The sequence below is a fragment of the Strix aluco genome, chromosome 11, assembly GCF_031877795.1.
Source record: "Strix aluco isolate bStrAlu1 chromosome 11, bStrAlu1.hap1, whole genome shotgun sequence".
In the NCBI taxonomy this organism is placed as follows: Eukaryota; Metazoa; Chordata; class Aves; order Strigiformes; family Strigidae; genus Strix; species Strix aluco.
Genome location: NC_133941.1, coordinates 9,421,086 through 9,560,661, shown reverse-complemented (window position 1 = coordinate 9,560,661; position 139,576 = coordinate 9,421,086). Strand labels below are relative to the sequence as shown.

The 139,576-nt window shown below is 46.2% G+C and overlaps 1 protein-coding gene across 1 annotated transcript; it reads left to right on the top strand.

Annotated features, from left to right (window-relative positions):
- Nucleotides 1-41,449: 41,449 nt before the first annotated feature.
- Nucleotides 41,450-88,221, top strand: RYBP (RING1 and YY1 binding protein). The gene is made up of 5 exons (XM_074836036.1): nt 41,450-41,660; nt 42,625-42,750; nt 79,529-79,705; nt 79,816-79,914; nt 84,133-88,221. Exons 1-5 carry the CDS (start codon nt 41,629-41,631, stop codon nt 84,383-84,385), a joined length of 687 nt encoding a protein of 228 aa, XP_074692137.1. The 5' UTR covers nt 41,450-41,628; the 3' UTR covers nt 84,386-88,221.
- The last annotated feature ends 51,355 nt before the right edge of the window (nt 88,222-139,576 follow it).

Below are 139,576 nucleotides of genomic sequence, written 5' to 3'. Positions count from 1 at the left end.
TAGTACTGGGGGGGGTGAAGATAAGTGAGTGAGATTTATGGCTGGCTCAGTGGAGTGGGTGCAGGTACACCCACGAGCAGGTTCTCCCCGAGTCCAGCCTGCTTGGCCCGAGCCCCTGGCAGATGCAAATGTCTCCTCTCTGCACCTTGGGAGAGGACCTGGGGTCAATGTCCTTGTGCTTGGGATGAATTCAGCACAATCTGACTTTCTGGGATGGATATTTCTGTTGCTTAGTTGTTACTTTAGGCTTTATCTTAGTTACTCCATGGGCATTCTTGATTTACACTGATGTAAGTCAGAAAACGATCAAGTCTTCCATAATAATTCTCCGCTGCACGCAGTGCTATGTGTGCTTGTTTTTCCATGATAGAAGCATTGCAGGTCTTGCAATAAGGTTTGGGATGCCTCTGCTCTAGGTCACCTTCCTTCCTCCTGCTGTCTGTCCTTTGCGGTGCAGCAAATTGATGACAGAACCACCCTTATCGCTTTTATTGACCCACATGTCTCTCTTTTCCTAGTTTTTTGAGATTAGTCATCACTAAGGCTGTGACTTGAAGTGCTTGATGTAAGTTTTGCTGTGTCTCCTGGAGTCAAGTCACTGGAAAACCACCCAGTCTTGTTAGTGTAGCACTTAATGACAGTAATGAAGCTTTCTGGAAACATAATGAATCACGAGGTAAGACCACTCCTACCAGCCTTGCAGCCTACAGAAGTATTTATCTCTGCCTCTTGTTATCTCACTGAATGATGAAAATCTTGTTCACCATCATCGATCTTCAACTTTCTGTATCAACAGGCTGATCCCGGTAGGTAACCCCTCCGGCTCATCTGGGTGAGGGACAGGGGCCATGGGTTGTCTCTGCAGGGCTTCTTGATCCATGTCCCTTGCAGCCACCTGCCACAGTTTCTGATAAGGGATGGTGTCACCCTGAGATGAATCCGCTCTCATAGTGGGATACCAGATACTCTGCTACAGTGCTTAACATGCTCGGCTTTTAGTGAAAGATTAAGGTTTGGTGTGGGGACATTCCTTACCAATATCTGAGGCTGTTAAGGCACTTGTCACCTCCATTGATTAATCTTGTCAACAGTTTAAGCCTGGCCAGGCAGTCAGTCACATTTTCTGGAGTAAAACAAGTCTTTGACCTGCAGTTTAAAAAAATACAACACAAACAGCTAATTTATTTTGAACCAAACAAAGAAAAGAAATCAGCAAGTGGACACTCTGTCTTGTAGGTCATGCCACATAATCTTTCATAATTTGGCTTCACTGGCAAACGTATATTCTTTTTTGAGGGGATTTATAAAGATGTAACTAGCTTGCAATAGTTAGCTTGTTAAATCTAAGCAGAATCAAGGGATGTCACGTTGCCTCCACGAGGTGGGATGGATGTGGCCAGTTCTTCTGGCCAAAGCTCCACCACCCGCCCTGGATGTACGTTAGCATTTCAGAGCAAGTAAGTGACCTTCTGCCGGCCTCAAGTCTTGTCTTGTCATGGAAGACCAAGGAGGTGGCCAGATGCTTGTGAGTGATTTAGAGGAGCAAAGAAGTTACCACTTCTCTCCTCCGCTCAACTGATGGATTGCACGTGCATTAATAGCCCATAGCAACGTTATGCAAGAGCTCTGCTTAAACCATCTTCTGCAGGGATTTACTGGAGGCGTTTCCTCTCAAGTCTGCAGACACAGAGAAACATTTATAAAGAAGTTTCTTTGCGTTACTTCTAACAATAACCGTTTTTTTCTCAACTGCTTCCCCCCCAGTCTGTTAATCTCTGAGTTACCAGTGGCTCCAGTTCCTTGGCTGTGAAACTCATAATTTACGATGTTGATCAGAAAGTGGGAGAAAGATGAATTTGAAAGTCAGGAGATGGCAAAAAACCCACGTTATTTTGAAATAATTGAGATACTTACATTTGCGAGCCTTTTTTCTTTTTTCTTGCTTTGTTAATATCTACAGACGTACAGTTAAAAAAAGACAGCTCCTTAATATGTTGTGTGAGACTAGAAAGTTAAGAAGTCTTTATCATCATTTTAAATAGACTAAAATATTGTAATAGAAGCAGTAGGGGATTCAGTGTTCTTTAATGCATTTACATATATTCCTTCACAATTGATTTAACTGTTTTGCGGTGGACACTTTTGGTAAGGTGAATGAAAACAAACAAAAAGGACTCTTGGGAAAATGTTATTATTGCCTAAGAATAAACCCACTAGTCCTGGAATATTTATAAACACATTGCTGGTATTATTAGGACAGTGCATTTTGGAAGAACTGAACGAAGGAGGAATTTTTTTTGACCAGTGTGCTGTAAGGCTGGCAGGTCATTTTCTATTCTATATGTAGCTTTTGCAGGAGAGTGCGAGCGATGAAGGGCATTAGCTAAATAAGAGATGATTTAGTGTTGATGGCACTGTTGGTCTGCGTATCCCACAGCTGCTAAATTTCAATATCAACTCCATAACTCTGGATGCAGAAAGAAGTGAACATTCACAAGAGACTGTTTCTGAATATATTTTTCCCCCTCTCTCCAATAAAAGGCACAAATAATAGCATATTTTTCAAAGTGCAAAGCACTTTACATTGCAAATAGTTACATTAAATTTACATTTCATGGGTGACTGGCTGTAGCCGCTGCTTGCCACATCCTTGCTGGTGACACTCCAGCAGTTGTACGTGATCTATTGCCCACACGTGCCTGGACTGTCCAGGATTAGAGGTGGCTGAGGGCAGAGTGCTGTGGAGATCCACGAGTACCTTTCACAACCTCCCCTCCAAAGTCAAAAGGCGAAGGAGTGGAAGCGCAGGAGCCCAGGTGCTGGGAGAAGGCCTTGTGCAGCTACGCAGTGATTTCTGGGCAAAGCCAAGGGCATACGGGCACTGAGGTGGCGAGTAGTAAGACACCTCCTTTTTTTTTTTTTTTTTTTTTTTTGTGGTAACAGGCAAGCAGCGCACTTCTGCCCTGCAGATATTTGGTGCTTTCTCTGTAAAGGTCAATACACTTGCTGTCCCCATTTTCTCCAGAGGTAATCAATGCAATGCAAACGCTGTGTTGACAGTTATGCCTGCCACCAAAAACTCATTTTCTGCGGCTCCTCATTGGCATATGCAGAACGGCTGCCGTTACCCTGATAACAGCCACACGCCCTCCTGCCATGGGCAACCTTTTTGTTCAGTGTTGGTAGGGACAATTTTAATGTCCTCCTTGGGGGAGCTCACAGGTCAGAGCCATCCTGGTAGTTATAGGCTTCCTGATTTTCCTACCTAATCAGAGACAGTTGCCCTCCCCTCCTTGTCCCTGCAGATGACTGCTGCTGCTCCTGAGGCCACTGAACAAAACTGGGGTGGTCCCTGAGGCTGGGTGGGTTGTAGGAATGAGCATGCAACTCCCTGGTCATGGCTGTGTCCCTCTGCAAAGTCCCTCTGCCACCAGCACATTGCAGGGAGGGTGTCAGGCAGGAGCCCAGCGCTCCTTCACTGCCTCCCACTGCCATAAGAAAGCGTGGAGATATTTTTTTAAACTCCGTTCTTCACTTATCTGCAACAGCCTCAGTGACTTTTCTGGTCAATCCCTATTGTGACCTTTCCACTCAGCACATTGTTTTATTTCTAGACTCAAGGTTCTTTGTCATTTATCTGTGTTGGCTTTGGTACCTGCTAGCCCCGGGTATGCGCCTGAGTCACTTGTTACCTGGCAGGGATTATTCCTCATTAGATGCTGTGTGGCATTTACCATCCTGGCAGCCTTGAGATCCTGCTGGGTGCGTGGGGCCAGGCTGAGTCACAGCTGGGTTTGCTTCTATGGAAAATTAGAGGTGACCTGAGAAGCAGCGCTGGAGTCTGGTCCCATCTCCAGAGCAAGCAGTGGGGCAGGGGTGCCTGCATGGGGAGCCCCGCTGGGGCTGTGCCCCTTCCCCAGCCTGGCTCAGGCATGGGACAAGCATTTCTTCCCTGTGGGATTTATCCTGCCATGGTTTTTGTCCAGTGGTGCCCACACAAATTAAAAACCTGTGTGGGTTTGCCAGCCTGTGCTGCAGTCGTGACTCTGCTGGTGTGCAGTCGTAGCTGCAGCCCCGCTCACGCCTGCCTGTTGGGATTTGCTCTTTTACATTCATTTGCAGGCTTCTGGGAGAGATCTCCCATTTTATGGCTCTTTTTCCTGCACACTGTGCTCCTGTTCCCCACGAGCAGCGATGCAGCGGCACCCTGCCACCGAACCGTGCCGCATCGCGGGGCCGGCTCCTGCTCACAGCATCGTAATTTCCAGAATGGTCCCTCTATGCAAAAATCTTGAGCAGCTCCTTAATAAACTAGTTCAATGTATAAAGTATTTAACTGTTGTGTAATTTCCTGGTAAGCCAGCGGGTCCCCTAATAAAAGCAGGAGCGTCATGCTGGCTCCCCGCCAGCGCTCAGGCGTCCCTGGCGAGTTGCAGTACGCCAGCTCATAAAACCCTCCCTCGCCGTCTCCCCTTCCCGTCCCTCTCCCCCCTCAAGACCCCTGTGGCAGCACAGCCAGGTACGGAGGTCCCCAGGAGCCCCCCAAGTCTGATTTGAGACTTGTTGCCCCATGATCTGCGGGGAGGTGGCAAGGGCTGGATGGCAGCCACCTTGTCCCCACGACTTTTGTGACAGAGCCAGTTTTTCTCCTCCGTGTTTGCGCACGCACACACACACACAGACACCTTTCCCTGGGGGTCGGATGGCTTCTGGCGTCTGCAGCAAAGCCACGGGAAATATTGCTGACTTCTGGGGTTTCTCTCAGTTTTAGCTGTTTCTCACCTTTCCAGGAAGGGGGGGGACAGCGTGGAAAAGTGATTCATCCCACCCCTGAAAACCAAACCAAAACCCACCGGGGAACCAGCTGAGCCTTGGGCAGTGAGTTAAACCTCCCCGGGGCTCTAAACCAAGGTCACGATTTTGGGGGTCTGACTCAGATACCTCAGCCTTTAGGGTCTGATCCTGGGCGCTTGACAGCTCACCACACAGGCTTATCGTTTCTTTCTGCTCATTAATTCCCTGCACCAACCCCCAAGGCTGGTGCTTTCCCCATGAATTTCCCTTGACACATGGCTGAGGGCACCGCGGCTGGCCCGAGATGCTGCCGGTGTGCTGCGCGTGTGCCGGCGTGCCGCGGCCGCCTGGCCCTGTGCTGCTGCCAATGTGCTGGCCAGCTGATGGAGGCACGCCGGCCGCACCGCGTTTGAACTGGGAGGGAGGTGGGACCGGGATGCAGCTTCAAAGGCTCTGAACCAGTTGCCAAGAAGTTCAAAGTGGCAGTGCGAGGCTGAAGCGATCCAGATTTGGGTTTTATTTCAATCCTCATGAGAGTCTTGATACCTTATTTTCTGAGCTGTCGGGATGTCGTTACGGCGTTTGGAAGGCTCTCCCGGCCTGGCTGGCTGCTTGGCTTTGAAACAGGCTGCGTGTTTGCTGCAGACCCCCTCTGGCTAGCAAATGCAGGGTGCTGATGGCCAACCTGGTGCAGCAGCCCCTGGCCCCCTGGCAAGCCCCACGGAGAGGAGGGGGCTGGATGCCTTTAGGTGTGAAGTGAAACCATCTGGCGACAGACAGACGGACAGACAGACAGGCCTCCCATGCTGGGTTGTGCAAGCCTGGGCAGGGCGACGGGGGCTCTCGAGGGAGGAGAACTGGGAGAGGCGGTCACAGGAGCTGGGCTGCGTGAACACCCCTGGCGTTTCCCAGCCGGACTGCGCTGTGAGGGGTTTGTCTCTTACTCAGCTGCCTGCTGGGACTGGTTAGACTGGGCACACTGGTCTGCCTGGGTTTCCTGTGGCAGGTTCACCACGGAGAGTGATACCTGACCGAGGCTGCCTGCACAGCAGGGTCTGCTGGAAGGGCATTCCTGTGCCTGGCATCAGTTATGATTGTCCCATTCTACATTTTACGGTTTTTTTCTTCAGACCCTCTATATCTTTAAACAAACACCCATTTGGGTGTGAGCAAATGTTCAGCTACAGAAATTATGTGTGGCTGTCCTGTGTCTCAACTGCATTAAGACAAAGAGCAAAGGAGATTTCCTGCGTGTGCCAGGCCTGGTGCAAGGTCCGCTGCAGCTGATGAGTTTTTCTGCTAACGCAGTGGACTTTGGACCCTGCCCTTTGGCACAGATGTCTGAGTGCTATAGTGTATAAGAGAACTGCTGGGAAGCCCCTTGCATTTTCCCATCCACAGCACTTTTTTTTAATAGTACTGGACACTTCATTGTATTAACGTGTATTTATTGCGTAGGTCAGATAAAAGCACATGCAAAATCATTATCCATATTTCTGAAGGAGAATTGCTTATAGGATCTTTCACAGCACTTGAAAAGGTGTGCTGGCCCGAATCTGCCCCAAAAATGCAGTTGTGCTGGGGATGATTTTGATCTGTTTGGATAATTTGTGCCAAGCCAAAGAAGAAGCAAGATCATCATGCTCCTTCTGCAGATTGAATGTTCGTTGGAAGGATTTAGTTCCCCTGGGACTTTTGTTAATGAAAATTGCCTTAGCAGGGGGTGACGCTTTGGATTTGACAATTCCTAGACTAAATGTACAGGAAGGGAAAATCTACTTGCAGACCTTTCCCTAGAAATGCTCTCAATCCCCAGTTTAAACTCATTTCTCATCAGCCAGGCGCTAAAGTGCACAATTCAGTCCTGAGCATGTTAGTGGGACTTATACCGGCCCTTCCAGGTAAGCCCCTGTGTATGTGTTCACCACATAGGAAAGTGCTTGAGCATCTGCTCAGGTGCTCTGCTGAATCGTATCTTTAGAGCACAACTTGTGGCTATGATACAATTTAGGATTTTATTCACTATTTCGTGCAAGACCTGTATGTACCTTGTTGCTCAGTGTGGTTTTTTCCTCTTTCCAGGCAAATTGCAAGTCAATTTCTTTGCCTCACTTGTCCTGCAGGCATTTGCTACAACCACCTTCTATGGCTGAAGGTTTTGTTTGGACACACTATCTCACAAAGAAATCAATAGTGTTTTTGTTTGAAATCATGCAGAAGGCAACTAGTTATCCATACTTCCTTATTTTTGGTTAAGTGGCCATCACCTCCTAATTATAGTTTCTCTTTTTTTAACTACTGTACTCAATTTACAGCCTAATTACCCTTACCTTGTTTGTTTAATGAAGCTTATATAATGATTCCTGTGATCTTCATGAAACATTACTCTGGGATTTTATTTTTCACTTTATAAACTGTGATTTTATATTAATGTTTTATAACCTCAGGTTTCTAATCATAAAGTCATAAGGAGTTTAATTGATTTGAAAATAGCCATGCCCTGAAGTGTGTACATGTCAGATTGATTCAAATTGATCCAATGTGTTTAAATAAAGCTCGTGCCAAAAGCACGTAGCACCTTATGCTACCAGATATTTGCCCAAAGCCCTCTGGTAACTTAATTATGCTGCCATCTCAGTATAATAAATTATTGACTAGGACATGTTTTTATGTGTGTTTGTTGTAGTTTGAGAAGCCAGAGAAATCCCCGAATCCCATGAGACAGTGCAGGCACATCGAGTTGGAGGCAACTGGTGCAAATCCTTTCGGTGCTGTTACCATTCAGAGCTCTGCGGAGAGCTGAGGCTCCCATCCCTGCTCACTGCAGCACTTTGCAACTGTCTGGTCGCATCTTTGTGTCTTCTCAGTTCGGGCTTGTTTTGGCACTCTGAGAAGCTACTTTTGCCATTTAAAGAAAGGAATGGGAGGTTAGAGAAGAGAATATGACGTTGCAGAGCCAAACCAAAGCTGATGCAGCAATGGCGTCTTGATTTCAAACCGAACGGTCAGCCTGGAAATCCTCTATGTCTAATCTGCCTGGTACAACCTTTGTGAATGGACCTGCAAAATCTGTTCAGATCTGACGGACCCTAAATTGTATCAGATCGCAAAAATTCAGATCTATCACGCACAGAGAGGCAAATCAGGTCTGCTCAGGCTGCAGTCCCCAAGTCAGTCCTGCAAGCTATAACCGGCACCGCCTCCCACAAGATGCTAAATTTGGTATCTCTGGCTGAGGGATGCAGCAGCTATTCCTGCTGTTGAAAACATCCAAGAAATACCAAAAATCATTTCAGAATCAACCCTCATGGCAAAAAACCCTGCTGACCAGTATGAAGCAAAAAGCTCTGGTTGTCAGCATCCATGGGAAATGCCTTTTAGAAAGTAAAAGATGTGATCCATGAAACCCAAGATGCAATCAGCAAAATCTAATGTTTGTTTATCTGAACCTGCCTGAGCAGTGCTCAGGTCAATTTGGATCACCCAGGGGTGTCTCATCGGGGCCCCCATCCCTTCCATAGGCCTTGGAGTCATTTACATGCCTAAAAATGCCTGATGGATGGATTTACAAATTTGAGAAGTAAAATGAAGACAGTTTAATCTAGAAAGACAGCAACAGGTTTTTGTCTTTAATTAGACCTCAGTATTACTATTGTTTTTTTATTTATTCTGTAGCTGGATTAAATTTTAATAAAATAGTTACATACTATTAGTATGTAGTTAGTACAGGCAGATGAGCAGAGAGAGGTGAATAGGCTGGAACAAGACAAAGTTGATTACGGTGACTAGTACTGCGTGGATAAAAGTAATGAAGTTGTTATGCCCAGCAGTTTTTCCCTTGGAGACTCACCCCAATCCTTTTTCTTGCATCTGGGTGCCCCTGTCCCACCGGAGCAAAGCAGTTGGGATCTGCCGCGCTGCTGAGAGCATGACCACAGTGGTGGGTGTTTGCAATGTGTTTGCAATGCACGGCTTAGGCATGTGGGCTTCCCTGGCCTCCTCCTGCAGCCCATGAAACTCCTTGTGACTGAAGAAAATACTTACCTGTTCATGGGATGGAAGAAATAACGACCTCAGGTTTTTGTTTTTAACTGTTTTGGATTATTTTATTATAAATTTATGCAAAAAATATTTGGCTGAGCTGTGATATGTGTTAATGCAAAGATGCATAAATAAATAAAAAAACCTAAGTGAATGTTGAGACCGAGTAAATATTTCCTAACACACCCCCCCCCCTCTCAGCCTTCACAGCACCAAGAGTGACTTATCTCCTTTGTCATCATGGGGGTGAGAGGTTGTGCCTGCACACCTCTTGGCGCCTGAGGTGAAGAGCTTGAGCTTGGCTGCTCCTGCTGCGGTGAATGGTGAGGTGAATCATGTAGAAAAGCATCCTTGGAGCTGTGGGCCTCTGTGATTTGCCTGAGTCAGCAGAGCGGGATGGGTGTAGTAAAATGCAAAAACGTTGTTATCATTTCAGCACCTGATTTCCAAGTTTCGGGTAAAATTTCCTGTGTGGCTTCAGGTTTGGTTTTGAATGTTCTTTTCTATGTAAATGACGTTAATTATCTAAATGAGCTCTCTTCCACACAGACAGGATTTGTGAATTCAAAGAAATCAGAAACCACACCTGATGGGTGAGCTCAGAAACCTGATGTTCGTTTTCTTTTATTTAAATTTTTGGTCCCTTGAGAGCACAGCAGTAAGGGAGGGCTCTGCTCACACAGCAAGTGCACTGGAGATGCTGCAGATCAGCAGCCGCATCTTTTGGCCACACGAGCATCACTGGTGAGTTCTGCCTAACACCTCGGTCTGCAACAGGCAGAGCCAGTGCCATCTCAGCTGAAATTTTACCCCTGAACTCCATGAGACCAAGCTAGCGAATGTAGTTCTCATTTTAAACAGCACAAATTCCATCTGTTTTCCATAAGCAAATCCTGACTGATGATCGATGGGCAGTCTGAACCAGCATCCTCTGTCCCATGAGGATCCTTTGTGATTGATTTCCATGAAAGCCACAGTCAGATCAGGGCAAGGAACTGGCACTTTGCTGCTATTTAGAAACTGCTTGAAGATCCTCAGGTGTCAGGACCTTGAATGAGACTGTGCCCACACGCAGCCATTGCTCTGCGTTGTGCGAGGATGGACGTCGCAGCTAGCAAACAGCGCTGGCCTTACTGCAGCAGTTTGCTTCTCTGCAAGAACTCGATCCAGTGCACCTGGAAAGAAGACACAGATGAATATATTTTATCTAGATTTTCATGTTCAGCTTTGTGAACATGTGGAGAGCTGGAGGAAATTGCTCTACTCTGCTGAAGGTGTTTAAGACAACAGTAAGAAAATATGCAGGACTGCTGTGGATTTTTTTTCATCGCAGTGGATTTTGTCCTGCGTGGGAACATTGCTGTTAAAAGCATCTGCTACTTTTCTAACAGGAGAGGTCCACGCAAATCCTGGATTAGATAGTCATCTCTCCACAGGCCAAACATAGACATGCATTGATTCCAGGGGACAATTCCCCACGGAGCACTCGTGCTTGTACTACCCGTGTCGAGGTAGCCCTCTGTGTTCGTTGTGTAAATCACACATCTCTGCACTGTCTCGCTAGTAAAATACTGGAGCTCTAGAAATAATGTGCATTGCTCTCATGAGAATATTTTTTATCAATTGGCCCATAAAAGTTCACCAAGGAATTATGCGAGTACCAATATATCTCTAACATCCTCCCACTGATGATAGCATCTATTTGGTATAGATGAAATTGAATTTTAATTTGTTCTCTTTCACACACACAGTTTTATTTTCTAGGTATATATATGGTGCTTACATAAAACAATGAGTCTTCTGGGATTTTGGTTATATGCATCACTACTTTTCATGACTTGGTGGCATTGGCCAACAGCAAATATCGCAGGCTTTACACTATATATCTGTGGCCAGCCAGGTCTGTTTGCAGTCTCTTGAATATAGCGTGCCTTGTAATCATTGCTGAATCAATTGGAAGGGACAGATCTCCCTGGGTGGCTGTGGCAGCCCTAAGGCCCCTTAGCACCATCCACTGCCCACGCTCTGGATTTACAAGCGCCGCAGGCAGCAGCTGTCTCTCTCTTTATGCACAACGTGAGATTTGCACCAACTTCTCGCACCTGAGGACATCTCTGTGCTGCCTTCACGTCTGTGACAGTCCCCAAGCGCTAATGGTGAAGTCGCCCCCGTGAAGCCCATGTGCTGCATCCACGCAGGCTGCAACCCCAACGCTGCTGGCAATGCCAACGCGCTTTGGGCCGTAGCAAACCCTCTTTGCTGTAGCAATAGGGCAGACCTGAGCTTTGGCCCGCCTGGTTTTCTGCATCTCACAGAGGGGCTGGGGCTGTCGGAGGTCTTGGGGGTGAAATGAAAGTTGCGGAGGCTGCCACGTCTGTGGGATTTTTGTCTGGTGATGCAGTGGGGCAGCAGCACATGCTGGCCCCCCGCTGGACCTGACAGGCAACCAGGGGTGAAGGCACAAAGGGATGGTGACACCGGTGAAGCTGGTGAGTGTTTTCTGCAGAAAAAGGGGTATTGCCCAGTCGGTGCCTGCTCTGCGGCCGCCCCTCAGACTCCAGCCTTGGGATCCAGCCTAAAACCCAACTGGATCCAAAGTCTGTTTTTCCTGGGGCCCAACTAGGTGTGTATTTAAGCTGCGGTCTCTATGGGCTATCTAGAACAGGGCATTTATAGCTGAACTGTATATTAAGCACTCCCTTCTTTCCTACACTGCAGGGAGACACTAGGACGATTGAAAAAGACCCAGGCACGCTCCTTCGTCCTGCCTCTTGCAGCTAAATTGTGTGACGATTGGAAGGGGCCAAGCAGAGGTTAGGCATAATGGCAGCGCGAGGACAGGATGATTTATCCCAAGTCACTGCTGGGCAGGGGGATATCTTTATCTCTGCTGAGCCCCACAGCTGGCTGATAGAGCACTGCTCTTTCTCCCTTGATAAGCACGTGGGCAGCATATATAATTCTTGCAGAGGTTTCCTGCTAACCTAAACAGAGATTCTGCAAACTTTATGTTCTCAGAAGATAAAAGGTAATGAGACTCCATACATTTCCTGGCCGAGCCCCTTTACCAACCTTTCAATTGCTTCTAAAATGCCCTCTTGTAACCTCTCCATTAGAAATAGATTGGAGGTCTTAATTCTCCTCTTATCACAGACAGCACCCAGGGGAAAGAGTCATGTCCTTCCCCTCCTGCTCTCCGGGACAGATTTGCTTCCTGGTCAGGTTGTAACCCAGAGCAGGTCCTGTGCTTCAGGCTGTAACGCACAGAGATGGGGAGATGGCAGGGCTTTGTGGCAGTTCATATATCTGCGCTGATGGAGAAGAATTAAAGAAACGGGAGTGCATTGAAAGCAGACAATTGTATTCCTGAGGTCAGGCTATTACATTTTATTTATCATTTAAAAATAGTATGTCTGCTGCCCTTTGAAACCTGCTGAACTCCAGCCCTGCTGTGCTGTCCTTAATTCACAGAAAAGAGCAATTTCTGTTCTTCACTAAACAAAGATGCGATCAGCTTTTGGTTTTGTGGTTCAAAGTTGCTTAAATCTATTTTAAGCTTCTTGATTGTTTTAAACTGTAGCTGGTGCTTGGCATGCCCACCTTTCATTGCTCCCTGGCTCCCTGGGCAAGCCAGTGAACAGAAACTCATTGCTTTAGCCTGGTCTGGTGCCGACTCAGAAATCCAGGGTCGGTTCCCAGCCCTGAAGCAGCGATTCTGTTTCTAGCACTGCGTTCTGTAATTCCTGTTCTCTCTGTTGCTGTAGGTGAATAAGCTTAGCTAAGGTAAATAAGCTGGTACCTGCCCTTCGTGCCTTGTTGTCTTTCTGGAGCAGCCTGGGAGCGGGGCTGTGTGAGCTGGATCTGGCCCTGGGGAGCTCTCTCCAGCTCTCCTGCTGCAGATGCTCCCAGTACCCATGCTCCACATGTGGGCCAGCTGGCCATACCTGTTGCTGGTGTAGGCTGCGATGTGTTTCATATAAATCTGACATATAAACCTGCCAAGTCTCTAGTGAGGCTGATGTGAGGTGTGAACCCTGTTTCTCAGGACTTTTAGGATGAGCAGGTGGGCAGCAGCGCGGCGGGCACTGCGCTGCCAGGGACAGGATGTGGGGACACCAAGGGGCCTTTCCAGCTGGCTCTTTGCCATCTGATGGGCTGGGGCAGTCCCTTGGACTGAAGTTTCAGATGGATTTATCAGGCTGTGCTGGCCCAAGGCCAGTTTGACCCTTACTGGTTTTTGCTTACTCTGGAGACTGGCAAATCAGAGCTGCTCCTCCCAAGGCATTGCAATGCATTGAGCCAAGTGCCAGAACATCACCAAATGACTATTGATTTTCTGGCAGGGTGTCTGAGTTGTAGGCAAGAGAACTGCTCTTTAGCCTGGCTGCATGTTGTGAAGAAGAGAAAAGCAGCAAATTGTCACTTAAAGACACTGGTGTGCCTTGCTGATCCTGCGCACATTGGGTACCAGAGACCTTTACTTCCATGAGCAGCAGCGGGTGTCTGTGTTGGTTCTATATAACGTCGATTAAACACTTTGAGGGCTGTGCAAGCAAAGGAGGCACACGGGGCTTGCTTTCTTACAGGTCTGTGCGCGTGGGTGATGGTGCAAAGGTGGCTGGGGAGATCGCAGGGTGCCCAAGGCAGGTGTGTTGCAGCAAGGGGCTTGTGCCATGCCTGAGAGTCGCCCCCCTCACCCATGCCCGCGGGTTTTTGGTCACCGTTGCTGCTTGGAGGCTTTGTGCAGCAAGTTGTACTTTTCAAGGTGCAGCCGAGAGTTGCATAACTGCTGCCGATAAACGACAGCGCCTGTTGCTATAACTACAGTGCTCAGAAATTCAGCCCGCGCTTCCACACGCGCGTCTTGCAGGCAGCGCTCCCAGCGTGGCAGGGCGCAGAAGGGTTTGTTTGGTTTAATATTTATGATATCAATTATGGTGAAATTGTGTCTTGAAACCAAATTCTGCTGGGTTTGTTTCTGTGTTTTGGAGGCCGCAGGAGAGACTGGATCTGCAAGGTTTGGGCTGCCAGCTGGCAGAGCGGGGAGGGTGTCCCACAGCCGCCGTGCTGGCACCCCCGGGCCCCAGCGCAGTGCCTCCCCAAGCGTCAGGGCTTGCCTCCAGCAACAGGCAGGTTCATTCCCGGGGCCATTCCCGAGAGGGATGTATATTTGGGCCAGGGCACGGAAACGATGCTCCTCCAGCACCTTGAGACCTGTTTGTGTTGCAGAAAATGCTGCCTCAGTTTCCTCTCCATCTCTCCAATAAGCTCACACTTACCCATTGTACAAATACAGCTCCTCTCCCTGTCTGTCAGGAGGACATGGTAAGAGCAGAGCTGAGCTCAGTGGACAGCTCTGCCTCCCTGCTGCCTCTGAGTCCAGCCTGAACATGCTGGAAACCACTGCCCATCCCTGCCATGGCTGCTCCTGCTCAGGGACCTCCACAATGGGGTCAGACTCCCGTTCACGCTGCTGCCTTGGGCAGGAGGTGGTTTCCCCTGACAGCAACACTCCCAGCAATGTCTGATCATGATGCTCTGGCACAGACCCAAGCTGGCATCTTCTGCATGGCCTGCTCTGATCCCTCAATCCCAGGCACAGTCCAAGGGATGTTTTCCAGCAGAAAGAGCCCTGTGGCAGAAGGAAGAAGTCAGTTCTGTCTTGGCGAGTGCTTCATCAGGAGCGATGGCCAAAAGCCGCCATTTCTTCCCACTCATTCTTTAAGCCGCAGCAATCTGGGGCGAGAGGAGGAGGCAGCCTGCTTGCTCCCAGGGCTGCTGCACCCCGAAGTTTATCAGTTGCTCTGCTGCAAGAGGGATCAGAGGGCACAAAACCCTCTGGAAAACATGGCCACGCCAGGTCAGGGTGGTTTGGAGCCAGTTTTAGCTGCTTGGCATCAGCTCCTCCTCTCTGCTACAACAGGGCAAAGGTGGCCGCGCTGCAAGGCTGGGGGTTTGCAGCTGCTCTTGGTTTGGGAGACCAAAGGTTTCCTGGGCTAAATAAAGCCTCCAAACTGGCCAGTTCTGTAGCTCGAGGAGACGTGCATCCTCTCACTGTCTTACAGTGAAGATCTGAAGCGAGTAATGACTCTGCTTAGCTAATTTAGCCCCTGCCCAACTCTAAATAATTACAAGCCCTTTTAGCTTTGTTCTTGCATAACCCTTTGTTTCCTTTGGAAAAGGCTTTGCTCGTGCTAAACGCAGAGCCTGTGAGCTCCTCAAAGCCTTTCCAGGATAGCATCAAATGCAGGCTGTCAATAAACCAGGCTGCAACACGTGCAGAAGGGCTGCTGGCTCTGGCACAGGACTGCCCAGGGCAGGGAAGGTGCTGCTGGCAGCCAGCAACTTGATTTTTCTCTTCTTCTTTACAAGGAGGGAGGGAGGAGGAGGAGAGCACAGCCACATTGGACAACATCTTTCTACTGCACCTTGAACTGAGTAATAAAACTGTACTGAGGGATTCATTTTTGGTGCTTGGTGGCACTGCTCACGGGGGAGCTGTGGGACATAAATTTCTCTGTCGGGTCAGGCTTTGCAGCCACGTAAGGGGGGAGCCTGGGGCAGGCTACTGCCCTGGGCCACCGCTCTGGTCCCGCTCCTGCATTGGCAGGGTGACCCTGTGCATGTGGTAGCTCTATGTCAGGGGTCTGGGCTGGGGAGTCACCTGCGACACACTGTCTGAGGGGCACGGGGGCTTTTTATCCTATAGTTGGGCTCATGTGGGGCTTCTCTTGCATGCAGAGGTAGGCATCGCAGATGTACACCCGTGCGTTCAGTGCCGTTTGATGAACTGAAGGTCATTTAGATGCATTTTGTAGCTCCAGCACCCTGGAGATGGCAGCAGGAAAGGGTGTCCCTGGAGGATGCTCCCCGTGGGGACCAGACCCTGCATGGGGCTCCCCCAGCCCCAGCACACCAACAACGGAGACCTGTGCTGCCTCTCTCCCCGACACCCATCCCATGTCAGGGCAGCTTGTGCCCACATCTGTCCTGATTTGGCAGGCTGGGGAGGCAAAAATGTGGTATGGAGCTGGGCACCTCCAGGCTGAGAGCCATTGTGCGGCCTGGGAAGTGAACGGTCAGCAATAGTGTTAAAATAAAGACAATTTGTGTGGTGTGGGCAAAGGCAGTTTATGGCAATAAGCAGCTACCAGAGTTATGAAATGGGTCTGGCAATGACTTGGTGTAATATGCTGCAAGGGGAATATGGATGGGGAAAAGCGTGGCAGAGTTATCCAGGGATCAGCAACCCCCTCAAAATTTATTAACAGCAAAGATTCAGTATTTATGTCTTAATTGTCTGCTAGACACAATACCCTAGACAACAAATGGCTTATTTTCTCTCCTTGGCCCTAAAACACGAATGATGATCTCTCCCCAACTTTAAGAAGGGATATAACACTGTCAGAAACTGCTGGGGTATTTTAAAATGCCAGAGTCCAGGCTGGTAAGATGGAGAAGGACCTGCATATGTTTTCAGCATCACAACTTAACTTCTCCTACAGCACCACTGAAGAGCTGGCATCACACAGCGCTCCGCAGAAACAAGGAGGTGTGTGCAAGTGTGGCCGTGACACAGAGATGTGTTTATGAATGTAAAATAGTTATTTAGCAAACTGCCAGAACTGGAGGCTAACTGATGTTAAATGGAGCAGCTGTTGGCTTCTATTTTCCTCCAGCAGCTTATCAGAAATCATCTCTTCAATCAAAGGCACTTAAAAAATCTCTGACAATCAATTCATATTCTACTCTGTGCCAGGGAGAGAAGAAATACTAATAAAAGACCTCCCATGATTGCCTCTGTAATTTCCTTTGTACAAGATAAGTTTAGGTCCCAGTTTGTAAAGTACAACACGTAGGACATTAAGTTGTTGTTTTATTCAGAAAAATGCTGCCAGCCCCTAAAGAATTCAATTTTGTGATTCATTAAACCTTTATTCCACGTCTCTATATCATGCTCTTTGAATACATAATCCCAGACAGACTTGATTGGTATAAAGATAATCCTATTTTTAGCTTGGAAAAACATCTATACAACAGCAAGGAAAACTTTCATAGCAGAGCAAGGAAAAGATATAAGATCCTGCGACGTTAGAGTAACAAAACGCTCATTAAAACTGATGGCTTTATAGAAGCTAACTGGAGCCAGGGAAAGGACCATACATAAATACATGAATGGCACTTTATTGTGTCATTATCCCTTATTATTCATGTCCTTGAAATATCTCCTGCAGAAAAAAAGTGCATGTCGGGATCCCCCAGAGATGAGTGAGACTCGTGCTGCCAATGCAGGGGCTCTGGCCAAGAGGATGGCTTGAACATCCAACTGGGCTACAGGAGGAGAGGTGATGGTCTGCTGCTTGCCTGGGGGTGCGAGGCAGCAATTCTGCCCAAAGAAATGTAGGGGGGGGACATCCCGAGGGGTTTCAAGGTCAAGATGTGACTCTACACTGCTGTGGCTCTTTTCACCCTTTGCACCACAGCAAAACAGGTTTGCAGTTTTCCTGCTGCTCGGATCTGAGCTCTTCTCTTGAAGAACATACCAAGATCTGTAGTTTTATTGCCTTTTCATCTTGGTTAAGGTCTTGACAGGAAGGCTGGTTTGTAGCTGGCTGCCCCAGACCTGGCAGCAAGATGCTCAGGATGCTTCAGAAAGCAACGCCCCTCTGTTGGTGGAAGAAGCCTATTAGGAAAATGCAAATTCACCCGAGAGCAGGTATCAGGTGAGAGATATCCTCTCTGTCCAGGTGTTTGTACTTAGCATACAGTCATTTGGATGTGCTAGTTTGGATTTGGCTCTTTCTCCTAATTGTAAATAATGGGAAAGCAGATGTTTAGGGCCGTGTTCAGCAAGGCACTTAGGTATTTAACTACTGCTGTAGGGTTTGCAAGCCCCAAATGCACATCTTCAACTCCCTTCCTCCAAACTCTCTACAAGGAGGATGTTTTTTTTTTTCCATGTGATGTTCTTTTATCAATTAGAGATCAAACAGACGAGCAGGGAGCCAGGTGCTGACAAAACTGTACCTGCGATGCCTCTCCTGCTGGCAGGCTGCTGCTAGCCTCTGCCCCGGCCACCCTGGCCCAGGGTCCCAAAACCTCCCCAGCAACTTAGGGGAAGTTTGTTATTTTACTTCGTGATTTGAATTTTTGAACCAGGCAGTGTTGGACACGTAGGTACAAGCTCCAGGAGCCCCCAAACTGGGAGCTGCCGGGCTTGTTGGCACTTCTTAACGTTAAATGTGAGTGGCTTAAATAAGACCCATGACAGCCCCGCAGCTGGGACACCGTGGCCACAGCCATGGCCTCTGCCTGGTCCCTTCCCAGGCGTTGAGAGAGGCTGGACGGGGATTAAGGGAGTTGCTACCACATCCCTGCCACTGCAATGCTTTACACAGCGGGGGCAATGGGGCTGGGGGTACCGAGGTGCCTAGCTCTCCCACTCCCTAGCTGGGACCCCCCCATAAATCCCCAGGATCCCTGTGCACCTATTTCTGCCTTGCTTTCTGCCAGTCCTGCTGGGAACGGAGCTGTTTGTGTCTCCTGATTGATGGTGGGCATAAAATCCTCCTGCTGAGACGAGCGTGGTTTATTGCTCAGTAATTCATCCCCTGGGGGAGGCGGCTGCCCTGCGCCCCGACCGTGATACCCGGCTGCGGTGATATATGGCTTGAAGGCCACCGCATGCCCTGTGGTCCCCAGCTGTGCCCCACAGTGGGACAGGGCTGGCGGTGGGGGGAGAAACCCCCAGGGCTGCAGAAGGGCTTCGGTTCAAGCTGCTCAGTCTGGAGATCTGCCATGCACAGTGCCAGGGGGTGTATATATATATATGTATATATATATATATATACACATGCATCTGAAGACTCTCTCCCCAGCATCATGGTTGAGGTGGGGGGTGTCCCCGATCTCCCAATTAGCTGAAAATTGGCCTCTGGGCCATGCAAGGAGCAGCAGCCTGTGGGCATCCGCAGTTGTCTCAGGGCAACAGGTAGCAGAGCCAGCCGCCATGCAGCGAGCATCGCATCGCCCGCCTCACGCCTGACCTTTATCTGCCTGAGGAAGGAGAGCGATAACTCACCAGCAGCATTGCCACCACCGACTTAATTGGTCTCATCTCACGAGTGAAGATAAAGGTCGCTTCATAGCTGAGTTCAGCCAATATGTTCTCCATATGGACAAGAAATGTTGCTTTTGTGTTAGCCATGTGCTGAAGTAGGGCTTTTTTTTTTTTCCAAGGGGTTTTAAACTTCAATGTAGCTAAGCACCAGTCATTAAAAAATAGCTCCAGCTATGAGAAGTTATGGTATTTATAGGCAGTTAAAAGAAATCGCTGCTTCCCATTTAATGCTCTGGTTCAGCAAATCACTTAAGTGCATGGTTAAATTGCAGCATGTGATGAATCCTCCCTACATTCGGCAAAGTGTCGCAGCATGTGCACACCTTCCCTTGCTATCGGAGGGAGTTAAGTGTGCTCTCAGGAAGGGAGAAGCAGTGTTTATGGGCTTTACTTGGGGCTGGGCTGAATCGAGGCCATTTTATTAGCAGAAAATATAGAGATATTACATCAAAGCAAATGTTATTTATAAAGAGCCACATTCCTTTTCTGACGATAAGACAATCGTGGGAAGTGATCAAAGAAAGTTTGAAAATGAAGACAAAGGTGTTACTTGTGCGGCACATGGGAGAGGACGTCCTCACCAGCTCCAGCTTATCTGCTCGCCTCTGCCCACAAGCTAATATTGACATGTGCTCCCAAACACCATGCTTAAGGGCACAGCTTGTTTAACTAGTGGCATTTAACATAACAAACACGGTAATCATTGTATCAACACTCGTGGCTGGGAGATCTTGCATATCTGAGGAGGGTTTCAGCCCCCTGAAACTGGCTGCAGTGAGGGCCACTGGTCATCGCATGGCGATGCTTTGTCACAGGTGAAGCAGGTGGCAGGGACAGGGGGAGCGTCCTCTCCTGACCCCACTCTTGCAGAGCAAGGAGGGGTGGGGGATAGAGGTGCCCAGCAGATCTCCATCCTCCACCATGCATTTTCAGCAAGCCCTGGATGAGCCGCTGCAGAGGTGTTGAGGGGGGACACAGGGTTTGGGAACTGGTCGCTGATCCCTGCCTGCCGCCCAGCACTGGCAGCACCCTGCCAGCCTGAGGGGCATCTCTCCTTCGAGCTGCCCCAGTGGGAGGGGACTGGAGGGTCCCGTGATGCTCATGCCCAGTGCAAACAGCTGTGGGCCATCTCCCCAGATCCTGCTGCCTCTGGGCAAAGCTGAAGCCCAGATGAAAAAGCTGAAGTCTGGATTGAAAAGCCAGTCCTGGAGCAAGGAGGCAGGGGAGAGGGACAGGGACAGGGTGCCACGGAGGTGGCATGGGGAGGTGGGGTCCCTGGAGCCCACCCTGGCAGAGACATTGCCTGGGGAGCCCCCATGGCATGGGACAAGGCCCCAGGCCCAGGTAAAGGGCTCATTTACCTCTCAGGAGGAGGACAGGAGATGCTGGCTAAGTGTTCTCTAAACACTGCACATTAATAACGATTGCTCTGCTAATTACCCATCAGGGTGCCTGGGCCTGGTGGGACAACAGGTGGGAAGGGGTGGGAGAAGGCGAGGAGGGAAGCCAGTGTGTCCCTGCGCTGAGGGGTGTCTCAGCGCGTCCCTGCGTGTACATCCAGGGGTGACAAAGCATGTTTTTGAAGGCTGAGTGTCGCAAGCCCACCCTGTCTGACTTTGTCAATCCTTTGTAGCAGGCTCGACAAAAAAAGGAGCGTTTCATCCGCAAGGTAACTCCTGGCAAGTCCCGGCTTTCATCAAAACTTAAATGCCTGAATAATCTCAGATGATCTTTTTTCACTCCCCTCTTGGGACAGAGGTGTGGAGGATCAAATTTCTCTCCCTCCTTCCTGGAAACACAGTTTATCCAAAGAAATCCCATTGTTCTCTAAAGAAATGGCACTATGGGAACTCGGCACTAACAACCAGCACCGGTGTCCATCCCAGCCACGCTGGGAAGGTGAGAACATGGCAGCTGCCCGGCACACACTGCCTTCCTGCCACGGGCAGCCTGCGGGGACGGCCACCAGCACCGGCCTGGGATTCACCGGGGTTGAGGTGAAACTTGATTGCTTCCTTTGCAGATGGCGGTAAGGCTGTGACCCAAAGGCTTGGGAACATCTCCGGTTCCTGAATTTGCTTCCCTTTGAACGCACGATGCCAAAAAAAAAAAAAAAAAGAAGAAGTAGCAAGATCCCAAGACATTTTGGTTTCATAGTGCTGGTGTCACTGCTGCCTGAGAGCTCGTAATCATTTGTGGTGGGGACAGCCCTGCCCCAAAATGAGTGCGTGGTTGGGCAGACCCGCTTCGGGCTGCCTGGGAGGGGACATCTGTATCCAGCACCACTCCTCCTTCAGACATCTGTTAAGGCTTTGAGCCCTTGAAATCCATTATTAAAAACTCTCTTTGACTTCAGCAGAAGCAGGATTTCATCTTTAGGCTGAGTTTTGAGCAGGGAAGGGATTTCAGCTTGGGGAAGCTGGGCTGGATTAGTCTTTTGTGTATGGGCTTCAAACATCTTTCACATTCACTTTGGCTTTACCTGTGTTGAACCAGGAAATAAATAATGTATATGGGAAGTAGGGTAATGCATTGTGGCACTGAAACCCTGGAGATGGCTGAATAATAAATAAAAGCCTCTCTCCTTTTATCAGTGGCTTATGTCCTCGCTGGCTGAGTATGAAGCTGGGCAGTGAGAACAGTGTAAGGGTGAAGGGAGAGGAGAGGGAAAGGCAGCAGGAGCACAACGGCTCTGCAGGAAAGCCCCCAGGACCTCCCAAGAGCAGCAGCGGGCTGCCAGCAGCACTTCTGGCCCTGATCTGGCCCTTGGGAGTCACAGAAAGCAGCCACCCTCTTCCCCAAACCCTCCCTCCCAGCACCATTTTGGGGTGTGCCCAGAGAGTGGTGCCTTACCTGTGTGGTGGTTTTGTATGAGGGTCACTCACCATTTTACAAGGCTATATCACACACAGGCTCCCTGCATACATCAGTTCTGTCAAGGATGGGATTTTGTCCTACAATGCAGTGTCTCCCTCGCAGGGGGCTGTGATCTGTTTACAGGCAAGTGCTGAGACAGGGTTTGGGGAGTTCTGCTCATTGTCTGGGCAGGGTGTCCCATCAAGTCATGCCAGAGGAAAATCAGCACCTCCAAAATTTAGAGGAGAATTCAGTTTGGAATGATGAATTTAGAGAAAGTGTTAAATCCTGACCTCCACTGAGCATGGAGTCATGAGTTGCAGGAAATGCTGGGAGGGGCCGTGGGGATGGGGAGGGCGGAGGGGAGAGTCTGAGCCTGAGCTGAACCCCGGGAGGAGAATGTGCGTGTACAGACCCCCAGACCAAGACCTGTTTCCACGAAAGCAGGATCCCGCCTATGGTCCCGGACCACGGGAGCTGTGCATGCATCCCAGCAGCTGCTTCAAACAGAGGATGCTTTGGAGCTGAAATGAAGCATCGGCAGCTACAGGCATGGATTGCTTCTCTCCCTGCACACCTCTCTCCAAACCTTGTAACTGCATTGTTCATATTTAGGTTGCAGCAAAGAAACGTGTTTTCTACTTAATGTTTGTCTCCTCCAAGAAGTGATCGTGGAGGGGGCTGCAGGTTTCTGGGTCCTCTTGCCCCTGTGTGTGTACTCCTGGAGGGTTTGGCCTTGGATATCTGAGAGATGGAGCAAATGGGGGCTCACGCCATGGCTCTGCTCGGGGAAGGAGGCACAGGGGGATGCCGAACCACCTTCCTAAAGAGAGAAACACACGGAGGAGTTTGTCTCCACGAGACCTGCTGAAACGCAGATCATTCCTGCAAGCCTCTGCAGCCGCTGGAGTTAATCGATGCAGTTTGTTTGCCTCTGGGGCAGAGGGTATCGATCCCCCTTGTCTCCCTCCCTCCTTGTGGGATGCCAGGTGTCTGAAACGTGTCCAAGCTGTGCCGGTGCCAGGCCAAGTGGCAGCTGAATTATCACCTGGGTCACCCGGTTGCTGTTGGAAATGCACAATAAGCTCCCAGCTAAGAGAGAGAGAGAGAAAAAAGCCAAACAAAACCCCCCAGCAGCTGCTCAGCAGCCCAGGCAGGCAAGCCCTCTCCATGCACGCCGGCCAGCAGAAAGTGTGGCAGAAACAATGCCCCAACCCATGTGCCGCTGACTGCTTGGAGGGGGTGTCCCCATTCATTTGGTGTGGGGACCCCCCTTCACAAGGGCAATTTGCAGGGGCTGGCCCCTTTGCTCTCGCCTTTAAACAGCTTAATGCGATTCCCCTTCCAGGCTGGCTCTGCAACAGGTACCAGCTCTAATGAGGATAATTCCAGGGCCACAGGCAGTGGCTTGTGAGCTGACTGAGTCTTCACATTTGGCTGGCTCCCAGTGTCACAGCTTCCCTGGCGAGGTTTGTGCAGGGACTGGGTTTGCCACGGGCAGGAGAAGAAGTCTGTGACACATCTGGTACACACGTATTGTCATCAGTGGACTTCCACCCTGTCCAGGCCAGAGAGGGGAGAAGGATGAGGCCATTGGTGCTGGCTCTGTGTGGGTGCCCTGAGTGCCTGTCTGAGACCTGTGTGGCCGGCCATGTACATAATGTATATATATATATATATATATGTACTGTATACTCTGTGTGTGCCTGCTGAGGGCATGGAGCTGCAGCAGCCTCCCCTCTCTCAGGCTGTCGCATCCAGCATGGTATATTTTCCTCTAACAGTTAGGACTGTGCCAAGTGCTTAAAAACATATAACGGGTGCTAGAAATAGTGACTGTGATCTAAGAACTGGGATTCTAAAATAATAATTATTTGCTGCTTTATTTCTTTTGTGCTGTGGTCTTTGAGGCTATGCATGGACCAGGCTTTTTGGGACAATTTGAGAAGCAGGAGAGGACTCTATACATGACAGTGACAGTCACACAACTGCTGGAGATGGAGGCTTAGTACAAGTTGATTATCATTAATTTCCCAATCAGCTAATGAGCGATAGTGTTGCTGGTGCCCTTTCAATGCTAGCAGCATTGGTAGGAGCCAGGTCTGGTGGTCACTCTGATGCCAGCCACGCCTGAGTGACCAGAAGGTCTCAGCCCACATCACTACAGCTGGAGTTTCTCTCTTGTTTGAGAGCACAGGGATGATTTGGTAGCATCCCAAAGCACCCAGCCTTTGGGTGCTGTGCACCTCTCAAAACTGGCTAAGGCACCCACAAAGTGCTCGGAAACTCATCCCTTGAACAGACTGGATTCAATGGGAGTTGCTTGTACACCCCCAGGAGCACAAATGTGCACTGAAGTAGCAAAGCGTGTTATTCTAGCAGAGCTGAAACTGTCAGGAGTGCCCCTGCTAAGGCTGGAGAGGCAGGTTTAATGCCTCTTTTGATACACAGCAGAAGCATTCATAGAAAGCAAGGAACATTTATCAAACACCTGAAGCACATGCCTCTGCACGGCTGATGGGAGCCAGCTGCAAATGTTTATACTCGTGCCCTGGCTGGGGGAGCAGAGAGGGGTTTCCTTCGCTGCAAGGAGGTGTTGTGTAAGCTGTGAGTAAGTGCCTTTGGACTGGGGCTGCTGGACTCTGGCCTGTGTCGCTTGGGCTGAGCGATGTGATGGGGCATTACAGCGAGTCAGTGCTGGACTGTGAATAAATGGCCAAAGGAAACTCAGCGCAGGTCAGTTCCTGAGCTCCGTGGGCAGAGAGCAGCTCTCCACAGGTGTTACACCAGGCCGACTCCATCAGTCTGGGCAACAAGGGAAATCCCAAAGCAAGAATGAATTTTCTCTGTAGCAGCTGGGCTGCTTGGGCACATCGCTGTACCCAGCACTCATATGCCTTGATCGCTCCTTTTCATTTTCCTGCGGGAAATAGCAGAAAAAACCTTCCTCCTCTGCCGCGTGTCACCGGGGAGCTTACAATTTCCCTGTGCAGCTGGGAACATCTCTTAGCGGTGCCAGGCATCTCACCCCCACAGCATGGCCCTTGGGTACCTGTGCTGCGGTAGACGGCAGATGCATGGCCCTCGGGAGATGCACGGCCCTCGGGAGCAGCCTCTCGCAGATGTAGCAATTCCGGCCTGATCTGCGAAAGGCTGCATCGTCTCCCCAGGCGCTTTCGGTGTAAGAGGGTGCAGGGGGACGAGTGCCTCAGGACCAGCAGCACCCATGAGCACTGGGGCTGGTCACCACGTTTGTCTTCTTGCTGCTCAGTCAGGCGTCAACTTCCACAGCCGCTCTCTACATGCGATTTAAAATCCTGTGCACACGTTATTGCCATTCACCAAAAGGTATTTTGACAGGGCTCTGTGATACACTAATTAGAAACAGTCACTTAAAATCCACATCTGAAATGTGTTGTGGAATTGAGGTTCAAGAAGTGCAGGTTTGCTACAGACACTGGATTCCTAAAGAACAATTTCCCACACCTAAATAATGATGTTTTCCATCATGTTACATCCATTAGCTAGAGCTTGGCAGTTGCATCCATCATAATATGCTATTTTGGGGAAATAAATGAGTGTATTTTTCTCTCTGAGAACCAAGGCAAAAATATCTCGCTGCTGAAATATTGAGCAGGTTTATACAGCTAGACCAAGTGCAGATTATTGCTCTAATACATTGATTTAGCCATTAACATACAGCATAGACTAGTCTGCTTTCTCATAATCCTGTAACTTCAGAGCTAACATTTTCATAGTTACTACTTATTAAGTTTGCTTTTAAACTATGCAATTGGCCTTCCAGCAATGTTATTAAATGATATCATGACTCTGCCAGAACAAGCCTGCCTGTATTTATAGCTGTTCCCAATAGCCAAGGCACTTTTTAGTCTCCTTGTCTTGGGCGGGTGTCTGCTTTCCCTTCTCTTTTTAAAAGCATTTCAATTGAATTTCCTAAGTTCTTCCCCACCGTACATATGTGCCAGCAGGTCCCTGATTTTCTATTTCCAGAACGGGGACTCGGGTAGTGCATTTCAGAAAGAAGAGTGACACAGCTCCAGACACATATGCTTTCCCTGGTCTCCGTGTGCCGTTGATGGGAAGAGCATTGACGTTCCCGTCGTACTCCGTCAGCGTCATTTCTGCTTTGTGTCGGAGCGGGATGTGCTGCTCCGGTGGGATGAGCCAAGGAGGAGGAGCGGGGGAGTGTTTTGCTGGGCCCCGAGCAGCACCCCTCATGTGTACTCCCTGGGTGTCCCTGGGTGCCTGTCCTCTCTTATTTTTCTGTCTGTAAACTGGAAATGAAGCAGTTCATCATCCATCGCGTGAGGATTAACAAGTAGTTTGCAGTGCTTGCAGCACACAGAACACCGGGTAAAAGCTACATCTTGGAGCCTGAGGGGCCTTACCCAGCCCCTCTGAGGTTGGTGGGACTTGAAGCGGATTTACCACCCCCTGGAAGAAGGAGATGGCCCATCTGGGGTTGATTTAAAACCAGCCCGGTCTGCAGTTTAACTGTGTCCGTGAGGCTGCTGATGTGAAACCACTCCTCGCCTGAGAGGAGGAAGAGAGAGGAAACAGCGGCTGCCAGATGCTCCCCGCATCCCTGCGGGTGCTGCCCGGCCCCTCCAAGCCCCTTGGCCCTTCAAGAAATGGTGCATCATCTGCTGGGGTGGGACCAAATTGTGGGTTGGGTGGACAATATTGCATGGGAAAGAGCAATCAAATATACCATTTCTTCCATGCTCTGGTGACAGTTGCCAGCTGAGAATCCCTGGGCATCAGGGGATCAGCAGTGGGGAAAATAATACATTGGGGATTGTAGTGGGGTGTCACTCTGTCTTGCTGTGGGACGGACACCCAGGCGATGTTGTACAGAAATGGGTGTACTGGGGGTGGAGAATCCTGGGCTGATTGATAAACATGATGCAAACAGCAGAGAGTTTGGAAAATGTGCCAGTTAGAGATTTTCAGTGATATAATCACAGGATATCTTAAAACTTTGATTCTCAACAAGCCTAATCAAAGGGAAGTTACTGAACCTCAGATACAAAGTGAGACCCCATGCTGTAACAACACGAGTGCTAATCTCAGAGGCTTTAATAGACTACAAGAGCAAAAAATGCTCCTGGGACAGCAACAGTAGACACTGCACGAAGCGAGCAAGCAGCAGAGAGAAGCAGGCTCTGGAATCAGCACCTTCTTCTCACAGGCTGGGTGCTGATACAGGAGATGGGAAACACCAGTGGGATCTTCTGCTTCCAACAGCGCTGCTCCCATTGATTTTTAAAGCAGTAAAATTGGCCTTTAGTCAACCACTGCAAAGTTGCATAAAGCATATTTGATGGATTACACCTATCAAAACTTTTAGCGAGAGGAACAGGTACAATTAACAGGCTGCGTACAGGATCTTCTCTCCAATTTTTCCCTTGACATCATCAGTAATTACCTGCACTAAACATGCTGCTGCTGCGCGTGGGCTTGTCAATCAAGAGGCAGTGCAGACCCAGAACATCATAAATTCACTGTCATAAACTTTGCTGCCAGATTGAGGGAGAAGCGCTGTCAGAAGGGTACGTAGCATCCGCAGGGCTTTGTGTCCCTCCCCATGCCCTTGTGGCTGAGGACGAGGAAGGAAATTACCACAGAGCTGTGCCACACGCACCGGCTGAAAATGCCGGTACTTCCAGCTCTCCAGAAGAGCCATCCCACAATTACCTTATGTGAGCCTGGCAGTTCCCTCCGCTGGAGAGATACAAGGTTATTAAGCAAATATGATTAATGAATAAAAGAACCTCTGGCACGCTGGAACGAGGCTCTGAGGCCCGCCGGGCTCCGGGAGGATTCGTCAGCTCGTGCTTTGGGAACTGCGTCAGGTTTCTGCAGTAATATGATTAACACGCTGTGTAATGGGCTAAATCCATCCCAAGTGTCCCTCCAGTTAAGCCTCTGCATGGACACCTGGGATGAATTTGGCCCCTTTACAGTGGATACACTTGACAGAGTCGTACTGCGAAGCTGGAAGAAAGGAGGGTACCGAGTTACTGCCTCAGCGAGGGAGGAGGTGGCAGAAAGGATGGAGAGGAGGGATGGATCTGGAAGAGAGCAGAGGGATCCAGAGCAGCCCCTGCCCTTGCTGCTCTCATGGAGCACAGGCAGGGCCGTGGGGTCAGAGAAGATGTGTGCTGAGCCTGTGTGCCTGCTCTGCCGTGTCTGCCATCCCCGTGGCCCGCTGCCACACCGCGGCACCTCCCGGCCAATGCCGTGGGACTTGGCCACGCGTTCATCTGCCGTACAGCGCTGCTGTCCCCTGCTCCAGAAAACACGGCGTTGCCAGACCTCGCCGGCTGGAGGAACGGGAAGGATGGCAAGTGCTGCCTTCCTTATCTGCAGGGCCAGATTGCGAGCAGCTGTGGGCAGATAAAGAGCAATGGAGATCAGCTGGAGGAAGGCATTTGCTTCCCCTGCAAAGCAAACTCTCTTTTCCCAGTGTACTCTGGCAGCAGCCGGGCTGCCTTCTGGGCAGGGAATCTTCTCTGCTGCAGGGGTGAGAGCAAGAGGATGGATGATGTAAGAGCAGGAACTTGAGTGACCAATTTAATTTTATTTGCAAACTTCTGCTTTATCTCGCCCTGTCGGGGCTGATGCCACTTCCTACCTCCCCCGGCCCGGGATGGGTGTCCCGTGCCGAAAGGCAGCGTGGTGGGGAGCAGCCCTGCACAAGCTGCACCTCAGCGGCCAGGCTCGGCCGTGGGTTTTGCTCTGGTGTTACAATGTTCCTTCATAGGTAGGCTTCGTCCTGTGGTAGTGTCCTGTACAGCATTAATATGATATTTCTTACCCATTCCAATATACCTTCCATTTCAGGTAAGTTCCATGGTTTTGTGCTGTTTTAATGATTCCCAGCAAGTACCTTTGTTTTCTAGCCTTGGATAGTTTCATGCATGTGTTTGCTCTGGTTCCTTATAGTTTGCTTTAGTCTCGTAATTACTGAGTGATCGCAAGGAATCGAGTTGTTTAGAGGAACAGCCTAGAAAGGGATTAATCGCAACCAGACCTCGTTAAAATCCCGTTGCCACACCAATTCCCCACACTTACAGAACCTGACCACAGTGTGAAAATTGATATTTATGCTGAGGAGTGTCAATGCGCTGCCTGTGCACCGTTTCCTGATTTACTGTCCTCCGGGGTTTGAACTCTGGGGCTGCAGTGAGACATGCTGCTTGATTTCCAAGCCCCCAAAATGAAATAACTGCCCACCCGGGCCCTTAAGCACCAAGTGTGATCAGCACATTAACGCTGCTAGATTCTGGGGATGATCAGCCTTCAGCTTTAAATTAAGTTGCCTGATTTCTTGCAGTCCGATTCCTGAAAGCTTGTTGAACCGGATGAAAACAGTAGCAGAACATCCAGATTTTGTGATAGGGATTAAAAGTCTGCTGCTGGGCATGATTTAAATTCATTCCTCTTGGCCTGTGGTCTCCCTCGTCCTGCTGGCTAATGGGGGACAGCCTCGGCGCACTGGTGACAGATTTCCTAGGAGGCCAAAACCACTGAGGGAAGTTTTTCCGGAGGCGAGGCAACTCTCTGGGGTTGCTGGGGACTGGTCTTCTCCTCCCCAAGCAGCACGTCCTGTGGCTGGTTGAAGAGAGCTCCCTCCCCGAGGCCTGGGATGGGTTTCAGAGTTTGCTGAAAATGATAAAAATCTCTCTTAGTTACCAGTATTATGACACAACAAAATAGAAGTTTTTGTGATATTCTCTGCAGTGGAAAAACTCTGCAAAAAAGTGTCTGTTGGCTTTGAAAGTCGCCTGCTCCAATACTCTTAACAGATGGACGGCTGCTGCTGCGATGTGGCTGGTCTGCGCTTGCAACCCTTTAGCTCCCGTGGAGACGTAAATGTTTTGTTAGGAAAGAACAAGTTCTGCCTGAGATCTTGGCTGTGGCCTCTGGGGCATGGGGAGTGCAGGCAGGAGAGTGGGCTCCCGGTGCCCCACACCTGGCAGGGCACAGCCTGCCCAGCCCTACATGGTACCCAAGGCACCAGTGTGACATTTATACTCTGCAGCTCTCCCATGGGATGCTGCTAAGGCCTGGGTGGAACATCTTGCTGAAAAGGATGCCAAGACACACTCACTGGAGCAAAGGGGCAAAGGGTGCTAAGAATTTTAATGATTCTGGTTCGACCGATAACAGATCTGTTAATGTAGTCTCTGCAACTAGGAAAGACAGGTTTATTTCTGTACCTCCCAGGAGACAGGCTGAAGCTATTATAAAGTTATTAAGCTATTATTATACACAGGTATTAAGGCTGAACGAAGAAGCCGGGTGTTATGAGGGCGTATGAAAGAAAAACCTCGGAGGTGCACAGGAGAAGTTAGGGGAAGCAATGGTGAGGCATTTGTAGCGGGAAGGGACTGGTTTAGCTATGGGACCAACCAAAGCTAGAGAAGATAAATCGTAAGTCACCTTTGAGCTCTTGACAAGGTGCGTAAACCATTTTCTTCTGCCATACAGCTGATTTGTGAGGATTCCTACAGGGAGGTGAGCAAAAGAGCCAGCCCTGTGCTGAGGACATCCTACTCACCAGATCTCTAGATCCTGTTGTGCTCTGTGGTGTGAACAGAGACTAGACGAGCTCTGAAACTCAGGGAAGAGCCCACCTGGGATTGCACTTTATATGGGCCTCTGCAAAAATGATGTTGTAGTCAGCAAAACTTGTGTACTCGGTGTAAGTGAGTGTGCAGCGCCTGTGAGGTCCGAATTCAACCAGGCGGCTGGAGGAGGGAAGCTCCGTGAGAAGGGAGGATGCTAGGTGGACCTGGCACGTGGAGATGATGCCTCAAAACCCAGTGTGGGTAGCATCTTGGATCTACTCAGTGCTTAGAAACTCTAAACACAGTGGGATACAGCAGCTGGATCTTTTTCCAGCAATCTGAGCATCCACCACAGGGAGCAGAGCCAGGGCTGTGACACATGAGCACGAAACGTTAGTCAGAAAGGACAAATAGAATGTGAAAAACCACCAGAAACTCCCAAAGCGGGTCAAATTCCTTGATGCATCTAACAATAGATGTAGGATGGGAAGGGCAGGGTTGGTCTGGTTGCATGCTCTCCTGCACCTCCTGAAATCTGGGCTGTACTGCGGGCCTGACTCCATCGTGGTGAAATTCAAAGCAGGTGGCTGAAATTATGGCAACCAGAGGCTCCGGCTGTGCCTCCTCCACCCGGGTCTGCCTGGCATAATATTAGCTTCACGCCTGAGTGAGGAGGACTTAGCTTATTAAACTTGCAAACCTGCCTTGCACTAGCCCTTGGGTATTTAGGACTGCTGGGTCTCTGGGGCAGGATGCTCTAATGCTACTTTTACGCCACGTCTACCGCAACGAGGCCTCCTTAATTGGCTTGTGGTTCCCACCAGCACTGCAAGCAAAGAATAAGCGATGGAGAAAAATCTGCCCGCACCACAGCTACCGTTCGGTTGGTGCATCATTAGTTCACATGTTGTCTCTCTCTCCAGAGACAAACAAGCTGGGTAGCGAAAAGGTCTGCGGGGAGGATGCACCGCAAAATTCAAGCACAAGAAGTGGGGGACACAGGCGGTCCTCACCCACAAGGCATCCCCCTGCCCTGTCTGGTTTCACGCCTCCACCAAGTTCAGAATTTTCAGTAGCATGGGGGGAACTTGCAGTAAAATTTAATGGGTTTTTTTTCTCCTTTATTTTTAAAAAAACAGCCCCCCCTCTTCCCTGCTTTAATCACTTTAAAACTGCCCTGGAGGAGCGAGACTAGGGTAAATAAATGTGGGAACCAGGGGAGTTCTTGAACTGTTAAAGAAATCAATATAAATCACAGAGTAACCTTGCCCTGATATCTTCCTTATCACCTCTGAGGCTCTACCTGCCTTTGTCTAACAACAATCTCAGTTAATTAGATGATTAATCTAATTATCTAATTAGGTGGAATTGCTAATAGCTATTCCACCTAATTAGGCCAGTGGCTGTATCTCAGCAGCAGCGGTTCTCTCTTTCTGGCTAACCCTCCACCTTCTGCCATGCCTGAAACCAGGCTCTGACACAATTCATGGCTCTTTGTTTGCTTTAACCAAAACCACCTGGAAGTGGTTTTACATTTTTACTCAGGCTTTCCTTGAATGAAAGCAAGGTGGCCTGTTGGAAAGTGGAAAAGGAAGGTTTCAGCAGAAGATGAAATTTTCAGCAATGAATGCAGGAAGCTCTTAATTTTTAAAATTCATTCTCCTGGTGTAAGATTAATTTTAGCTCTGAACACAGAAACCTGTTATGAATTGATCCTAGGGAAACATATTGCTCTGAGGCTGGGGAAACAACGTAAGTAGCTTTTTTTCCCCCCTTTATTTGGACAAGTTTAGCTAACTCATGGCTGCCGTCCCAAACACAGTCTCTTCCCCTGCAGAAATGTGGATTGTTCTCTTGCTTCAGCTTTCCTGATCTGACCTACGTGCGACTGCAGGAGGGAGCTGGCCAGAATTAAAACCAGCCTAAGGCCGTTGATCCCCCATCAGCAGGGTCCCAGTGCTCATCTCTGCAGACAAGCTGTAGCTGGCAGCACCACGACACACTACTTTTGGACTAGTGACGGCAGCACCACTGTCCCCTCAGGAGCTGTAGATGCCTTTGGGGCTGCAAAATTACCATACGGCACTCACAGGTTGTTGTTGGTTTTTTTTCCCCTTAATGCCTAAATTGGATTTAAGGACATTTTTGTACATTCCAAAACAAATTGGCAGCTGTCTGCAAAACAGGCAGCCGGACTTGGCCCTGAGAAAAGATCAATGTGCTCATGCTTTGCACCCAGAGCTCTGTTTTCTCGGGATCCCACCTTACCCACCAGCCTAAGCACAAGAAAAGCCATTCAACATCTGAGCAGTCCAGAATTTAGACTCTTCCAGTCCTAGGCGTGTTCAATGGCTCACGCCATTGCTTTCCGTTGCTGGTGAACCTCACTGGAGACCTACCAATGTCTACAACCGTGGCAGGCACCACTTGGTGTGGTGCTCAGGGAAGGAGGCATTGGGGTCAGAAATCAGCGCTGTGTGTCAGAGTCCACAGGAACCCTGGCTGGAGCCTGGATGAGGTAAAATGGCCAGGTAGGTTCTGCAAGAGCGTTTCTGTGGTAGAGCACTTCTCCCTCCTGGAAATGCCTCCTTCCCATCGTGCTCTCAGGTTAATCTGCTGCAATAGCATCCAGACCTGTGATCTGGTTCTGGGAAGAGAGTCCTGCTCCTGCCTACATCCTCTTGCACGACTGGGATGATGGGCAACAGATGAATCCATGGCTTTTCATTTTGCTTTCTCTGTGTTTTGTTTTGCTTTTGTATATATATCTATATATATAAAAAAATCTGAAGCACCATAAAATGTCTCCTTGGGGTAGTTTGATTTTTCTTTAAAAACAAAAAGTAGTTATATATTATATATATATTTTTTGAACTGCTTGGAGCAAAGTTGTCTCAGCATTCTCATTTTGAAACTCCCATATTGAGGTGTTTATTACAGCATCGTGAAAATTCACATTGAGTTGAAACTTGGCAAATGTCTTTTGGCTTGAAGCAAGTTTTCTTTTGAAGGAGTTTACTATTAAGTGTTTTAAGCATTTTTTTTTTCCTTTCTCTCTATTTTTCTTTTTGAAAAACAACACCTTCCAGAACTGGGTTCAGAAGCAGCAGGCCAGCTCTGCAGCAAGTGTGAAAGCTGTGAGTCAAGCACAGAGCTGCAGCCATTCATGCTTTTTTCTGACATCTGTTGAGGGAATGGGAGGAAAGGAATTCAGCTGTACTCTATGAGAAAAGAGGCTTTTTTGTTGTTGTTCTTTTGGTGAGTCCTGAGTAGCTGCACTCCCACCAGATGCCGGTGATCCTAATGCCAGCTGCACAGAGCACAGCATCTCTGATTGCCTGGAGCTGGTCCCTTCACATGCCCCAGAGCAAGCCAGATTTGGTGTACCTCTAAGAAAATTGAGTGTGCAGCAGGCTTGTTGCTGTTCTATGACTTAGATGTGTATTGAACAACATCCCTGGCAGGGGCTGGGATCATGTTGTTACAGTTCCACTGGAGTAAATGCAGTTACTGCTGATCTGGTTTGTGCTATGGCCTCAATATCGATGCCACAGTCTGTACTTGTTTTATACTCACATACTTTTCTTCTTTTTCAGGTGTGCAGACCCATCTTTTTCAGTGTGAGGATGTGTGAGTAGATAACTAGGTTTATATAACCTGTGCTGGCAAGCTGCATGTCCCATGGAACCAGGAGCAGGAGTCACCTACGTGGTCCTCTGCTGGGCAGCAAGCCTTGCTTCATCCCTGCCCTGCATCTTTTTTTTCCACTTCCAGTATCTAGCAGCAGCCAGAAGTGGAAGTACCAAAATCTCGAGAGTTGAGCCTGCTTTCTCTGGCTCTGTCTCGCAGACTCAGGATGTTTGAAGAGGTCTGATAATCACCCTTACCTTTGCTTATTTATCAGCTTAGTCTCCACCGGAGAGGGTTCGCAGTGCCCTACCTGAGATGGTTCTGCTCACAAAACCGTGCTGGCTGGCTGCCACAGCAGTGCTCACTAGAATATGAAAAAATAGCATTGGTACTTCTGGTCCAGTTCTTCTGGTGCTTTTTCTATTTTTGTTCCCCTGTTGAAGTTTGCCACAACAGAATTGTGCTTATGCTGTGAAGATACCAACCTATTACCACCATTTTGTATCACAGATATGATATTTTCACTGCAATATTTAAGATATACACTGCTGGAATACCTGCATTTGGATAATTGTGAATTTGGCTTTATCCGTACTGGGGTTTATCAGCCCCTTCCACAAAGCATGAGTTACTTAGGTGATTGAATTGCGATGTTGACTTCCTCTTTCCTCCCCTCATCCTAAATTTTTGTTGGTATTTTATTAGATATTAATTTTTGACAATGTGCTCCCATGTATCATTGCTATGCAGATGTTACACAGATCTATTCACCATTTTCCGCTTGCCGTAGTTCGTTAGTCTATTCAGCAACTTTGTGTCTTTCCTCGTCACAGACTTAGTTCTACAGACTGCACGGAGCTAGAAGATCAAGGTGTTTTTTCTTGGTTGCCAGCATCTAGCACAAAGGAGGAGGCAGATTTGGAGATGCTGCTTGTTTCTATGGATGATAATCAATAAGACCCATTAGGGAGACAACTACATACATCACTAAACTTTGACCTCTGCTCTCCAGAGCAGTCCCAAGATGCCTATTCATATGCTGGTGACATCCAGATTGCACTATTGCAAAAGCCTCTTTGCTTGGGAAGGGATTACAGATTTAAATTGCACAGCCTTTGCTATCTGTAGAATACAGCGTGCGGGATGCTTTGCTAGAGCCTCTAGTTTTTGTTGGCTTTCTTTTCTACTCAGCCAAGTTTTATATTTAATGCTGTTGCACATAGAGTTTTTTATGCCTCTACCTTTTCAGGCTGTTTTCTACTCCTGTCTGTCTGGCATTTTAAGGGTTTGCAGACCCTGCAGATTCTTGGCACTGGCTGTTGCTTGCATATTGCTCCTCATCTTTCAGATCCTTTTTCTACTACATCTCTCTTCAGCAGGCTGTTTCTGATAGAAAGTTTTTGGCTTGCTGTTTGAAGTTCCTGATAGTCGGCATTTGATCACTTGCTAATTCAGTTCTAAAACTATTTTCCAAAGAACCCATGAAAGACTATCTATAAATAGATTATATTAAAAAAAAAAAAAAGAAAGAAAACTTAAAAAAGACCCTTATTTTGCTGAATAGAGGAAGTTTTAAATTTTCTGGAAGGAAAAATACACATACCAAATTTAGAAGCGAATCGGAAATCCCTGGGTATTTGAGAAATCCATTTCTAGGCACAAAAGCTGGATGAAGAGTTTTCTTCTCCCTGTACCTCTCCCTTTCCCTTGAGAGAGCATCTACTGAAATCTGTTGGCTGGAAACAAGTCGGATGAGATTATTTGGTGTGGGTGGGTGAGGAGGGAGAGACAGGACTCTGATGACAACAGTAGGGTCTGACTTCAGCAGGATCACAGAGGCAGGAGGGACCGTGTGAGCTGCTTTGCTGTGAGATTCCTTCTGTAAGTGATCAAGGTCCATCTTTACATTGAGTGCCTTTGCTCCTCCTGTTGCAAGGCTGTTTCTGTTCCTTGCTCCTCTGAAGGTTAGAAACAGATGTCTAGTTTCCAGCCTACATGTCCAGCATAGATCAGTTGTGCTCTTCTTTTTTTGTCTGCTAGCTCTTTTATTGCTGCAATGTGCTGCCTCCTTCCCCAGTGTATTTTTTAAAGAGTGGTCATATCTCCTCCCAGCCTTTGTTTCCCCAGGCTGAGCAAGTTGAGTTTGTGGAGACTTCTCTGATAAGCTTCCCATTCCTCTGACCGTACTAGAAACTCTTTTCCATGCTTGTCCCAGCTTGAATGTGGTTTTTTTCTTCAACTGGAGAATTGTCTGAAGAATGGTAACTCCCACAGGATCTTGCCTGTGCACTGTACAGTGCTATTAATATGTTTCCCTGTCTCTATTCAGTGGTACTTCTTCTGATACCCTCTGCTTGTCACTGGCCTTTCCAGGAGCTAAGTCACACCAGCGGCACACAAACACCTAAGACAGGTCTTCTCCCTCCCATGCACCAAACCAACAAGCTTTAAGTCAGAAAGTTTTATTGCGAGCACCCAGCTGCCTGTCAGTAACAGTATTTCATCGCATTGACACTTTGCTCTCAGTTATTCTCTTCTCCCAGTGTGATGTTCTGCTTCTCATCTTCAGCTTATTAGCACAATCTCCCCTTTTCCTACTGGGGTCACTAAGGAAAATATCAAGTAATGTTCATCACAAGGCAGTTTTCTGAGGAGCTCTACCAACAATCTTCCTCCATCCCCATGGTTCTGCTTGCTTCATCCCTTACCTACTTTGCCACACCTGTGCTCCCAGTGCAGCTAAAAACATCCCATCTGACCATGTATCTGAGTTTTTACCGAAATCTGGAAAATGGAATACTGTGTGGTAATTCTTCCTTATCATTTGTTTCTCTCCCACAATTATCAGTAAAGTCTCTGAGTGTCCCTGTATTAATCCAAGATGCTTGTTAATTCAGTGTGTTTTGCTGGAGCATGCATAAATGTCTGTGGTGCACCAGGGCCATCCATCAGCCAGTCCTGTGTTTACACAATCACTAGCACAACGTTTCTCCCCAAAAGCTTACAAACTCAGCCTGGGCCACCTTTTCAAAGACACTGTCAAGTGCTTAGTGAGACTTCCAAGAGTAGTTTCCTCCTGACTTCTCACTGGCATTGGTACCTGAAGCCAATGACAGTTAATGCTGTGCTTTGAAAGCAAGAGAGGGTGCGGTTAGTTGACCACTGCTGTCTCCGGCCAACGCATGCTTTCTGGTTTGGTATTTTGTTTTGTGGTGAAGACTTCCAGGCTTCTGAGCATAGGCTCCTGCTTCCCTTGCCAAGGGTGCTCTGACGGTATGGCAAACATTACGATACTTTGTGTGAAGCCCGCCAGCTTTCACACAGCCTCTTTTTCTTCCACCCCTTGATACCTTCTCCTCATCCTGGAAGCCTGGGGAGGCCAAACACATTTAATTCCCTTCAGCAGGACACAGAGAAATGAATGCTGGCTGTTAAGGTGCTTTAGTGTAGCTGATTCACCATTTCTACCCTCAATTGCTAATTTCCCCTTCACCCCCTTTTACTAAAAGGTGCTAATCATGTGGTGATATGCAACTTCCCTGCCCCAAAGAGCAACATCACTTCTGATCCTCTTAGCTCTGGCTAGACTGAGACACCTGTATCCTGAGATTGATTTCAGTTCCTGTGTAACAAATTCCTTATTAAATCCACAGAAAAGTCATTTACTAGTGGTTAGACTTCAGGCTGTTCAGGACAGCAGTCACTTCTGAGAAGTTATGCACATCTGATGCAAAATTACAAAAATGTGTATTTACCACAGTGACCAACGGGGCTGAGAAGCTCAAGTTAATATTTATATTTGGCATTGAACCCTATGCACAAATACTGACTTTGGCTGCGTGCAGAGCGTTCCGGTTTGTTTTTAAATCTGTTTATACCAATGGTCCAGGTGCAGGGAATTATCCCTGCACCCTCAGCACCCCAGGTTTTGGAGGTCTCACTGTGCTGAAGAGGCTACTAACAGAGTGCTTATCTTGGGGGTGTATCTCTGAGCATCCCTGGCCAGCTGCTCTGTGGAGGGTACGGACCGTGGGTTTGGACTGTCGCCTGTTTTCAGGGCTGAATCAAGGAAGGAGGAGCAGCTGCGATGCTGCTGGGGTGAGGGATGGTTTGGGGGATGGGGAGGCCGAGCTGGTGCAGAGGGGTAACGATGCTCCATCTGTCTCATCACAGCATCTCTGTACCTGACATGAAGGATGTACTGACGCAAAGTCAAATCTTTGCTGGGCAAAGCCATTTGTGTGTGAGCTCCCAGCATAGCTGCGGCAGCCAGGTTGGCCTGGGAGGTTTGTGTCCTGCTCTCCCAGCTGCTGTGAGCATGCCTGCCCTGGTGCTGTGTCTCTTGTCATGCCCTGGAAGCATCTGCAGACAGTGTCTCTTCACAAGGTTTTTGTTGTTAAAAATACATATGGTGGGGGAAGGGGAGAGGCGGAAAGAAGTGGGTTAACAGGATGCTCTTGAAGTTGAGAGTGCTCTCAAGCAAGCAGTTGCACACAGTTGGCACTGATGAGAAAGTGGCATCTTCTGGAGGCAATGGTGGGAATTTCTTCAGGTGGATTTACCACCAGCTGGGCAGCAGTGTGGAGTCCAAAACATTTAGCTGGAATGAGTTTGGTTTGAAAACTTGTGCCATCGATTCATGTGTGAGCCTAGAAATTTGCTTCGCTCGCTTTCCAGATCCAGACTGCTGGGGTTGATGAGAAGTGCTCAATGACTTACCCAAGGCTGTCTTGTGAGCACATGAGAGCCCAAACTCCATTAAAAATCCCCAAATGCTCAGTGGGGTGCACTGCCCATGCCACCTTGGTGAATTTTGAGGCCGCCAGGATAACTCACCGTGCTAACACCAGGGTGTGAAAGAAATATGCCACTAAGGCAGTCGTCATTTACTTTGGCTGTATTTTCAGCCCTGATTTCTGTCAGTGGTTCCTGTCTTGGTGCATTGGTCTCTGGAGGGGTCAACAAAGTAGTGTTGCCCATCCCAAAAGCTCTGGCTGGATCAACACATGAGCGCATCACCATCCACAGTGCTCCTTCAGGAACCGTCTTTGAAGGTAAAGACACCCAACCAGGGCTTGAGGGGTGTTTAACAAACAGGGAACGACCACCTCCTGTTGCATGTACCTGACTGAATGAAGTCACACTATGCTTGGGTTGCCAAGCTTTGAACATGTGACTTTGAAAGCGTTATTTGCTGAGGAAGGAAGGTTTCCAGGGAAATTGATAATAAAGGATGTAGTAGGTTTTTGGAAAGAAAACAACTTTTGCTATGAAAACAGCAACCCTGGAACTTTTTTAATGGGCCATAGCTCCTTGGTGTTTCCACAATAACTTACTCTGCCTGTGGTGGCTGTCACTCTGCTTAATGCAGCAATGGGGAGCTAAGGGGAGCAGCTGTGGCAGAAAACAGGAGGCAGACCATGCGTAGATCTCCTCCCGAGTCAAAATGTCAGCACTTACTGTCTTTCTGTGCTTCTTCTCAGATTCTCTGCTGACCTTGTCCCCAAACAAGGTGTTCTTCTTGTCCCCATAAGCATCATTGCCATGAAGTTCTGGTAGCAACTGCACACCAGGACTCTGCACTTACCAGACCCCATGAGCACTGCTGAGTTACTGTTCCCACACAGATTCCCGAAGCAAATGATACTGCTGTAATCTAAAAGAGCAAAAATGTTTGGAAAACAGCAGATGCAATGGGAAAATGACACTTCCTACATGTGATAATTGCGCAACCTTAACTCTGCCCTTGGAGTATGTCTGCTTCTTGCTGTATTGTTTGGGAACTTGCGTGGCGTAGAAAAAAGTCATTGGAAGTCTTCATTTGTGCAAATAATGGTTAAAGCGGTTGGTGGAGGTGCCAGCAAGGGTTAAATTACCTGTGTGGGGATGGGGGTGCTGGTAGGGTAAGTGGATTACATGCAGCTATTAAATATGGGGAGGTGACTCTGTCAGCATGATTTAACTGTTAAAATGGGCATCAGTGGAGGGGAAAAAACCTCTGTGGCTTGTGAGTCCAGATCACTTTAAAGTGCAGGACATGGTTATGCTTGCCTTCTGCCATGGTAGGAGTGTATCCTGCTGTAAGCCACTTACGTTTGTTTGCTTTTTAGGTAACAATTTTCTTTATTTTTTCCTTGTATTCACCCATAGGTTAACTGTGTTCAGACTCTCTTCACCCTCGCCCTGCAGCCCCGCTCTTGGGCACAGCCCACAGACGTCCCTCCTGTCTGCACTGTTTCTTGCCCTGGGATGAAGTTTGCTCTTTGCTGGCGGGAGCTATTAGCTTGGCTTAGTCGCCACTGAGAAATTGGGCAAGCACGGTGAAAAGATGTCTGTCCTGCAAGGCTCGTGCAGCTAGGAGCGGCTGAACCAACTTTCGTCCTTGCTCACGGCTCGATGGCCCGTCCTCCCTCAGCTGTCCATTGCCCCCATCTCCTCCTGCAGCCGCTGCTGAGGAACCGGCCCCGCGTGAAAAGCGGCTCAGCAAAGAGGGCAAGGGCTTGTCCTGGGCACATCGCTGTCCAGCCCGACACGCCAGGCCTCAGCGGGCAGGGGCAAAACTCGGGGCCAGACTGCCACTTTTTGGGAAATGCCACTTTTTGCCACCTCGGGAGTTTTGCAGAACCACAGCTGGTGCTTTCCGTGGAGTCGACAGATTGTTGAGGGATTGACGGGCACGTTTCTGGAAGACTACGGCAGCGCTGTCGAAACGCCTTCGGCTCTGTATGAGCTTGTGACCTGACCCAAAGCCGAGAGGAAATTCATAAAGGTGGCGGTTGAGGTGCTCGTGAAGGCGCCGGGGCCCGTGCCCGAGGACAGGGCACGGAGCGGGAGTTTGCCCCCGGCTGCCTAGCCCTACCCGGTAACTTCCAGCACAGCCGCCGGCGGGGCGAGGCAGGGCTCGGCCGCCCTTCCCCTCACGGAGGGCACCGCATCCCCCGGGCCCGCCGGTACCTGCTGCCCCTCCCGCCGCCCGCTCCCGCCCCGCGGGCAGGACGGGGCCGCGCGGCCGCGCTCTCCCCCCAGGGGCTGCCGCCCGCAGCAGGCCAGCCTCAGCCCCGCTGCCCCGGGGACTGGCAGGCGACGAGCCCTCTGAGGGGGAAGGGACGGGAAAGGAAGGGGCCACCCGCCGCCGCCGGCGGAGAGGAGCCAGCCCGCCCGCCGCGGCTGGGTCCCGGTGCGGGGAGGGGGGGCAGCGCCCGCGGCGCTGAGGGGAGGGAAGGAGGGCGGGAGGCGGCCCGAAGGGGCTCCCGGCCGCGGGTGGGGGGGGAGGTGGGACCCGCCGGGGAGGCGGCGCGGCGCGGGGGGCGCTCCCCGCTTCTCCTCCTCGCCAGGGCTGGCGGCGGGGCCGCCTCCATTGGCCGCGGCGCGGCGGCGAGCTCCGCCCGCCGGAGCGGCGCGGGGAGGGAGGAGGAGGAGGGAAGGAGGGAGGGCGCCGGGCTGCGCTGCGCTGCTAGTCTGGAGCGGAGCCTGGCAGCGGCAGGAGCGGGGGTGAGGAGCAGCCGGAGCCTGCTGGACGGAGGCAGCCCCGTCCCCCTCCCCTCCCCCTCGCCTCTTTCTTTGTGCGCAGGGCAGGGGCGGCCCCGATCCATGGTCATGGGCGACAAGAAGAGCCCGACCAGGTGAGCGGGGGGGCGCAGGGGGGTGGGGGGGGGTGGGGGGGAAGAGGCACCTAAGATGGAGGGAGCCCGGCGGGGGCCGCCCCTGCCTGCCCCGGCGGCGGGCCCGGCTCGGCTGCTGGCGCGGCGGGAGGGGATGGCGGTGGGTAGGCCCCTGGCTGGTAGTTGCGTGCGTGTGCTCCGCCGCGGGGGAAGGGGGGGCGGCGGCGGCGGCGAGGGGCTCCTAAGATGGAGGGAGAGTGCGGGGAGGGGGGCGGCGTGCCCGCGCCGCCCCGCCAGGTACGCGGGGGGCCGGGGCGGGGGGGCTGCGGGCGGGGAGGGAGGGAGGGAGGCTCCTAAGATGGAGGGAGCGTGGAAGGGCAGCAGCAGCGGGAGGAGGAGGAGGAGGAGGAGGAGTGCCGGTGTCTCCCTGCCTGCCGCCGGTGCCAGGGCTGGTCTGGTGTGAGAGCAGCCATGGCGGCTCCGCTCGCTCGCCCTCCCGCTCCGCGCACTCGCTGCTCCCAGACAAAGGGAGGTTTAACAAGGTGGAGGAGGGAACGCGCCTCCCAGCCTTCAAACTCTCCCACCCTCCCTCCGACCCTCCCTCCGAGGGACGGGGAGGGGGGGGGGGGCGGCTCCCGCCGCGGTGCGGGGGGCGCCGGGGGACGCGGCTGGCCCGGCCCGGCTGGGTTCGGCCCGGCCCGGCCCGGCTGGGCCCTCCCGCGGTGCGGGGCCGGGGGCGGAGCGGCCGCACCTCTCCGGGCGCCGGCCCCGGTAGGTGTTTGTCGGCCGTTCCCGGGCGCGGGGGGGCGGAGGGGAGAGCGGCGGTGAGAGCAGGCGCTGGGTTTCGGGGCTCTGTAACATGGTTTCTCATGTGTGTGTTTTCTTTCTCTCCTCCTCCTCTCCCTCCTCCTCCCGCCGCCTCTCTCCTCCTCCCCAAACACACACGTACACACACACGCTTCCCCTCTCCCTCCCCCTCCTCAAGGCCGAAGAGGCAAGCCAAACCTGCAGCCGACGAAGGCTTTTGGGATTGTAGCGTGTGCACCTTCAGGAACAGCGCCGAAGCCTTCAAATGCAGCATCTGCGATGTCAGGAAAGGCACCTCCACAAGGTACGTCCGCACCTTTCGACGCGGCTTTCGCTCCACGCTGGGCTGCGCCGACTTGTTGATTTTTTTTTTTTTTTTTGCTGTTGCCTGGATATCGGCTGGTTGCATCCCCCCTTCCCCCGGTGCAGTCCCTTCTGTCCCCGTTCAAAAGCCTGTGGATTTTAAAAATTCTCTTTCAAGCATTTAATTGGAGCTGGAAGACGTGTTTCGTGGATGTGGCAGCGACCTGAATCTTTTTGTTGTTCTGTGCTTTTTTGTCACTGATGTACAGAGGACCTCTTGGAGATCTGCAGCCAGCCAGGAACGTTCAGTCTGTGGTTTGGGGCAGACAGTTTTCTGTGGTTTGGGTGGAGATTTACCTGTATCTTCTAGAGGAGTAGAAATGATTGAGGATTAGGGAGTGAGAAAGGAAACAGCTGAAACTAAAGATGCCAGGAGAACAACAACTCCCTTCCTGAGATGTTGATCTCTCGGTGTCTGTTGTCATCCGAAAGGAATCGGCTTTGTGCTCAGTGTGGGAATGGTGCGGATTTCTGAAAGCTTTAGCTGTCAGGTCTCTCTGATTGCCTTGTGCTGAGTAACTGTGGAAGTCTTTACGAGATGGTGAAGCTGACATACAGTACTTAAGTTAATCTCAAAAAAACCCCCCAAAACTTGCACTCTCCCAGTTAATGGGTTCAGAAAGTTGTCTTGGAAATATCAATTGGTGCTAAAACAGGCATGTGGTGCTCTGCTTTTTCTTTCTTTTTCTGATTTGTTTTACCATGTTGTCTTCTGATTTTGTTCATGTGGTTCCTTCCAAATTTGAGTTCCTATTGCTCTGCTCTGCCATGGAGGTAGTCTGTAAGATTTCCATTGTGAAAGGCATCGTTTTCCTCCTTTGAGTGAAGCAGTGTATTGAGATGCTCTCATGAGCAGGCTGTTTGCATGACTTGGCTGTCTTGACTTGATTGACAAAGGAGATGAAAGCATGTTCGGTTGGTTATTGTTCGCACTGTGCTTTAGACAATGTGAAGTGCCTACATTTTTAATGGGGAGCATGCTTTTGGGCCATTGAAATTCTGAGTTACAGCAACAGAGTGCTGTACTGCTTCACAGTGTGTTTTATGATACATGTCAGTTACAAGTATCTCTACGCTTTTTACAAAAGATACAGAGGTGTTGAACTTCAACCAATTTTAAATAGAATAGTTACAGCCTTGAATAAGGTCGAGCTTTTGGGACAGCAGTGTTCCGTAGGCACCTAGAGTGGATTCTTCACTCGTTTTGTTCAGTCTCGTTTTGTCACGCAACTAAACCTTCACTGCATGCTTGATTTCTGTGGGTTTCTGTTGCCTTGGCTTCCCCGTTGGCTCAGGTGAAACACGTTGATCCTGCAGTCGCCTGGTCTTTAACTGTGCTACTACAGCACGTAGCCTCACAGTCACCACAAGTTCTCGCAGCGTCACGTCAAGCATGTGCATGGATGTTTGTAGGAGGAGAGCCTTAATGAGATGTAGGAGCCCATATGGGTTGTATCTTGTATCAGACTCGATCGTTTTCGTTTGGCCACCATGCTGATGTTCATTTTGAAAGCAGCAGCTTTCACTCGCATGCCCTTTTTTTTTTTAAATGATAATTTTCAAACTGTTTGTTGAGGGAGTAGGATGTTTTGTCTTTTAAAGGGCCATTAAGAGGGATAGCAGTTGATTATTTCAGGTTAAGAGCTGTAGCCTTACTTGCAGATGTGATCCTCGGGTCTAGAACATTGTACTTCTGTTTAGCTTTTAATGGACCCTTATGAATGGCTTCTAATTTTAATTCATTTAATTCATCAGCTTTCTATTCATTTTTGCTGCTTTTTAAATTGCTTTTGTTTGTAGAATTTGAGAAAGTATTTAAAATATTCAATGGACCATCATGTCTGCTTGCATATTTGTATAATTTATGAATAAATATAACTGAAAGCAGGAGTGATTGAATGTTGTGAATGAGCATCGTATGTTGAGAAGACCTGGGAGGTCAGAGTCCTTTGTTGTGGTACTGCTTTGAGTGTTACAGTATGTGACGTACGAGTCGATGCCAGGGAAATTCTTCAGAATTTTTTAAATAAATGACTGATGTAAAGATACTTAACGAGTTATGATTGATAATTTATTACTTGAAATATAAGGTGTCTGATGAGCTTGACTTTTAAGTTGCAATTTGACAAGTTGATGACGCTTTTCCACATTTAAAACTACATTGCTTCATTAAGGCTTACTTCAGTGACACTTATCGGAAATTTATCAAACTCACTTTTTAAAAGAACTCAACAAAGTAGTGAAAGATAGACAAGACAGTTGTGTGATGCAACTCATTTTCATCAAAATATTGTGTGCAATTACAGTATGCCCATTTTTTTTATTAAGATCTGGTATGACCTACTTCCACCCCCCCACCCCCCACCCCCCCACCCCATGAAGCCAGTTATCTGCTGTAGAATTTACTTTAGCTAATAAATATTCTCTGATTTGAGAACTAGTTAGGACGTTAGCTAATTCTCACTGTGAGTATATTTTTTCAGACTTGATATAATCTGTTGGTGTGTGGGAGGGGTGGCTGGCAGCAGTTAGAAATTTTACTTTCTCAGGTCCAACTATCCCCTTTCCCTAGGATCTCAAAGAAGGTGCTTCAAACACAGTGAGTTTTTAGAGTTGACCTGCCAAGTCAAAATCACTGTAGATGCTAAACAGTTAAATTGCACCTGAATACTTTTTTCAAGGGGCTATTTATAAATATTTCAGTTGCACTTTTAAATAAAAATGAGGTCAAATTCATCTCAAGAGATTTGGGAGTTGTCTTGCAAAGATTACATTAAACCTGTAGTACTTGAATACTGGATTTGTTACCGTATGTCACTAACTCCCTTTCCTCAACTTTTATTCTTGCTATTTTATGGTTAAACTTTATTGCACTCTATTTAGGCAAGTATGTTGAGTTTTTCTTTGGTTTTTCTTCTGTGAGGATCATAGCAAAGATAAAAGCTATGTTCAACACAACATTCAGTTAGGTGAGATGATGATTTAACTGGCTAGCTTGGGAGTGCGCAATGGTTGCATTATGTGTTTGCTGGGCTGTATGATACTTTTTTTCTTTCCCGGAGGCTTTTATATTGGTATAATGGTGCAGGGAACTGGTGCTGGCCACCACTTCCACTTGCGTCCTGCGGCTCTTCTGGTGGTTTGCTCTGGTCTAGCCCCACCAGCTCCTGCACACAGGAGAAGGCTTGAATTAAACGTTCTGCTGGGAAATTTGCTCCATAGACATGTGTTCCCTTCCAATATCCATTACTACTTCAAATGTTGGAGGAAAGTTTACTTTGGATTTCCTAGGAGCGTGAGGGCAGAATTTGGCATTGTATTTCCCGTTATGAGGAGCTGTGTGTTCCTGTTTGAGGGTAGAAAATGGCTCCCTGTTTCCATTTCTTTTTCTTAATGGTATTCTTGCTCCTCTTCCCCTTTAGTTCTCTCATGATTTCTGTATGTTGTGTTCTTATACACCTCTTCTTGTAGTTTTCTCTCTCCTCCCAGGCATGGCTGTGCAGAGTGTTTCTGCGTGAGATTGCTTTCACACATCATTGTGAAGGAGAATATTCCCCCATTCTCTGATTTCAGAGGTAGTACTATTTCCTGAATCTTTCCTTTTGGATAAATAGGCAAGTGGTGTGATGTGATGGAGCTTCTTGGATGTTAATTTTTCTCTAACTTTAGGATAAGTGCTTTCCTTGTCCGAACTTTACATCCTCTATCATGAATGTGTCTTGATTACAGAGAAATGCACTAAAAAAGTCAGTGGAAGATGCAAGAGCAACAACTGGATGCCTGACATGCAAATTAAAACAATGGGACTTTTAGTACAAAATTAACGAGTTGTAGTGTGTATGTCCTCTGCAAGGCATGCACTTAGTAAGCATTTCTGTTGTATTTGTTGCTAATACCTGTATGCCTAGAGTGCATGGTCTGGAGTTGCATCAAGTGATTCGAACATATATTTCATTGCGGAGTGCTCAAGGAGTGTATGTCACTCTTCTGCAATCCTTGTTTCTGAGGGGAGGCCGAGCTGAAACTACTCATCATAAATTTAAAAGAAATTTTCTCTTGTGTGGAACAGGTGTCTCAGATATTGGCCTTTACTCCCCTTCAGTTCTCCAGAAAATTCCTTTGCATGTTTGCAGGATCTAAGCTAGCACCTTGAAGGATGTAAACTACTGTCCATGTCACCCTTGACAAGTATTCTCTTGTTCTGTATCCAAGCTGGCCTGACCAGAATAGACACCAGATAGTCCTGCTATTCCTGGAATGAGGAATCAGGCTCATGATCCTGCCCTCTATACAACTAATATATGCCCTTCTTATTTGCCATGTATTTGCAGGACTGCTCTTCTAAAAATGCTTGCTTTTGTGTGTAGCTTGGTGTAGGTTGGAAGCAAAGTGGTTTAATTCAGTTCTTTCAAGTTAATAGCTTTCACCTGCATTAAGGTGGGTTTTATTTAGTGTCATAGCTGGCCTTTAAGTGGGTTATTTTCTATAAAAATGGAGGATGCGACTCGTCTGGAAAAAGCTGTTGTGGAAGGGACATTGGTGCCTTTGCTCTGGAATATTTGTTTTATTAATTGGCCACTTAGATCCATGGTTAAATCATCCCTATTTTTCCCATTGATCACTGAAGCTAAATGGCAGTTGGATCAGGTGGAGTGGAGCATGGTCTGTACCAGCCTGGAGTTGTGTCAGTGCTCCATGGGGCTGTCCAGCCCCTGAGGATGTGTCCCCTCGGGGACTGCTTTGTTGGTAATGGATGGAAACAGCATCATTCTGCCTAGGTGGTTTCGAGTGCCGGAATGCATGATACCTATTTGCAAAATGTACGGAGTTCTTGGGACCTCTCTTGTCACATACCTTGTTTACCAGTGCTGCCTAAAACTAATTAGCTGTTACTTTTTGAAATTGTAGATGAGGAGTACTTTTGCTGGGTCTGACAAACCCACCATGGTGTGGGAGCTAAGGACAGGAGGAGCCTTTTGCAAACCTAGCATTTTATGAGCAGACAATGCTGATGGTTCGCAGCAAGCCCTGAATTCTGGGGCTGTGGTTTGACGATACACTGTGTTTGATTTCATGACTCATATTGTTGGACCCCAGGTGCCTCAGCCATGTGGCCTGGGGTCTTGATCCGTTATAAACTGACTACTGGTACAGAGTTATGCTACACTTATTTTTTTTTAACTAGCACAGGGTTAGTCTGTGAGATTTCATCTGAACAGATAAAGCTGTTCAGCTTCAGATCAGCTATTATCTGTCATCCTGGTGCATGCATAACACTGGCATTAAGATCTGCGTCTCTTACTTGGACTGTTTGAAAGAGTAAGAGTTGTGTCCTGATTTGCTCTTTGCTGGTGTTTGGCTCTGGCATTAATGATCTCATTACCATCACCACAGGATTTCTCTTGGGTCTCAGCACCTCTGGGAAATCATTCTCAGCAGGGAGGATCCTCAGTACTGACTGCAGCACCAAGGCAATACCTGTTTGCTATGGCTGTCAAAATTGGGTACCTGAAATGCTGTAGGTGACAAACACAGTAGGTAGTGTGGTGGCTGCTGTGATTCGCTTTGCTTCTGCCACATTTTGTTCCTGAAGGTCCTGTTAAGGAATAATAGCTATAGTGTTTTTTTATTAGGGGGGGTAGAAAAAAAAGATATTTTTGTTAAAATAAATAGTAGTATGTTTAGCGTGGAGTTATGATTTCTGTGTAGATTACCCATTCGGGTTAAATAATTGTGGGTGGTAGGGTTTAATATCCATTTCTGTTGGAGACTGTATAAAGATCTAATAGACAAACTGTGACACTAATCTATCACTGATAATATGCTGTGTGGATGTTAGTCATTTTTCCCTTCCTCCATAGATTGTTTTTTTGGGAGATGGGAATCTATGTGTGTGTAGGAGGAGAGGGCATGCAACTTTCTTTTACTGCTGTAAACAGACATTGCGTCCACTGGGATACTGATCCATTGCTCTCGGCAGGTCCTCGTGGGGAACTAGTAGGCAGAGGAATGTGGAGCAACTTTCTCCGCGTGCCTTTCTTAATTGCCCTGATTGTTTCATGTTCCCATCAGCTGGCTCCAGAAGGGCTGCTGCATTTGCACGATTGGCGTGTGGTTTTGCACCCTGATGGGGGTTCATCTAGTAAGTGGAACCTTCCATGAACTGGAAATAAGAAAGTGTGCAGTGTTGCTTGGAGTAACAGTTGAGAGGAGGGAAGTGGTGGATGCAAAGTGTGGTCCTCTGTGGGATCTCGGCTGAGTGTCCTGTGCTGCATGTTAGTGTTCCCCAGCAGCTCGGAGCGTGGCGGGGCTCTGTTTTGGCTGAACTTCTAGGTCCCTGAAAAAAGTCCATGGGACCCAAGACCCGTGAGGGATGAAAGTAGTCAAGAAGTGTGCTGTGGGCTAGGTGGATTGTTTTGGCTGACTACATCCAGCTTTTGTGCTATAGCTTGGACACCCCTGCCGTAACTCCAGGCTAGTTCACTGCTGATCATGAATCAGGTGTCACTTGTACTCTGGCTGCTGCGAGACCTGCTTTGCATTAGCAATGTGAATTAAACGGCTTTGCTGTTGGTAGGCTCACTGTTCCTTGCTGCGGTGCTGCTCCTTTCCTTCCTGCTCCATCAGCCTTGAATGAGCGGACAGGTCCTTCCAGGGTCCCTTGGTGAGAAACACAGAACGTGATGCACATCACCTTGTCTGTGTAATTCTTCTTATGAGGAAACCCACTGACCTATTTTGTGGGATTTCGAGTGGTTCTGTAGGTTAGTGGGTTTCAGTCCCACAATGTAGGTCACTCGCAAGGTGCGCTGGAGTTTCGTAACGTGTAGCTCTGACCCGAAATAAGTTTCGTGCAAACTCTCTGTGTGACTGTGTCTTGTGGCTGCACTTTGTCTCTCTCTGCCCTGGAGCCCTTCACAGGGTAAAAGGAGAAATCTGGGTATTTCCAGAGGGAAGGGGTCTTACAGGAGGGTTTGTATTCATTTAAAGTGTGCATGTTTCAGACAGGTAAAGGTAAATTATCATTATTGCCGCTTCATGTTTATTAAGGACACGGCAAAAAAAGCAGACCACAAATACTGAGTAACCCGTACATGCTACCCTAAGCAGATGTCCAGGATTACATGATACTACAGAAATAACGTGGAAATGCCTCCATTACACTTATGTAAGTTCCTTTTACAGCTGACACATGCTAAATACATTGATTGTCTCTTTGTGCAGGCAGATTTTCTTTACATCAACCAGAGCTCCTTTCACACTTTTTTGGGTATATCTGGAGGTATGACCAAATCCTTAACATTGCTCTTCCCATAAACCAGCTATTAATTAGGAGCGTGTTCTTTGTAGCAGAGTGCTAATTGGTTCATCAACAAATTCACTGCCCGTTAAACATGGGAAAGATTGTAATTCTGACTGGCTCAAATATAAATGAGAGGGAAAAGCATCACTTCTCCTTGCTGGCCTGGTGGGTTTTGTTCAGTAACTCAGTATCTTCAGAGTCAGGTGAATCTCAACTCCTTCCTAGGAAAAACAAAACAATCTGGCTAAAACTGGGCACTGTTTTGATAGTACTGTATTATTGAAGTGCTGCCTGTATTTCTGAAAGTCAAAAGTACACCCATAGCCAATCTTCTGTTAAGTAATACTGGAAATGCATGAGAGAAAGGGGTTGTAGGGGTCTAAAGTATGGATCGTGAAACCAGGAGACCTGAGTTTGGACTGTATGTGGTCTTATTTGAGATGCTGGCCTGGCATTATGGAGTAACCCCCTATGCTACAAGGATCAAAGTACTAAAAATTTGTAATTATGTTCTTTACTGCAGAAGTCTTGTAATAGTCAAGTTGATTTTAACCTTCTAACTGATAAACATTTTGAAGTATGCATTTTATGGCAATTTGCTGAGAGCTGAAATGTTCCATATTTAAGTAAGCACAGTGTATGCTTTATGTCAGTTGCTATATGGAGGTGCAAACTTCCAGAAACTATATTTACCACTTACATAGGAATATGGACATGGTGACATAGACAGTGGGATTGAGTGCACCCTCAGCAAGTTCGCTGATGACACTGAGCTGTGTGGTGCGGTTGACACGCTGGAGGGGAGGGATGTGCCATCCAGAGGGACCTGGAGAGGTGGGCCTGTGCAAACCTCATGAAGGTCAACAAGGCCAAGGGCAAGGTCATGCACATGGATGGGTGCAATCCCAAGCACAAATCCAGGCTGGGTGATGAGTGGATTGGGAGCAGCCCTGCAGAGAAGGACTTGGGGGTGTTAGTGGATGGAAAATTGACTATGAGCCAGCAATGTGCGCTCACAGCCCAGAAAGCCAACCGTGTCCTGGGCTGCATCAAGAGAAGTGTGGCCAGCAGGTCGAGGGAGGGGATTGTCCCCCTCTACTCCACTCTCGTGAGACCCCCCTCCCCTTCAGTGCTGTGTCCAGCTTTGGGGCCTCCAGCATCAGAAGGACACAGACCAGCTCGAGTGGGTCCAGACGAGGCCACGAAGATGATGGGGGGGCTGGAGCACCTCCCCTGTGAGGACAGGCTGAGAGAGTTGGGGGTGTTCAGCCTGGAGAAGAGAAGGCTCCGGGGAGACCTTAGAGTGGCCTCCCAGTACTTAAAGGGGCTACAGGAAAGGTGGGGAGGGTCTCTTTATCAGGGGTGTAGGGATAGGATGAGGGGTAACTGTTTTAAACTGAAAGAGGGCAGATTTGGATTAGATATAAGGAGGAAATTCTTCCTTGTGAGGGTGATGAGGCACTGGCACAGGCTGCCCAGAGAAGCTGTGGCTGCCCCCTCCCTGGAAGGGTTCAAGGCCAGGTTGGACGGGGCTTTGAGCAACCTGGGCTAGTGGAAGGTGTCTCTGCCCGTGGCAGGGAAGTTGGGAACTAGAGGATCTTTAAGGTCCCTTCCAACCCACACCATTCTGTGATTCTATGTTCAGGAGTTCTAGAAACTTCAGTTTGAGATCTTTAAATAAAATATAAGCAAAACAAGTCAGTTTTGGATTCTGTTTAGGGCTAAACAAGGAATAAATGTTTAGACGTGTTTGCTCAAGCAGATTGTTCTTCGGGATTTCAGAATTATGATGGATTGCTTGTAACACGCAGAGGTGCTAAGTGAGACAAAATATCATGCCTGAGATAAAGCTGCCTTCTTCAGATTTATATTGTTGCGTAGACAGACGTGAGTCTGATCACAATCTGAAATATTTTTTCTGAACTAAATTATTTTTGTGCGTGTGGACGTATGTCTGTGTAATTCATGTGCAACTTAACTTGGTTGAATTGGGGAGGTGGACAGAGGATGTAGAAGTACTAAGGATTTGGTGGCTTCAGTGATGTCGTAAAGTTGATCAGAATGCTGCTTGATGAGTGTTGAGTGTAGGTTACCCTCTGCGCCCTGGTCCCAAATGTGCAGCATTTTTTAAATTACAGGGGTAGTTCTTAATTGAATAGGATTGCTCCCTTTAAAATTTGTTATTATCTATATACTAAATAAATACATGGAAGAATTTGTATTTTCTTTCACTGCTATTTGCAGGTGTCAATGGGGACTGTATGATGTTAGTGTGATTTGAGCCTGTGTAAAAGAGGATGGAATTCACCCTTTAGCAAATCAGCCAGCTAAATACCCTTGAGTTGCCATTTTTTAATCTGTGTGATTGTATTCACTGTCTGTGTTTTTAATTTGATCAAAAAATTTGTTTATGGTAGGTGTTTCATTCCTTTGTTTTTAAAAAAAATCATCTAGATTAGCAGAAGGACATAAATCTTACTTGTCTTAGTTGGACAAAGCATGCATATATGTTCACGTTGTTGGAAATGTGTGTTTTTGGTGAAACATTTGGCTCTAATTATATATCTTGGAGCTCTTATTCTGAAAGTGCTTTCACTGTTTTTTCGGAAGTGGTACTGAGCACTTTCTCTTCCCGAGATGAGATTTCAATAAGAGAGGCAATACAGTGATGGACGATGGCCCTGTGATGGAGTCAATCAGGCAGTGCAGTCATTTGTCTCCTGGGGATACAGGGTAGAGCACATCATTAGCAGCAGAAGGGGAGGCTTTCCTCTGTAATGCTAATAGGGCGAGGAGGCTCCGGTTGGTGCCTGTTTGCTGCTATTGCTCACTTACTACAGGTGCTTTATGGAGAAACAAAACTGTTTTCATTTGTTATCTGTAACAGTCATGGGTGTGGATCAATTTAACAAAAATTTAATAAGCTCTAGGAAATGTTTCCAATACAGTGTGGCATTAGCAGTTTGTAAACCTACATCGCCTAAAACTGCTTGTCATAAAAATTGTGAATTATTTTGGGGGAATTGTGTGTGTTTTATTGGTTTTACACACAAGTATCTTGACTTGTGTAGGAAAGACTGGCAGCTGCTCGATGCCAGCGTGGGATTCGAAGGACGGTGTGTCTTAATTGGAGGAGAAATGTTGAAAGCGAAGCCTGACGGTGCTGAGTTTCTGTCAAAGCAAAAGGCAGAGCATGTGGCAGTGACAGTGGGTGGCTTGTCCGAGGGACAGCTGGGTGGTGTGCACTTCTGCGGTGGCAATAATGAGTTATCCTAAAGGTAACTTGGTATGCTCCAGGTGGTGGGCATCATCCAGCTTTGTCCAGGGAGGATGAGTTAACCTGCAAGTGACTGTTTCTTAATAGCTGCTTTGCTCCTTTCCAGGCTCTTGCCTCTCAGTGGAGGTTCCTCTCATCGGAACGAGCATGGGCTTTCCCCAGGGTGGGCAGGAGCGCTCCTGTTACAGGATGCAGGGCTGCAAACCTTGTGTAAGCAGTATCTCGGTGTCCAGAGATGGTTAGTTCCCATGGGACACACAATGACACTATAAATGTTGGCAGAAAAGTGTTATTCTGGATGGCTGGTGGGTGTTTCTCTGTACTTGCCAGAGCTGTGAGTGGGGACGTGGAGCCCAGGGCACCACTTGCTGCGGGGACTCGTTTCCCCCCCCTTTTATCTCGCTGTGACTCTGGACGATGAGGTAACTCGTGTGCACGGGTTTACCTGTCTGTAAAGCAAATGTAGTAAGAAGGCCCTACCACATATGGCTTATAGAGTTAAAGTTAATTTTTGGAAGATGTTTTGAGATCCTGAAATGTCTTATCAAAAACTATACATGAAGTCAGACTTAGAAAACAATGTTTATCTTCCTTTCTCTGAACTCTAGAGATAATCATTTAAAAAGAAGAGCGAGGGCAGCAAGAAGTCAAATGATGATACAACGGCTGGAACAGTGTGGTGGGTAGACTTTGTACACTTCGTTGCACCGTCATGTACAGCGATGTCTTGGCTCCTGAAGCACCAGAGGAGTGGCACAATTGTGTGCTTTTTGGGTACTAAAGGCATGGGATTGTTAAGAGTTGCACAATTTTACATGTGGGTTTGCAGAGTAAGGAACATACTTAATCATGGGTGTGGGAATACAGTACTCTGGCAGCAATTAAGAGTCATTAATTAGAAGTACTTATTACCGGATGTGACTCAAGTTAGTTGTAAGTTGCTTAACTTCTGAGGTCAAGAAGATCTAATGCATCTGAGATGTGCGTTATTAGTGTCCGTGGGGCTACGGGGCTATCCGCAGGGACAGTCTGTAATACCAGAGCTCAAATTGTGAAATTTTGAGGTTCCTTAAATGACTTACTGACAGTGACAGTTTCGCAGCACCTCTGCAAGCTGGGACCACGCATTTGCATTCAGAAATTTTAGACCTGTGAAGGGTTGGTTTAGACTCCTAGGTTGTATCAGGTGGGAATGTACGAGTGTGTGCTGGGAATTTACGCTGCTGTGCTGAGAGTCACCATTATTCAACCAGCACTCAGAGAAGTGATAGTGAAACTGTATAATAAACAAAAGCTTCCCTGTTTGTATGAAAAAGATGACATTTTTTTCCAATTACAAATTAATTGATACAAAAACCAACGAGGAACTGGGCGGTAGAACATTATGCCCATATGCCACACGCCTATACTGTAAATGCATGGGAGATCACACCTTCGTATTCAGCGTATGCATTTATAAAGATGTAAAACGTGAGGACAGTCTCACCGCTTGTGCTTGGAAGAGGCATTACTTCTGCCAATGGCCAGGCATGTCAGGCAAGTAATGGAAAATGGTCCATAATAAGGTACCTGTTACAATTCTTTGCCAGTTTTCAGGGTTTTTCCTAATGTGCAGGGAGAGTGAGGGATATCACCTACCCGTAGTTTGTTTTTATTTCCATCTCTAGGTTTTCCCCTCTTGCCTTTTTTCCTTTTTTTTTTCCTCCTTGTAAACCAGACTGACTTTCCCACTGGCACTCTGAATTCAAAGTGATGAAATTGTACAGCTATGTACTACACTTGTTTTTAAAAGCTTGTTAGAAACATGAGTGGCTTTTCTTTCTTTTTTGTTTTTTTTACATGAAGACATATAGTGTAGGGAATAGGTTTATTCAGTCACGGGTGTAGGAATATGGACGCCACTCTAAGAAATTAGTTTAATAGCAGTTGGCTGCTTTATTTCTGGTGTACTAGCATTTGCAATTCCATTTTGGTTTGATAGGTAGTTGACGCTTGGGGAGAATGTGACCTTTTGCCCTTTGCATTGATTTTTCTGAATCGTGTCCAGAGGCTGCAGAAGTCAGTACAGCACTTTGTTGTCAGCTGCAAGGGCTGGATCAGGCTTCTGCAACCTGTGCATTGAGAAGAAAGGGAGTAAGTTGACATGAAACTTAACACGGTTATCTTTTGTCATCTTGCTTTGTTCTAAGACTACTTTTTTTCCAGGGAGATGTTTTTAATAGATAAAAAAGAATTGAGAAATGAGTTGTATTGTATAAAGCCCTAAATGAGACTCAGGGGAGAACTTGGTCTGTGTCTGTGTAAGCAGAGGGCTCCTTAGACTCCTTGTTGCTCTGTTGTCCTGTAGCCTCTAAAGTTTGAACAGGGGCTGAGACTGATGAAATATTGGATTTTTTTTGTTTGTTTGTTTTTAAAGTAAGCATTGTGGAAGGTGACCAAACATTTTCTTGTTTTTAAGCAGACAGAAACAAAATACCCTGAAAGTCCAACATATTTGGGGCAATAGTTCTCAATGGGTCTCATCTGTCTAAAGTCTAGGCTTTCTACTGCCAACTGTATAAAAAAAATTATTGGGTTTGATGTTACTGTACAAATAAATGCTAGTCCTCATATATATCTGTGTGCTCACTTGGATCAAAAAGATTATATTCCTTCTTCATGGAGTTGTATCCATGTCTTTTTTTATATAGCTGGCAGTTTATTAGTAGGTAAGACGTGTCGACTATCAGTGGCTTGCTGCTTTTCCTCCCTGCTCTAGTTCAGACTATTATTGTTAGCAGCTTTTAAAGTAAGGTTCCTTCTGGAAGAATTTCTGGCTTGAGGCAGAAAAAGTTTTCTTACCAGTTTTGAACTACTGGGACTATTGTGTTTTTCAAAATCCTATTCATCGCTTCACAAAACTGTTACAAGTATATCTTGAATCATGCATAGCCTGAAGAATATCCTGGGGGTAGGGAGGCATAAATAATTGTTTAATTGGGCTGCTCTGCTGTGTAGCTTACATCGAGTATATGGAAAGGAGTGATTTTATTTAGTGTTTTACTGTAACAATTCTCCGAGTCCTAAGCTGAGCATTTATCTTAGTAAAATTTAATGTGTTGTTAAGCAAGACATGCAAATGTGTTTTGACTTAAGCTTTTAGTTTGTAAATAAAAATGTTGCAGATCTCTCACCTTTCAAATGTTTGGTAATTATGCTAACTGAAGTCTTACAAGGAAGAGTCTTACAAGGAAAACAACATCCTATTGGAAGGAAAAAACTTTGTGATTAACACAAATAGTTAACTATTTTTATATTTCATTAGATTTAAGAAAAAACATGTCTTCAGTGGTCGTTAGCAGAGATAGCAAAAATCTGAGTGATATATTAACATTGTTTTATTGAAGAATACGTTGATATTCTCCTAAAAATTCACTTTTGACATCCAGTTCTTAGCCTTAAAATGAATGTCAATTGTAGCTTTTTATACTCCAAGAAAATATTCTCTTTTTCTCAGAACATGTAGCAAAAGCAATCCCATGAAAATCAATTAGAATAATAGAGTACAGCCATTGCAAAATATCATTACAATAGTTAAGTAATTATCCCACTGCATGACTTAGCAAGAGGATAAATAATGCATGTAGAATTGTGTTGGAGCTTGCAAGGAAGCTTCATGCTGGCAGAGTGGATGGGAAGGACGAAGGCGGAGCACATGTCCAAGGAGGGGCTCTGCTGGGTCCGGTAGCTGATGACTGAAAGCTTTCAGTGCTTGTGGTAACAAAGATGCAAAAGAGACCCGATTTTCTGTTGTTCTTACAATTTCAAGATGGTCTTTGGGAAGAAATCTTCCTTTGCTGTGTTAGCACAGCTTGACTCTGGCTGCTGCTTGGAGCTGCCCAGCTGGTCTTGGGTGGATGGATGCTCAGCTCTGGGGTGCGAGCACAGCCATCCTTTGGGGGTTTCTCTTTTGGAGCAGTGGAGTGGGCACCCGGCGGGGTCCAGCTGTGTGGCCGCCTTCCTGGGGGAGCTCCTGAAGGGTGGAAAACCCCCAAGATGGCACTCCCTCAGGGTGCTGATCCCAGTGGCTTGCTGCCTCACCTGGCCCACCGCTCCTAACCTCTGTATTTCACCCACATACTGTGTGTTACCACTCTGTAGGTCTGGGCTGCTCCTTGTCTGCTGCTCCTTGGGCTGAGAGCTGCTTAGCGCATTAACGCAAGGCTTGGAGTCCCATCGGCAGCGTGCCTCAGCCCCTGACCGAGCTGTGAGTCTGGTCAGCAGGAATATTGGCTGTTTTTTCAGCAGACAGATGAGAGTTTTGATTTTCCTTCCTTTCAGCTAGAACTGAATACTCTGAATCTGTCAGTTGCTGTCAAGAGGATTGTATTTGGGATTAGTGAGCTACTGGAAGCAGTTTGAATTATTGCTGTTAAAAGCATGCTGAACAGTGGTGTAATTAATAGTTATATAATGTCATCAACAAGCTTAGGAAGCTAGAATGTAACTTGGAAAGGAATACAGCCCCATGCAATCCCTGTGTCGCCTAAGGACCACTGTGCATTTCAAGGATGATGTGTTTTTTTCCCTGGGGCTGTTAGAGTCAGGGGCAGGTTTGTTGCTGTTGTCTTGGTTCCATCATGAGATATATGGAAGCACCTTTCCCCTTCTCTCCCCCTTTTCTCTGATATCTTTAGCATCAGGACAGGGTCAAACCAAGAATGCTGCTCACCTTAGGCTTGTTGGGGCTATTCTTTTCTTCTGTGATTGCAGAAATCTTCAACTACTGTGTAATTATGGATGCTGCATGAAATAACTCTTCAGCTCATGAGAATAATACACATTTTTGTTGTTGCGTTTTTGAATAGAAATTTCAGGGAAATTATGCAATACCTTTGTTATACAGTACTAGTAAAACTGTCGGCCCTTTACCACTTGTGTTTTTAGGGAAGCTGAAATGGTTATTGAGATTTCCAAAGTAGTTTCTGTTTTGTGACAAGCTCAAACCTGTTTGGAAGAGCTGTGTGTTTAAGCAAGGCAGCAGATGAGACTGTGCTCCTGAGACCTCCTGTCTTGTAGGTGTTGAGCTGGAGGTATAATGCTTTCAAGTTGTTTATATTAACTTCTGTGAATATCTTAAGCACACAGAGATGGTGATCAGAATTCTGAGGCATTGCTGTAATTCTGGGTGAGTTTGATAAAAAATTAATGTAATTATTTTTCCCTTGGCTGACTGGATGCTTCAGTTATCTTAAACTCTTACACTCGAACATTTAAAAATATATTTTTTCTCCCAGTTGATGTGTAGATGTAGCACTTATGGACATGGTTTAGTGGTGGATTTGACAATGTTAGGTTTATGGTTGGACTTGATCTTAAAGGTTTTTTCCAACCTAAATGATTCTGTGAAAAAGGGAGAATTATGCTGGTATGAAACTTGGTATTTCTGTTTCTAAAAAAGTACCTTATCAAACGTATTTATTGGCGATTAATTAGAAAGTCATTCTCATGTCTAAAAAGAGCAACTTTATATTAAAATGTGATACTTCTGCTAAGCAAATGTAAGGCTGCCTGCCCTCCAGTTTTGTATCTACATTGCTTCCCCAAGTGTCAGTTTGCTCAATATTCACTGCCATTGACCTTGCATAATTAAGAAAGAAGTCTGCTGTTCTGAGGAGATAAATGCAGCTTATGTTTGGAATGTGGCTGATTAGCTCAGTTGTGAAAGTGTAATTTTATGTCTGTAGTTTCTGGCAGGATGGATGCTGGCTTTGCAGAACTTGATGTGCCTCTTTTCTGCTCCCTGATACCCAGCTGAAGTTGTTGGTAAAAACCTCCCAGGACTCCCAAGATCTGAAACTTACAATGGACCTCTTCAATTTTCACTGAAAATTAATTTAAACTAATATGGGCTTCTTTTACTTACTGCATCACTTTTTCACTTTCAGCCTGTTTCCAGTGCAAATGCAAGGCTGCAGTTGTGCACCAGGAGGGGGTTTGAGGTCCCAGGCCAGTGCGGTGGCTGGAGCAGAGGTGTGTGCACGTGGACTTTCCTCTTCCAGAACAGGGTCGATGTCAGGCTGTTGAGGGCTGGAGCACGCTGGGTCTGCTGGCACTGTGTGCTAGGGCCTTGTGGAGATTAGAGAAACACCAGTGGAGAGGAAAGGCCAAATCATAAAAGCAACAAAAAAAACTAAGGAGAAGCAAAATTTTTTCAGGCCTGTGAAAGCTGTTTGTCAAAATTTGAAGGTGGAGGGTGGCTGGTGGGCACTGGGATCTGTTTGCCACATCCCTTGCTCTCTTACTTTTCTCTGTGCTGCCACTTGGGCTTCATTTTTCACTTCTATGTTTGCTCTCTGAGTTACTGGGCCCATTTGTGACTTAAAGCACGTGCTTGTTTACAGTGCGAGGGCTGTTTGTTTTTTAAACATCTCCATGATGATCACTCAGTTGCATGATATTTGGTGGGCTTTTTTCTTAGGTTAGGTTTTCCATGAGGTGCTCTACTACAATATATGCACTGGCAAAGTACTCCAGGATGAATATGGCTAATAAAGTTGTAGTTGAATTTTGTTGGGGGTTTTGTGTTTGTTTTTTACTGATTTAATAAAAACATCTTAGGACTAGAAGTTATCCAAACCGAAGCACAGCTTTATAAGAGTAACTGCATCTAAGCTGTTTTGTGTCATTTTGTTTGTTTGTTGTTTTTTTGGGGGGGGTGTTTTTGGTTTTGTGGGGTTTTTTTTAGCTGGTGTCATCCTCTTTACCTTCTTTAGAGATGGTATTGTGGGGGTAAATTGTGTATTTTGCCAGGTTGCCTTTTGTTAATACAGTGGGGCGCTGTGCCTCATGGGATCTTTGGGTGCTGATGTGATGTCCGTAATTATCAGGGACATTTGGGATGGCATGTGGTTTTTATGGACTCTTTGCTTTTGAAGCCAAATCTACAGCCTTGAAAATCTTCGGGACTTTGTAATCTTCCCCCCTACAAGGGTATTATTTATTTGGGAAATTGCATAATACTTGTTATGCAAGCAGGCTCTTTTCAGCCACTGTGTAAGGTGTATTATAGAAAAAAGTGTAAATTTTTTTTAATTCAGGTAGCAAATGGCACAAAATGAATCCCTCAACTGAGATGTTTTAATGAAGAGAGGTCTTAATGAAGGTTGTAGTCTGTTTATAAGGCAGAACTGAATGCAGCTCCCACAACTGTTCACACCTGTTTCCACAAAGAAATTTAATTCCCACCATGCATCTGATTCTGAGAAATGGTGATTGAGTGGACAGCCTGTGTTGTGGATAAAATCAACATAGGTCTGTTAAATTGAAATACATTTTTCCTGGAATATTTCTAGTAAACAACATCTTAATGTGAAATCTATCCATACCTTACTTTACAACATCTCATTTAAGGATTTACTGCTTACACTAAGGTCCTTATTTCTAGGTCCTTTTTCACGTGCCTGTGCGTGTCCTGAAATAACTTGTCTTGAAGACATCTCTCTTCCTTTGCAGGCTGGTGCATGGTCTTGGTTTTGAGTTTCCCTAAGAATCTGGTTCTAAAAAAGTGGGAGTTGATACAGACAAGTATTGCTGGGGTTTGTAGGAGGACACAAGCCCTCATTCCCTTCTCACCTATCTCCTGTGTGTGCAGGCAGGACTGGTGAGGCTTGGACTCCACTGTGTTAAAATGCAGTGTGGCTGCTTCCCAGCGACAGGGGCCTTACAGGTTTTACATTCAGGTTTTAGCTGTGTGCCTTGAATATATTTGCTTAGTTGAGAAAGGGTTGTTTCATGTAATATGTCTTAGTGGAAGAGTTACTGACTTGAACAAAAGAGACTTAAAATGAAGCTGTTAATTGTCACAGCCGGTGACTTTTTTTCTGTGCATTGCTGCCAACTGAGAGTGTTTTAAACTTGCGTCCAAGGTATGAGAAGACCCATACCTCTTATCTGCACCTCCCCGAGTAAAGAAAGCAGTCATTCAGTTACTCTATAATTAGTGTACTTCAGTGGGTAGTCAGGTGTTAGTTACTCACAGGCTCTTTCACTGTCTCTTCACCAGGAGTGACTGCCTCCCAGTCTTCTGCATCCCCTCTGTCCTGAGGCATTGGGGGTGATCCTTATCTGCTGAGACCTGCCTGTAATGGGCGGGCTGCTCCTAACAGTTGTGCAAAGGGGGGAAGTTTAGATAAGTATGAAAATCAGTCCAGCTGGTGGTTATAAGATATTTTTACAGGTTGAAAGAATTTGAGAGATGCTGTGATTGCAGCGATGTATGAAGTATTTAGAATAACTTGTCCAGTTTGCGTGGTTGCCCTGAAGGCAGGCTTGCAAGTCTGAGGGTCTATTTTTTTAACTACGTGGAGTTGGTTTAGACTAAGCTTCTTTCTTCCTGTAGAAATTGTTGAACTTAAAGCAGCAGACCATCATGACCCCAGTACTACTGTTGCTTTCTGTAAAATGCAGTTAGAGGTATTGCAGCATCCAAAAGGTTTACTCATACCTGAGCACCCAGGCAAGTTGTTTATGTCCCTGTGTACAGAATGGAGGGTGTGTGCATATAGGACTAAAATAGCTTGACTGCACGGAGAACTTTGCTTTGCTGGTCTGTAAAATTCTGAAAAAAACCTTAGACTCTGTGTTATGAGAATGATTTTTCTCCTGTGAATGGACCAGAGGGGAATAAATGACCTGAAGTTCTTGCTGATACAAAAAAAAAAAAGCATACAAAAGAGGATTTTGTGGCTGGAACCTGTCTTATAAAAGCAGTGAATGAGTGTGCCTGTGAAGCTGCTGTGGTGGTTTTACTTGTTTTTGAAGTAGTGAAGAAATAACTTGTGGAAGGCCTGGATCCTAGTTTTGCAGTGGGCACTGTGCATGGGTGTGCTATGTCTGCTGCTTGTTAATGGGCTGGATTCATTAGAGTTGATGATTCAAGGTTCTTTTTATAAGCTTATCAGGTATTTTATGTCACTAAGTGTCAGTCATTGAAATGGTAGCCTTTAAGAGACAACATCTGTTTAAATTGCAAATCCACTTTTCTGAGACACACCTTCTCTTGGTGACTTCTTTTATCAAATACTTTGGTGGGAGTCTGTTTTGCTGAAACTCTTGTTTTAGCTCCTACTGTAAAGACCTTTACTTGAGAGGAACAGGGAGACTGTTTGTTGAGTGTGGTGATGAAAAAGCACTGTTCAGGCTCAAGGTGTACCCACACAGTGAATGTGTGCATGCGACTGTAGAACAGTCCCTGGTGATGCTGAAGATGGAGTGGTGCAGGATCCATATGCCCTGCTGCCAGCATGATTCCTGTTTCAGTCCATGCTGTGTCCCCAACCATCAAGTGCTTGCTGCTCATTTTGCCCCATGTGACAATTGCTGCTTTATTTTGTTGTGTAAAACACAACCGTGAATGCGGACTACAGCCTGCCGAGAGTGTCGGATGCGCTCAGCCAGCCAGTGTGACTGCTCGCCTGTGGTCTGACTGGCCACCGCTAGCCCCAGTGGGAGCACACACTCACACAGGCCCTGCTGTGGTCAGTGTGGGGCTTTGGAGTCCTGTCCTGGTGTCAGGTGGGTTAGATCCCAGCACTGCTACTGTTAGCCACGTTACAGTATCATATGTAGCTCTGTGTTTTATATACATTGCAATCACATTCGTTTTTTCCCTGGCTAGTTGTACCTGAGATTAGGAGAACTGTAGACCTGGATCTACACCTTAATGCAAGTGCACCGTTCACAAAGGAAGTAGAGCAAGAACTGTGCTCTGTCAAAATGCTGGCTTTCCGTGGAAGTCCCTGTAGAAGAGCTCTACCATTGATGTCAAAATGAGCATACTTGTTTACAAAGGATGTTCAGTATCCAGGTTTCCTGCTACAAATGTATGTTTAAAAGGTTCACATCGTTACTCTTCCTTCAGCCTCCAATCCTGCAGTAACTCAGTCCTCTGTGTGCCTAAGGCAAAAGTTGTTCACTTCAAGATGGTGGAATTGGTATCACTGAGGTTAAACTTCAGTGTATGATGGATCGTCTGAAATGCCACCGAAGCATATTTGTCTGTCAGCAGAGCAGCCTGATGCTTCCCAACCATTTGGTGACCATACCAGCATGTCTAGGAAAGGTGTTCACCCTCCAGGGAAGGAACAAACTCTTTTTTAACAGTTGTATAAGTAACATTTAAGCTACATAGAGCTTAGACTGCGTAACTCATGGGCTTTTCCCCCTTCACCTTCACCACCTTCTTTCAGCTTAATATGACACTTGGGGGGGGGGGGGGGGGGAGAAAAGGAATTTTTTTCAAGCAAACTCTGAGGTGCTTTGCCACATTTTCCTTTAGAAAAGACTTGAAGCTTCTTGCAAGTTCAGAAGGCCATAGCTACCTGCATTTCAAAGAACAGCATGGAGCTGCTGTTGGGGGCAAGGACTCCTTGTTGGTTTTGGATGAAGCCGCTTGCCCTGCGCTGCCCTGGCTGCCACTGGGAGAGGAAAGAAGCTGAATAAACAGGGAAACTGTGAAATAAACAGAAACAAAACCAAACCTAGCCCCTGCCTCGGGGCGTGGGCTTGAGTCAGTGAAGCAGCTGTTTCAAAATTAGACTTTCTTTTGTTAAAAGGAGGCTCATAAAAGCTTTTCTGCTTTTGTTTTTGTGCCATAATGATAATTTCCATGCGTTTTTCTGTGTTGTTTGATTGCTTTCAGTTTCTTCTGAGGAAACTTATTTGAAAAGTGAGCAGTTGTGTTATTGCAGCATTGAGGTGGTTGCACCAACCTTTCCTGCCTTGTGTACCCACAAGTTTTCTAGCAGAAGTGACCATTGTCAGGTAGTGAATTTAAGCCTACATGTTTTTCGAAGTTGCCACTCAGTCTTTAAAGTCGTTAAATAGGCTTTTGGGGTTCCAGGCCAGGCTACAAATACTTGTGTGGGGGCTTCAGTGCTCATGACCTTCCTTGCTGCTGTTCACCATGAGTGCTCAAACTGCCAGTGCGCTGGTGTCGACCCAGCTTGTTTTGTGGCTGTGTTGAGAACTGGCAAGGAGGAATAGGTGGATTTGAAGAGCCGGTGGTGGGAGCAGGCAGGGCTGTCTCATGTGGGCAGTGCAGGTGGATGGGGAAGTCTTTAAATGGTTTGAATCCTGGCACTTGCTACCGATGCAAGTGACCCCAGAGATTATGAAAAGAGATGATGATGAGCAAATATTTTCTGTTTTTTCCTCTAGATGGTTTGTATGTGTGCAATTGCTCACAAAGGTATGCTAGCCCTGAAAGCTTTTGCTCTTTTTCTCTCCCCAGTTTTGGTGCAGAGTGAGGGTACAAGCTCCTTAGGAAGTGATTGCTCAACTCAGTCCACGTTGTTTTCCACAATGCATTTGAGTAAAAACAAGGTTCTGTTTTTAGCTTGCTTTAACTTGGAAATTCTGGTGATAAGCAATTTGTGAAAAGCTCAAATCCAGGAAGAAATTAGAGGAGGAAGCAACATAACGTAGTAGAATCTCACTTTTTTTTTTTTTAAAAAAAAACCTCTAGAAGCAAGTAATTTGTCTAATCTGGTAGATGTATATCGCCAGTGTGGTGTAGTCCCAGGGCTCAGAAAAAATTCATTTCTTCTGCTGTAATCATCCTCAAGCAAGCAAGTTGCTGTTTGTTAGAGTTTCCCTGTAGTTAGGTGGAACTAAACCTAACCAAGGGGTGTCTTGATAAATACACCCGAGACAGAGGTGCCTGCATATATGTGATGCTGAGAGCTGGATGATAGGCTTAAACCAGAACCAAACTCGACGCAGTTGGACTGCTTAGTAGTGCTTTTCGAGACTTCCCTTTAGTTGTTCTGTTTGTGTTTCCTATTATAAAATAGTATGTATTTATTAGCAGAAAACTAGGTTTATAATACGCTGTCTAAAAATCTCTGTATTTAGTTATATAGTTGGTAATATTTGTCTTTACTCAGAGAATTCACAAAAAAAAAATCTGTAATCTGACATCAGATATAAAGTAGAAAATATTGGTTTGTGTGGACAGCATGTGTTGCCTGAGGAGGTTGTAGAGGATGTGCCATGTGCTGTGCTTGAGCTTTCTGTTGTATTTTGTTGTATAGAGGGAAGTGAAACTTCAGCTCTATTTTACGTTTTCTTTTCTTCCATTTCCAAGTAAGATCTCTGCTGGCTTCTCTATTTCATTCATCTACAAACCAGTTTCACTTTCATCACACTTTTTAGTTAGGCATGATCTTTAAATTGGCATTTATTTGCTATTTGCACATTGTGTGGTATTTCCTTTTGTACACTCATCCTGTAAGAACTTACAGTGGGATTTACAGGGCTGATGTATTGTCTCATTTGAAAATGTCTCAGTATATATCTTTTATATCGAAAAATGCCCAAGCCTAATTTCTTTCTGCCCTGCCTAAATGCCGGGCATAGGTGCAGTTTAATAGCAACATCTTCAGCTGATGAGTGACAACTGACTTGGTCACAACTGATTTTTGAGCCCGTATCTCTGAATTTTCAGTGTCATTATTTAGTGAATAGGAGGTAGGTTACATGAAAAAAAACTTACTCAAATCCAGAATCCTGATGTGCAAGATTCTGAGTCATTGCAAGACAACAATCACGTAAGAACGGATGTTTTGTACGGGAAAGCCCTGTGTTGACTTTCCAGCCTTTGGTTAAAGGATCGTGCTGAATGCTGTTGCTCTTACCTTGCGTATTTGCCTCTCAGAAAGCAAGCGGTGGCAATCACCCAGACGCTCACTTCTGTACCTCTTTTTTCACCAGTGCTGGAAAGTGTAGTAGCTGGAAGTCTTGGGAGCCGTCAGCCGTTGCTATGCGGACGCTGTTGGGTCCCGCTTCGTCCCGAGACTCTCCAGATGACATAGTGCATTAGGCTGACAAACCCACACGTGTTGCGGGTCAGGCAGGCTGCCAAGCACTCAGCGCTCAGCCAGCAGGGAGAAAAGGCATTAGGAATCCCAGTAATCCGCACATCAGTCTCTGTGCTGCTTGGTCAGTGGAGACCGAGCGAGTGAGCTGTGGAGAGATTGTGGGTATTAAGTGGGATGGGTAATGAAAGGCTGTGCTGGCGCTGATGTGAGACTCTTTAAATGGAAAATGACTTTAAATGATGGTGCCAGGGCAGTTGGAGTGATTTGCAGCTGGCACAGGTTCACAGTGTAACTGGTAGTTTTCAGCGAGACTAACCACTCCTTTAGGATGGAGCACCAGAATTCAATTCACCTTAATTTGAAGAATTAAGGAAAAACAAAAAAAAGAAAAGAACTTTGAACTGAATTTGCTTGCTTTCCCTCCTTGTGGCTTGCATCAGAGTGATGGCAATTCAGGATTTTGGTTGTGTATTTTCGTGTGTGTCTGTGTGTGTACAAATAAATGCAAGCCATGTGAGCATATGCAAAGCTGCAAAATAGTAGTTTTCAGGTTGATAACAGTGGTATGACACTCAAGAAGACAATAAAATGAGCATTTTAGGCTCAAGATTACCTTATCTGAGAACTTTTCTTGAAAAGTGATAGTTTTGCCTGAACAAGTAGTTATTATTACTATCTGCAGATCAGAAGTTGGCTTGCAGAGGATTTGGAAATGTTTCTGTTGTTTTAATTAATTGTTTCTGGCTTTTTGTTATGTAGGATAGTGCTTTCTGCTAGTTTTGTTTATAAAGGTAGTTTGGTTTCCCTATCCTACAATGTGCTAGGTACACGTAGGTAACTCACACTGGTACCCCAGGTAGGGAACCAGCAGTTTACTAAATAGGCTTCTTCTAAGGCTTTCTCTTAGCGGGAGGAAGAGCTTCAGAATTGAGTATTGCAGTATTGTTTCCTGGCAAACTTTGAAACCATCTGGGTCAGTTCCTCACGCCCAGGAGTAATAATTTGAAAGCAAAAGTTTCTGTGCTCTCAGGCTGCCTTGTTCCCATGGTGCTCGAAGACCAGCTATCGATGGCAGCCCAGCACCTGACCTCTCCTCCGGCTTTCCCGGGCAGCAGCGTGTTGTGCGCAGGGTTGCCGTGTGTTGTGCTGCCTGGATGGAGCCGGACACCCCAGAAAGTCACTTGTACGTCTGCGTTCAGTTCTCCGTTTGTGTTCAGAGGACACAAAGGGGGGGAAAAAAGCTCCTCTGAGCACATGGTGGCCTTTTGAAAATGCATGTCTGCCTGCCTCATTGTCCTTCAGAGTGTCTTTTATTTCGTCTTGTGTTTAGAAAAGCAAACTGATTTATTAAACCGTTGACAGCGACTCTTTCACTGCAGACCATGCTGGGACAGAGGTATGAAGGAGTAGGTGGGGTACCATTTACTGGTACCAGTGGGTACTGGCTCCTGGTGCTGTGTTGGCTTCCCGAGCAGTGCTGGGGAGCAGCGTCTGCTCCACATTGCAGCAGCCCTGACATGTCTTTTAAATTGCATAGCTGCTGCAGGCTGGACCTTTGTTGGCAAAGCTACGTCCTGGTTGTTAGAGGACTCTTGAAGTGTTGCTTTCATATGAAAGGAAATCCTATAATTGATTTTTTTTTTTTTTTTTAATAGGAGGTTTTGCGTGCTGGAAAAACTCAGTTTCTCTCATTTAGGTAAAGCCTTCAGTGTTTGATGTAGCTGAATTAAAATTACTGCCTTGCTCAATTGGCTTGCCTTTTTTTTTTTTTTTTTTAAATGGCATCCCTGGAGATATAGGGCCTATTGAGACTATTCGGCATCTGTTGTAGAAATGGTAGTTTCTGATTTTGCTTCTGTGTGAACTTAGTCTGGCTGGTATATAATAGAGAAGTTCTTTTTTCTGTGTACAGTGTTCCAGTGTCATGCAAACACAGTGAAATTTTACTCTGATAAACCAGCCCACCTCTGCATTGCCAGGCGACTCTGCAAAAGAGTTACTCAGTAGAAATTCCTTAGTTGTTTTTAAGCAAAGCTATCGTGCCTCTCTATCGCAGGTTAGGTACTCAGGTTATCTGCATTTCTTAAAGAGTAAGTATTACGTAAATTTAAGCATTATGCTTAAGTGAGTAGAAACCCCTTTATGTAGTTCTTGCTAGTGACCATTGCTCACAGGTTTGTAGACTGTTTCAGTCCTGTTAGGCTGATTTTAGGACAGTATTTTGAAAGGGTGACAGTGATTGCAAAAGAAAGTTACTCTTGATCTCTGCATCGGAGCTGATTTTAAAACTTAGGCTCTAAGTTTTAAAATTTCAGTCTCCAAGTTTATAGAAATTCATCTTATTTCAAAGTTAAAATTTACATTCCATTTGCTAATAAAAGTTATGGATGTCGAAAATGTGTTGTCAAAACACAAATTCTGGACTGATGATACTGGTGTGCGTCTTCAAAACCTTAAAATCTCATTCAACTCTAGCTGTACAACAGGTGGTGTTTTAGACAAATTATTTAAATGTTGATATTTTTTCAGACATAGATTAGACCATATTAAATTTTCTCTTAAAAAAAAAAAAAAAAATTGACAGGCTGCTTCGGGAATGGTGCCATATATGTGATGCCACATTAGGCATTTTATGTCAATACGTACTCAAATTTGGAGATGCTTGGGCATGTTAAAAGAGAGAACTTAAAACTCATCTTCCTATAAGAGAAAAGTGTAAGTTTGTCTTTGTGCTTACCCAGTAGCACACTTTTAAGAATGATGCTTTCAGAAATGTATTTTACTTTCTAGTTTTAGTACACACCTTTGGGGAGGGGATCAACAGAACTTAACTGATGTCTCTCTTTCGGTAGGGAGCTCATTTTCTCAGCATCTCTCCTTTTTCTTGTTTGTTTTCCAAGTTTGGTCTGTCTCCTGCTGTGATTTTGAAGCATCAAACTTAAGTATCCCAAAACCTGGAGGCAGATGCTCCTGGATGGGACATGTCAAGCTGGATTAAAAGATGGTGTTATACGTGACAATTTCCCTTACTACTCAAGATTTTGGTGTCTGAAATGGAAATACATATGTTAGCAGCAGTAATAAAGCCCTTTTATGACACCAAGTCTGGTATTCCTAGTTTTAGCTTTAGTTAGAGTTGCTAAAACTATTATTTTCCTCAGATTTTCATTATTTTAATTCATAATACAATAACCATGAGCAGTTGCTTTGTGGAACATACATGTTAAATTTTCATTGGACTCATTTATACCCTCATGCTGCCAACTGTACCCAGTTACTCAACAAGAAGTTTTGAGCCTGTTCGCTTTCCTCAGGATTATACATAGCTTAATAAACAGTCAAATCAGAAGAAGTATTTAAGTAATTGGTTTTGTTGTAAATCTGAGTATTTTATTATACGCATCTTGGTTGCTGCCAGCTTTACGAACTGTTTTCAAATTTTTGCTAGTGAGAGCAGCTTATTTTTGACAAGCAAGTAAAATGGCCTTAGTTTTATCATCATTCTGGTGGTAGTAGGCAAGTAAATTTTGTGCTGAGATCAGTGAATTTTCCATAACAATTTTGTAAGTCCTTGTAAATCATGGAACATTTGGTATTTTGCAGTAAGGTGTGTCTGTAGATGAAAACACCACAACTAGCTGCAAAACACGTTTTACTGTTTTGGTGTACAACCTGCTAAAGTACTGATTTGAATTTTCAGTGATGGATTAAACTGAATCTCTGAGTGGATCAGTGAATGGGTCAATAGCATGATGAGGGTGATTGCAGTAAGTTTCTAGAAATGAAGCTTGTGCAGCACTTGCAACATACGACTAAAATTATTGGTGACCAATGAAATTCACATACCTAAGAAAAATTTAGTAATCTCAAGGCCATCTTTTCAAGTTTGGGCTTGGTGTGATTTTTACATTTACAGTTGTACCTCATTCCATAAACACTCGGTTGTGGATTTTGTATATGTTAGCACAATTTTTCTACTGCTGTAGAACTTCTTCCCTATAAATGCAATAAATGAATAGGAGGCAGTGCTTTTTTCTGAATGCTTAGCCGTGGACCTGACTACTACTGGTGGTAAGCAAATGCTTAGGCAAGAAGGGAGCAAGAAGGGAAGTTGTAAAGTTGTTCTTATTCAACTGGAATTTAGAGTGATGTTGCAATTGGGAATTGATGCTATTTTAATCTATGACATATTGCAAGTTTTGTTTTAAGCAGGAGAGATGTATTGTGCTCTTTTTTCTTAATTTCTGATTTTTTTTAATGGCCCATTAAAAAATCTTAGTAGAAAATTATTTTTTGTGTAAAATAGTGGAGCAAGAAAGCATCTGAAAAACTAATTTTGGGTATGTACTTTTGTCTTGGATTTTATATATAGTCATGAATCAGAAGTAGCTTTATAATATTTGTAAGCATAATGAAGTTGTGATCATTTGGACAGTTCTGCTTCCCCATCAAACAAGACAAAATGTGCTTAAAATGTGGTAAATTTGGTGTTTTGCCAATTCCTTACTGCTTATAAATTTATTTAGAAGTGTGTTGAACTCCTTATTTAAGGAAACGTGCTTTATTTTTTAATGAAAGCAGAAAAAGCTAATTCAGACCTTTTCCCATTCTAGTCCTTAAGAGATGCTCCTATTGGAAGTAATTCTAGCAGATGAACACAGGCACAATCCTTACTGAGTACTCAGCTATTCATTGCTGCCTTGCTGGGGAGGCAGATGTGTGTATGTGTGTGTATATGTGTATACACACACATATATATGTATGTATATATATACACATATATAAAAATCGACACCCCCCCCCACACACACACACACACCCCCCCACCCCCCACACACACATACCCCCCCCCAAGCTCCTGCAGTGCCCGGGGAGCTCTGCAAGTTGGCACCACACAGCTGGTAAGGACAGGCATTGGGGGCTGCAGCCTCCACCTGTAGCTCCCGGGACAGAGCTAAGACCAGCCAGGAGCAGTTGCTGTGGTCGGAGCTGGCCTCTTCCAGGGATTCAGATTAGGCAGAGAAAGCAACTGCCGGGTGAGCATCTGCTGGACAGCCTCGAGGTTTTTGCTGGCACTCGTTAGCTGCTGCAGATGAGATATGAAATTATCTCCTGTTGCAGCTTAGATAGGTGCTACAGATGAGAAGATGGGCAAGACCGCCAACACGGTGCAAGCTTCCAGGCAGGCTCTTACTCTAAAAGGAGAAACAGAGCAGCATTTCTTCCAAAATTTCAGCATGACTTTTGTTTTGCCTCCTGCAGACATACTAAGTTAAATTTTATGGTATTAGCAGTTAAGTAAACCTCCAGCTCACTTCAAGTAACTGATACTCAGCATTGTTATTCACCGTCACCACTATTTTCCCTCCATTCTCTGGTATCAGAGAAGCCTGAAGAACAACTTGTGTTTAACTCTCTTTTGCCATCATGTGATTTCAAATTGAATAGCTGCAAAAGGGGAGATCTGTGGCTCTTGAGCTGTTTTGCGGGAGAGCTTGTAGGGATGACTCTTCATTCTCCAGAGTGTACAGGAGCTTTTGTTTGCTGCTGTCTCACGCTACTTGGTATCGTGAACCCTCCACAGAGGTGTATCAGAATAAACTTGTAGTCCAAAATGTGCACCTTACAGTGTTAGACGTATCTTTTTGCATTATTTTTATAGGGTTGTGTGGTAGAGAAGGACAAAGACCCAGGGCAGTAAGGTAAGCGGAGCCCGTGAGACTGCATGGAAAAAACACTCAGGTTTATGATCAATGTCAGGCTTAGTACTTTTTAACCAGAAAGCCCAGTCTGTGATTTTTTTTCAATCTCCCTTGGGGAAAAAAAAAAAACCAAACCAAATTTCATGCAAGTTCCATATACTTGCAAAGATGCAAACACTGGTGCTTCTCCACTGAAAATGTTCTAACAAATTCCCAAGTCGCCCTGTTCTCTGGCTTGGGGCTCCTTTCTTGCTGGTGGCCCACCAGATCCTAAGTCTGGCTGTGCAAGGAGCACTGTATAAGATGTTTCTTACTTAATTTGGTAGGAGGTGAATGGCCCTGATTTGTGGTAGTGCCTGCAAATGGTGTTGGCAATTTCCAGTTCTCTACTTTATTAGAACAGGTGTTTTGAGGAATTATGTGACTACTCAACTTCAGGATGGCAAAATTTTGGTGAAACTGCTTCCAAAAACATCTTGTGGCCCTGACTTCAGACTTTTTTGTAATGGGATTATATGAAACAATGTATATTAAAAAAGAACTGTAAAAGTATTGAAAAACCTATTATACTATGCTATTGAGCAGTCATACTGGAATAGTTTCATAGATCAATTCTGGGACTGTCTTTAATACTGGTTTTGCAATTTTTAGCATTTTTTCACTAAAAAAGAAATCAGAAACATGAGCTGCAGAATCTGTGCAGTGACAACTCTGGGAATAAAACTCTTGGATTTATACGCTTTGATTTGCAAATACACCAAAATAATTAAAAATAAGTAATGCTAAGGCTCCTGTAACAAGTAAGAACTAAGTATTCTTTTTACAGGCATCATTCAAAGAGCCTCAGCTACCCTATAGCATCACAGAGGCAGTGACTTTACAGCAAACAGTAATGCACGTCATGTTGTGTAAATGGAGGTGACAGATTGCATTTCATATAATAACTTTCCCATTCTTAATCTGATTTAAAAAAAGGAAAGCGGGTTTCCACCCTAAAAGGCAGGGAGCTGGCAGCTTTGTGAGACCAGTAAATATTAAGTACTGCGAATAATACTGAACTTTTAAAAGTTTAAAAACCTAAGTAGTGGGGGGGTGGTGTTCAAACTGTGAGAAATGACCTGAAGTCTAAAAACTTCTGGTGAACAAACAAAAAGTTTTAAAATACAGTTCTTCTGAAATCTGAACAGCTCAAGGTTTGTTGTCGTGGCCAGGAATAGTTATTGCAAAGCTGAGGCTCCTTTATCAGTGTTGCTTATTCTTGGCTTTTCCAAGAAGATAGGAGACAGTGGGCTGGATGGTCAAGGAGGATGTTGAACAGTTTGTTGCAGGATTTCTGGAGGTGGCCACACTTTTAAATGTACTTATTTTGTGGCCAACAATTGTTTTGTTTGTGTGAAGCTGTTTTCTTTCACTCTTTTTCTCTAAATGTTCAGACTTAACACTCAGAATCTTTCAAACATACTGCTGTGCCCAGCACCTGCAGCCCAGAAGTAGATGTCCTTAGATTAGCTTCTGTATTTTTAAACATCGGTCTTCTAAACAAAAATGCAACATTAGCACATCAGTGTTAAAGGAAAATTCTGTTCATTCAACAAAATATTGCTCAGTCAGATACTTCTTGCTGTTTGTCCTTCTAGTTGTCTTTTACTGTTTTTATCGTTGCCTTGTGGTCTTGTATTACACGGAGAACTTATCAGATAAATGTATACAGCTTCCATATGCTCTGCAGTTGTGCACTAAGGACAATTTGTCCATTCATCCTTTTTCTTGTTGCTAAAAAGGACTGTGTGGTCATCACAAATGAGCTGGAAAATATGCATGCAAGAATGAGAGCTCACCCCATCATGTTTATGGCTTAATTTCTCCAAAGCTTTGGTGCTTCTGGATGTAAAATTCTTTTAAGATGTTAATTTTTTTAATGTGTTCATGGGTTAGTTTCTAACCTTGATTTACAGTATTGCTCAGAAGTATGCTTATTGTATTATTGTTCTGGCAATAACTTTTATAAATGCTCATGTAAATACTTTTAGTCTTGTTCTCTTGTTTTTCTTTGAGCAAAGATATATTCACGTGTAACTAGGATTATTAAAATAATCATGTACTTCACACTGCACAGCATATGAAACACAGTTTCTCAAAGAAATGGCGAGCTGTGCAGAGGTCTGCTGGTATCGCTGCTTGCATCAAAGCCAGAACAGCATGAAATTATCCAAATCCTTGGTACTTCACATTACATGAGACTTCTGACTCTGAAATCCCACTCGATGCCACTTTCATTCTTCTGCTAACATAGTTATAGGAAAGTAAGAGCAATTGTAATTAGATCCACATTTCTGGGGATTGCCAGAGTCCCTCAAGGTCTCTGTGTGTTGCTGTGGGTATGAAGCCAGCTGCTGTCTCTGCTCCGCAGTGTCTGCAGGAGGCGGGTGGCTTGGCTTTTCTCAGGGCAGCAGGACTAAAGAAATCCCAAACAGCTATAGAAATTAGGGCCACATGAAAAATACGGTGCAATTCATCCTATAGCCCTGTTGAAATCCAGGTCCGAGTAACTACCGTGTGTTGGATGTGCAGTGATTTGTGCTGCTCCACTCCTAAGCCCAGTTGCAGGGGTTAGGAGTGGAGCAGCAGAATTCCTGGGTGTCAGTGCTCTGGATTTGGTCCTGAGACAGGCTTTAAAGGGAAGCTTTGAGATACAGAAGAAAATGCAAGTAGTGAAACGCTGCGACGTGCTTGCCAGAACCCTAAAAATACAGTTGTTTTTTGTTTCTTTTTCTTTTCATTTTACTTTTATTATTTCAAGAGCACACTAACACAGGCAGTGAGACCTTCAGGAAAGGTCTTGCATTTATTCTGCTTCCCATGAGCCAAACATCCCAGTATCACTTCATATTACAATCTGAGGGTATAGTATTTGCAGGCGTAACACTTCTGTAGAGGTCTGTTACTAAAAGGTAGCAAAGAGTATTTGTGCACATCATTTACGATAAAGACCTAGGTGCCAAAACCATGCCCTGAATAGACAAATATATTTCAGCTTTTTCATGCATCAGTATGTCCTTGCTGCAAAGATCACACATTGTTGCGCAAGTATCTGCTCCTGTGATGTAAACTAGAGTTTAACGAATATGAAACAATATATTTGGCTGAACATAACTTTGAAAGCACGCTTTAATTTAGTTTAATTGCTTAGTTTTAGAAGGGGAGAAGACAATCCTCTTTATGCTGAAAAAAGAAAAAGGGTGATGTTCATTTATTTGGATCTTGATGGTTGAGCCGTTACCTAGGCTGTCGCTTAAATTAGGGGAAAATTGTCCAAGCAAATGTTCAGGTAGAAGGAAACCTACCTATTTCAGATACTTGCATTGAAAATTGTCTTATAATGTTCATCTGTTGGCATTGTCTGCTGGCATGTGTTACTACTGCACGATACTGGCTTCTCCGTTCTTGAAAGCCCTCACCTGGTACTAGGTGCAGAGCAGCATAAGTAATGGTGGCCACCAAGGTGTAATAGCACACTTCGAGTTGTAAAGACATAGGTTGGGGGGAATCAAGCAGAGTCTCTTGTAGCAGACGTTGGGTGCTGCTGGTGTCAGAGAGGACCCAACATGGACCAGGGAACAGATATAGAAAACGCCCATCTTCATCTTCTCCTCGGGAAGACCTGGTGGCCTGTAAGAAGCAGCAGAGCACCATGGCTCAGCATTTGGTGTCTGCTTAGCAATTCAAGAACCAAGTGTAATACTAAGTATTGTATCTCTTCAAATAATTTTTTGGAAGTTGAGACTTGTTAGCTGTGTGATGTTGTTACTTTAAACCTTCTAGTGAATGACGGTATAGTTGTTCCTTGAGTGCGAGTGCTGATTAGAAAGCTTGGAAGAGTCTGCATTGGCATTTGGTTTTTGTCCCTTAGATGTATTCTTTGTTTGTATGAACAGTTTAATGTTACAGAAGGTAAGCTGGTGAGTGGATTTGGGAGTAAAAAATGGTTAATACTTGTTTGTGTGGCTGTTTGTATTCTTACAAAAACTTTAGAAGTGGTTTCAACTCTCTCTTCAGGTTATTCTTCTCAAGTGATAACTTATTTTAATATAATAGTGGTGTATTTGGGTTGAAACATTCTCTTTAGAGGTTGCAAAAAAGCCCCAACTCATTAAAGGCCAGCTGGAACTAAATTAGGGGCAGGGAGTCTCAAACACATTGCAGTGTTCAAAAACAGAAAAAGAAAAAAAAGGGATCTTTCTGTTCTTATGACTCCAAATTCTGTGGTAGAAGCCAGAGCATGTTAAATCATTGTAGCTCAAGTGGGAATGAGGCTTGGTTCTCTCCACTGATATTTTTTTTTCCTTGTTCAAATTCTGAAAGGGAAGATGACTAGTATCCACTGCAGAGTATTGTTGAATTTACCGTTTTCCTTATTTCTAGAAGGCAATGCAAGCTACCTGCTGCCGCAGCTGGAGAAAACTTCACAACATTCATGAGGAGGGTGGCTGCTTTGACAAACAGCATGACTAGGATGTGGCATGGATGGCTGTAGAGGCAGGACCAGTGTCTGGAGGGGTGATCTGTGCTAGGGATGCTAGATTAGATCAGCGTTAGCCCTTGAAGTGTGTTTTTGGTAGGCAGGGAAACTTGGAGCAAGTTTTGGATATTGCAGCTACTTTACTTGATTGTGGTTACTATGGTTGTAGTGTGCTGTGGTTAAAAATGCGCCGCTCTACTTGCTTTGCTTGGCTTTTTTGTAAAGGACTTGTAACCAGTGTATCCTGGCTGGAGTGACAGTGTGGGCCTTATTTGAAGGATTTTATAACTCCTATTATTATTGCTATTAGTATGCCAGTTGCTTAATTTACCTGGTTTTTAACCTTCCTAAGCTTGCTGCTTGTGTGAGTGAAATGGTCAAATTAGGAATTGGAATTACATTATTTGCGTTATTTAAAAAAAAAATAATAATCTGTTGTAGTAGTACAGCAGATCTTGAAACACGCTCGGTGTTGACCAAAGTCTCAGCAGCTTTCTGCTTCCTTCCTCGGTGTGGCAGGAGAAACCCCATCAGCAGGGCTGCTCCCCTGCCTGCGCACACTGCTGCCTGCTCTCTTCGCTTTCAGTTTTGGGTTTGCCCCTTCCAGCGAGTCATCATGGCGTGTAAGAAGGAATATGCAAATACGGGGTTTGGAGAAGTTGTGATAGTTATGTCAGTGGCTGGCCAGAAAATGATAAGACTTAATAAATGTAGTGTGCCATCACAGGCAGAGATAAGGAGTGGAAGAGCACGGGGTGAAGTGTCTCCATGGGAGCGCTTTAAGGCTGGTCTTTTTTTGGATTCCAGCCTTCTCTAGGGAAATGCAGTGTGACTTATTTATGTGTTTTTAAAATTTTAATTTAAAATTGAAGTTTCCATTTTAAAATTTGTATCTTCGTTCAAGCAGTGCAGCAGTTCTGCAACAGGAACAGCAGCTCAGTAGTAGCTGCATAGGTTGGACGTAAGGCTTGGAAATAACATCACGAGCAGACTCATCAGACTCGTACAAAGTGTAAGAATTTTGAAGGTGCTCTCAGGCTCCTCAGTTGGGATTTCCCATGAATGGCTCGGGTTTCTGACTTAGCTGGTTGTGTAAACAGCAAATAACTGAGTCTGGGCAGAAGTGGCAGCTTCAAGCAGTGAGGTTAATCATGTATAGTCATGTAGGGAGATGGTATCTGCCCTCTCTTTGAAGATTTCTTGTCACTTTATCCCTTCCCCCCTTTTTTGAGTAAGCAGTCAGCAGATTGTTTGACACAGGCTGGTTTTGTCAGCTTTTAGTGTGGTTGCATCAATCTGAAAATCTTTTCCATGTAACCAAAGCACTTTTTCTTAGGTGTTTATTCTCATTTAGCATCCTTGCATTTAACGTCCCGTATATAGCAATTTCTGTCTGTATAACTATCTTCACTGTTCCATGGAACAGGTAACTTTGCAGGATCATCATTATTTAAGGCTGAAGCCCAGATCATCTTTGTTCACTCAGAAATGTTTGCAGATTGTAGCATAAAATGAGTTACAGTTTCCATGTTGGGTGAAAAATCCAAATGCCAGTGGTGTTGAGCCAGGTCAGAGGCCTGATTACAACCTGTTGCATAGACTTCATAATAAGCTGTGGTAGTGAAATGAACTATTTGCTCTTACTGAAGCCAGATATACTCATCTTGGTACAGTTACACAGCAAGCCAGTGCCAAGAGCAGCTTATTAGATACTTGGATTTTCCTGTGACGGTGTAGAACTTTTCTGGGTGTTCCATTGTCTGTATCAGGTCTAAATGCATATGCTACATGTGAGCAGTTAGTGTTTTGTACATTGTTTGTTTTGTGGTTTATTTTTTTTTTGTTTTGTTGTTGTTTTTTTTTTTTTTTTTAAACACATGAAACCACTAAGTAGCTTCTTAAAGTCTCTCTAGATATTTGTAGTAAAAACTGGGTACAGGTACAGAGCTCTGCAGCAGAAACCCTTGGGTTTCTGTGTTCCAGTTGTTGACTTAATGATAATGATGCTGTGGACAAGCTTGAGCAACTGTTGCAATTAGTATTCAGTTCATAATGGATGACTAATGATGTTGATAACCTGGTTCTCTTCCCCCGCCCCAAGCTGAGTGGACACAGGGAGTATAGATCTTTTTGGCATGTTGAAGGAGTCGAATTGATCATGAATAGTCAAGAGTATTCAGAGTATGAACTGCTTTGTGATATGCCAGGCCAGGAGGGAGAGGTTTTGAGTTGTTGAGAAGACATTAGAGTTTGGATAAGGAATGTAGGCGAGACAAAGGTACAAATTTCTGCAAGATATGTGAGGACCAATAACTAAGGTATTGGTTACATGCAAAGCTACTTGTTTGTGTAAATCATAATTTGAAATGGAAATAGACTTTGAAAGGCAGTTTGCTTGTGTATTTTGTCCGAGCACCACTGGGGACTGCAGACAATTGTGTGAAGACGGTGTGTCGGAGGCTGGCACGGCCGTTCCCCGTGGAAGTGTGAATGCCCGCTTGTCTTCTGTGCTCCTGCCAGTGAGCTTCAGTCTCAGCCCTCCGGACAAAGTCATCTCAGTTACCTTCTCTTGTTCATTGTTATTTGTGCGAGGTTTGCTGCTTCAGGAAACCAGAAGCTCATTTGAAAAAATAAATTGAAAGATATGAAGGAGACTGATGTTTATCAGAAACTTATTTTTATTACTCTCTCTGTTCCTTCTCTTAAAGTGTAGCCACAGTGCATGGCTGGCAACTTCCTGAAAGCTGCTTTTTCACTGTTGTCCCTGCAACATTGGCTGTGATTTCATGACACAGATGGAAGAAAGGGTTCATTATACTTAATGTTAGATTAGGTTAAAAACTGATGAAACGGCAGTTTGGAATATCTCTTAATTTTAGAATTTCTTGTTTGGTGGTAGCAGCAGTAGTACTTCACATTAAATAAGGACATCCTTTTGGTTCTTTATAAGTGGAGTATTCTTCCTTGGTTGCTGAAATAAATCTTCATACTGCTTTTGGTGAAGTAATTTTTACTGTGTAAAACTGACTATAGATCTCTCTTTTTATTGTCATTATAGAAAACCTAGAATAAATTCTCAGTTGGTGGCACAACAAGTTGCCCAGCAATATGCAACCCCACCACCGCCTAAGAAGGAGAAGAAGGAGAAAGTGGAAAAACAAGACAAAGAAAAACCTGACAAAGAGAAGGAAATTAGTCCAAGTGTTACAAAGAAGAACACTAACAAGAAGACCAAGTAAGTTTGAAGGACACACTATTAAATGCTGAGTGATTTCATTAGCACTGCGCATTAATTGTGCGGTTAAACTAACATCATACTCTCCTCCTTCCTTCCAATTCTTACAGACCAAAGTCAGATATTGTGAAAGATCCTCCTAGCGAAGCGAACAGTATACAGTCTGGGAATACTACAACAAAGACCAGCGACTCAAATCACACTTCAAGGTAACTTTATGCTAAAGTTAAGCCCTCAGTATCTGAGAATTGTTAAATAGCAGGCTCTCTTTTTTTTTTTTTTTTTTTTGATGGACAGAGACAGAACCCATGGGGTCTGTCAGTGTTAGTATGGCAAGACCATCGGTGGGCACAAGCCTTCTCCATGTACAAGCACTCAAACACTCTGCTGGTGAGGACAGATTCAGGCACTGGAAATATTTGTTCTATTCTCCACTCAGTTTTAATTTCTCTGCTAAAATAATTGTATTGTCAATTGGGCAGTAATGCTTTTGGCTGTAAAACACAGTGGGGGAAAAACATTAACCAGCAATCTTAGCGGTCTTTATCAAATTCTTATCCTCACTTGGTAGCAGTAACAAAGGTTACTTTTTTACTTATCCATAATTCAGCCATTGTAATTTTCAAGATAATTTTCCAAGTATCCAGGAATTAAAAGACTGCGTGAACAGGTTTGCTAGAATCTTGCTATCAACAAAAAGCATGAATAGTTGGTTTTATGTTTGTCTGAGTTTCAAATGAGGAGCTGTCTGTGGAGAGAGGCTTATTCCTAGTCTTGCCTGTACTGATACTCCATGCTTGTTTTCTTTAAGCAGTGTCTTGTACTTTATTTCTTAAATCAAAAATTCAGCATCAAAGAACAGTTTTTATATTATTGAACTTAGAGCTAGCTATAGGAGGCAGAATTCAACTGGGCACTTTGCCGATGTGGGCTATATAAGAATTGCATCTCTTTATAAAATGTGCTGTAATAAGTATTTTATAGTGAAGCCACGTGAACTGAAGCAATGTTAGTTAGCTGCAAACAGTTGTAAAGCACATGGGAGATATGGTTCACACTGCTGTTAGCATTAAGGTTGGCAAGACATGACTCTGCAGAAAACTGTTCTCTTGGAGGTTTTTAAATAATAGCATGAAAATGTTTAATAGGAGTGAATATCCTTTACACAGTAACTGGCTTGAAGGTAGTGAAGGCAATGTGAGATTTGCTGTGCTTGAAGACTGAGCTGTTGCAGGGACTGCTATTAACTCTTCCTTGGCCCCCAAAGATCAAAGTGTCCATTCCTGATTTAATTAGAGAAATACAGCTTTATTGCAATAAGTTTTTGGGGTTTGTTTTTGTCCTGTTCATTTTGAAATGGTACTTCTTTTGAGACTTAGAATGCAGGAGACTTGATGCATTTGACTAATGACATAATATTAAATTGATAGATTACATCAAATAATTGTTTTTACTTCTTGAAGGAGTCACTCTGTCTACTGTGGAGTCTTTTAGTCCACGTTTTGTGGCAAGCTTTTGTCATTCCTAATTAATCCTTAATAGCATCAGGTCTAGCTGGATATTTTTAAGGGATACATCATCTTCAGTTCTTAATCTGTCTTTTTTTAAGTATTTAGTTTAGTGGAACTTATCTTGCAATTCACTGCCCTCAGGAGTACTGTCAAGAGTCTTTTTAAAGGATCTTATTTTTACAGTCACAAGTTATCTCAGATTTTTTTTTCTGTGTCCAGGTTTCTTAACTGTTTTTTTGTAAATTGTCTTTTAAGGATCTCTGGATTTTTAAGAAATTCTGTTTAAAATTCTTGGATAATGTGCCTGTTTCTGACAAAGTATCTTGGTTTATTCCATGCCTTCCTGTGTATTACCAGATTTATTTGTTTTGAAACACATTTCTTATTTGGCCATAAACCTTTTTAGCTATAAACATGAAGCATCAAGGTATTTAATTCTGCAAAATAATGTGGATGGGCCAATCTCTTTGCCTTCTATAGGAAACAAAAATTATGTGTGTGTGCTAAAGATATTTTCTGGAGGTTTCCATCTGTACTTCATCAGCTGTTTGCACAGGGGAGACCCCTAAAACCTCCTGCCGAAATGGTTGGAGGGCTCAGTTCTAAAACTGACATTGAGTTTGTGAGCGGGACTGTTGAGAAATCCTGTACCTCAGCCCTGCTTCCCCCCCGTCCTTCCATGTTACTTCATCATGGCATTTAAAGATACATGGGCAGTTTTATTTGGGTGCTTGGTGCATGGCTTATCTCAAAGGCTGCCAGTAGCGGGAGCTTTTTGGGCAGAACTTAACGCAGCTTAGGCCATGTGAACTCCTTTTTCTTACTTTTCTTTTTCCTAAATGTGGCTATTGATGCTGACTTTTGACGAGCAATAGCAGGAGTGCACGGTCAACCCTGTAGAAAGGTGGAGGCAATGAGGTCTGTTCTGGTATCTGGGCCAGCATTTTTTGGCTGTTTCTGAGTACAAGAGAAAACAAATGACCCAGGCAAATTACAGGAAGAACTGGGTTTCCTAGAGGAACTGGGGGCTTAGGGAGGAAAATACGTACACGTACTACGCTTCCGGGAGCACTTGCTGCTGTGTTTGCTGCCGATGCTTTGAGGGCAGCCTGCATCTGCTGAGACGCTATCTGAAAGCTGACGGAAACCCCAAAACTTGCTGAGCTAGCTGGCCTTTCTTGTTACCCACAAACAAGGTGACATCATTTAATCTAGCCTGTGGTTACGTGTTGAATTTGCCAACTCCTGTAAGCGCGTATGTACGACGCATACGCGTGGGTGTGTGTGTGTGTCACTGCTGCGGGAATTCACGAAGCACAGCTGTGGGTTTGAAAAGGCTGGTCACTGAACCAAGGGGCTGCTTCAAGTAGGAGGTTTTACTGATGGTTATCCCAATTTTAATTGTATTTTCTGTCTATTAGAAATGCTTTTCCTCTGGTACTTGTTCAAAATTGAAACAGCCTCCTAGGTTAGATATGAAAATACTATTTTTGTTGCAGTAACTTCACTTTTGGTAAGGAAGCTTGCCGAAATACAATTGTTCTATTTTTGAAGCTGTACATCCATCCTTAATACTCTTTTCGATTCGGTCTAGTTCTAGAATACCACTTGGATAACTACTACTTAAGGACTTTTCCCTTGTTAACTCACCACCGCAAGCCATTGAGTATGCATGGCAAACACAAAGTCGGCTTAATTTCCTTTTTTTTTTTTTGTTTTGTTTTGACCGCACTAGCCTAGTGTGCTGCAGACAAGGGGGAGGAGGAAAGGCAGATTGGTTTAGAATCTGGAGCTTGATCCCAAAGTAAACTAACCTTCCTTCCATCACTTAGAAGGCAGTTCTCAGCAAGCTACTTTTCACTGATGTATAAAGACTCTCCTTTTTAATTTCCCTATTGGGAATATTCCGCTGCTTAAGCCTGACCCTTAATTAGGAGCAAAAGCTGTAAATTGCAGCAGTCGGTGCAGCTGACTTGGAATTTGCTGGTAGCTGGAGGAGTGTCCAAGGTTTGTTGTATCAGAGCTTTGGATCAGCCCCTCAAATGTGCATGAATGTCAGCTTCCTAGAGACTAGACCCTTATTAGCTACATTACTAATTGAATGATAGCACAGCATGCAAATTACTGAGATAATCCTGAGCTATAAATACCAGTGTGTTCTTTTCTGGTGGTTTTGATTTTTTTCTTTTTCTTTTCTTCTTTTTTTTTTTCCTTACCCTAACCAAAAGTGCTAGCTGCAAGAAATACTGTTGTACATTCTGGATTTTATTTACAATAGCCTCGGTTCCAGAGGGAACATTTTGAGCGATTTTATACATAGGCTGATTGGGCATCTGATTTGTATAAGCTCAAAGCAGTTGAAAGAGAAGCCAAGTTGTCCCAGTGCCTGTGTTTGCAGCTGCAGAGTTCCAATATGGGAATGAAAGAGCCGTGGTCAAATGCTTTCATGTGGTTTTGTATTGCAGAGTCACAGCCTTGTCTCATAACATCAGGGCACATGATGAGATGGTGAATTTAGATAAGAGAACTCTTTCATCTGCCCCTTGGGGAGGAGATCCTTCGGTCTGTCTGGCTCCTGTCCGCTTGGCTCTGCTGTAGTGTCCTCCTTTCTGGCAGAGCTGGATTAGGGATGAGTCTACAGCAGAGTACCCTTTGCACAGCTCTGCAAGACAGGTTTTTACTCTGGGGCTGAGCAGCCCTCGCAGCCCGGGCTGTGGCAGGGAGCAGGAGGTCAAACCTTTGTCCTCCGCTGTGCAGTACTTACTGCTGCCTAGGTTTTCCTCCCAGTTATTGCCATCTGCGTGGGCAAGCAGAGGACAAGTCACACTGAGTTTGTTGTCAAATGCTTTTTCTAATAAATTTTTCCTTTCTTGTTTATTTTTATCCTTTTTATTAATGTTTTCTCATTTATTTTAGACCCAGACTGAAAAATGTGGACAGAAGTACCGCACAGCAGCTGGCAGTCACAGTGGGAAACGTCACAGTAATTATCACAGACTTTAAAGAAAAGACTCGCTCCTCTTCCACGTCGTCTTCTACAGTGACCTCCAGTGCAGGATCAGAACAACAGAATCAGAGCAGCTCGGGCTCTGAGAGCACAGACAAGGGCTCGTCCCGTTCCTCCACGCCAAAGGGGGACATGTCGGCAGTCAACGACGAATCTTTCTGAAAATTGCACATGGAGTTGTGGAAACTATGAATCAGGGTATGAAATTCAAACACTCCACCTGCCCATGTTGTTCAAATCCTGGAGAGCCTCTTCTGTGCTTGAACACACACTTTCTCGGACATCGACCTCTTACTGATGCAACCAGGATAATTTCTGCTTGCCGTGGGCATCTGGCCACCAAGGAATTTCTCACCCTAACGATTACTCTTGACACTTTTATGTATTCCATTGTTTTATATGATTTTCCTAACAATCATTTATAATTGGATGTGCTCCTGAATCTACTTTTTTATAATATCTGCTGTGCACAATTTTCCATGAACATTACAACTTTTTGTTTTGGGGTAGGGAGTGGGTGGGGAGGGAAGGGGGCTTTATTTATTGCATTCACAAACTCCATCCTCTTTCAACATATCCTTTTTAAGTTCAGTTCTTCTTCCAGTTATACTGTGTACTATCAGTTTTGATATAAATTATATATAAATATATATATAAATAAATATATATAAAGGGTTATTTGAAACCAATACATGGAAACGCTGGTGCTTGAAACACTGTGAAGTGAAAAAAAAAACAAAACAATTGAACAGTTCAAGATCTGGGACAGTCCCCTTCTGTGAAAGTACTGAAACTGAAATGGAACTGGTCTTAGGTGAAAAGTGTTCCTGAAAGTTTGAACCTGGATGGGACCTGTTCTCTCTATTGTTCCTTCCCCGTTTCTTCCCTAAGCAATGACTAAAATGTACTGGACACACGGTTTTGATTTTTATAGCTTGGGATCTGAGATGAGAAAAGCTTGCTCCAGATAGCTTGTATTTCCACTATGGTAACTCTGATTGGGTGCGAGTTTGTGCCCGGCTGGAGCGTAAGCATTCACAACCAGACTAGTGCTGGCATGCCACGGATTCGTGTATTTTGGTAACGTGAGCATTGCTGTGTTGTGCATAGCCAATCCCACGGACGTTTGGTGTCCTTAGATTTAATGACTTTTGTCCACCTGCATCAGTGACCGAGGTAACGTTAGAACTGGAGTGGTTTGCTTTGGGTTGGAAGGCAGCAGGGAGCCACAGGGCTGGGAGCGATCATGGGCTGAGGGGCAAAGCTGGTGTTCGTTCCAGCCAGCGGCATGTGGGTCGGTCGTCGTCAGCCCCCTTCTGTCTGTCCCGTCCATGCTGTTGGGGTGGCTCTTCTCCTTGAAGTCCATCCGTATTCTGAGAGTGGTTTCTGAACAGCATCTCGTCCAGTGATGACGTTGGGCTTGTCAGCATTTGGACGCTTCTGGGTCTCTGCTATGGGAGCAAAAGTAGGGAAAAGCTTTCATGCTGGCAAGTGAGCGACACGTGTGGCTCATACTCATAACCAGCATCTCCTTCGTTCTTGCTCTAAAGCTATTCAGACTGTAATTTCTTTTCCTGGCCTGTTAGTGTTGCTTTACAGTTTACCTTCCATGCATTATCCTGCTAAAACACTAGGCTGAAGAGGTGAAACAAGCTTTTTTTTTAAAAAAAAAAAAAACAAACAACCAGAAAAAACCCCGAACCTCTTTGGCTTTTCGTCTTTATTTAGTGGCCCCAGGGTGCTTTGCAGTAATTTCAGATGCAGAGGCTGTGGCTTCATTTGACATCAAATGCATAACTTTTGGGCATGATGAAAGAGGGGCCACATTTTGACAACTTTGTGCCAGCTTGTTATATTGTGAATTATTTGCTTAGCAAGAGTGATTTCTCTTTGTGGAGGCAACTGATTTAAGATTTCTTTTAAAATCTGTGTGGTTTTGAGTAGCAGACATAGGTTCCTTTCACACTGGCGACAGAAATGTGTGAGTAAGGGATCCGTTACAACCCCTGCTCAAAGGTACGTGCAGTGGCTGTGCCTTTGCAGCAGTGGTTTTATTCTGAATATGTTAACATGGGCACCCTGACTTAATTCTGCTTATATTCACAGTATAGGCTGTCTTTACCTTTTTAAGCATTTTTAAAGTATTTATTAAAGAACCAAAGGAAACCAGATGCTTTCTATAAGCATCAAGACAATTTATTATACATAGTTTTAAATACTATGAATTTCTCAATCCACATTTTAACATTAGTGGGATATTGCAAAGACATTCCTTTTCCAGTTTTTACTATTCCTTTAAGGGTCTCAGGGAGGGTAAACTGGTCAGCCATATTTATTTATTTTACTGAAATGTATTGGAATAATTTTTTAAGAGAGATTTTTTGAAGATGCCCCTGAACTTGTATATTTTGCACTGCTTTATAAATGATTCATTATCAATTAGGCTTGCGTGCATCTCGGCCGTGATCCAGCGAAGAGTGTGAGTGAGTGGTGAGTCCCTCTGGCTTCAGCGGGGCTAATTCTGGTGCTTCAAGTCAAACCGCGCGCTCGCCTTCTTTGTTGAATCTGGGAATTTGTGCAAAAAAAAAAAAAAGCATTGTGTGTACCAGGAAATTGCTTCTTTTTCAAGTGAAAATGGACCTGTAGGTCAGTTGAAAAAGCTTTAACGCCGTAACCAGCTACTCATGGCTACTGGTAAAGTTGGTAACATCTGTCTTTTTGGGCGTGCCTCCTCGATAAAGTAGCTTGCTATAAATAAGTGGGAAAATTTCTTTGGAACAATCGACCTGTAATTCTGCATTCAGTAGAAATTGCTAGCTAAGCTTTGAACCTCCCCAGCCTCATCCGTAGCTGTTGTGTTGTGCATTTGAAGGATAGCATTTGCTTTTACACTTAATTTCTGAAGTTGACGTCCCCACGACACGCGTCCACGGGTGGGATTCCCTCCGTGCTGTGTCCATGGGTTATCCCGCTGTTGGTGGGGAGCATGTTTAAGAACCAAACCAACCAAAACACTAGTGTAGGGGAAGGACCAGATTTGTGATGTTCAGTGGCACAGAAAGCAGGTAAGTAAAGCACAGTGTTATGTTTGCAAAGTTTCAACTCTTACACAGACACACACACACACACACACCCCAACACAGCTTGCCTGACTTGCTCAGTTTGACGTAGTTCTGCAAAGGAAAAATGACAGCGTTTTACACCACCAGGCTATTTATTTTAATTGGAACACTTTGCTTGTTTCAAATTGGACAGATCGAAAATTTGGCAGCAGCTTCCGTGAGTTTATTTCCACTGAGATGTTTTCACCTGCCTTACCAAGATCATTCTCAGTCTACTTTTTTAAGCTCTACCATAAACTTAAATTATTGAAAATTTATTAATTGCTGACTATATAATAACCTTTGCTTGTATGTAACCGAATGGTTTTAAGAGCCAACATTTAGAGTATGACAATGGAGCTGAACAGTTTTTAATGCGCAAGCAGTTCTGTTCTTGTGTATGACTTGTAACCTTAATTTACTGTGTAAAGATGGTTACATTATTTCCTTAGCTTTGTTTGTTGGAGACAAATATAGAATGCTTGTTTAAGTATGTCAAAACATAATCTTATCTTGTGGATTTTTATGTTAATGTATTATACGAGCTATATTTTTCATTTGCCCAGAAAGACAGCTTGTATAACGCTTTTGAAAGTTTTTCCGCTCTGTAAAGTCTTTAGAGCTGACAGTCCTGTTAGGTTTGTTTTAATCTTCATGCTAAAGTGTCAATGGTGGTTTTGTGAACTGGTCAGAAATTCACAGGTCTTAAATGTTTTTGGGAAATTTATATTGGACACTGCTCTTTGTCTAGCAAATAAAAGATGTTAATATATTCCTGTTACTGGCATGTGCACGACTGTTATTAGAAGCCACTTTATCATTTTCCTGCTTTAAATAGAAATGTCTATTTATGAATTCTGCTTGTAGTTTTTTCACAAATAAAATAGTAAAATTTAATTAAATCTGAAAGCTCTCTTTTTTGGGAGATGCCAGTATTCAGAAAAAGTGGAGAGTCCTGTTGTTGAAGCAGTTTGTCAGTCCGTACGTTTTGTCTGTGAGCCACCGCTCAAGCACCCCACTTCTGCAAACACAGGGTTGTGCACGTAGAAAGCTTCAGTCAAGTGAGTAAATCCAGTTTGTTCCCTGGGACTAACAACATACGGAAAGTTTGTGGCAGACGTGTCTGCAGAATTTGGGTTCTGGTACTTAGAAATAATCTTTTTTCCCCTTTCTGTAGCTGCAGAAACAGCGAGGTTTAGTGCAGAGGATTTTGGTGAGAGCCATTGGGAGTTCTTTTGGCTGTCTTGTGCTAACAAACTCTCCCATGAGTTAAATTAATAAAACTTAATTGAGAGCCTAATTGTAATTTTGTAGTGTAAAAATACCGGTATTTTGCAAGCAGTGTTTTGGTCCATTGCCTGGGAAACAAGGTGATGTGAACTACTCTGCCCTTTCTAGCTCATATTTTTCCCCCACTTGAGATGGGAGACGTGTGACATAACTGTTCACATATGAAGTTGAAATTTGAAAACCAAGCAATAGGTAAAATGCAAAGGGAAAAAATCTGACTCCGGAGCTTTTTCTCAGGAATATGAGGACAGTTCCTAAACTAAAAGATGTTTGGATATTTTTGTGTATACTGGGGGAAGTGTGTGTTACAACTAGAGGTTGCTTTAAAAAAAACACTGTGCAAACAGACTCTTAAATGCTTTTAACCTCAGTTGGAAGTGATTCAAAATCCTGTGTGCCAAGAATAAGAAGAAACAGGAAAGGTAGTGGTTGTTCTGCCGAACTGAAAAGCACTTGCTTGGCATGCTACACCAGTGAGTGGAGAAACGGTCCTTGCCTTGAAGGGTGTACGGTCCCCATCCTCAACCTACGACCAGCTGCGGGTGCCAGAGCAGCAGCTGCCTGGGCAAAGCAGCAAGAGCTGCGGGGAGCCAAGGAGATGGGCTTCATCTTCATCAGCATCCACCTCCTCCATCACCAGGTGAAGGCTTGGATGGAGCCAGCAAACCATTTCCATGGCAGCACTGGTACCTGCTGAGCCTGCCCACTCACCGCTTCACTGGGGTTTCAGTTGACTGGTCTCCTGGAAATCCCCTGCCTTGGAGCCGCATGAGCTGAGAGCCACATTCGGTGCTGGAGCTGTGGAGTCAATCCCGCTGTGGGGAAGGAGGCTGAAGGCTACAGGGATAACAGCACCCAAGGCTGCCTCAAGGTATGTACTGGACTTAGGTTTGTGTGTGTTACCTATAAGGAGTACAGATGGGGATGGGGAAATCTACTTCTTGGCTCTTTGGGGTTTTGTAAACTTATTTCTGGGCCAAACAGTCAATTGTTTTAAGACTGGGAGGTGTTATAAAAATCAGCACCCCCTCACGTAACTGGGAGAGAGAAGAAAAAGTCCTCCCCTCTGTAAGGGTCATGTGTCAGCCTAATTTTTTAAACTATTTTTGTTTAAATCTGAGCATACCTCCTTCACACAGCAGTTTTGGGGCAATTAAAGCGAGAAGATGCTAACACCCTGCAGTCTGGAAGGAGCTTTAGGAACCCACGGCAGGGCTGTGCCTGTTCCTGACCCACCGGATCCGCCGCCCTCACAGATATTAGCTGTATGTGTCTGGCAACATTTTACAGCGATTAAGTCACAGTGGGAGTTTCCAGGGTCCGAAGCAAAAAGTTGTCTGCAAAAGACATGACAGATGTGACTAACGGCCATGCTGGTCCAGCCATATCCCACAGGAATGGGACTACTGTGCTGAGTCAGCAAAGTGCCCGGAGACAGGCTTGTGTTTGGATCCCAACTCCATCTCATGGAGGCAGCTACTTCAAGAAAAAACTGCATTTGCGATTGCAGAGCTACTGCCCGTCTTTCCTTCTTTGCATGACCAAAAAAATCAAGCCCCAAAAACCTGTTTGGAAAACGGTGTCACATACTGCAGGAGAGGGGATTGAAGATGATGCACTGCTGCGCTTGTGGTTTGGAGTGTGGATTCCTCTAGGGTGTAAATGTTCAACTGCAGGCAAGCGTCTTGCCTTGCATCAGGTTGGATGGACTGCTGCAGCCCTGTTTAGGCAGTTGTTTAAATGTAAACCTGAGGCTACAGTGCTTCAAAGGGAGCAAAGCTGTGAAACTTCACTTGTGATTCACAAACTGAAAAGCTGAGAAAACAAACAAACAAACAAAACCCCACCAAAACCCCTAAAAAAATGTAGTATATGTCTCCCCACATGAATTCTTGTTTTGTATACCTCTTTTATTTCTTTTTCTGTGTCCTCCTTTCCCTTCGCCTCCCAAAAAAGAAATTAAGTATGCAAGCATGGTAGAGATTGCATTTCATGCATTTGCTCTTTGCTGTTTTCTTAAATCCCCACCCAGTGCTCCTCGGCAGTCTGGGTTTCATGGGGCAGACACCATGGCTGAGCATGGAGCCCAAGTGCGGTTTGGAGCCTTTCAAAGGTTGGCCTGGGAGCCACAGCGGAGCCAACGTGTCCTCATTGCTTGTGGAAAACCAGCAGGATCTGAAAGGAAGAGGGAGAACTGCTGCAGTTTGCAACACCTGGATTCCTTTGTGACTTTTGTTGTCATACTAAGGACAGGGAAGTGTCAGGTCTTTCTGCCTTTCCTTTTCTCAGCTGTTTCTTTCTGGAATATTTACATGCGTAAGTCTTGCTTGCCATTTTGCTCTTGCTGTCAGTAGGTGCAGCAAGGCTTGTTTGCTGTTTCCCACCTTATGATGGCTGATTGATATTTGTATGGAGCCCTTTTCCAGACAGGGTTGAGGCTAATGCTGATCCCAGCTGAACCCATTTAATAGGAAGACATTTAAAACCTCTGCAGTGTTTTCTCATTGTTTGTTTTGTCTCTGCAAAGAAAAAGCTGTATACAGAAATCACCAATAACATCAAAAGGCTTTCAGTGTTTCAAGCACACCAGCACAATTATCCCACTTGCAAAACCTTCCTATGGCACAGCATGGGAGCCTGTAACCATGAAGAACGCTCTATACCTAGCTCTGGTCTTCACCTAATATTAAGCTAGAAAATAGTGTCTTCCTGCAGCCAGGTCTTACTGTACTGCAAATCTCACAGTATGTGCCTCAAGTCCCCTGTTGCTCCTCAAATGGGGATCACTCTTTGCAGAGCAGTAAATGATCTGGCAGCCCTGGCTGCACAGGAAACATGGAAGGCACGAGCCAGTTACGCTTCCTAGATGAGGAATCAAGAAACAAATACTTCTTTGTTCTTCTCTATGTATCCATACCAACCAAAAAAAAAGAAATTACTCTCCACCATGACTGCTTATTATTTCCAGGATCCTGAAGATTGCATGACTTTCTAACATTTCTAATTTTCTCCAGCTTTTTTTTTTTTTTTTTCAGCATTAGGAATTGTCAAAACTGTTCTGACATACTTGAGAGACCATTCCAGCACCCACATCACCTCTTCTCCAAAACCATTCTGAGAAGGACTTAAAACTGCACAGTAACGACTAGGGGGTTACAGCGTGAGAATCCCTGTTGCTCTGCCTCCCCTGCTTTGGCAATCCTTCCTTCCTGCTGCCAGCAGGTGAGGCAGAGGCTTCAAAGCCTGTAACGCTGATAGCATTCACTTAAATACCGTGAAATTCCCAGTGTAATACACACTTGATAACAGCACATCAAAAGCTTTTAGGAAGTATTAATTGGCCACAGCTACTGGAGCTGGCCGAAGTTGGAAGGAGGTCTGAAGTGTTGATGCTCTAAGTTGCTCTCAAGTGTTGGAAAAAAAACAAGTTTGGGAGCTGAATTTGGGTATGAAATATCCCTGTGAGCAGGAGGAGGCTGGCATGCTGCAGAAACAGCACATGGTTGCCCAGGTAGGAAGAATGGGATTGAATAAAGCTGATTTTTGTTCCTTCTCAAGCTGTGCTGTCGGGGCTATATGATTCATGTTGCCCGGGAGGTTTGGTGTGGAGTTGGCAGGAGTTTTCCATGTTTGTATATGTATTTTAGGAGGGATTAAAGCTCAGACTAGTGTAGAGAAGCAGGAGGGCTGTTGAGGTTTTAATTCTGCCTTCACCCAGAAATTAATACCTATCTATAATATGTAATCTTAAATATATAAATATGATAGAGTTTACATAGTTTGTACAGATATTCTATGTGACAGGCTAAAGATGTGGTGAAGTTCAAAAGCATGACTTGTCAAAAGTTGTCTCTAATAGGGGTTTACTCTCTTGTTGACTCTGTCGAGGAATTGCCAGCATAAGCCAAATATAAATAGGGCCAACAATCCCTCCCACCCCTTTTAGGTGGTTATTACTGTCTTACTCTGCAAATTGATTTCAGCAGCAAGTAGGCTGTCTCTCTCTCTTCATATACTTTACTTCCCAATGGGATTTATAAAAATAAGATGAAGAAAGGGCAAGAAAAACGTAGCTTTCCATTAAACTAATTTCTCCCTGATCCAAGAAAGACAAAATTATGGAGTGGCAAGAGAAACCTGATTAGGGCTCGAGGCTGATGCTACTCTCTGGGACAGCCAATTTATTTATACCTTTAGATTTTTTTTTTTCTCAGGCTTGAAGAGATGTCCATTAGCCTTGAACCTCACAACAGATGGAGAAGTTGCCCCGCAGCCAGGGGCAGCCCAGGGCGTGCCTCTGCTCAGCAGCAAATGACTTGCATCTTTCAACATTTCTCACATGCATGTATTTCTGTTCTTAATTCCCAGGAAGGAGAATCCTCTGCAATCTCCAAATCTCTCTGCACGTCCTTTGTGAGAGGTTGAGGCTTTGGCCAAGGACCAGGACTGCATCCAGATATTAACAAACCTGATAGCAGAGAGCCTGTGAAAAGCCTGGCAGCATCCCTGCAAGCCCAGGATTTGTGCTTGCTACCAGGAGACAGAGGGGATGGAAATGTATTTAGCTGCGCCTATTGTTCTCCTTATTCAAGTTTTGTTGGTGTGAAGTTAAGAAAGGAAAATGTGGACTGGAGTTGCGGAAACCCTCCCTGGAAAAGGAATATGGTGACTCCTGAGGGGTTGAATTGTTGCGGCAGCACAGGGTGTGATGGGTGTGTGACAGCCTCTGACAGTGATCTAATTGGGAGTCACTGCAGTACAATGGCGCGGGGAAAAATGAGTGATGGGAAACTTCCCGGATTGCAAACGCTCCCAAATTGTGATGACACTCATAGGGGGAGAAATCCTGGAGCGGGAGCACAGACGGGAGAGGCGGATGCGCAGCTAGGTTGCTGGGTTTTGGGAATTGTGTGCAGGCTGGTGGCTCTGACTCAGCCCCTGCTGCTGCCTGTGTTGGCTGCCTCCACCTTTGCCCGCTCCCGGAGGGCTTGCCATCCCCTCGGCCTCTGCAGCGAGCAGAGCGCCTTCTGAAGCAGCAGGAGAGGAGCCTGAATTCAGTGGCTCTGTGCTGCAGTGCTGCTCCAGCAACCGCAGACATGACCCGCCAGCCATCTCTCACCAACAGATTTGCCAACTTTTACACTTGTTTTCCGCATCAGTTTGTCATACAGCAGGACCAACTATGCTTTTGGGCCCTTCTGGGCCCATCTATCCTCTTGCAAGTCCTGTTAGAGATGCCAATTATCATTTTCCTTCTGTGCAAAGTTATAAATCCCACAGATTTATATGCCAAAAAGCTGCATCAATCAGAAGACTGAGTTAAAGGCGATGAATTAGAACAATTGGGAGGCAACTCTGCACTTCTCCTGCCCATGGAGCAGCTGGGGAATGAGCAGGCTGCGGTACCTGATGTGCCCTGCGCAAAGCAGAGGGGTCAGGACTGGCTGGGCAGTGTGCACGGATGCAAGGGAGAGCAGTGATGAGCGGGTACACACTCTTGTAGAGATAGTGATTCCCCTGAGCTGCGTGTAGTAGGCTCACCGTGCTCTGCCTGTCAGCCAGACAGCTGTAACCAGTGGAGAAAAGCTTTTTATCTGAAGGACTGCAGGTGAGTGGCCCCTTTCTACCCCAAATCCGTACACTGGTTGAGGAGTAGGAGCTGGAAGGAGCAGCGCATGCAGCCCTTAGACCCTGGTCTCCTGGCTGAAATGAGAAGCTGCTAGACCACCATCACCCCTGGTCTTGGGGAGGAGCCTGTAATGAGCCACTTGGGTTGCTCTTGCTGATGTGTTGGCTGTTATATTTTACACATGGTTAGGAGTTACGTCCCTGTGTAAGAAGGGGGTCTGTGCCTTGCCCTGCTAGACCATGGCAGATGTTTTCCCAGCAGCAGATTAACATCTTATTTGTAGTGAATTAATGACTCTTTTGGTGCTTAAGGGGTTCTCCTGCAAGTTGGGTTTGCCAAAAGGGCGTTGTCATTCCTGAAAGCTGGGACAGTGGAGCAGATCTCAAATATTGCTGGATTTAAGTGAGGTTTGGGGTTTTTTTCTTCCCCTTTATCCAACATTAACAACAACACTCTTAACATGTGGACTAGGGTAAATGGTGAGGATTTTTTAACTTAACCTCTGCATTTGGATGATTTCCAAGTCACTGGCAAAGATGGATGTCATATGTTCCTGTGGGAACAGAGATTTGGGAGCCTGGAGCTGGTGACACCGCTGTGAATCCCCCCCCAAAGTGGAGGGCGAGCAAGGGAGGCTGCCTCTCCGCTCCAGCCATCCTGGGGTTGTCATGAGTGTTTGGACCTTGAGATGCTCCTGCAGAGGCTTTCACAAGCCTGTGTCTTGTGATTTTGGCCAGTGCAAGTAATGCCCCTTGTGAGTCTTAAAACTGCTGTCCAGGGAGGAGGGGGAGGCAGAGCTCAGCCTGCCAGCTCTGTGTGCATGTAACCATGCTATTCAATGGATTAAAAAAAAATAATAAACAGTGGTGCTCTTACCTCAGGCTATCCATTAGGAATGTGATTTAGTGCAGGGAGGGCTATAAAGGCAGTTGATAAATCTTTCGTGCAGCACAAATAAAATCTCTTATGGGAGGAGAAAGGGCCCCGGATAATGGGGGAAGGAGGGAACAGCCCTTGCCCCCTCATCTAATTAGGCTGCCCAGGAGAAGTTAATATGAAATAATAGATCTGGAAAGCCCAGATCTTCACAACCTTAGGAAGGACTTCATCCCCTTAAATTATGAGGCCAAGACCTCATTCAACAATACTTTGAAGGAGATCAACTGGCAGCGCTATTCACAGCAGCTAAGGGCTTGGGCTCCAGCTCTGTGTGATTACGGTACCTTCCGAAGAGCTCACTCCTATTCCCATTGAATGCTACTATTTTTATCCTCCTTAAATTCTAGAGGGTATTTCCAAGTGGGAAGCAGAGCAGAGAATAGCAGATCTTAACTCTCCTCCGTGTAACAATTTCTGTAAAAAGGAGGGAGAAACATTTGAAATAACTTGTATCTATTTTTGATACCACCAGTGTGGTAGCAAAGCCCCTGGAGGTGCCTGCAGCCCCTGGCACCCTGTGGGTGATGGGACATGGGGGGAGTCACTGCTGGCCCTTTCTCCCATCGGGTTCACAGGTTCTTGCCTCTGTGCTTGAAGCCACAAGTACCTGGGGACATCTCTGAGGGGCTGCAGGGGAAGGGCGAGGGCGATGCTGGCAGGGGGAAAGTGGGCAGTCTCTGGTTGACAGCCCCCCCTCCCAGACCAGCAGATCCCTCTCGCCTCACCCTTTGTGGGGCCCCGCTCGCCTTTACAGTACGGTGGGGAGTGCTTTGATCCTTTCCCCATATGGGAGACAGAAGTGCAGAGGGACTTAATTAGGAGCAATTACCTCACCCGCTGCAGCCAGAGCTGCTGGGGTAGTTGGCATAAGGTCAAATAGGAAACCTATGGCCCACCAGGGCCAAAAGTGTAGGTGGTGTGGGGGATGCCTTAGCCCTTGTGCTCTCTCCTGCTGAGCTTCAAAAGTCTTGAAACCTTCCAGCATAATGCACCAAAAAGGCTGGAGAGCTCAGGGCTGAACATCACTGACCCCTGGATCACTGTTGGAGCCATAGGGTGGGGGGAATGGTTTGGGCAGAGGGTGAGAGGGGACAGACCCTGGCTGGAAAATGCAGCCGGGGACTGAGCATCGTGTGAGGTGGGCAAAGAGAGAGAGACTGGGATCTGTGAGTCCCTGTTTTGGTTTGTGAACCTGGCCATGCAGGTTTGGGTGCTTAACAGGACTATTGTCTTACACTTACTCCCTTCTGCAGCCTCGGCTTTTACTTCTGTACAAGCCCAGGTTCTCCGAAACTGCTGAGCATGGTATTGGCATATAGAGCTTAGTCTTGTGTTGGGCAGAAGCATTCTGCTTCACTTGAACATGAAATATAAATCAGAGATCAAGTGAATTATTGTGCCATGCTGCTGCTCGGGCAATAGGGAGTCTTTAAATCAATCAGCTCCCAAATAAATAAATAAACGTGCAGCAGACATGCTGGAGTGCATGTCTGATTCCTATCAGAGGCAGTAATTCAAGTCAGATGCTTGCAGTTTCTCTGCTTCCTAGTCTGCATTACCTGGGATGCTGAAGTCACATGAGACAGAAAGCAAAATTTTTTCCAAGCTTTCATTATTGTTGCCAAAGAAACCATTTCATTTGGTTGCCACGTGTGCAGCGCATCTGGTTCAATCCATCTGAATGTTGAGGGCCAAAGCAAAAAGGCTTTGGGGAAGGAAGTCTGCAGAGTGCAGCCGCCTCGGTGCCTGTGATGCTGACCCTGTGGATGGGGCCGAGAGTTGGAGGAGGAAGAGTGGTGCTGTCCCTTGGGGAGGCTTGAAGGGTCCCTGTCAGCTTCACATGTTTGACCTGAAAGAGCTTCCCCACAGCAGCATGGTGGGTGAGTTGAGGCTGAAGGAGCTCATCATCCCTCAGAGACCCTCCAGACATCACCCTGGGGAACAGCACGGCCGGCTGTGAGAGCCTGGCTGGAAGAGCCCTCTAGCCTCTGACACTTAAAAGACTTTACTAGTTTTCCTTTCAGCTCACACTGGTGCTCAGGAGAGAAACGTTTGAAGTGTTTGATCTTTCTGGGCTGCCATCTCCCACTTGCAGGTGCCGGGTTCTGGAGCGCAGCTCCTAAGGGTCTGCATCTGTCGGGCATCTTCCTGCTTCCTCCCTGGCTGGGCCGGGGGTCGTTGGCACTGGCTGAACACACCCCCAGGGCAGGGAGGGGGTCTGGTGCTCTGTATTGCTGTCCCAGTTGCTGCCCAGCCCTGGGGATGGCTCCAACACCGGCAATGAATTTGGGCAGCTGAGCCTGGGCTGGGTGTCAGCCTTCCGGAGGGGACCGGGGTGACACGAGCTGTGCTAGCTGTGGAGAGCAGCGGCTGTGTGGCCAGCTGTGCTGCCCCAGGAGGGTGGCATTGGGGGTTTAGTCCCTTTTCCAGGGCAGCTTCCATTACTCGCAGATGGGCCTGGGCCCTTCTCAACAGCCTCTAAGGCTGGAGGTGTGCCGCATATTTGGATTTCACTAGCACTTTGTTTGCAGCTGCAATGCTCTGCCCTTGTGCTTGTCCCTGGATGCTGGTGCTTTATAAAGTTAAAGGAGCCCTGATGCTGATATGAGGCTGCTGGCATGGCAGGGCTTTCCTTTGCACCATTTCATCTGTCCTGAACAGATCTGGCAGCATCATTCCAAGATGATGATATTTCATTGAGTCAGGTCCTCCTCTTCCTTGAGTTACTCCAGGAGTGTGTTGAGACTGAACCTTGGATGAGTGAAGCTGATGTTTTCCCAACATCTTGCAATAGAAGATAAACCAATTGCAACACTGGGGATTCAGCCTGGGTTTCCAGAGCTTTAGCCCTGGGGGAGAACTGAACTGATGCACTGGTAAGTTTTTTTTTCTCCTAAAGCTCTGCTTGTGACCCCAAAATAATAAAGGTTGATCAGTTAAATCCACTCAGCACATAATCCCATGCCCTTCTGAGTTAACACAATCTATATAACAAACAGTTACACTGATACACATAGTCATGCTGGATATACACATTGTTTACCCAGCCAGACCATAGCAGGTCCACCTCTCAGGCCTGCACACCATTTTGGCATGTTCCTCCTCCAGCAGTGCATCCCAGACCTGGATGGCGACGTAAATCCTTCTTCACAAATCATTGACCCAATAGGTCATAAAAGTTCCTTTATGGTCTGTCAAGACAAGCTAGGTTCTTTACGTGCACCCTAAGTCAGCACAGTAAAACTTTTATGGTGTTTTTAATAACAAGAGCTACTGCACATGAACAGCAACTAATTTTTAAAGCCTTGGTATTTCAGCTGAGATGGGTTTTTCCCCCCTCCCCTCCATGTTGGAAAAACACTTAGGTCAGTGATTTCAGAAGTCAATGCCTGGAGTTAACCTCTTTGCCCTGACACGGTGGTCTAACTTCTGCAAATACTGAGCACCCCTTGAAAGGAACTTCAGAAAACCAGGCTGCTTTTCTGGTAGCATCTGTGCAAATGGAGAAGTTGAACTTCAGGTTCATATTTTTAAAATATTTGGACTTTAAGCTGTGCTGTGACATTATGGCATTAAGAAAATTAAATTCTTGTTCAGCTGCAAGATTGTCTTAGGGGTTAATGCATGTTTATTTAGTAAAACAGTCAGTATAAGGTGAACTAAAAAACCTTCTTTTTTCAAGGGCTTGGGTGCAGAATGGAGTTAGGGCTGTGCTCCCAGCCTGGTGCTGGGATGCAGGAGCACATCACCGCCCGTCACCGCTGTTTTGCACTGGGCAGAGGGGGCTTCGCACATTCACTCATTTGTGTCAACTCATTAAGGTGCTGTAAGTTAATTTTGGGTCTAACCCCCTGGCTCATCCTTGCCTAACCTGCAGGGACCCCATTGCAAGTCTGGAGCCTCTGCCTCTGGGTTGGACATTCTGGCTGCATTTTGAGTGTTGAGCCGAAGTAACGTGCCATAAAGTGACTCTTCCAGCACGCTTCTGGCTCCAGTTTCTCAGCCCTGCCTTGGGTTGCCAAGAGGAAAAGGGGAATAATGAGGAGTTGAAAGCAATATGGCAAGGTCTGAGTTACCCTCCAATGAAACTGCCTCCTCTGCCCGTCCTCATAGCCCTACCTAACCCTGCCAGCAAACCCGGCCAGTTATGTGGGGCATCCTTCTGACACCCCAGGCTTGGCACCAGCCCCTCTGCAAAAAGCAAGGAGGCAAAACCAGCCCCCTGGGCACGCTCGGTAAGCAATGCATCCCTAATCCTAGCCGCTGCCAAATGCTAGGGTTTAATGCAGTGACAGCCGAAGGGAGGGGGGGTAGGGGTGCAGAGGGACCACACGCCATCCTGGGGACACCTTTTGTGGTGAATTAACAGTGTTTATTCAGGACGCTGATGGCTACAGTCATTATTCTGGTCCTCTAAGGTCGCTGCTGTGGCCATGCATGCCAGTGTCTGCTGCTGCCTGAACCCAGGCAGCTGGGGCCCAGCCTTTGCAAAACGGGGGTAATTTTTCCTGCTGCTCTGGGAAACGTGCTGCTTTACCACTTCCTTCAGCTGTGGTGTGTGTGGGTCCAGTTCAGGCAGAGCCAATGGATTTGCTGACACGGACAAAGGAAATTTTTTGTTGTTGTTTTTTTTTTTTTCCCCCCTAGGCAAATGACATTTTTCTCTTGAGTTCTGCCAGGTTTGAGCTGTCCTGGCTTTGCATCTGACCTGGGCAGTCCTCAGACAAGGTGCGACGGATGCTCCCCCCATGCCCTTTAATTACCTGGCAGGAACGACTGTGACCTGAATTCACACCACAGCAGCAAGGCGTTGTTACTTTTCTCGCCTGTAATAGAGCCTCAGCCATTTCATCGCTTCTCTTTACTTGTATGCACCCAGTTAGAGCCTTTGCCCATTTGGACTTTGGCTTGCTTGGAGCTGTGCTGCCCAGTGGCCCTTGTCCAGGGGTCCACACATGACCCCAGCCGGTGGCAGGGACGTGGGGTCCATGGTCCCATGCAAGCCTGGGTCCCTGCTCACTGGAGCTCTCAGCCGTTAGCACTGTTTGTGCCTGATGAGCAGATCAGCTCTAGGCACAGGGGTGTGAATCGATTCTGGGACAGTCAGCACCGATTTTCCAGTCCTGACAGCAGCAGGGAGCAGAAGGCGAGAGGGGCCCTGCTGTTCGGGTTTGATTTAAAGTGATCTTACCACGTTTGCATGGATAATCTAGTTTGGTTTTGCTTTTTTTTTTTTTTTTTAATTACAAATAAATAAATAATCCCCCTTTTGAGAAATATGCAAACACGCAGGAAGGAAACCCTTCCTCTCCGGGGCCTGTCCCCAGAGGAGGTGTGGCAGCTCGGGGATTGTGAGTGCTACATCATAAACTCAGGACCTGGGACTCTGGGATGGAGAGGATAGTACTGGTCCCAGCTACGGGGGGACACGCTTCTGGGCTCTTGCCTGGGTATGGTGGGGCCTCCTGGGAGAGCGGCTGGAGGGCTGGAGCCAGCGGAGCTGCTCCAGTCCTGTGCAGAATTTGGCCTCCTTCCCCGTGGCGGGAACGGCGCTGATGTTGGAGCAGCGGCACAGCAAAGGCTGCGAATGCTCAGGGGAGCTCCAGGGAGGAACTGTTGCTGTCGATCTGTTAATTAAGATTAATGTGCTAGCTGATAAGGATGACTCTGCGCCAATTGCTATTATAAGCCAAGATCCTGCAAGGCAGCGAGCAGCACATTCCTGCTTCCTCAGCAGTTGGAGGCCTCTGTCATTCAGCCTGAGGTTTGGAGCAGAAAGCGAGGTGCTGTGCAGCTCCCCCGAACGCCTGAGTGCCGCGTGGGCACGCTTGCTCTGCTGGTGGGATGCTTGAGAGCTTCTCTTACGCTGTCTTGGCAAAGGAACACATTTTAGCTTTTCAGATGGTGTTAAGGCAGTGCTTTGCATCCCCTCCTCCTAGGCATTGCTGTCAAATTCTCCACCCAAAAAGTGCATGAAAAGTGTTTAAAAATATATGTGTACATATATATTCTCCTGCCCTCTCAGCTGGGGTCTCTGAGGAAGCTGGATGTGCCCTGTACGGTGAGACGCAATGAATTAGGAATTAATTTGCCTTTGCCACAACTATGGGTGCATGAGTTCAGAGCTGAGGCTGCTTGCTGCAGTGCCATGGCCACCGCTGGCCGCTTGCCTGTCCCAGCCTAGCCCAGGAGAAACCTGTTGAATCAACATCTCTGCAGTCCCTGGGGAGATCGAAAACGCCAGCACTGCCACTGAAACCGGGACAGCTTGCATGCCTGCAGGTAAGCATGTGCTCAAGGCTTCGGTGTGTCACAGTTCATTTTAATGTCCTTTACCCACTTCTCTGCCTTAACAGCCTTCTTCCTTCTGTGTCTGGTACCAGCTGGGTTCAAGGGTGAAATTTTGTGTAGTCCCCGGCCAGCCTGATCTAAAGCAAGCATGTTTGTCAAAGCCTCAAAGTTCAATTTTTTTGGATAGTATCATTTTATTAGCAAAAGGTAGAGTTCAAAGGAGTGCTCCCCCAAATCCCAGCTGAAATCTCCCCGGCTAGTTCTCCTCCTGCCTTCTCCCCTTCCAGCCGTGACTGCTCCTGCAGCTGCTTTCATTTCCCTCCTGTTCCCTGTAAAGGCCTCTGGCACCAGCCCTAATGAGTAAGCGCTAATGAACCTGTAGCATCTCCCAGCTCTGCCTGCAGTGCGGGTGACAGGGACGGTGATGGTCCTGTCCTGCCACGCTGCTGTGAGATGCAGCACTGGTGCAGCTGGGTGAGGACCACGGGCTGTTTGGGGAAAGGCATCACAACGGCCCATCTCCAGTCGTGGGTGGTATCTGTTGTTAGGCAGAACAAAGGTTTTGTTCAAATAACACTGCCTTGGAGGGGGAGGAAAAGACCTTTACTCTGCCAGAAAAGCAATTTGCCTTACATCAAAGGTGGAGGTTCATCTCTTTTTTTGACTTGGGAGTGGGATCTGATTTTGAAGCCTCTGTTGTCCCATATTTTGTTTCTCCTTGAGGGTGCTGCTCAATGTCCCTGCCAGCATCCCCATTCCACCCTGCTCCCAAGCTCCATCAGTTTCAAAGTTGAGCTGAAGTCCTCTTGACCTGAGAGGCTGGAGTCATATTTAGCACAAACATGCACAAGTCACATATGCAGAATTAGATAACCTTATCGCCGCATCCTGCACAGATCAGTAACTCGCTATGACTGTCAGCTTCTTTCAGCCAGACGTAATTGCCTAGCAACGTTGCTCTGTCTCTTTGGATGCAGCCTAATTCGGTTTCTGGTCATCCAGAACAAAACCTCAGGTAGGCATCTGGCAAACAGCGACGGACAGGCCATGATGGACTGCTGGAGCATCAGGCATGATGATTATTTCAGCAAAATCCATGCTTGTGGCTGATTTTTGAGGTCTTTATGATGAGCCTAAGTATAAAATTCAGGGGAGAGGGCTCTGCAGCATCCTGTCTGCCTCAAAGGAGTAACCCCGGGTGTCAGTGAGGGTGGGTGTCTGGCCAGCTGAAACTCAGAAACGATGGATTCACAGTCATGTGGGTATGTGGCCTTGTATGCAGCCCATAGCATGCGCACGGCCGGCCCCCCCCTCTGCTCCTCTTGTTTTCATCCTTGTTTTCTGGTAGAAGGAATGGGAGAATGTGATGATGGCTGTGGTAACAGCAGTAGGAAAAGAAATGAGGGGCAAGGAAAACAGGGACATTTCACTAGCCCAGGGGAGCAAAATTTCCAACTCAAAAACTTGAAAAATTTGGCAGTTTTTTTACTGCCGGTAGACTCTTTTGCAATTGCAGCAGTGAAAGGATTTTAGCCATATCTACTCCTACATCTGTAGGTAACTGACAGTGATGCCCAATAACATGCTTGGCATTGGGAACTGATTTAGTGGAAAGTTTGAGTACCGCTGCCTTAGCTTTGACTGGGCAGGATAGGTTATGAAACCTTAATTCTGGCATTTACTAACTGGTGAGCATTTGGCTTTGGGATCTGAATAATGGTCTTCACCCGTGCTTCCCATGCAGAATCTATATGGACAGAGCAGTAAGTCTTTCTGAAATTAAATGCTGGTGCTCATTTAGGAAGGATTTATAGGAGGTAGGATGTAGCTGAAGCTGGCAATGCAGGAACGGAGAACGGAGCGTGAGGCATAGCTGGGTGCAGGACCCAGGGCCATAGTCTGCTGTAGTACCACTGCCATGCCCTGCACGTGATGGCTCCTGCGGCTGGAGGGTGGCTGGGGGTGGCTGCAGGAAACTGTTGTCCCATCCTGCAGTCCTGCAGGTCGCTGTGTTTCTCTTAATGATGCTCAGTATTGCCCAGGTCCCCAGGGATTGGCTGGAGTTAAGTGTGTTCAGTGACTTCAAGTGCTCAGTCTGGGGGATGTTAAAATTTAAATATAAGCAATTTCTGTGTGGATGGGTGAGAGCTTTTTACTGCAGTCCTTGAGCTCACTGACTCCCACCACGGATGGCTCGTGCCACAGAGTTTGCTTCCAATCTGAAATCTCCCCAGAGGTGTCCAAGTCTCAGTCTTGGAGCCAGCCATCCAGCACCAGCTGAGGATCTGAATTTGAATCCAGACCCAAAGTTTTGGGGTGCAGTGACTGAGTAACCCCCTCCTTTGGGCTCATCCCAGGCTGAAACCTTCAACCAAAATTTCACCAGCCAGCACCAGAGGTCTGGAGAGCTTTGTGCCATCCCCTCTGCTGAGCTCCCCCATCCCCTCCGTGCAGCGGCTCCAGGTCCGATCCTGCACACATGGAAACCTCTGGCACTGGCTTGTTCTCTGGAGTTCTACAAGGGAGGATTTTTCTCACACAGTGCCATGCACTGGGGCAGTTTATTCTCTTGGTACTGGGGTTTTACCCTACCCTGGCTGCTCACCGAGGGTTTCAGAGAACAACGGGCCGGTTTCAGATCTTGCCATTACAACCTCACATTCAAGAATTACTACTACTATTATTTCCAAGGAAACAGGGACTCATGCTCGTATCTTTTATGTGATTTCTCACATCCGGAGGTTTTCACGTGACTTTGCTGCCTATTTTTAGCTCCTCAAACATCTCTGCCAGGATGAAAGCTTTAAAGAAAACCCACCCTTGAAAAGGATGAAATGGGCATTTGCTTTAATGGTAAATTTGTGACTGTGACCCCCAAATTCCTACAATTCAGCAGCCTGGGGAAAGCAAGCACAAACCCAAGGCTGCATTTAACTGTTTCTTTGTTTGCTGTTACACCCGCCTCCTTCAAACAGCAAAGACTTGTTGTAAAACAGAACTGTTTCTAGAACCAGATCCACCTACAAGTCATTTAAAAGCCTCCTACCTCAATTTTGCAGGTAAAATGTTAGTCTAGCAGGAATTGAGAGGAGGGATTTTCCCCTCCATCTGCTTCTTGGCTGGTTTGTGGGAGAAAAAAAGCCACCCTGGCTGTTTTCCCTTGCACCGTGAACTTTGGGGTGAGATGGGTGTGGATGGGACCTGTCCCAGGCTCAGAGTGACTGTGGGCACTGGTTTGGTCCTGCCCTGCCTGGTCCATGCCAGCACACGGGGTGCAAAACGTGGCACCTCTGCCAGATGCCTCACAGAAAGTGGGCTCAGCCCAGTGTTTCACACTCCCCACAACCTGCCTAGCCATGGGCTCCTGCCAAAATGGAGACAGTTTGTCCCCAGTGCTGCCAAGCCAAGCCTGTGGACACTGGTGGGCCCTCTTGGCATGTCAAGCTGCCCAACTTCCACCTTTCCAAACCACCTGTGCCAAACAGTGTGCACCAAAAGCTTAACTGTTAGACAACTTCCGAAAACCCTAAAAGCAATGCCTACGCCACATGCGCACTTCCACGATCAATGCTGCGGAGTGGGTAGAATGCATCCCCTTTTCACTGGGCAGGGAGGCAGGATGAGAGGCGGGGAAGGACAGCACATTGCCCTCTCTTTGCCTTCACTCATCCTCTGCATTTTGCTTTTAGGGTGAACCACAATGGCCGTGAGATGGGACTGACCCAACAGCTTACCAATGCTGGAGTAACTTGTAGGGTTTGTGTGGCTCCCGTTGTGAATCGTTAGAGGAAAGTGCTGCTGGGGGGGGGAATGGCCATGCTCAGAGATCTCGTATTAAACCATCACAAATCAAATGCTGCCCAGAGCAGGCAAGGGGAGATGGGAAGGGAACACTCAGATGTGAGAAAAAAGGTACAAAGTCAGCTGGGAGCCTGGGAAGCTGCGAGAGCCCCAGCGCAGCTGGGAAAAGCCAGACCTGCCCTCTCAGGACTGACTGCACTGCCGTGTTGAGCAAAGCTGATCAGAGGTGGATGAGACAAGGCTCAGCTCTGGAACGTCCCCCATGGCTGTGCTGGCAGCTCCAGAGCCGGCCCTTGCTGGGGGAACGGGGAGACACTGCTGCCAAAAGCCCCGCAGGAGGTGGTGGTGGGCAGGGACGTGCCCCACTGGGGCTCACCCCATGGGAGTCCTGCACTGGGGTTGCAGGTCTGGCAAAGTTTGTGCAGGGTCCCCCTAATCGGGGTTTGCTGCTGAGCCAGTGGGGCCAGGTGAGTACGCCTCTGTTTGGGTCTTTATTTATTTTCAGTGTTTCAAGCTCAGGCACCTTCTGACAATTCTCTTGTATTAAATAATTTAAATAAGACAAGTAGCAGATCTGCAATGGTGCCAACAGAGCGTGATCCTAACCCAGGGTGCTTCCCACCTCAATGTCTGAGGACTCGGGGTGTGTGCGGAGCGAGCATCCTTCTCCCTCTGCCAGCCGTGCTGCCAAGGGATGGCTGAGCCAAAACTGCCAGGAGGGAAAGGCCATGAAGGCAGAAAATAGCTTTTACTCATTAACAGCTATCACTGAGCACAAGTATTTCATGCCTGTGTGCCTGTTGGTTTGTCCTTCTGTAAAAGCAACAGGCTGTCACCCAGAGAACTAAAATCTCCTGAAATTAATGGTGGAGTGGTGGTATCCAATGGTTTGGTGGTATCCAATGGTTGAAGGTGGCATCCAATTTGGGGCTAGATAAAAACTGTCCTCTTCTTGCATAAGAGGGGAAATCGAGGCAGAGAGGTAAAACAGTAAAAGGTTATGTTTGTACTTCAGGAATTTTGCTATACAGCTCAGATGAAATTTCTCTAAATGTCTCTTTTTACCTCCTTCCAATATTTTGAGGCATTACCATAGCAAGGAGCAAGCATGTAAGGAGCACACAGAAGGACAACCATTGAGGCCCTGGTGAGGAGACCCAGCAGCGTGTTTCTCTGCAGCCCTGCTGCCGTGGCAGAGGGGAAAACCAAGCTGGAGTGCTCCTGTTTGTTCCTCTCTCTGCAGAACACATATTTCTGAGTGGAAATTCATTTCTTCCTCAGCATCTGCATTTGAAAACACAGCCATAAATAACACATAGTTGTATCCAACTATCAGAGTGAGAGGAAAAATTGTTTGCATTTCAAACTTTCATTTCCATTTTTGTCTAACTTCATTAACACTTGCTGACCTGCCTTATCAATTATAGCTATTTCTAGCGTGGGCATTTCAGTAACTAGCATCAAAATGTCAGGACAGCTTTCTGTCAGTTAGAGCTTTCTGGGTACAGAAACCTCAGCGATGCCTCTCACTGATTACAAGCTACAGTAATTAGTGATCAGCCTCATCTCACCCTCACAGCCACAGCTGCCAAGCCCCGTGGGTACCACATTGGAAGCAGGCGATGGGTGAAGCCCCAGCTCAGGTGTTCCCTCCTGGAGATGATGGGTCACTGGACGCAGGTTGGCACAGCAATTGAACCCTCCCATTTAACCCAGAACTACACACAGCTGACACACCCTAGCAAGCCCCACTCTGAAGATGGCAAATTTATCCTAGATGAGTTAGGGATAAATTTGTTCTCTTTTCCTGAGCTTGCCTTGCAACGTGGAGCCCATGTCTTTCTTCTAGCTCTGCCTGCCCCTGGCTTTAGGATCAGAGCTGTGGGGCCATCTGAGCTCTTGGGGTAATGGTAGGAGCTCGTTCCCGGTGATGGAGAGGAAGGCACGGAGGGGTTCACCGTTAGGAGAGACAGGTAGGTTGGGGGTGCTGGGCTGCAGGAGGGATGAGCTGAGAGCTGGAACAAGCTGCGGCTGGATGAGCAATTGGGGCTGCTCCAGCAGCGGGACGTGGAGAATTTATAGGTCTTCTTCATATTTGCTTTTCTTTTAAATGCTGATCTCCAGAGCAGAGGCTCTTTTGTCAGGCAGCTCTGCAGAAAACATTAAAATCTGTGGTGGAACAAGGTTTAGACCCGCCTGTCTTCAGCATCTCATTAACAGGCTGCAGTTAAGGGCTGTTGTTAGACGTGGCCTAGGCAGGTCTCTGATGAGTGTTGTTTCTGTCGAATTGCCTTTTTGCTCAGCTAGTCAGGATAAGGAGAGGCCTTTGCCTTCATCTTAGGGGTCCTTGTGGCACCCACTGCTCTGTGTCCCTGGTCTAGGGCTAGTCCCTTGCAGGAAAGGGGCAGCTCTAAGTTCTGCTGGGTGCTGCAGATGTATTTACCTTTCCATGCTAAAGCTGCAAAGCTGTGGAGACCCTGTGGCCCCTTGTCACACTCTCCCCTGCCAAAGGTACAGAGCTAATTGAGACGTGACAGCATGTGAAAGCAAACTGTTCCTCAGCAGCTGTTGGAGAAAGCAAAACTGATTAGCAGATGAAAAACCTGTCGCTTTGAGAAGCTCCTGGAGGAGCATCACGAGCAAGCGAAGGTTCATCCCAGCTGTGGCTTCACTGGGCTGGGCGCTCCTGTGTGCGAAGAGGGAATTTGGACAAATGCCTGACAAAGCCCTGGACTTCTTGGTGGCTGAGTGCTGGGGAGGTGTGGGATGACTAGTTCCTGTGAGAAGCCTCTGTTGGGCACCAAAGGGCTGCAGAGGCATTGGTTGAAGTGGGCAGACAATTTGGGACAACTGTCAGGCAATTTGGGAGGGAAAGATGAGTGGGTGATAGGAGAGAAATCCTGAATGCCACGAGAACTCCTCATGTCTGAGGTAAATTAAAACTGAATGAGAAATATGCCTGGCTGAGCTGGAGGAAGTGTGTACCCCTTAACAGGGCTGCATAGAGCCTGTTTCTCCCTTCAGAAGCATAAAAAATTAAGCTAACAAAAAGCTCCCAACAGTTTGAAATGAGGTAAGATTATAATTCTTCAGAAGCCATCCAATCCACAGGGAACTGTGCAGAGGGACCCTGTGCCAGCTGCCCTTTTCCCATCTGGTACCAGCAGTCAGTGAGCACAGCAGCTACCAGCGCGTGCCGGTGCCACGCCAGCAGCGTGCTATCAGGGTGACATCCCGAAGATAAACGAGTCCTATTATTGCCTTCATTCCCGGGCAGTCCCTCGAGGCCCCCGCGCAGCTCCGGCAGCTGCTGCAGCCCTGGCAGCGCAGTGACCGAGGTGCACAGGGCTTCTCACAGCACTCCTGTGTGGCTCTGCCTGTTCATGCAGTGGAGCCTGCAAGGGCTTTTAACCTGATCTTGCTCTTAAAATCTGTACCCATGCTTTGGGACAGTGCTGAGATGACTGCAGAGTGTCCCTACCAAAAGCAAGCCTGATGCCATTGTTTCCTGGGTTGGGAGATGATATCTTCTGTGGCTGGACCTTCTAGAGGTGTTTTGTGTGGCACCTCCTTTGCCAGTTGTGCATTGGATGGGCGAATCCTCTCCTTAAATTTTACAGCTGAGAGAGCAAAGATAGGCAGCAAAATAGCATGGCATGCTACAGTGCTGCGGTCTGAGGCCATGAGAAACATCTGATGCTCTGTTTTAATCTTTCCCCTATTATTTGCCTCCACTGCCCACCTCATCTTTCCTTCTGCAGGGCAGGGGAGAGCTGTGCCCCACAAGCATCTTTCTCGCCCACTGGAATAAGAGAACAGATAAAATTGGCTCCTGGTACTGTGCTCTCTGCAAGGGGTGCATGAACAGATCTGTGGCCTGGGTCTTCTCAGGTGAGCCCACAGGAGTGCTGCCTGCCGGAGGCCTGACAGTCTGTGCTGTGCACGAGGGTCGAGCTCCCGGCTGCAGCAAGCTCTCCTTTGTACTGTCCGGCACTGACTGCAGTGTTTTCCTCATTGCTGGCCACCAAAAGATGGGTCACTGAATACAAAATCCTGTGCACATCCCCCTGACTGCCTCATCTCCAAGAAATGGCAAAAGGCATGGCAGAGTTAGGGCTTGTTACCATCAGCATGGGTGGAAAACTGCTTTGGTGTTAAATCATCCCCACAATGATCAGGTTTCATAAATATCTAGTTATGCCTAGAATTAATGTGAATTAATTTGTGCAGGATAAATCCTTTATGGAGGTAGGTGCTGCCTTGGCTTCCTAGAACTAGAGATGCTTTCTGCACAAACATGGGTGCAGAAATCCTGATTTCAGATCCCTCCCCAGCCCCAAGTGACCTCATGACAAGTTTGTACACCTTCCTGCTATCTAGTTTAAACTGATGAGCATATATAGGTGAGCCGGGGTTGGTCTCTCTGCCAGACAGCACTGTCCCTGAGCTGCCCCTCACACATGACTGGGATGCCAACCTCTGCCAGTCTCAGTGGGCAGCAAAGGCTGCTCCTGCGGGAGCTCTGGGGGTAGAACACGCATCCTGGGCTCAGAGCCAGCACCCAATTCAGCTGCCAGCTGGGGGCACGGGGCTCGACTCCCCAACCCGGAGGCCGGCCCCACATCTGGGGGATACTGAGAGCTCAGAGATGTATCAAGTGATCTAAGCCATTTAATTCTATTACTCACAAGCTCTGAATAGCTGCTTTAGACACCCTTGACCTTCTGCTGCAGAACAGATCAAAGCAAATCTCTCTGTAGTGATACACTTTATCTGATTCAAAGGGGAAGCATCCAATGAAGTGCTTGTTTTGAAAACATTATTTTACGTTGTGCCCTATTAAATTGTTGACATGTTGCCCTCTGGCTATTTGGCATTAGTTATACTCAAATGCTATCTACACCGTTAATCTAATTTTGCCTTTCCTCATATTTATTCCTTGATCTTCATATTACACTGTTTAAAAAATCTGTTCAAGGCCGAAATTATTTCAAGATGGAGTTTGATAAGCTGGTGGAGAGGACTGCAGAGCTGTGCAGGAACGGTGTCTCGGGTTCCAAGTGCTGCAATTCAGAGTGGCTGGGAGGGACCTGGTTTATCTAAACTTTGCTCCTTCTCTCCATGGATTCAGGCTTCCCCTGGTCATGAACTGTGCCAGGAGGGGTCTGGGGTTTGTACCGTGGTGGATATTTGACTTTTGGGGTTGGTTTTCATGTCCCCTCCCTTTGAGGAGCTGCAGAAGGGATGCAAGTGAGGGCAGGTGTTGGCAGCCAGGGCACAGAGCCCGCAGGTGCAGAGGGATGGGCAGGGACAGCCCTGTCCCCGTGGGTGGCATTGCTCCATGGATGGTTTGTTGGTTTGCTCTTCTCCACAACTTGCCCTACAGTCCTTCTGGCTGGCTCACCTGCACATTTCAACAAATCCCCTGATGCTTCAGGGTTCAGAGGCACTGGTGATGCTCTTCACCTCTCCTGAGCCCTCCCAGCCCTATGCTTCAATGATATATTGCTGGGCTTCTTCTGAAGGAGTAATTTTTTCAGCAGGACTGGACCCCAACTGCCATCTTGTTTGGCATAAATTTCTTTAAGCCATCAGTGGGGAGAAAGAGGTTTCAGTGCCTTCCAGTCACCAAGCCACCAGTCTGGAGGAAAGGCCCTTTGCTACCACCCCTCCAAGCTGCTTCATGCCTAAGAAGGGTTTGTCATGTACCGAGTCATATTTATTCTGTGCTCCTTTGCGATAAGCCACAGGATTTGGTGAGGAATTTGGGAAAAGCAAGCCTTGCTGTACTGGAAGTGCACCCTTGCCTGCTCCATCGCTGGAAGCTCTCACTCTTTGTTTGCATTGCAGCAGTGTCTATATTGGAACCAGGTGAAAAAACGTGCTCACAAAGCTCTCGGTGAAAAAAAAGTCTGAATTAAGAAGTGTTTCATTTTGAAAAGGGGAAGAAAGCCTAAACAATCAGCATTGTTAAAATTTTCCATCACTATCTTCTTTATGCAATATTAATTTTTTCCTGTGCTTACCAAAGCCCCAGCTTTCAGCAGTGATACGTGGCTCCTGGGAACCAGGTTACATTAGAGAGCATGGAAAAGTTGCACAGAAGTGGACCAGAGGTTTACAAAATGAAAACAAGACTATTTATGAAATCTTTTTCCAAGTCTGTAGTCCTTTCTGGTGGGGTTATAGTGGATTCCCTTTGTGCTGGTCCCTGCATGAGCAGAACATGCAGCAACAAAGTCATCATCCCCAAAGAGCTGCAACTGATAGCATCTGCACATGGAATTCTCCAAATGACAACCTGCCGACCCTGTCAGTCCCTTTGAGAGCTTTAGACAAGGATCCTAGTAATTTTCCCGAGAGTGAAATATATATTTATACTTTCTGTTGCTAGTAAACTGTCATGTGAATAAAAAAATAATAGCCCCTGACAAGATAAGAAGACTCAAATTTTTGAAAAATCTTTCAGTGATATGAAGAGCTGAATGAAACCCCAACAAACTGGACGTGTTTAGCACCAGCTCATCTCTTTCTGACATGCAAGCAGTTGAAAATATAGATATAATTAAAAGGATTTGCAAAGCCAGACTTATGCTACAGAGACTATTTTACGTTATTTTTATAATGAACTTTAGTATTTATGCTGTCACACCAGGAATCCAAATAAATGTTCATGGTCTATCTCCTTTCTGCCTCCAGTACATTGACTTTGGCTAAAAAGCTATATTTATCAGTGCAATGCTAGCTATAAAAATGAAAGAAACAAACTATAAAATGTACAGTGAAGCTGAGTATTCCTTTAGGTAAGTGGGTACATATACAGTTCGTAATTCTGGGGGTGTTATCCACCTTTATTGCACATAAACAATGTCATCTACAGTCATGGTCCAGATTTACAAATGTTTATAAGAATTGAAAGCAATAGATAAACATTTCTTAGGATTTATGGAAAAGCCTAAGTAAGATTCTTAGCTCCTCTTGACTTTCAATAGGAGTTAGGTACCTATTGTAAGTCTCACTAAATTTATACCTGCACCTCTAGAAGTCTGAACATCTTTTGAAAATCTAACAAACCCTCCCTGCCTTATTATCATATAAACCAAAACTTGATAGCCTGAAGGATGGGAGAGATGTTTTCTAAGTGGGGAATTGGGTCCCTGCCATTAAGGTCACAATTCTGCAAATATTTTTAATGTAAACATATAAGAAAATCCACTTTATTGTATACCAAAAGCAGGACAGCTGCAGCTGAGCAGGTATTTGAATCTTGGTCAAGAGACTCCTACATTTATTTTCTAACCAAAAGACTAGCCTGCAGATAAACATACAAGTCCATCACCAAAGCTGTTTGGGAAGCCAGTTCCTCCCTGTTTGGAGAGGACAAACATCAGGAGGTAAGTTTAAGCGGATTCCAGGGTGTCCCTGCCTTCCTGATGGGAAACAACAAGATGAGGCTGACTATAACTCTGCTTTTTTAAAGATAAAAATCTTCATCTGATGTAAAGGGAGAAATGATGCTGCAGAGACAAGAATGAAGATCAGATCCAAAACTAACAAACAAGCAAAAAGACCCCAGAAGAAAGAATAAGGAGCTAGATTCCAAAAGGGCTATTAAACATGATGGTTTAGATAGTCTCCAGCTCCACAGGTTCTCTCTACTCAGTAGAGTGCCAGAAAGTGAAAAGGTACGTGGTAAGGATCATTCTTCACTCCTTATACTCTGCCTAATCCTGTAATGGTCTATGGTGAATTGTCCATCACTCTGCTCCTGAAGTGCTGGTACTGGTCAGGGTTGAACATAATTTGCTCTCGTCTGGCAGTTCCTGTACCTGGAGGCTCAGAGGGTCCCCATTACAGGCTTTGCTGGAGCCCGTCCACATACCAGGGAGCAGAGCAGAGTTCAGGCTCTTACAGGGCTGTGCAAGCAGCCAAATACATGTTTTTTTTTAAAGGAAAAAAAAAATAAAAAATAATTGTGGTAGAGTGCCTGGTTGATTTAAAAGTAAATCTTAGGAAGCAAGAGCAGAGTGCAGCTCCTTACATCTAGGTTTAAAACTAATTGATCGCTTTCCCCGAGCACACAGACCTGTCTTTATATTGAGCCTGTAAAGAAAAGTTCCCTGAAAGTCACTGGAGACAAATAATCCTTCAGGAGTCACTGCTGACATGGAATTATATTTTCAGTCATTTTTCAGTTGTATGCGTCTCCATCCTGTCACATTAGTTTGCTAACACTTCCAATGCAACAATGAGACAAACAGAGCATTGTGCTGGTCCAAGCCAAACATTCATCTCTGCTTGGCACCGGTTCAACAGGCCTGTCAAAACTCCTTGCGAGCTGGCCAAAGCTCATTAACGGTGGTGGGATGCATATTTAGCATGGAAAAGAGCTTTACCCAGGGCTCTGAGCAATGTGGGGATGGAGAAGGCAGGAAAGAGGAGGAATGGTAGGAAGCAGAGAGAGGGATGTATTCCTTGCAAAGTGTTTGTACCTAACATTGGAATAAAAAGAAAATGTAAATATCTATTGAAGGAACATATTTCAAGGCAGTACTTTGCACAGAATAGAAGTGAATTGCAAAATCCCTGGGCTCAACGCCAACCTTAAATCTGTCTCAGAAGAGGCATCGATGTTATCGCTCCTTGATGTGCATGAACTTATAAGGTTGATCTCCTTGGAATGGGAGCAGATCTGCTGACTTGAGCTTTCCTTCCCAGCCAACACTTGGTGGGTTTGGAGAGGTTCGGCTGGAGGCTTCTCTCACTCACACATCGACTTCACTGAAGTCAGTGGAAGGATCACGGTTTTGGGAGTCTAGCACAAGCCCGTGTAAAGCATCCTGGGGTGCTGGCAGGAGGCTAGCTCAGCCCTTGGCAATCTGACATACCTGTTACAGCTGGTGAGCCATTTCATCAAGAGGAGGGAGAGTGATTTAATTGCAGAGCCTGACTCGTGTTGCCTTCTGGTGCTGAGCTGATGTGAAGGAAAGAATGATCAGGGTATGAGTGACACTTTCCAATTCATCCAAGATATTCCCCTGACCTTGCTTCCTTGACTGTCCAGTTTCAGTACATCTTTGCAGCAGTCTCCTCCATCTGCAGGAATGCTGCTGATTTGCAAAGGCAAATGGTTAAATATTAAAGCCATTTACCTTCAAACATGTATACATGAGATAGACGAAATTGTTTCCTATTTCATGTATCCATGCTTGTACACTGGTGTCCCAAGCAAATCTGAGAGGGTCTACTCCTAAATTCGTATCTAAAACTCCCAGCACTGTTCCAGTAAGTATTTACTCTTGGACAAGGAACAAGGAAAGACAAAAAACCTACGTGCTGCAGAAGAAAAGGAGAAAAAGAACTATTGCTACTTAAAGCTTTCAGTCTGTCTACACTGAGATGATTCAATACGAAGGCAAATAATTAAGATGCTGGAATTGAGAAAACCTTTAAAAAAGATGATGAAAGAACCCATTCATGGACTAATTAACAGATTGCTTGAAGCAAATGTTAACAATTAACTGATTGAGTATTTCAAGGTGTGGTTCATTTTAAAACTAGCACCTTTAATTGCTTACTTACTTTAACACTTGCATACTTGCAAACAATTGCTCTGTTCATTCAGTTTGTCTTCTCCTCCCACCCCTTTTGCTCTAACTGTGAGTTCTTGAAGGTCCTTAGAGATGGTCCTTAAAATTACAGTGTTGGTTATCCTGATCTGTGCAAGCAATTCAGGATCATCCAGGACTGTGGTCTCTGTGCCAGGATCTGCCTTTGCCACGGTGAGCATCTATTGAGATCTCTTTGGAAGATGCTGAGAGGTTATTGCTGCTGAGTTGATTATCATAACTGTCAATCAGTTATCAACTGTTGAGCTTCAGTGTCTGTGATTTTAAAAAGGAAATTACTTATGCTTAAAAGTGTGCAGAACTACCAGAACTGATCTGAAGTCTGTGAAAACTGAAGGAGTTCAATCTTCCTTATCTATCTAAGTAAAGAGCTTAATGAGCATATCTGTTGGCTTGATAATCTCTTGGATACATGTGATGACTTCTGATGGATGAGGGGTGAAGTTGGGCCTGGCTGAAAGAGAAGGCAAGGTGGTTATTTCACCCTGGGTGTTAGCAATCATTCCTGTGGATGATTCACCCAGGGACATGGTGGGTAGTCTGTCTGTCGAGCTCATTGCTTCAAGTCTGGTTGGGAACAGATATGTGGCTGCAGGTAAGCATGGTCAGGTGAAGATGTGATTTTTCTCCCATGGAATCATACCAGAATGGAGTGTGAAGGAGATCTGGAGGTCATTTAGTCCAACCACCCTCAAGACAGAACTTCAAACTATGTAGCTCTAGTCTTGTAATTTTTCTCTTGTAAAGTCCCTTTTCTGCTGAGGGATAAGATCCTGACTTGTTCCAGGCTTTGGGGAGTTAACAGGCTATAATGTTTCGTTTCCACAAACAGGAGACATGAGAGTTGAAAAGACATCCAGGGCAGGATTTGCCTTATCTCTCTGGCCTTTGGGTGACTTATTTTCTCACTATGAGTGAGCATTGTTTTCTTTGCATGCAGTTACCTGACACTTAATCACTGCTGGCCGGTGGTTGCTGTTTTGCTGGGTGTGCTCAACAAAAAGTACCTTGGGGGTAGCGGAATTTGGCAAGGGTAAAAACCCTGCTGAGCTTGGGTTTATGAATGCTTTCTTGCCCCCACTTCTCAAGGGCTTATTATTGAAGGACTCCGGGCTCAATTAGACTGTAAAAGCTGCCTGACACTGTGATTTATGAGATCTTAAAAGTGAGTGCAGCTTATCGGCCGCCGAGTGTAGGAAGGGCCCCGTGTCCCGGTGCCATGCCCGCAGGACAGAATGTGGCTCTGCAGAGAGGGTGGCTTGGGAATTCGACAGTGGGGATGGTCCAGGCACCTGAGGGCTGGGCCATGCAGAGCAAGAGGGAGCAAGCAAGGGTGCAGCTGCTGGTGGGTGGCACATGGTGCTACTGCTGCACCCGCATCCATCAGCAGAGGATTTGCAGAGGTCCCCAGCTCTGGCATGCTGTGTTGTGGATCTAAGGGCTTGTTCCTCAGGAGTATTTTCCATCTGCAGCATTTGGGAGTTTCTTCATTTCTAAAGTTTCTGTGTTGTCTGGAGTGACTCAGAAAGCATGGCTCCAACACAAAATCATAATTCTGGTTTGTTTTCATTTTTCTCCAGCTGACAGAATGGATGAAACACGTTCCTCTCAAACCTGGCTGTTGAGATTAAAATCTGTTTGGAAACTGGTTTGATTAAGCTGGTTTTTTTCCTCAGCATCTTCAGACCAATTATTTCTCTGAAATCACAGGCATCTCAATTGGTCTCTTCCAGGATTTGCAGAAGCTGCAACCAGTGCTTGGTCACAACCGGCATACTGGGAGACACAAGTCGCAGCTTGCTGAGAGCTGTGCCTGTATTTCTGCTTGTCTCGGCTCTGTGGCTCACTCTTCCGGACAGTCCTCTGGCTGTGTGGTCAGAGGGAGGGGATGGGACCTTATTGCCCTGACTCACAGCGTTTCCACTCCAGCTTTTCCAGCCGGGACAGACTTTCTCAGCCTGTGGGGAGACAGGGAGGTGTTTGACAGCCTGATAGTTAGATGTTTTTGTGACAAGCCTGTTCTTAACAGCTCCAGGTTCAAGGTTGCTTTTAAATGTATTATAAATTAAATTATTTTTTCTTTCTTTTTTTTTTTTTCCCCCCTTGGGATTCAAGCATCTTAGTGTGCTATGAAAGAAATGTCTGGTGACCAAATACTGTTCTTCCACAGTTAGATGCCATAGCATGGAGCTGCTGGCTCCAGCACAACATCTGTTAAGAATCTAGTGATTATAGCTAACAGGATTTTTCACCTTAAATGAGGTTTCAGTAAACTAATCTACATCTGCATAGTTTTGTTTGTGGTCCTCCAGGTGATGAGGGAAAATGTAGCTGCAAGGCTTTGATCTCCAATGCACCCTTATCCCAAACCACTATTGAGAAGCCTAATTGTACAAGATGCAAAATAAAACCTCTGTTAAAGTAGCACTTAGATTTTTAAGTAGACTTAGATTTGCAGTTAAAATAACAAAATATAAAGGATACCAAAAGGTAAGGTTCCAACACTGTTAGTTTGATTGTGTTGCGTTCCAACACTGTTAGCTTGATTGTGTTGCATATCCTGTGTATTTTTTATGATGTGAACCCTAATACATGCATTTTACCAAAAAAACCCTGGGTTTAATATTGGGTTGCTTGTAAAAATGCATTCCATAAAATGTGAGCAATGCTCAACCTGGCTGGCGGGGGAGCGCCAGGCCGGCAGCTGTGGCGCTGAGCTGAGCATCCCTGGCCCTGCGCAGCCATGCACAGTGGACCTGACCCTTTCCACACCCTGTGTGAGACAGGGCTCTGGCAGCTCATTTTAGGAAGCCCCTGGCACCCACTGAACTGAGATGCTCCCTCCTTCCAGCACACAGATTCGCTTCTGCACGTATCTGTGGGCAGATGCTATCTTGCTCCTTTGCCTTCTTTCAATCCCTCCACCTGCCTGCAAAAATGCATCAGACTTGGTTTGGTTTGGTATTCCAACCTCTTGTCTTCACCAATTTGCAGTTCTAAAGCACTAAAACCATGTTACAAAACACCACGGTATGGGACATAAAGCCCTTGCCCCAAAGAATTTTAAATGTCTCCAAACTAGAGTGTTTAATCCAATAGTTTATAATCAAAGTACAGAGTTATTTTTCTGTATGTGTATGTTTGGGGTTTTTCTGAATGGCAAAAGGATAAAGAGAACCCCAGGTGATAACTGAAGTTAGACTATACTTGAGGAGCAGGAAGATGTGGGCCCAGACAGATGCAAGAGGAAGGGAGTGCCAGCAGGTGACAAAGGGAGAAAAAGTAGGTGATATTGGGGAGACTTTGCAGCAACTGTAGCAGACAGTTACACGATAAAACAATGAGAGATAAACCAGCACAAGAATAAAACTTTGTCTCTGGCAATAAGATTTGTATTGGGGAAAGGGAACAGCAATAAAGACTTTTTTTTTAAGAGTTACTATGAAACTTAAGACTTTCTTAAAATATATTACCTCGTCCTTCAAAGAGACTGACTTAATTTTATTTTTATTTTTTTAATAATGCAATAATCAATAATAGATTAAATCTCCATTCCATTACAAATCCTTTTGCACAATAACAACAGAGCAAAAATCTCTGGTGGTACATTAGAAAATGTAATTTGAACTCAAACCTGGATGGAATGTGCTCTATTCCAGAGCTAGCAAGACTATCTGCCCAGATCTTTCCCTTTTACAGGCTACGCATTTGATGAAGCCCTGTCTGAAAAACCGTAGCCTGTGAATGCTATCCAGCCCCCTCATTTGATTTAGCCCCACAATAAGTGCTAAGAAACTTCAGTTCCTATAAATTAATTTTCAAAGCCTCTCCAGCCTCTGAAGTCATCTGAAATGGGGCTTTGCTGCCAGTGACAGCTTGGCCAGTTTCTGGGGTGCCAAGGGGGTGCAGGTGCCCTGCTGGAGAGAGGGATCAGACCGTTCATTCGGCATGGCCAGAAAGCACCACTGCGGTGTTCAGCTTGAGAGGTCCAGGGAGCCCTGTGTGTCTTTAAAATCTGGTGTGTTTTTTCCTTCTTGCCTCCCCCTGCCCTCCTCCCCACCAGCTGGGATCTGGACCCACTTCCATGCGCTGGAGCTGCTCTTGCTGCTGCCCTGGGTGTCTTGTAAAACCTGAACTCAGGGTTTCTGCCCACGCAGGGATGGCTCAGAGAGAGTGGGAATGATGAAGGAGAGTTACCTCCTCCCTCAGCATGGGCTTAGTGGGACAGTGAGAGAAAAAAGTGCTCGTTGCTCTGCAGGTTATCTCCAGGAGGCTTTTCTGTGGCAATTATCACAGGGGCATCTAGCGAGCATGCCTGATGATGTGGAATGCGCTATCCTCTCTTGGAAGTAGAAAATTTCACTCTCCCATGCTGTATGACTTGCATCTCTCCTGAGTATTAAGATTAGCTCAAAAAGAAGTGTTTGTGAAGGAAAATTTAAGTGCAAAACTGCTTACTTGGTAAAATGCATAAAAAGTGCAGGGGAAAGAGGAAGTGTATTTGTGGACCTTGAGCTTCTGACATATGATGACGCTAAAGCACGTGTGTGTGATGTTTCTCCCACTGACATCTTAAAAATGCAAAGTCAGCACAGGCCAGGATGCAGATAAGCGTGGGGCTGATGAATGCTTGCACGGGGGAAGCATAGCTGGAAACCATATGGTCAATAAAAAACCGCAGGCGGATAGCATTGCAAGCAGGTACTTCTCCAGCGAAGTCCCTGTTAACCTGGGGTCTCGCTGCTCAGCCCTTGGCATGGAGACGGCTCCCTGGGCTGGGGATGGGCACTATTCAGCCATGCCAGCCTGGCCTGAGCCATCTCTGTTCTGTAACCAGGTTGCTTCTAGTACCGCAGCACCTCGTTTAAACCTCGCCTGGCTTACCTTCACATCAGCGCCTGGTGCTCTCCATGTCTTGTATCAATGACGTAAGACATGGGAGCGATCCACCTTCACCAATGTGCGTACAGCACCTTGCACAAAGTCCCAAGTGCCCGCTCAGGCACCAACTGTGTAATTGAGAATATTGTCGCTGTTTTCCAGGAGATGTGCACTCTCCTGGATGCAGAGGTTGACAAGTCCCATTAAGTACCAAATGTTTTATTAATCACCAGAGTAAACTAACACATAAAACCTACACAGCTCGTTGGCAGGAAGGCAAGTCACCACTGCCCCAAGGCTGGGATAATTTATGCTCCTTTCTTTTCATGTACTGTGTTTTCCTGCAACTCTGCAAGATTTAAAATCCTCTGGAAAACAGTGTGTCTGTTTACATGTGCATGTGTACGTGTGGACACCGAGCCCAGATTATTTGAAGCTCCTTCTTTAGTGGGTCACTGTGGTACTTGTGTTGAAGAAGAAGCCGAAGTTAACATCTGTCATGCTGTGACACAATGTTTTCATGTGAAAGCGCATCCAGTGAAGCACAGAGCAAGGCTGAATTCCTGCCCCCATTGAAGTCAATGAGAGTTTTGCCACTGACCTTGATGGATCCAGACTTTCACCCCCTGACTATACAGTAGCTGATCCAGCCCTTTTGTCCATCAATCTCGTGGAGGAGAGCTCCGCTATAAATTGCTCCTTGAAAGAGAAGAATAGACACGACTTCAAAGTCTCCCCTTGCGGCATTGCCCCATGGAGGCTGGTCCTGGCCGGGAGCTCTCTTTTGTGGGCGATGCAGCTTCTGATAATGCCGAAGTGCTCAGCATCGAGTCACAGTGATTTTCAGCCGCCAGCAAGAAACGGGGAATTTATAGGTCAGCTTCTACTGTCCGTTTTGACTGGCTGGTAAATTGAGGCGCTGCTCAGCAAAGTGACAAGTTATTTAACACGTTTGTAGAGTAAAGTAATAGATCTGTTAGAGCAATAGCTGCGTGCTGTCTGCAAGTGCAGAGGATGCAGCAGGTTATGGAGTGAGCTCTGAAGCAAGCTGTGGGTTTGCACTGAGCGAGGAGCAACTTGTGGGATTTTTCAAGAAGCGTTTGCTTGTTGGCTTAGTCATATGCTTATTCATAAAATGGATGCGGTGTTCAGACAAGACACTGTCTCTGCCCTGAGGATTTGTTCGGTATCACCTGGTCCAAAGGGAAAACCACAGAGAGCAAGAGAGTGCAGCTGCCCTAGAGTTATTTTGGAGCAGAAAGGGATGCAGACCCCATACGACACTGGCTGCCGAGGACAGCAGCAGCCCAACCCACCAGGCAAGGGCTGCCCGTGCAAAATACCATCTAGATAGTGATTTGCAGAGCTGAGGAAAAGAAGAAAGGACCCCAGCAGTAGGGCAGGCCGTTCCCACTTTGCAAACGTCTTTTTCCAGCTCTCACAACATCCTCAGCGCTGCTGGAGCTTTTTCCCCCCCATCGTGAGCCCCCTGCTGACTTGTGGGCCTCTCGCTGGCAATTTGGGCAGAATCTGCTTTGTTAGACGGCCTCCTGCTGCTCTTTTCTTTCCTTCTCCCCCCACCCCTTTCTCTTTTCTTTAAAAGCTTTATTGCAAAGCAAGAAGTCGTTTCCCACCTCTGTGCCTCTCTGTTCTCAGACCTCTCTCCTAAACTCCATTGGAGTTTTTTTTCACCTATATATTTAAGTTGACCCAAATAATATTCACCCTACTGTCAGTTCTCAGCTTATAAAATAAACAGATTGTTATGAAAGTCAGAAGTTAAAAATGTTACAGTTTCAGGTTCCTTTACTGTCTATTTTTTGCTGGGACTCTTGGGCTGCTGCATGTGACAACTGAGAGAGAAGATGGATGCTTAGGTCCTGGCCACCCCTGTCAGGACCCAGACAGTGCTCAGACAGAGCTACTTGAAAAAAATAGTCCAACTTTTCACAGTAGCTGAAATGCTTGTACGCTCACCATACACCTCTCAAGGGCCACCCTTGGCTCGGTTACAGGCTGGATGTTTGTAAACCATCCCGAGCTGTGCAAGACCCTCCCATGTGCCTTCTGCTCACCAAGGTGACCCACCAGTCTCCATGCTGTGGGCGGGGAAGAGCCTTGCTGTAATATGATTTTGTGTTAATTTGGGTGAAATAAATGGACAGCTGGAGTGAAAAATGTGTGTGTGTCTGTTACAGTGCAAAACAATGACATGAAGTCCAGGGCAAAAGTCTTAAGAGCTTTACTTGCCTCTTTCCAGAGTAACAACTGCCATTATAAATAATTTGCTCCTTTCATTAAAGCTCCAGTAAAAAGAAAATTGGCTTCAAAATTTCAGATGTAAAGTACTAAATTGGAGGAGAGGTTAGCTGGAGAAAGAGCTTTTCCAGAAGCACCCTTTTTGGGCAGCCCTTCAAATGGCATTAACTGTCATCTGTGGGGAAAAGCTCACCTAGGGCCTGTCTTATCAAAGTCCCTTATTGCATCATTTAGGAAAAAACAGTACAAAGCTCCAGAACCGTGAGGGAAGAATTAAAATAGGCAATGCAGTTTCCACCTCTCCCTCCTTCCAGCTTGGAAGGCCATTAGCAGACCGGAGGCACCATTATTATTCCATCTGTGGTGAGGTCCCATTGCAAACACAGGAATGATGTTCCAGTCTCCTTTTTTGCAGGCACGGCTTTGATTTAGGCTTTGGGTGCTGTTATATAGATATTGATCTTTTTTCTTGGACTAATTCAGTCTGTTTCCCATTTTTTATCCTTTTAAAACCATTTTCTGTATCAGTCTAAGGGGCACTCTTGCTGTGGTGGACAGGACAGAGAACCTGCACAGCGGGAGAGAAGCACCTCCTGGGAAATCTGCTGACTTCAGATAGACCTTAATTTATTTGATAAAGGCAAAACTGTAAACAACCTAATCTCCCCCTCAGGCCTCAAAAGTCCTTCTAATTATTAGCACCAGAAGGAAGCTGAGTTAGATTCCTTGTCCACCAAGCCAGAGGGATTATAGCCACTTCCAGGTCTCTATTTTTTTAACAGTAGCATGTTTGGGTCTATTCTGGTAATCAACAATAAATTCTAGGTCTTTGCTAGATGCTCCTAATTTGCTGGTTCCCTGAGCACCACAGACTTTTTTGGATGCTTTGTGGAAGTATGTCCTGGACCAGGGTTTTTTGGTTTACCACTTTCATTGCCTCTTGGGGAAAATAAAGGATGCAAAGAATGTATGTGGAGAAACTGGGTTTTTTTTGTGCCCTCTTATTCCTCTTGTTCATTCCTCCCAGGTAAAGAGTTCTCTTTCTTCCCAGCCTCTTTTCATCTCAGAAGCTGTAATATTCACAACTGAAAAAAGAAAAAAGTAAATGTAAGAGGTAAATCTCCAAAGTCTGGAGACTACAGAGCTGCTGAATAAGACAGAGCCGTGTGAAGGTAATTGCAGGGGGATAAAAGATGTCTGTGTCCTCATTGTAGGACATGGTTATTGGGTACATGCTTTCTATATTTTATGACTCTTCATGATATTCACAGTGTGTTTTGGTAGTCATCCGGAGCTGCAGGGTGTATATATACCAGCTGTACCAGCTGTGTGTATTTAGGGAATTCGGTTATCTGGACTCACAGGCCTGCATTTTTTCTCTGATATGAAAGGCGAAAGGTGGATTTCCCCTTGTACCTGCAGCCGGGCTCTTTTGTTTGCTCTTGTGTCTCCAAAGCTGTCAGGTACTTTTAAAATCAACATTGGATTTGTATTCCAGATAGCAGATTTTTTTATTAAAATGTGACTATGGCAAATCAGAGGATCTTGAGCAACCATATCACTCAGGTATGGACAATTTTACCCCATTCCTGTGCAAAATATTCCTTCCTCATTCAGTATATACACAGACTTCCCCCTCTTCTCTCCTTCTCAGCTGCCTAAGTGAGTTCCTGCTCTTTTATTTCCTTTTTCTCACTTGTACCTTCACTCCTTCCCTCGGGTCCACTTTGGATTTCTTCCTAAATAATTTTTTTTTTGGGGGGGGTGGGGGGTGTGTGTTATTTTCACAGTGGATTTCACATCATTGCATTGCTTTGATCTCAAGCTGATTTCCTCACATGTGCTTGGCCACCCACCAGTCCCATTCACCGTAAGTGAAAAGAAACGTCTCTATGTCCCAGCCAGCCTCTCTTGCCCCTTGCGCTGCTGCAAGCAGGGGCCAAAGCCAGCTCCTCCGGCGCTGATGCCAACCTTGGCTCTGCCTGCTCCAGCCGACAGCGATCTGTGCTGCCAGCTGCAGCACCAGGCGGCTTCCAAGCTGCTGGAGGCAAAAAAATCACCATATTTTAGAGGTCTGAGGCTCTAGTGCTCAGGGGGCAAAGGGAGCAGCCTCTTCCCTGGCAGTGAGGATGGGGTCCTGGAACATCACTGCAGGGAGGGAGCCACCAGAGCTGTCCTTGTCCGCGAGCTGGCTGGTGACTTTTAGCCAAGCCCTTTTCTGATGGGGAAGGGGAGAGAGAAAAGCATTTAGGCCTTAATGAAACTTTTTCTTCTTTGAATGTCCATTTTCATTCAAAAGCCCCACTCTAGATCTCCTTTTCTAAAACACAAGGAGATTTCCTCTTCCTACCCCTTTCCAATGCAGAGTTCAGCCTCCAAAGAGGGATGCTGACAGAAGTCCATGCATTTTCTGGAAAGGACTAAGGAAGCTGTGCCCCTTCCATGGCTTTCCTTTGGTGTACACGATGGACATACAAGAGACGTATCCTCAACACTTCCAACACAGAGGGGCAGGAGGAGGTACAATTTTTGCCTCTGTTGCTGCTTCCCCAGCACCGGTGGCTGGAGATGCTGTTAGCCGAGCTTTAAAACCATGCCCAAACCTTTCTCTTACCTGGAAATGGGTTCAGTGCAAAGGCAATGACAGTGTGTGAGCATACAGAGACCTTTTGGAGGACAGGAGATGAAATGAGGACCTTCCCCTCAAGGAATACCCCATGTTTGCTCACATGGGTTGCTGCGACCGGTGAGCAAAGGCCACCTCCTGCATGGGGGAAGGCTGAGGATGCGTGGTGCCTGCTGCTGTCCCCGGCGATGGCAGGAGGAGTCCTTGGGCAGCAGGTGCTCTGAAACATCTTGGGAGGGACTTGAAAGGTGATATGGGGGCTGCTGGTTTGCACTGCATATGCATTTTGGGATTTGCATCCTTTGCTGCTTACCTGAAGAAAGGATAGATGTATTTTTTCCTCCCTTGGCTTTTAGTTTAGAAAGGTTTTGTTCTGCTTTTCCCTAAAGCATTGGAGACTGACTGTAGCTAGGGACTGGTGCTGGGCAGCGCATTTGCTCCTCATCTATTAAAGATCTCTCCTGTGCCTCCTTGGTGTCCTGCTCAGGGCCTTATATGTAGGTTTGGAAGCTGGTGGCACTTTTTTTTTCCAAAACTGGGCTGTCTAGGCAGTGTTTGCCTTCGTCACCAGGGTTTGCTGTGATCTTGGCACCAGTTGAGAGGGTCAGGGTTACTGCCAGCAGTCTCCAGCTCTTCTCTTTTTGATGGTCTTTTAGCATTTAACTACTTTCTTTATGATCTTGCTTAGATCAAATGTTTGCTGGAGATTATCAGAGCTACTGGTGGCAGTGGATGCTTCATGGGTCTTGAACCAAATGTCTGTTAGTTGGCTGCTTGTCCCTGGCTAGAAATGAGCTCTGGTAACAGGGTGCTCCCTGCAGTCCTGGGCACCCAGAATTTAAAATAGGGCTGTCTCCCTTGCAGATGTAGCTGCTTCTTAGGAGTCAGGAAGGTGACTGCAAGAGACCATAAATCCTCCACTGTAAGCTCAGAAGCCGGAGGTTTAATATCCTGCATTAAAGTAACATCTTTTTTTTTTTTTTTCCTTCATATTCTGCCAACCCCTCGTTGTAAAGGCAGAGGATGACGAGGCAGTGGAGGCTGAAATGTTTTAGGAAGGCTGACAAATAACAGCGATAGGCACCAGTACCAAGCCTGGTTTAGGCTTAGTGAAACAGCTTGGCTGGAACCAAAAAACCCCATAAAACCCAAAAGAATGATTCCCATCGGCTTCAGTGGGCTTTTGGCTTTGGCCTGACATGGAAAGGCTCTGACTGATTCCAACAGGGTCTGGATGTGGCCCAGCAGAACCTTCCTCTTCCAAGCGCCTCCCCAAGCTGTCCTGCCCTTGGAGAGGCACTGGGGTTTGTGTCTGGAGAAGATGGTCACACCGGGGAAGATGTAACTTGCCCAGCCTGTCAAAGAGGAGGAAAGGGCATCTGTGTGTGTGGAGCATTTCATACATACTCAAAGTTAAATCTTAAAAAAAACCCCAAACCGATTATCTTTAAACACCCCGGTCCCAGAACTCTCATGATTAGACTTGAGACCAGTTTGAGGCTGACTCCTGCCTCTGTAAGAAGGGCTCAGACTAGAGAATATGGACATTTCGCAGATGGGGTTAAGCACAGATAATTTGCTGCTGTGCCCATCCTTGCTGGTCCCTTCAGAAGATGCGTTTGTCCAGAGCTGCTGGAAATCGAGCGTTTCCCAGTATGTAACTTATTTCAGTGCTGTTCCAAAGGCTGCTGGAATGCAAGAGACTTCCAGAGTATTTTAATAAATATAAAAATTTAAAACAAGTGCAGACTTGCTGGTTCCTGCCAACTCTCCTTCCTTTCCCATTCAGGGTGTGTGTTGTATTACTTCTTTCTTAAAGTACCAGCTGAAGAAAGAGAGAGGCAGGCTATAACAATGGAGGGAGAAAAAACATCACTGCCCTGCTCCTAATTTCTCCCCAACCTCTCTGAATAGCTCATCCCATGCCGTTCTGTCCTGCTCCAAGCAACCAGCCAAGTTTTCCCACAGGAAGCACCTTCGGGATTAGAAAGCCGAGATTTTTATATGGAGTGTGTTTGTTTCTCTGATCACCCAGGAATATAATGGCTGAGTCAATCACTTGTCAGAGAGGGCTCATTACAGCCGGCGGAGACAAGGAGCCGGGCGGCGGAGGGCAGACTGTACACAGCAGGGTGTGTGGCACGGGCAGCTCGCTTTTTCTTCGCCCCCGCGCTGTTCCATTCTCCCGCCTAATGCTGATGGAGGATGGGTCATGGTGCTGGCGGGGTGCCCCCGGCCAAGCTCCTGTGGTGCAGGGGGAGCTCTGGGCGGCGGCGGCTGTGGGGATGAGGATGCTTGGCTGCGCACCCGTCGCTGCAGTGGCTGGGTCCCAGTGGACACGGGCCACTTGGGGTGACCGGTGGGCCCGGCTAGGGAGCCCATCTGATCCCACACCTCATCTGCTGCACATCTTCTCCTCCCTGCTCCCTTCTCACTTCCTGACCCGCCACGAGGCTCAGTGCTCTGCTTAGCCCCTGAAATTGCTGTGAAATGAGGGCAATGCTAATTAGTGCAATTAGTCCTTTGCTCTTTCCCTGATGGAAAACAAAGGCAATGGTCATCCTGCTGAAGCCAGGCGTAGCTCTGCCGGGGGCTGCCAGGGTGTGCACAGCGGAGACGTGCTAGCATCTCCCCATGCCTGTTGAGCTGACCTGAGGGCAATCAAGAGCAGGTCTCTTAACCCGTTTTGCAAAGATAAATTTGTTGCCTGTGTCCCTCCCAACTGTGGGATTATGGGTTTCTTGCCTTGCTGGTGTCCTGCCAGCTCCAGGACGATCTGTGGGCTCTCTCGCCTGGAAACGGGACAAGGCAGCAGGAACATCCCCGAGCCAGAAGCTAATCCAGCTCCACGCGACCAGAAACTTATGCTCTGTAGCCGCAGAAATTAGCTTCCCCCCCCGCCCGCCCCATTTCAGAGTTAATCCTGCCCAGAGCTGGTTCAGCACAGTCTCGCCTCCCTGGTTTCTATAGGCATGGAAACTCAGCCATTTTGACATTTCTGGCTGCGAATCCTGCCCTTAGCAAACACACTTGATGCTGATACAAGGTCTCTTGGCTGCATGTGCTCGTACCCATCTGTCGTGGTGGCACTGTGCCCGTGAGCAAGATGCTCTGCTATATTTGCTGCAGCATAGGTGCCAAGCAGACCAGATGTTTTCGTCAGGAAAGTAAAATGGGGAGGCAGGGTCCTTTTTTAAAACTCCTGTCTCTCTTGGCAGTGCTGTGGGGCAGAAACGTGCAGAGGTGCCTGGCCTGCCCCTGCCACCCCTGGCTAGCGCACCCCAGCTCCCTGAGTGTGTTTGCTAAGCCCTGCACCCGCTGCCTGCAGAGGGACAGTCACCCGCTGCTCGCAGCAAACTGCCTTCATCTGCCTGCAGTGACCAAAGGCAGGAGGTCGCCAGCCTCTGCCAGCCTGCCCTTAGGGACAGCCAGGAGGGACAGCAGGTACCAATGCTGGTGTGGGTTCCGGTGCCAGTACAGGTGCTGGTGTGGAGCTCTGGCAAAGCCGAGATGAGGAATGTGTGACGATGCTCGCAGATGGGTTTTGCATTTCAGCACCTTTCCACAGCCTGTGAGCCAGCACTTGCTCAGACCTCAGACAAGTCCCAGGAGAGACAGTAAATAAGATGTTATTTTCCTCTCTGGCTGAGCAGTAATTTTCTGCCAGCCCACACGAGCAGGGAATTGCAGTGCCTAATCGCAACCCCTTTTTCCCTTGGCGGTGCCACAGCCCCAGGAGGGCAAGGCAGCATGGGAGGAGCAGGCAGGGCAGAGCCCTGCTTAAGGCCAGGACTGCCTGAGCCAGAGAGACAGGTGAAAGGAGGCTGCTCTGCATCTGAAGGCTCCTCTAGCAGATGTGCTGCACTGAGATGTGCCTTTTAGGGCAAAACACCACCCATTGCTGGGTGGGTGGGTGCAGATGGGCAGGGCAGGGTGAGCCCTGGCCCCCCCAGGATCAGGGGGCATGGGGCAGGCTTGTGCCCCATTGCCTCCAGCATGGGTTGTGGCCTCCCTAAAGCTGGTGGAGAAATGAGTGGGAGCGCCTGGTGTGTGGTTATTCTGAGGAACTTGAAATTTTTCAAGCAAGGGGAAAAAAAAAGAAGCATCAGTAGCAGTTGTGAGTGTTTCAGGAAACTACTCATTGGTATCTGTTTCGCCAGCGAGAGAAAAATCAACCCTATAGGATTACAGCCTGCTTAAATCCGGGAATAAAGGATGTTTGAAGTTCCTCTCTATTAACAAAACCCCTGGAGTTTTTTTCTTGATACCGTTGTCAGGGAAATGTTGAGGTTGGAGATATCCACCCGGTACATATGCTGGCTCCCCTGTCAGATGGGGGAGCTGAAAGAAATGTGTATGTTGGAGTTTCTTCCTAGTGCTGAGAGTATCGAATAAGACAAATCCCAGGTAAGTTGAAGAGCCGCCATCTATAGCAATGCCACTCTGCCTAAGAAGAAATGTGATTCTTCAGGGTTGCTTACTGACAAAATAGAAAAATTGCATTTAAAACACAAAGTAAGCAAAAAGTTTGAGTAATTCTTGCAAAAATCTGGTGGTTCTATATTTATTGTTCTGATTGACTTAAAAACTAAACTGCATCTGTGTTATTCTAATTAAGCAGCTCAGTGCTTCTGTAGTGTCATAGTGAGCATCTTGTCATGAAGTCGAACTCTGGAAAATAGTTTGAAGGCTCCTGAGACCAAAACCTGTATTTTTATTGCTGTTGGCTGATGATGTTTGTGGAAGTTGGAGCAATGACCTGATAATTTGCCAATCACCATGAAACATGCGCTGTTAAACTTCTCTTCTGGGTGTCCCATGTGAAATCTCAGCTGCTTTAGACGCTTCGTGAAATACAACTGAGCTTTTTAAATTTATGGGGAGTTGTGATAGACCTGGGAAGCTGATGCTGCTGGCTTTCAAACAGATGAAACTGTCTTTTTTCAGTGCATAAAATTGAACTTCTTGCTTTTTGTATTAGCTAGTGCCTATGAGGACTAAGCCAATTTGCTGAGCCAACTTCAGAGCTTGCAGCATTTGTTTGTTTTTAAGTAGAGCTGGCCAGAAAACAAAGATCCTGTAATACTACTGTAGTGAGGCCTTGGGTTTCCTTACCTTTAATTGCAAAACCTTGGGAAACATTTTTTGTGGAATTAAAAACTGTTGAGAGACATAAATTCATCCACACTGGACAAGAAATGCCTATGGAAGACCCACCGCCTGCTGCTGCTGCTGGAAATCCTCATCAGAAAGGCTGTTCATCAGAGCTGATGCGATTCCCCAAAAGTAAGCTGGTTTCAATAGATCAGTGCTCATGACATCTTTTTTTTTCTTTTTCCCTTTCAAATCCAGCGTGTAGGAGAGATCAGAGAGGTTTCTGATCTGCCTGAAGCAGAGGACAAGCCCCCCTGAAGCCTGCTCCTGGTGCAGGGAAGCTGGAGCGAGGCTAAAGGCGAGAAAAAGGCTCCTCTTGGCAAAATTAGTAATAAGCAGGTACAGCTATTTAAGCCTCGCGGTGTATTTAATGAGATTAAAGTTCCTCGGTTGCTCTTTCTTGCTCTCTTCTTGTTCTAATTAACTTTCATTTGAACTCCCCTCCCAATCTGCTGACCTCGCTGGAGATGCTGGGGATGTCTGTGGGAGCCCTGCCAGGCTGGAGAGGTGACTATGCCCCTGCAGCACCCATGGGTGACAGTGTGGGACCGTGGGATGTCTGCAGGCAGGTCACCTGGTGCGGTGGGGCCCCTTTCTCCCAGAGGGACCCTGCGGTGCCCCAGGGACACAGAGCACCCAGCCTGGGAGGGGAGCAGGGCTCTGGGCATGGCCACAGCCCAGGGATGAGGCATGGAGGCACTTCAGCACTGAAGTACCTGCCCTCTTGCCTGTGACTAGTTTCATCACAAGTCAGTATTTTGAAGGAGAGGGAATAATTTAGTTTTATTTTTTCTCCCCACGACTTGGTCTCCAGTTCCTTCCCACCCCCATTCCTCCATTAAGATGCTGTGGTGAAGCTGCTGATCCATTTCTGGGACCTTTCCCATGTCTTCCAGCATAGCAAGGGGAAGATCTCTGTTAGCAGAGACACTGTTCATGTTTCCACCCCACTCCACTCATGTTTCCCTCACCCCAGGGCTGAGGAGCAGCCATCACCCCAACTGATGCCAGCATGGGCAGTGCCAGCAGCCCTGGAGCAGAGAAAGGAGCAGTGTTCTCTTGTTGGAGGGAATCTCCTTCATGTGGCAAATGAAAGACAGGACACAATAAAAGAGAAATCAAACATCCATCCTTCCTACAGAGGAGCGGACAAGGTGCTCCTGGGCTCTTCCCACCTCCCTTCTGCCAAGGGCTGCTCTCAGATGAGACTTTCCAACCCGCTCTTCCCCGCTTCCCTCCCGGCTGCCCTAGGCAGAGGAGAGCTTGCCATAGTCCTTTGCTCACTCCCCAACAGACCCATTGCTGCAGCAGGTGGGCAGCACTGGGCTGGGGGTCCCTCCACCCACCAGACCCACGGGGTGTCCCTGGCGGGTTGGTCTCTAAACCCTTTAGGAAAGCTTGGCTCTGTGCAGCACCCAGCACTGGGAGGCCATGGCTCAGGATTGAGTCCCCGGCATGTTAAATCATGGGGAGAGGTTGGAAAAACCCTAACGCAACCGCTGCAGCTGCCTGCCAGGTACCCTGCCCGATGCCCTGGCTGTCCGCCCGGCAGCACAGGCTCGGCAGCGCCGGGACCGTGGGGTCTCTGCTGGCAGACGGGCTGTGCCGGCACGGCAGGGCCCTGCCATCGCTCGCTCCAGACCTGAAGGCACCTGGGTGTTGCAGAGCTCCCCCATGAGCAATCGCTCTCCTCGGGCATCCCCGTGCCCAGAGACGCTCTCCCCGCTGCCTGGCTGCCCCTGGCACCGCTGAAGGAGAAGCCATCATTGAAGGGTATTTTTAACATCACCTTGGTAAAACGTAAAGGCTAAAAATCTCTTGGCAGACAGAGAGCTATTCTTCTCTTTCTGATGAAGAAACTATTTCCTTGTACATCTGGTTCATATTTTTCTTTAGGTTTCTGCCAGAAACAATTCTGAAAACAAAACGCAGAGCTGAGCGGAGCGAATGTATACATTCCTGAAGGATTCCTTCACCGCTCCTCTCCGACCCAAACCTACCAGTCCTCCTTACAAACCTTCCTTTTTTCTTTCTTTTTCATTTTTCATTTCTTTTTAATTAGTTTTCTTTTCGAAATGTGAAAACATATGGCCTGATTAGCTCTGGAACACTGCTGCCTGCATCGTATAAAATGATCTACATTTAGAAAATAATTACAGCGAATAGGACGAGAAAAATACTCCATCACAGAAAATGTTTGGAGGTTTTTTTTTTCTAATTGTTTAAGCCTATTATCTCTCCAGTCAGATTTGTCTGGAAAGCCTTATTAATGACTGCATGACATGAGCCTAGCGCTGGGGCCTTGCGGCTCAGAGATGTTGCGTTTTTCTTCAAAATCCAGGTTTCGGACTAGAAAAGGGGAAGCAGCAATACATGGTGTTTGAGGCCATGTTCAGCTGCATGCATCCTGCTTTGGTCAGCTGCCGCTGAACATATGTGGGCAAATGGCCAGGGTGGCTTTGCTTTTGTAAAGCTTGGTGGGTAGGGCTGTGAAAAAAAAGAAAAAAAAAAAAAGAAAGAAAAGACAAGGGAGAGTGATATGCCAGTCCTGGTCTACCTAAGCCCAAGTAATTGGGAGGGAGGGGATGGGGAGGTCGCGGGTGGGTGCACCCGGAGGTGGCCTGTACCACCTGTGAGATGGATGGCACCGCAGTGTTGTCATAGCACCAAACCCCTGCTCCTGTATCTGCTCCTGAGGAAGCGCGGCAGCTGAAAGCCATTGGCTTTACCTAATTGGGAACAGAGACGATACGTTAAGAAAGAAATGTGTAGCCCCAAATTATTTATGTTGTTAGTGGGAGTAGTGCAGTTGCTGCTTGACAGCCAGCCTCTACTCCCTCACCAAGGTATCCAAGTGATGCCTGAGCTGGAAGACCACGCATTTTGCAGGCAATGCTGTAGAAATGTTTGCAAACATTTTATTGAGAGAGCTTTGTGTTGCTGTTTTATCCTTTAAGCAGAAAAAAATCAGCGTTGGGAATAGGACCCCTTTTGCCTCCTCCATAAATATCTCTAGGCCTTTAATTTCTAGTTTAGTGAGGCTGCGGTTTCAGGTGAGGATAGAAGAGGATGAGTGGTGATGGCTGGGAGATGACCCGCAAACCACTTGGTATGTCTTGACTTGCTTTTTAACCAGATATAGATGTTTATTCAAATGCCTGTGCAAGTGCAGGGAGCCCTGTTTGCAGCAGAAATGGGGTGGTTCTGGCTCTGAAGAGGAGGACACCTCTGCTCAGCCACTGCGTAAGCTGCCGTGTGGGGCAGCGAGAGGAAGGATGCAGTTCCTGGCAGGGCTATGAACCAGAGCCTGCTGCCTTCCCTGCAGAGAGTTCCTTGCTTTCATTCCAATAATTGCTGCTTGCTTGGAAATGCTCCTGCTAAAAGACCAAAATGACTGATTACAAAAATTGGAAAGGATTAAAATCTCTAAAACAATGCAAAGGGAAGAAAATAGATGAGCTAGCGAGGGAATGGGCTTATCACTTCTTGAGCAAACAAACAAGTGAAAGCTAATTTTCTGAGCCAGCAAATGAATGATTAATGAACCAACCCACAATTAACCCTTCATCACAAGCTCACCTACCCTGGGTGACTGCTTTGCATGGCTGTTGCTCTGTTTCACATTGGAATAAAGACACAGTTTGATGGTCATAAATCTGATGCTCAGGTTGTATTTCAAAGGGCTTTGACTTAGCAGGTATATCTGGGGAAGGAAGAAAACATGGTTTAAAGATGTTCCAGATGTACAGTATTTGGGATGTGGTGTTGTTTCAAGAGCCACTCGTTTGTGTATCTCTCCCAATGTGGCAGTAAACCAACCTCCTTGACATAGGCACAACATAATTTAAAATATGAACTTGTCTTTTTACAGCATTTTGTTAAATGATTAATTTGCCTTATATTAACTTAAAATGAGCTCATTAAAAGATTTCTTTTTTCTTTGAAAGCACTGCTCATTACACTATCATTTTAAGTAATTAAATCAGAATAAATGGCTCTGTGAAGCTATTTTAATGTAACATCTAATTATATCTGACCTAGACACTGAACTATAATCATTAACTACATGAACTGTGTAATGTTCTGCAGACTCTTTAATAATTTATACAGGCTGAATTCAGCTGCATGGAGTTGTAAGCTGAAGCCATTAGATGCCATGCACCTGTAGTGGGTGTGGGACAGCTGATCAGAGTTTGCTTATCAGCCTGTTTCCAGCCTTGCCTCACCTCCAGGGGGTTTTCACTGAGGAGCTGTTGGCTGCAGGCTTGGTTTGACCTGGCTGGGGTTGCTTCTCCTTTTTTGTGTGCATCTCAGGCACATGTGTTATTTAGGTTTTCTTCTGTAGGATGCTCTAGTCAAGGTAACATATTTATACCATATGTATTTAAACTGTATTAGACTGTAACTTGGATGTTTTCACATGAGTGGCCAGAGTCAGTTTGCTTTTGCTGTGTTAAACTGTGTGCTTGCTGTTTGCCTTCTATGAAGTTCAGTCTGTGCTTCCATTTTAAACAATTTTTTTTTCTGATCTATTTGCATATAGCTTCCAGATTCATTTTCCCTGAAAGACTCCCTTAAGTTAGATTTACTCCTGAAAATAAGTTTGTCTGGGGAAGGATAAACTGGCTTGTAGGAGTTTTAACCTTTCCTTAGCTCAAAAAAGAGAGGGGCTGGGTGCTGCCATTGCAATAGATGGTCCATCCATCTTCCGTGCAGAGCTGATGGGCTGGATGCCTTGTGGCAAGGGAACAGAAGTACCATGTTGTAGTGTATCCAAAAATTGCTGGTGCCACCTATTGGTGGAAACCTGCAGATTATAACGTGATTAATGTGTATTATTATGCCCTCTGCTTATCATTCCCCAGCTGACGGGTGGGTCAAACCAGTTTTACTGTTAGTTTTAATATCAGTTACTATTGGCAAACATGGTTTGCATTCCTTGTGTATCTTGGGCGTGATTTGCAAACAAGCGGGTTTGGCGAGGGCAGGCAGCTGCCGGCACACACGTGTAGCCCTGGGGATGTGTGTGCAGAGAGGGCAGGTAGGCAGACCTCCTCCCCGAGAGCAGGGGAGGGCAGACCTAAAAGTCAGGCTTATGTAAATGGTGCTACTGGATGTGTCAATAAACTCACTCAGCTTGGGATAAATGTTGGGTATTCCTATAGCCGCTGCCACTGCTGCGGTCGGGATGTGGAGGGGGAGGTGGTATGGTGTATAACTTCTGGGTGGTGATGTGGTGCTGCTTTGGGGGCTTCCTTGCTCCAGCCAGAGCCCCACATGCTGGGCATGGAGATGGATAATTTCACCAAGCAAAGGAGATATGGGTACAGATACAAAGGCTTTGCTGCACAGTCTGCTATGTGAATTTTTCCAGCCTCAGGGGATTTTCCAGCCTTTCGAGGGAGGTGAGGGAGAGCTGAATCCCTGCTTAGCACCCCACTGCCTTGTTGCAGGAGACCTTTAGCCAAGCCCTGGTAGGCAACAAAAAGCCCTGCTGGCCTCCTGCCTGGTATGCTTAAGCAGTTTTATAGCTGTCATATAGAACAGCCCTATATTAGCATCAGGTTTAATACTCCCGGGAAACATCCAGCCACAGTACTGACATCATGGACTAAAGGCTCCAAAGGTTCACTTGCTTAAGTGGCTATTTGTAATAGAGTCTTTTAATAAAATCTCATTAAAGGAGAGCTCCTGCCCGAGCCTGATTCCTGAGATTGCTGGAACGGAGCACCAAAGGCCAGCCTTGCGAGCTGCTTCAAGAGGTGCAGGGGGAGCAAATGGGCCCCTGCAAGGACCTGGTTAGGCTGGAGAGAAGTGCCTGGCACTTGTCCATGCTGCTCGTGTGCAGACCTAGAGGAGTAGAAGGGCTTCGTAGAAAGCAGAACAGAGGATGAACAGCGTAGAGGAAAAGGATGAGAGATGCTCCTGGCTATTATATGGGGACCACCCTGGCCAGGAAGGACTGGTGGGAGGCAAGAAGGGTTCAGACTTGTCTCCAGTTTTCCCTCCCCACCACAGGCTCCTAAATGCTGATTACTTCAGCCCCTGAGCAAGGGGCAGAGGATGCACGTTGCTCCTGTGTTAGGATGTGGGGAGGTTGATGCTCCCAGGGCTTTCTTTACATTTTCTGTCACAGTTTGGCCCCACCTTTTTTTACCGTATGCTTGAAGAATAATCTGAATTCCAGGGAAGAGTTTTTTAAACGCTTGTCTCCTCTGTAATTTTTCTGTCATGCCATAGAGAGGAGCTGCTTGAAAGACTTCAGCAAAGAAATTATTCTCTACTTCAATCCTAGGGGTTTTTTGTTGTTTTTTTTTAATACCTAAAAAATTACTCTTTGATGTGAAAATTATATGCACTTAGAGATATGCTAATATGAAAATGATTGGAGAAACGTTGAACATGGAGAACAGCTCATTTCCAGGCACTCTCCTTCACCACCTGCATCTCTGACAACCTCAGTCCCATCCTTCCATACACAGCTCTCCGTCTAAAGCCGTGTTATTTACATTGTAAAAGCTACTCCTCTTTTAAATGGGTTCAAAAGCAGATCCTTTTTGTTTGTATTGGGGGGATTTTTTTCCCTTCTTTTTCAAGTGAAGGATTTTTTGACTATTCTGTGGTTTTGTCAGAAAGATGGTGGTGAAGTTCCTGCTCAGGAGATGCTTAATGACCAGCAGTGCTTTCCTGCACTGGAATTGAGCTGTGCACCCATCCCAAAGCTATCACTGATTGTGGCAGAGCTAAAGCTTCTCAGCAGATGTCCCTGATCCTTAGTGCTAGAAGTGGTCCCAAGCCCCACCCTGCCTTTGGTTTTGCACACATTAAAAACTTGTGGCTGACTGAACAAAAACTGCCTGCGCTGGCCACTGATTTTGAGGGGATACAGCATGTTCTCATGTCGTTCGCTTTCAGAGATGTCTTGGCTGTAGTTATTTACATATGTGAAATGAGATAAGCTGGGGAAAAAAGAATGGTTGTAGAGTAGCAGCCAGGATTGTATTTTCATGTTTTCTTTCCTTGCTGGTTTCAAAAGCAGACTTTGGAGTCAACAAAGGCAGAGCTGGTATCGTCACAGCTAAGGATGATTTTGTTCATAGCGGATGCCCTGCTGCGTGCCCGGTGTGCTGGCGGAGATAGGAAGAGCTCTTAGAGAAAGCCTGAAAGGCAGGAGATGCGTTTTGTCTGTGTAGTGGTATGACAGTTACCAAGTGCTAAGGTTTAGTATGCCTCTGCTGTAATACTCTGCTCCTTTAGTGTCCCAATTGCTCATGGTTAGATCCTTGCAACTGCAGTCCTGGTGGCATTGCTGGCTGATGGCAGGGCAGCAGCTCCTCATGCAGTGGGGTGATGCTCAGTGCCCTTAACACAGCAATTAGAGCAACTGCAGTTTCTGTTCAGAGACCAACACGGTGGTAAACTTCAAACTTCCAGTGAGCAGCTTCTGTCTGTGCTCACAACCTGAAACAGGCAGGGAAGGCATCCTTTCAGGGATTAGCTCCAATTCTCCCACTGGGGAATAGCATGACTTACTTTATTAGTGGTTTTTCAGGTGGCATTCTTGATAGATAATATGATTTCAAGCTGTTAGCGTAAGGCAGAGTATAGCTGATGTTGCTATCCCTAGGTGTGCTTTCCAAGTGTGCCCCTTTCCTGGCACACCCCAGTGTCTTCTCGAGATGCCCTTCCTGCGTGTGGGTGGTGACCAGCAACCTCCAGCACATCCCACTTCCCTGGAAATCCTTGTCCTTGTGTTGTCTTTCCCCTGCTGTCAGGATCTGGTGGAAGGAGGAAATGCTCTTTTTGTGTCTTTCTTTTCCTGCTTGTTTCTCCAAATGACCATCTGTTCAACCACAGGTAGTCATGCTGGGGGTAAAAAAACCCCTCAAAACCAGACCAAGACATTGAGTTTCCAACTGTTTTACAGGGCTGCTCCAAATCCTCTGGTTGCCTTAATCAATTAAAACAACTTTGATTTCAAGGGTCCCCAGAGTTTACACCTAAATTCCACCAAAACTTGCAAATCCCACATCATATCTGTTGCCTTTCTCATGTATTATTTGGTTCCAGATTTTTTCCAGTTGTGAGAGGCACCAAAAATACCCATACAATTTTACATATACATTACAAAACAGGTAGTACACATGGCAATGAGAAAAATCTGAACATAAGACACAGACATGCATGTGCACCCATCACACCTGCTCAAAGGAAAGCTGCAACTGGGTGCTGTAGGATTGGTGACTGATACTCAGAGTTATGTTACACGTTCATCAGGGTCCAGCAAAAGCTGAAATCCAGTATTTTGGGGTGGAGACACTCTTCCTGCCTGGCTTCCACTGGAAACTTGCTTCGCGCTGATTTTGTTTCTGGCAGAAGCACAGTGGGCTCTCTGTTTGCTCAGGCCCCGGTCCTGCGGTATGGTTCTGATCCCTAGCCAGCAGCTTGGGTTTTGGTTTGCATCAGTGTTAAACAGATCATTTAATCTAAAACTTGCAGGAAAACTTGAGGGCTTGGGTATAGGCAAAAATTTTCTGCTTTCGGTCCTAAATTCAAATCACTTGGAGGCACACAGGCAACATTTTAACCTTTCCAATGGGCAGAGGCAGACAAGCAGGTGAATTTTTCCTCCTAGCAAGACCAGCTTTGAACGGGCTGAGCTTATCTGGGGGGTAAGTAACATCCTAGTATAAGGCACTGGAGAAACAAGCCCTGTCTATGAAGGCTTATAAATCAGTTGTAACAAGCTCTGGCCTTTGCATAAATGTGTCAAAATACAAAGCACACTTGCACAGGGTTGCATGAGTGCTTTAGAAAGTTTAGTGTTAGCTGTCGCGTGTAAGCAGTTTTGATCCTAGGATGCTTGGGTTTCACCTGGAGATGGATATATTCTGGCTCTAGGGAGGCTGTTAGAGGAAGATATTTTAAATGTTGAAGATGTGTGTGTTGTGTATTTAAAACTGTAGATACTTGGAGCATGGTACCTGTGCAGCAATGAATCAAAATAAATAAATGCAAATGTCCAGAAGAACAAAAGGAACATTAAACAGATAATACCCTTTTTGCTGGGAAACAGCGAAGTTTCAGAGTCCATAAATAAAACCTCCTAATCTAATAAATGTTCTGGAGATAACTGGAAAAAATACTGAAATGGTCACTTGGTTGTAAGGGAACATATTTCACTTTTGCCTAGCAAAAGGACTTGAAGCCTCTGCAGTTGAGTTGATTCATAGCCCTTTGTAATGTCCCGGTTATCCCCAATCGCAGCAGGTTTCATGCAGCAAGTACTACAGTATGTCAATGTCTAGTTAATATTTTAAGGAGAACAGAGAACAACCAGATCGGAGTTTGCTGATGTTTTTCTTCCTTTTTTTTTTTTTTTCTCGTTTTTTAGGCAACGGGCTACTGATAAGAGTAGAAGCCTTGGACAGAAATGACTGCTTGATGTGCTATTCGCCTGAGAAGATGTAACTTCCTTTGAACTCACCAGGAAAAGAAGAACCAGGGAGGTGAGTCATGGCCCGGCAGCGCGTGCGGTGAATGGATGGTCTGAACGCATGCCAGGATGGAGCAAACAATATGAGCTCCCATGGGCCTCCAATTAAAATGCTGGGCCAAACTGGTGTCAACTGCCTGTGTTTTTTCTGCTTGGTAAGGTTCTGATCTGTGCAGAAAAATTGGAAAGGTTTTGTCTGAGCATCCTTTTTATCTTGGGAGTTTCTTCTCATCTTTCTACTTGTAACCAATGCAACC

Excerpts from the sequence above, each read along its gene's own strand:
- RYBP (XM_074836036.1), top strand. The coding sequence starts at position 41,629 with ATGGTCATGGGCGACAAGAAGAGCCCGACCAG. Across the intron at positions 42,751-79,528 it reads AGGAAAGGCACCTCCACAAG|AAAACCTAGAATAAATTCTC; the intron begins GTACGTCCGCAC and ends TTGTCATTATAG. Across the intron at positions 79,706-79,815 it reads AACACTAACAAGAAGACCAA|ACCAAAGTCAGATATTGTGA; the intron begins GTAAGTTTGAAG and ends CAATTCTTACAG.